This window comes from Catharus ustulatus, chromosome 3 (assembly GCF_009819885.2).
Source record: "Catharus ustulatus isolate bCatUst1 chromosome 3, bCatUst1.pri.v2, whole genome shotgun sequence".
In the NCBI taxonomy this organism is placed as follows: Eukaryota; Metazoa; Chordata; class Aves; order Passeriformes; family Turdidae; genus Catharus; species Catharus ustulatus.
In genome coordinates this window covers 86884772-87014942 of record NC_046223.1, presented here as the reverse complement: position 1 = coordinate 87014942, position 130171 = coordinate 86884772, and the positions used below count along the sequence as shown (strand labels likewise).

Below are 130171 nucleotides of genomic sequence, written 5' to 3'. Positions count from 1 at the left end.
TTTTAAAATAATTCTTAATCACTCTGTCTATAGAAGCCATTTTAGCTACTACAGACTGGTTCTGTAAGGGGCAATTTGTGTAATAGGAGGTTGACTTTTATGTAATGTGACTGTCAAATAGACGTCATCTAAAATAGAATGGAGTTTCCAAGAGATTTTACTTGAATAATTAGGGTCTACATACCTCTAACTATTTTTTTTTCATACCACAGTGGGGTGGGTTGGAAAGGGAAAGATTCCTTGTTTTTCTTTTCTTTTTTTTTTTGATTTTTAGATTAAAAAAGACAAACTAAACTTAAATGTCACAGTTTTAGCTTTTGACCAATTTCCAAACAGAAAGTTTGGGTTTTATTTTTAGAATTAAGAAAAAGTTGTCCTGCAAGAGATCACATCCTACAACTTTTGATTTTAACAGCTGCTTCTAATCCTGTCTTTTCTTTTTTTTTCATTGTTGACCTTTTCTGGATGTGACAAGATGGAGGAAACCAGAACTGAAATAGTATAGTCTACACCACTGAGAAGTGCTTTTCTTTCCCTCTTGACAATTCTATTTAATTTCTTTGGGAGCAGATCCCTGCTCTGTCTTTTCTAGGGCACATTCATTTCTAAATGATTTTGGTCCCTTGACTCAAGAGCAACCTCACAGATTTTTGCCAAGCTGCCTGAAGATCATGTAGCCTGATCTCTATGTTATGGAATACAGAATTTCAGCAACCTGACCCTCTATTTAGCCTCATTACTTGGTTTAGACGTTTGAAAAGGCATTCAGGCTTAATGGGAAGACAAAAAGAAGCAGAAAACACAGCTTTTCCTTAGTAGTGTGTTCAGGAAAATAACCTGTGTTGACAGTATGTGCCTCATTTCTAATTTGCATGTGACTGATTTTAATTGCCTGATCATTAGTTCTTGTTACACTTTCTACCATAGATCAGTACCTGGTATTTTCTTTTTATGAAAGAAGCAAGTGTTAAGAAGGCTCCTCTCAGTCTTCTCTGACTGATGAATTAAAATAGGCATCTCTTTAGTCTGTTGTTTTGGGGTATTGTCTCTACCCCTTGATTTGCTTTTGTGTAAAATGTGGGAAATTAGTTTTGTCTACACTATGAATTGCTCTCAGGTGAGTCTGCTTTTGCAAGGAAGTTGCCTCTGCCTACAGGGATACGCTGGTCTATAAAACAGACTGCTGTACTAACATTCCCCCTTTTATGGGTACATGAATGAAATAAAAGCTGTTACAGAAACACACATTCATTAAAAAATCTGCCAGTTTTTATGTCCTTAATTTAAAGTGAAGTTACAGTGCATGAACACACGTACTCCAGAGTGCTGTGATATACTAGTCTATGACATTATGGAAACACTGGGTTTAGAAGTTCCATTTTAAAAACCTGTAATTGAAATTTAGAGTTTAATTATAGGCTATAGTTTAAGATAATTAAATCTTCAGGGAATTCTCACATTCTTTAAAATCAAATAGTGTTAATTCATACTAAATTACTTAATAAAAATAAGGTTTTTCTTGGCTGTTTCAGGTGTGTTTGCAACCAAGAGGGATTTCACTGACCTTTTAAAAACCCTCAGAGCAAAGGGAATAAGGACACTAAGGTAAAATGATTATTGAAGCTTGGTAAATGGAATATGATTATAAAAAATACTGCCCTAGGAAAACAGATTTTTGAGGACAGCCTGTCATCATTTATGTATGTTTTTAACTTCTCTCACAGAAAGAATGTGTTTGCACGTGTTTTAACATGCCCCTATTGTATGGTTGAACATTTTACAGTCAGAGAATAATACTAAAAATAATGGCATTACATGAGATTGCTTCCTAAATGTTCTGCATGTATGTATCAGATAAGATACAGTATATCACTGAAAGTTAAGGGGCTCAATACAGCAAATAATGAAAAAAACCCCTCAGTTCTTTATCAAAGGTACAGAGATTTCAGTGAGGTAGAGGATACAGTTTTGAGTCCTGACCTCTCTAAAGGCAGTGATTTCAGTGACACTGATGGCCGAGAATCTACTTTGAGGCTGCCTACAGAGAAATTTGAAGCTACACATAAAATCCTATTAAAACTACCCCTTTCACTCACACTTTGGAGGACCTTCTGCACATCAGCAACAAGAACATAGGGAAATTTTGTGGTAATTTCTTACAGTTCTGTGAGATTCATCAACTGCTGAGATCAACTGTCCTGGGAAAAACAGGGGACAAGGTCCTTATTTTCATTCCATGATGCTCCTTCTGCACTGCTTAGTTAGTTCAAAAGGGCCAGGGAACATGGTAACTGAGGATTACCTTTGCTGATGAGGAATTCCTATGTGTACCATTTGTAGATTTGTTTCTCAGACTTTCACATTTCCCATAGTATAATTTTGTCATTCCTTCTTTAATTCCCCTTTTCTTCAGAATCTCATTTTTAAGAGTGAATCTCTCAAAATTTCATGAAGTCTTAACCATGAGGTCCTTTACAAGGATTTTTCCTAAAAGACAGTGCTTCATTTTGTTGGGGTTTTTCAAAGCCCGTATATTACACTACATATAAGGCAATAATATAGTACGTAATATTTGATCACATATGTTTTTATGGGTATGTTTAAAAAGTGTACAGATAGTTTAAAATTAAAATATTATGAAAATGTAAATATATAATTCCAAAATCTTAAGATTTTTCTATGCTTTGTTAATGAAGAAGAAACTTTTCTCCTTTTTGGACATAGCTTGCTTGTTCTTATGCCAGTCTTTGAACAAAATCTGATACCTTCAAAGAGTGCCTGATCCAAAGCTTGTAAAAATTAATGTCTGTCTTTAGGTTTGGTTCACTGAATACCCAGTGAGGACTTAAGATATAGTCATCTTACATGCTCTGGAGATAACAAGATATTTCAACCACTCAACTTGATTTCCTGTTTAGAAATGTCATAGAAATTGATGCTTTAAGAATGAAGATTACAGTAATTTCACGAATACAAGCCGCACCAATTTGACCAAAATTTTGGTGGAAACCCGGAAGTGCGGCCAATATTCCGGGGCGGCTAATACATTAACAAAATTCTAAAAGCTGCCAACACGGAAGTGAGAGCCCGCGGCAGCCCCAAGCCAAGCTGGAGCCCGGCCGGCCCCGGCAGAGGTGGGAAAGCCTGGCAGAGGCGGGGCCAGCAGTGTGGGGGCGGGCGGCAGAGCCTGAGCCAGCAGGGCAGGGCAGGGGGGGCGGCAGAGCCCGGGCCAGCAGGGTGGGGGAGCCCGGGAGAACTGGGGCTAGCAGTGCAGGGGAGCATGGCAGAAGCAGGAAGGCCGGCGGGTGGGGCTGCCTGGCAGCAGGGGAAGCCCAGCAGAATCAGGGCCAGCAGCGTGGGGGAGCCCGGTGGTGCGGGGGCCTGCAGTGCCGGCCAGGGTGAGGAAACGCGGCGGCAGTGCAGATGGGAGGGGGCGGCCGGCGAGCCTGGCAGCGGCGGCAGCGGCTGGCCCGCCGGCAGGGCGAGTATGTGAACGCAGCGGCGACGCGGCCGGCATGCCTGCCAGCGGCGGCAGTGGCTGGCCCGCCGGCAGGGCGAGTACATGAACGCAGCGGCGGGGCGGTGCTGACGGGAGAGGGGGGCCAGTGAGCCCGGCGGCAGCTGCAGCACCACCCGGCCGGCCCCGTCAGCAACCATGAGCGGGCCGAGCCTGCCTGGCCCCGCCCTGAGCCAGTAAACCCCGCTATGCCGCGATCCTGTTACTAATTGGCCAATTTGTGAAAGCTGCGCACGGATTCTCGTGACGAACGAAAGTGCGGCTAATATTCGGGGTGCGGCTTATCTATTGACAATGACAGCAACATTGTCGAGGCACCGGGGGTGCGGCTTATAATCCGTGCGGCTTGTATTCGTGAAACTACTGTAACCTGTTTCTTTTAGAAGACCACTCTTGAAAGTCTGTTCATTCAAATGTTGGTATTTCAATGAGTCATACAAATCTGTTCTGAAAGGTGCCTACTTCACTCCACTGTCTATCCAGTGAATGCAAATAACCAGTTATAGGCAATTGCATAGTCCATGTTTGATCAGGTGAGTTGTACCTACTCTGGGTGCAGTAACTGTTCAAGTTGGAAGAGAATTTATAAATAACATTTTTCACCAAAGGAAATGTCTTCAGCTAATAGGAAAAAAGTCTTAATTGTAGTGCAGACCAGATTTTCATAAAGCTCCACCCTGGCAGCTCAGGGCAAGACTCAGTGCATGGCACACCCATTGACAGTGTAGTGTAAAATGCTATGACACATTCCATCATCAGAGACAGCATCAGAGGTGTTCTGGGAGAGCTTTATAGCCTCTGCTCCTGTCAGTACTTTCCAGCAAACACAAATTCTTCAGGCTGACATCCAAGCAAGGAATGTGCCCTCCTACTACCACCAATGATCTTCCACGCACTTACTTTTAATATTCACTTTAATTCTTGTCCACTCACTATGAGTGATAAAACAGAGTATTGCTTCCTTCCTGGTTCCATGAATTGCTGAATCACAGTTTCTGCTAGGACCTCATCCAAGGCCTATTGAGATTGATTAAAAGATTTATCCATCCCCTAAATGAGCTCTGCTGCAGGCCTTGAGTTCAGTGATGCATAAGGCAACTGGCTAAGCTTTTGAAGAGAGAATATTATGCTGGAAGAGGCTGTAGTGGTCTTCTGATTCAAATTTCCAGAAGACATTCCACATAATCTCAAATTCTTCAGATTTCCCCGAATTTGCCTCATTTCATGGAAACATTGTTTGTACCACAATCTGGAATGCCTGCTGAATCCAGCTGAATATCAGACCATCCAAGTTCACTGTCTAATGCTAAAAGCAGACACACTGACCATTCTAGTATTCACTGCTCTAATTTTTGTGGAGATTTCCCCCAATATTTTAAGTATTGTAGTGCTTAGGTTTTTACATTTACCACAACAGTAATTTTTTACATGTGATATTAGAGAAAATCAGGCTTGCTGTGCATGTGTTTCCAGCCAATCTTCATACAATTATTAGAGCTTGGTAGGTGCTGAGGTTCTTCTAATTGACTAAGGCAGAAGTTCCTTGCTGGACTCATTAAGAAACCATTCTGGGGTTTTTTTGTATTTACTTAAATATATTTTTATTTAGAATATACTTAGGCTGCAACTCAGAGGTGTGATTTCTGCTGGTACTAATAGATACATTCAGACTAGACTTAGACTAAGTTGTATAGAAACAGGTAACCGTATAGTTGTTAGCACAGCCGGTGCTGTAGATAGCTTTTGCAGCCTTTACTGGCTCTGTCTGACAGACACCATGAAGGATTAGCAAAATAAGGTTCCTGGGTAGCAGCGAAGGTGGTAAAAGTGGAATTTTCATAATGATGCTATTTCACAAGTGGGTGTACAACTTGGGTCTGGTAATGCTTGTGTAACTCCAAAATGTGAACATTGAGCAGAGAGGGAACTAGCTTCTCTGGCTGACATGCTGAACACAAGAGCAACCTGTTTTGCCTCCCAAATTGTATCTCCACTGTATCCACTTGACCAGCTTGGAGTAGTTGAAGATTATTAAATCCTTTCATGCTAGGTTATGCTCCTTCAGATTAATTCCTAATATGCAGAAGTGAGGTCCAAAACCAAATTTCCCTTGCATGGTGATCTTTGTGCACAAATTAGTCTTTCAGGTGTTTGTCAGCAACAGGCATTTCAAACATACTTAAGCCTGAAATGCTGACGAATGGTTGTTTCTATAGCATTGTTTGTGTAAACCAACTAAGGTCTTTTGTTTAGTTAAAACACAGATGTCTTAGCAGTTAATTAGTACTAATGTGATCTGTTCCTTCTGCTTGTTCTGGATGGATGTTAGCTGAGAATGTTGTGTACTCTGTAACAGAAGCCAGTGGGTATGCAAAAGCTTTTTATGACTTAGTGCCCCTAAGTTTAAATTTGACCCATTTAGCACAAACTGAAGCACTGCTTGTTTTTGAGTTGCCAGTCTGACGTAAATCAAACAGTGACACGTAACTGCATAACAAAACCCTAGTGTAGACAACAGTGGAAATGAGCAGATCAACAGAGTGCCAGGGAATGTGACAGTCCTACAGCCGGTAGGGTTGTGTGGTCATTTATGCTTACTTGAAACTCAAGTCAACTCCAACAGAACAAATGGCTTAGCACTTAGTGAGCATGAATGGGATGCAAGTTTAGCTCAATTCTCTCTAACTGTGCTAATTTTCCAATTACTCATGACCCATTTTTATTCTTTGTGTGCAGAGAAATGTGCAGAGTAGGCTTGAGATACATGCTATAGTTACAGGCAGTCACTGGCTATAGGGCTGAAAGTTTCCTCTGTTTCTTATCTGCCCATGCTCTATAGTTTCTTATCTACATACTTTACTGATACCACTTCTGGGGCTGAGGGGCTGTGCTGCAAACAGGGCCACTGAAATGAGCTGCAGTAGTTGTAAACCTCTCTCCAGAAAGCACTATATAGCACAGGCTGCAGAACAGGCTTTGAGGGCTATGGATTGCCGAGCTGGGAGGTGCTGAATGGAGAATGGGAGAGGGAGCCATCACACAGCAAAACTGCTCCTTGTTCAGGTACAGTAGTTAGTGTTTGGGCACCAAAGAAGGACCACATTTGATAAAAGAATGTAGGATTTGAAGCGGTGTTTTGGGAAAACCAGAATATATTACAATGGAAACTAGCAGCCGCAGAGCTCTTTTGAAGGTCAAGACCTTGTTTAGATGCTGGTAAGACATGACTCTTGAAATTAGCCCTGAAAGGGCTAATATGTGTTTTTCTGCTAACTGGGAACTTACAGAATCCTTACATACCACACTTGATTTTTAAATGTTTAACCATGAAAATTTTCTACATGTACCTACAGTGTAGTATATACTGTTTAGAAATTGAAACAATGAAAACATCTCTGAGTGCATGGATACATGTGTAAGAAATGGAGCTTGTATGTTGTTATAGAATGGAATGTAACCATTTCTGGTCCTCCATTTCTTATCTGTTCTAAATCTATTCAGGACAGAAGGAGCCTTAGTATGACAATCCATTTATTCTCTTACTTTTTGCTGTAGAATTCCTTTATTGGCATTTTTGTTGAAGAAGAGATCAAATACCTATACCAAAGTATCTTAAACTAGCAAGCCCCTAAGAGAAAAAAAGGGCAGATGAGAGTTTTTACAATGCTGTTGCCTAACTGGGCAAAATCTGTGACGTTTGCAAGCATTTTCACTAATGAACTTTTGGGTTACATTCACGCTAATGAATTAAACAGTGCCAGCAAATGTTCTTGGGACTGGAAATGGATTGTCTCTACCCTCAAGTTGACCTTGGCATGGTTTTGCCCTGGCTATGGTGTTCTCTTGAATAATTTGTTGTGCAGTTTGGGGATTAACTTGGACCATACCTGATAGGAAGTTGGGATGTAACCACCTTGTTTTGAAGACTGAGAGATCTGAATTAGTATTGATAGTGGAGTGCCAGTTTGGCTCAGTGCCCGGGAATGGAGACATGCATACTGTGTGTAGCTTTGCCATCTGAGGCTGGGGTTCTTGGGATGCAGTGCTACTTGTAAGCTCTTCTTCCCAGTCTCCAAGGAAAGGAGTGGCAGTGACTGTTCATCTTCCTTGACTGTTTCTCACATGTAACAAGGAGTTACTCCCAAACTTTGCCTTATCATGCACCTTTTGCAGGTGAGGAGCTGCCAAGACTGACTTTGCAAGCATCAGTTGGTTGCTGCACTATTACCCCTTCCCTAGTCAACAGAGGTGGCACCCTCTGTTCTGTCACCAAAAGACTAGCACTCCAAAAAGAATCAGCAGAGGCATGAAAAATTTGCTAAAAAAGCAAATGTAAAAGATGTGAAAAGACTGTATGACTGCCTAGCATACAATTGGAGGACAATGTTTATGCACATTACTGCTCATATCTGATTTTCATAAGAACAGAGCGTGATGCTTCTGTTTATAACTGGCTGCGTTTGGCTGTGTACCACAATGCAGAGGATGCCACTCCAGCACTTCTGAAGAGGCACACATCAAGAATTGGGCATAATTTCTAAATTTATTAGACTTGTCCTGCAATGAAAGAATTTGGACAAATCAAACATTAGGTGTGTCTAGTCTACACAGTTAAAATGAACATGCTAAAGGAACCGAATCTTGCCCAAGCTGCTTCAGTGCACTTTTTGAACTCTGAAAGTAAGTTAAGATTTATAAGTAGGTATGACCTTATTTTGCAAATATTGGGCACAGAGGACAGTCCAGACAGAGCTGCATCAACAATCCGTCCACATTTAAGTAGCTACGAGATTCCTTGAATTTCTGCCAGCATCCTTCTTCCTGTTCAGACCCAGAACCGTTCCCGACTCGCCCCCGAGCCCGAGTCCCGGGCCAGCGCGCCTCTGCGGGCTCTTCGGATCTCTCCGAGTAGATAACCGGGCAGCTCTCCACAGCAGGCACAAAACATTGCTCTCGATGCTGCGGTGTTGGGTTCTGAGAATCCCACCCGCTTCCCAGTTGCATCGTGCCCAGGATGTGGGAGCGATGGCTGAGGGGAGGTGAGGCACACCCGTGGGTATCTCAGTGCAGACAGATGTGTTCCACCCCGTGTCCGGCCCCGGGAACGCCCCGCGGGCGCTCATTCGGCTGCCGCCGGCCGAGCGTGCCTGGCGCTGGGGCAGCGGCCGCCTCTCCCTTCCCTCCCCCGCTCGCCAAGGCGCCTCCTGCCCGGCCACAGCCCCGGCCCGGCCCTGCGCACAGCGGCGGAATCACCGGGCAGCGCGCACGGAGAGCCATGGCGCGGTCCCGCGGCGATGTCCGCTTCTTCCTCCTCCTCCTCCTCCTCTGCAGCTCCGCGGCAGCCGGGTACGTGGGGCTGGGGCGGGCGGGGGCACCTCACCTTCCTTCCCTCCCGCCGGCACGGGGGCTGCCGGGGCAGCGCTGCCCGGGGCTCCGCCTGGCAGCCGGTCCCGGAGCGGGCAGAGCAGAGCAGCGCTGCCCGGGGCTCCGCTTGGCAGCCGGTCCCGGAGCGGGCAGAGCAGCGCTGCTCGGGGCTCCGCTTGGCAGCCGGTCCCGGAGCGGGCAGAGCAGAGCAGTGCTGCCCGGGGCTCCGCCTGGCAGCCGGTCCCGGAGCGGGCAGAGCAGAGCAGTGCTGCCCGGGGCTCCGCCTGGCAGCCGGTCCCGGAGCGGGCAGAGCAGCGCTGCCCGCGCACCGCCCTGCGCACCCGCAGCAGCCGCAGGGTGAGCATCACCTCCAGCCTCCGCAGCGGAGAGCAACGGAAGAGCTTGGCAACATGGGTCCTATGTCTATGTGGTCGCGGTTACTGTTTTTTTCGAGAGTGTTTCACTCTCTGTCCTTTCTCCCTCCGCCCGTTTGGACTTTCCAGACCTACGTTCCTTGTGGCAGCTCCCTGGAACATCAGGCCTGGAGCAAACTTGACGATTGGGGTAGCTCTGATGCCGGACAGCCCAGCACAAGTCACCGTAAAGGGAGAAGTGATCAGAGATAACGAGACCGTCTTGAGCAGGGAAGTGGTTTTTGAGAAAGGTAAGAAAAAGAATGGACTTGGTTTGGAAGTATTTCAGTTTGCCTTCTCACAGAAACATTTTGCTCCTCCCAAAATAACACAGCTTCTATGTGGTACTAAAATAGGAAATTTAGGAGTTGCTATGGGAAAATAGTCTTGTACACTGCTGGCTCTGTTTGGAGTTGGGCAACTGAGCTGGATATGAATGATTGCATGGGTGTGCAAACTGTCTGTAAACTCTGAAAATAATCAAATAGTAGCAAAGCGTGATGGATGTGGGATTTCTGAGGAAGCAGAAGTACTCTGGTCCATGTAGTGGGGCCACTGTAGGAGTGGAGGAAGAGTTACTTACTGGTAGCTTGTTAAGGTGCAAGTGGAAGCATGTGGAAGAACGGATGGGGTGGGACAAACAAGGTAATTCAGCAACAGGAGCTGCTTCTTCATGCCCTAAGAAAGTAAAGACCTCAGGACCATAGGAAAGTGAAGGTGACTGTCAGACACTTGGAAGTTCTGTGCGTTTGAAGAAACAAGAATTTTTAAGGATCAGGAACTGAATTGTGGAGAGGTTGGGGATTGAAGATGAGTAACTATGAGAAGAGACTGATTTAATCTATGCCACCAGGCAGGTGTGGTGGGTGTGGTGGGAGTTCTGAAGAGCTGAGATACCCTGGCCAATGTTCCTTTTCGGAAAGGTCACCTGGCAACAGAAGCATGGAGATGTCCTACTTGAGATTTGTTCTCATGAGAAAGAAAAAATTTTATATGGATTGTCCAGCTTTCACACTGCTCTTACTATGAGGCAATATAAATGACATCTAAACTCTAGCTTTTTATTTGTTGAAAGTAAAAAGTCTGAGGGCAGCGTGAGATACTGAAATATCTACCCTGCTATAATACTCTTTCTCTACTGCTTGTGTAATTTTTCTGTTAGTGTTTTACAGTAAATTATGACTGAATTGGAAGCATCACACCTTCATTTCAAAGCCTTCACAGCCTGTAGTGAAGATTGAGGCTTTGAGTGTGATGGAGTGCATTTGAGCAGATAAAAAAATTTTGATATAGAACCGAAACAAACCTAAACCAACCAGCTTTTGTTGTTTTCTTCTGAAAGCCAAAGTTAAAGAAAAAAAAAATCTTCTCCTTTTCTTCCTCTAACTCTATACTGGCTTTTATTTCCTGCTTCTCTTCTGCTTTAACATAGAGTTCAGTGAGCCTTGCATGAGTTTCAACCTGTTTTTGTCCTTCTCAATATTAAAAGCCAGACAAGCAACTGGTAATTCCAAGCTTGTGAAAACATGTGGCTGTCCCTTATCTTCTGAGCACACAGAATAGTGCTTGACTGGGAGATGCTGAAGTCAGAGTGAAGGATGGATTATCAGGAACAGGTATGGCACTATATCAAACTGGATACAGTCAGGAAAAAGGAAAAGTGCTGTAGTGAGTTACTAACTGCTAATATTTTCCTGTCTTTTAAATATTTCTTTAAATTTTCTATGCTTTTTAATGTGATAAGTGAAACAAAGAAGCAAAAAAAAAAAAGGTGCTGAGCATGCTGTGTATTTCCTCCTGCAAAATTCTTAACAATCAATTTTTTTATAGTGAGGTTATATAATGTGTTAGTAATTTGTTTTCTGTGAACAAATATGTAAGCAAAACTGTTAAGGGCCAGGAGTAAGGAACTGCCCTGTAAAAGAGGATGTAGTCTTGACATGTATCCAAAGGTGTTACAAGTGTGGATCAGCTCCAACTCAAAGAGAAGGCAAGTTGTCAGAGAGAAACAAATGCAGCTTGTCAGAATAAGAACACAAATCTTTAAAATTTTCATTGAATAACACAACAATCTGAAGATAAAATATGAATGGTATTGTTATTGCTGAGCTTGGTCTGTGACTAAAGGAGGACCGGAGGTTTTACCGAACCAGCTGTTGCAGTTGAAGGAAAAAACCCAAGCAGATCTCCAGGCATGCAAAATCTTCTTTACATTACATAATTTCTGCATATATTAGTGCCCAGAAAATGTTGATTTATCTGTCACTGAATACCTGCCTTGGTTAGACTGCACATTCAGTGGCACTGTTGCCTAAGCTGGCTCAATTAGGCTCTGTACTTTTCCTTGCATGGTGACAGCAAAAGCAGGAGATTAACTGCTCTGAGAAACTGATCTGACTGAAAAATAGTTTTTATTTTGTTTGAATGTTTTTTTGGTTCAATGTGCAAACGCTTATACTGATGGAGCTGAGTTGGAAATTGAATGCTGGAGACACAGGACAGGCTGAGGAACCAGTTTTTATTAGGAATGTTTATCTGACAGGCCAAGTTCATTCAAGTACCTCAGTGTAAAAGGTATTAAATACCTGTCTGTTAAATGCTTCTGCAATTGTCTCAAATTAATGATTCAGCAGCAAATTCTCTAGCAGCAGCTCAATATGATACATAGAGTGATCTAAATTTCTGAGTTAGCTCCTTGAGATGACTGTATTGTATTAGAGGCATGGGTTCTTTTCGTTTCTATAATATAATTCTTGCTTTATATAAGAAATAGCGTGTTTACCCTCTGATGGTTGATAAAGCATTTACTATTCTAATGTTACTGGAAGTGGAATTTTGATGTCTGGGTGATTCTTGGGCAATTGTCTGTTAGAGAAACACTTGAGCAGTGGAGGTTGGTTCCCATCATTATTGTGCTTTTTATATAACTAAGGGAAAATAAATATTAATAAGTGGCTAGTGGGTATTTGGAGTGAAAGAGAAAGTGTGCATGCACATGAATTTAAAGATATTTTGAGCTTGGCACAATATTCTAGAATCTAAATGTACTATATAGGAGGGGAGATTGTTTAGGACCAGTATTTTGGTGCAGAAAATTAGTTAATTACATTTAATAGAGTGAAAAAAACCCTAAATGTTTGCAAGGGGGAGGTTGCTGCTACAGGTAAACTTTGTGTGAGCAAGCACAACCCAAAAAAATAGAATGCATCACCAGGAGAGAATAGGTTTCCATTGCCTAGAGCAGATGCCAGGAAAGCACAAAGCACTAACTAAAGGTGTTTTTGTGCACTGTACCAAGCCTTGACACATTTCTGTGGAGATGCAGTATCAGAAAAATCCTCACCCTGATTGAAAATGGCTGCAGAAGGTAACAATGGCTTGTGTGCAATTGGAGCTGTTGGGTTTTCTGCATCAACAATAGCAAAAAAGAAATTAGGGGAATAACAGATGGACAAGTTAAATTCCCTGCATGAATAACTTGATTTTCAGTGATTGCAGTGAAGGGTGACTCTTGCCATGCATATTTATCCAGTCATTGGTAACAAAGATGTTTTCTTACCAGGTTTGCTACCCAGATGTTGCTGTGTGTGTTAGTGTATGAGAAACCTTATACCTTAATTGTGAGAGGTTCTGAAAAGCATTTTCTCTGTTGGTGCTAGATTGATTTTGAAAGAATAAGTACCATAAAAATTGGGAAAAAAAAGTGGTTTTCAGAAAAGCTTCAATGTGCAATGAGGTGTCATCATTTGCCCAACAGCATGAATGTTTTGATTCTAAAGAATAAGATTCATTAGTTAAAGCTTTTGCTATATAAGTTACAATGTAATGTATTTAAGGCATGGTGAGTGAGAATTATGTGAACTTACTGACGAATTTAGTTTACAGTAACATGCATAGTTTATAAATTGTATGTGTTAATTAATTTATACTGCTTTTCTGTATTTCCAGAGAGGAGTACACTTGCTTGCTAACAGAGGTTACTGAGCTAGAGCGTGGTAAATACTCAGCTAGGATTTATGAAGCATGATGGTTTGTGAGAATGTTTGTCAAGCTCAGACATGTAGTGATCCTCCATCGAGACAATGGAAAATCTCCCTTTACCAGAAGGCATGTTTTACATACTTAATAATATGATTCTCACCATGTCAGTGTGAGAAACAGTGAGAAACACTAGGAATAGTAAACTGTAAAGTAACATCTAAATGGGAATGAACGACCTAAAATCTTCAGTCCCTGTTATTAACCTTGAGCTGTCTCGGTACCTTATGACAGGATAAAATGACTGAGTTATTGGTGACTATGCTGTCTGTGCTGAAAATCTGTGGGGTGAAAGGTTTCACTGGTAGTTTAGTGGAACATCTCCTTTTACCTAATTTTTTGTCAATGCCCAAAAAGCCAAACAGTGAGAAAGCAGGAGTTGCAGAAGTGATTTTGCATCCATAACCTCTGCATCCAAAAAATATTAAATAGTCAGCGCATGCACATAACCTGTGCAAAATCAGAATGAAGGAAATATTTTTGGGAAGGAGGTGTTGGGGCTGGACCCAGAGACAACTGAGCTGGTAGAGAAGAAGGCATTCACTTATGGGCTTTCATATTGCTGGAGTATACATCGAAGAAAAAAAGCCCCAAACCTAAGAACCTAAAAGAAAAGAGTAAAACCCAATGGTTTTGTTGAATCCATCCTGCTAACAGACCCATTAAGTTGTTTGCAGAAAAATGCAACTAGCAATCCCATCTAGTACTTGAGCTTTATTTTATTGTTTGGATGCTGTTTGAGATTTGAGGGAAAGAGTAATTCTGTGACTCAGGGCTTATGTGTTTGTACATGAGGTTTTTCTGGTCACCATGTTCTTGGTTGATATCCAGCCAAGAAGGGTGTGGCAGATTGAGCACTACAGGCTGTTTCACACTACCTTCAGAAGGTGGGATAAAACAGAAATGCGGACAGTGGGGCAACTCATACAGAAAAGGGAATATTACATGTCCCAGTGTGCAGTTCCACTGTGAACTGGAGGGCCTTTGCAGCTTTTAGGAAAGGGCTGAGAGAGAAGAACAAACTATAGCTGTGAATTAGAGAAAAAAGTGATGACAAAACAGGAATTGGTAGGTAACATGCTGTCAGAAATAAAAAGGGAAGAAAAGGGTGAAAATTCCTGAGGGATTCATACTAAAAGTATAAGTACGCATTAACAGAGCAGAGAGGTAAGAAATGAAGTAACTAAATACTGGCCAAAAAACAACAGAAAGAAGGAAAACTGCATGTAGAAACTGTAAATGAGATCATGTTACAAAAGAACTTAGAGAGGTAGCATGGGTAATGAAGGACAAAACTGGTAAAGCCAAACCATCAGTAGGAAAGAATGTGAAGGATAGTAAGGCAGGGGTTTTAAATGCCATATTGGTAGCAAGAAAGCTAGCAAAGGATGTGGCTTGCTACTCTGATGATTAATAATGCTGAAAGGCAGTAAGTGTTCAGTCTTCACTGAGAAGATCAACTAACTGTCATGGAACTGCCTTAATTCTTAAGGTTACAGAAGGGGTGGAACAGTTTAAAGAGTACTTTGGTCAAGGAGGTGTTTAGGCTTGATAAAATTGTCTGTGGAATATTTAGGGAATTGACTGAAATAATTTAAAATCTGCTAGTGAAGTTTTGACAGTGTGAGTGAACAGAGTGGTTCTGGAAGATTGAAAACCTGCAAAGAAAATGTGTTGCACTATGGGTTGGCAAGGGTTATAGGTGGACAAGAAACAGGGTTTTGTTTTTACTTGTTTTACTTTATTTTGATTTTACTGAGGCCTTTCATAGTCTGGCATGGCACTCTGACAAGCCAGCTGGGGAAGCAGGGACATGAAATTCTTATTTAATGTGTTTGTGGCTGGATGAAAAATAGTGTTCATCAAGTAAGTCTAAGTGGTTCACTCTCAAACTGGGAATGGGTTGCCCTGAAAATGTATTGTTCAGTATGATTGACATGGATGAAAAAGGAAGAATGTTTATTAGATTAGTGAAGGGATGGTAAGGACACTGGGAAAAAGGATTAGATTTTGAACACATTTTGGCAATACTAGAAATGATTAGGGGAAAAACTGGAATGTGACTCACTAGAATGCTGGAACTAATGCACAGTTCTGCTTTAGTTGATGAATAAAAGAACGTGTGCTTATTGGGTGGGGATCAAGGTGATGCAGTCCTGCAGAAAAAGAGGTGTGTGTTTGGGGGGCGGGTAATGGTTTAAAGGTAACAGAAGGTGAAGGTTTGTAAGTAATACTGTGGTGCTCCCAAAAGCAGGTAAACATTGTACCCAGAGGTATACACAGAAGTGTTTTTGTAAGCTATGAGAAAGTATTCTAGTAATCTTCACGACCTAATTAGGCATCCTGGGGAATGCTGTGCTTGATTTTTGGCACTCATCATGGAGCCTGTGAACCAACTGGAGAAATGCCAGGGAGAGCAGAGAGAAGGATCTGAGATCTCTCAGGAGACAAGTTCAAACCTGACAGAAGAAGATGGGCCTTCACATAAGATGAAAATAAATTGTGGAACTCCATGTCCCAGTTGTGGTGGATGGAAAACATGGTTGCACAAATTTACACGACAAAAGTCCATGAAGGGTTGGCCCAGTATAAAGACACACAGATTGCATAGGCTGGGAAGAGTACCTGAGGAGGGCTCGCTGTGTACCTGTTCGCTTTTACGCTTTTCAGATGTCTGCCCTTGACCATTGCTGCAGATGGGGTCTTAGGCAAAACAGACTTTGGCTTGACCCTGGGAGTCTCTTCTACATTCTGGAAAGCATCTGAGGAGAGAGAGGAGGAACTGGTGTGAAGTATCAGAAGTGCTATACACCTGCTGTGTACTATTAAGTATATGAGAAGTAGCTTTAAAGAGAAAAGGGTGGGAGCTAACAGTAGGTGGGTCTAAGGTGAAATCCTTAGGGGTGTCTAGTTAGGAGATCCAAGCTGAAGCATTGAGTTATAGAAATGCCTATGGATGCAGGAAGCAGTTGGGAAATAAATGAATTTCCATTCATAGAGGGGTGACTTCTCTTTTCATGAGATCCAGCTGCTTATTTTGTATGGTTAGGGATTTATATTGCCTTTATTTACTGATGAAGGAAGTCTCTGGTACTATTTTTATATATTCAAATAATTTTATTGCCTCAGAAAAGTTATGTGGCTTTATCATCACAAACTTTGAATGTGTTCCAGAAAATGGAAGAAAACCAACATGAGAATAAACCTCCTTTCATTCCATCTAAGCAGAAATTTCAGTAGATTCTGAATGCGTTATTTGCAGTGAATGAGTTTGAGAGGTGACTTGACTTTGAAATCTTGCTCTAGTTACAGGAATTGATGTGATGAGAGTGATGTTAATGCTGCCAAATGTCTGGCATGTACAGACTTAGCTGTATTTTGTCCTAGTGTGATTTTCCTGTGTTTTAAGTTGTACTAAAAACTGCAGCTGCTTTAAATTACCTTGGTAGTGGCTTTGTCTGTGTTTATTTAATGGACATCAGAACGAATAGCTATGGTGGCCAAGAGTGCCTTGAAAGCAGAATGTGGAGAGTGTGTGAGTTTGTGTGTTTGTACATAGTCACTGAGGGGATGAAGGGCATTTCACATTTAGTTGTGTAAAAGGCTTCAGTCTGAGATTATTCTGAATTGTCTGTATAGTTTCAGGCTGTATCTGACATGAAGAAAATTTCCTGTATAGTATTAAAAAATTGCTTTCCTAAAGCTGTAAATTTGTAATTCGTGGCAGTATTGTTGTTATGGTATGTAGGCAATGGCAATGTCGTGCACATGACAAGTACTCCATGGATGGCTCTAAGGTTTGTCTTGGGAAAAAGTTGAAAAGAGGCTGTACTTGAGTTTAAGCAAGATAGTGCCCTTTAATCCTTTAATCAGACCTTCTGGATAGCTCTCAGAAGGTCTCTGATTAAAAAGATTATTTAGTTTTGGAAATATGAAACTGTTCTGTTTTCCTACCCAGTGTGCAGTGTCTTAGATAAACCAGAGAGTGTTTTCTAAGTATGGTGCTCTTGCAACTGGCTGGTCTCTGACTACTCAGCTGAAAGTGGTAATAATAGTATAATTCATGGAGTTGGTTGGTTGCCTTTAGAAGGTTGAGTGAAGAATTAAATGTCTGACTTAGCCTTTAAGACTAAAAAGGGCCAGTCAGCAGGAAGCATTCTACTTGCTTGGGGGAGGGATCATGGGTATGGCAGGGATAGGAAGAGGTGCCCAGCCATCAGCAGTACCTGTTGGTCTGAGAGGGTGGGAGGTGGTGGTTTTCCTCAAGGATAGACCTGACAATGCTGGTGAGGGAAGAATGGCTGAATCAGTAGAAGGGACAAGCAGGGGGGGACCATGAGTCCTTTGCCATGTAAGGTAGAAAGACACAGTGAATGCTGTGGTCAGGGGACAGAGAGGAGGAAGGACAGTGCCTCTTCTGTTCATGCCTTCTGGTAAACCTGTGTCTGTTCAGTCCTGGCCAAGAGTGTTTCTGGATGTGTTATGTTTGGGTTTCTCCTACTCTTCTGATCATGGAGATTAGGGAAAAACTTTCGTATTTAGGTGGAGAAGAGTTTTTTTCCTGGTTGTCAGAAAAATATCCCTACACTTCCCATTGCAGACTGAAGCTAGAACTTGCAACTGCAGAGTTTGGTAAAACATAGCTTTAATCACAAAAACACCTGTACATTCTGCCCTTTCTTCTGTCCTCCAGGGCTGTGGTGCCCCTGTCTCTTGACCAGACCCTTAGATGATAAACTTTGGTCCTGTTTAGATTATTATTCCTCCTGTCCCCTTACATCTTTCTCCATAGGCAGCACTGCTACCTTGCTTTTCTCTCCCCCTTTATAATTTCTGAGTGCTTTTAGCCTCCAGGTTTTCAAAAACAACTGAAAAGCGTAAGGGATGGAGGAAATAGGGAGGAGGGTAGGAAGTGGCTGTGGAGGGAAATGTATGTATTGCTGGCAGACAGGGTTTAGGAGGCTTTTTGCAGCAAGTTATACCCCTTTGCTGCAGTCCTGTTGGCCTCATTTGGCTTTGGATGTCAGCCCGTCCCCTGGCAATCCCTGTTGTGTGTTTGAGTGCTGCATTGTCCCTCCTTCTGTCGTCTGGGCCAAACTGAGCCATAACTTAATGGCAGTGGCTTAAGCTCTGTATTTTGGGCTATTTGTGTAAATAATCAGTGCTAATTTGGGTGATAGCTTTAGCATGACAGATAAGGAGTATAAAATATTTAAAGCTAACTGTGAACTCAACAGATATGCAGGTCTTCTTTGAGGATAAGTTATTTTTGTGTTTTTCACATCCTGGACAGCTTAGATCTTGGTATTACTGCTTTTTTTTTTTTTTTAAATAACAAAAATAGTATATATTTTGGACGGGAATAAAAATCTGGAAGGATCTTGAAGAACACTAGTTTTTATTTATATGATGTGAATTTTTGAAATTAATTCAGCAGTAAAAAATAACTCCGTTTTCCTCTGCAAAGGATATGTTTTTCTGTAAACGTTTCCTAAACATGGATATATGAACACAGCTGCCAGAGCAAAGATGTGGCATAGTTTCAGTAAATCAATCTGAAGTGATTCCAGTTATATTTTTCCTGTTCTCACACATTACTAAGAAGGTTTGAGGACATAGGTAGAAAAGTTTAAGTAGAAAATCTGTTTGTGGCAATACCTACCACATGAGCTAGAACATGTAGTCAGTGCTGACTTTATGTGAATGAGAGACTGAAGTGCCACTTTACTGATATATATTGGCATAAACTCTAGTTCACTGTGCCAAGCCACAGAGTCATTTTTCTAGAACCTCTGTCCTTTTTTAGGGGTGGAAGCTGAAACATTTATGACTAGTCTTAGTGGTGTCCTCTCAAGAAGGGGTAGCAGAAGTTTCTGGGTTTGGGTCAGGCCCATGCAGTGGGAAGAATTTAAGATGCCATTTTTTGTGTGGTTGTCCATAAGTCTAAGAAAACCATGCATGTGTTTACATAGAATTTTTTAATATTTGCTTTATTGATAATAATACTACTTGACTGACAAAAAATGGCAGGGTAGAAAAATAATTTAATATACTGCTGGCATATCATTCCCATGCTGTCTTTTATTCTTCTACTGGACAATCCTAGATGTCAAGGATTCTGAGGAATAGGGGACAGGACAGTGTGACATTTGTTTCCACTGTATTTTCATGTATTTTCTCAGTACAGTAGTTGTTGAATGAATACAGTACAAGCCTCAGCAATTCTGTGAAAGAAATGGTTTTGCAAATGACGAGGAGAGAGATTTTTTTCTTGCAGATTCATGTGACTTCTGTTGGGATTTTTGGTAGTTTGTTTTTTAACTTTCTTCGAGATTAGTCTGGAGCAGTCCACTGAATTTTTCATGTCTCCCCTTAAAACAAAGTCATGATTCCCAGCTGGAAGTATTCCCTAACTAATCTCTTGTGGTAACAGGGACCCGTGCTCTAGCCTGGTTGTTCCCTGCTATGTCCCACTCCAGCTGTGCTGGTGACTGCTGCTGCAGAGAGCAGATGGAGTGAGTCAGGAGGAAGCATTTTGTGGTTTGCAGTGCTTGGTGTAGGTGGCTTAGCTGTTCTGGGCTCCTTTCTAAACCTTCTTCTTCTCCAGGAGTTAGTTACCTGGACTTCATAACTGAAGGGATTCTTTGCAGGGATGTGTTGAAGAAAACAGAAGACTGTTGCCGTTTCTGGGGACAGTAGATTGATCAGGCAGACTTGACTGGAAATGTTAGATGCTACATATGGGTAAAAGTCAGCTGCACGATAGGAGGGCTTGCAGCAGAGCAGTGATATGTGTTAGCTGTTAATTCCTTATAAACCTGAAGTTGCTGTATGATTAAATATAACTTTAATTCATCAAGGGAACAGAAAAATTGGTGAATTTCCGCTATTCAGCATTGGCATAAAGGAAGCATTTTGCCTATAGCTCTTGCTTGAGCATGTCCAAAGTCATCCCTAGGCAGAGTTGAGCAGAGCTCCAGGGAATTGACTGCAGCTTCATAGTCTCTGAGAACATGGGAAAATCTTGCTTGACAGGGGAATCCACTGCAATGCTCGGGCTGCTCAGTTCCTAGCAGAATAATTACATAGTGACATAAATTGGAAGATTACCTCATGCCCTGAAGCCTCTTTTATGATCCTCACTGGCTGGGAATTACACAGTGCTCTGGGCTTTATCACAGCAGCCAGGGAGGCTGTGGCTCCCTAGCACTGCCTCAGAAGTCAAATCCTTTCTGAGTTGCACAAATGCAACTGTGATACCAATCTCCCTTCTCCCCAAGTCTTTCCCCATCTACATTACATTTTTACCTAGCTCAGACCTGATGTTAGATCTCCCAGGCTTGGGAACAGAAAAGAAACCCTGCCAGAAGATTTCTGGTCTTTTGCATGCCACTTGTTCTCAAAACAGGTGGAGGCAAGCAGGCACTGCCCTGGTGAAAAAGCTTTGAAGTGCCTGCCCTGTTAAGGTTGCTTTGCAATCTGGTAGATGCCGCACAGGACTTTGTGCAGTGGTTCCCTTCGTCACTCTGCCCTTGTGGTGTGTGGGTACCTGTGTGCACTGGTGGGGTAAAGATGGAGAGGGGAGCCCCGTGGGGTGGCTATGGTACAAATACCAGATTTGTGCTTGGTGTTTCCCTGTGTACTGAAGTCACTCCTGTAGCTATTGCTTTAATTAGCTGTGTGGATTAGATTAAAACTAGCATAGGAGAATTTAACCATGTGCATATCTGTTCAGACACGTGGTAAATGGTTTATATTCCTTGTCAATAACCAATTATCAGTGACAAAGGTTATTTTTTTCTGTGTCTGGTATTATTCGTTGTGGTTGTACAGACCCCAGCTTTAGCACAACCTTATTTCACAGAGGGGAAGAAACAAGAGAAGAGTTAGGGTTTTGGTGTATAACAGAGAAATTTCAGGAGGTAATTTTGTACCATCTCTGTTACTAGTTACCATGCGTCTTGCTCCCTTTACAGTGAAATATAATCCCCTAAGAAAAATTCCTCCTACTTAACAGTAACTCTCTCTGTCCTTGGTTAGGAAGACATAAGTTTCCTTTAGCTAAAATTATGTCTCTTAGTGCAATTGTTTGAGCATGGGGTTGTTTGGGTAGATGTTGGGAATAAATAGATCAGTGCATCCAGAGGTGTTTACATCGCCTGTGGATCAGGTGCTCTGCAGGACTTGTAATGCCTCTCCTGTGTGCCAAGCAGTCTTGGCCAAGGGTGGGGGGTTCCCTGCTACGGTGAATTGGGAAAGTTTGTCCTCTCCACTGGCTACTGAGAAAAGTATTTTGCCAGGCACTCCTGTCTGGAAAACCTCAAAGGCCAGTGGAGTTACTCAGAGTTAATGACTGCATGAGATGCTCCTCAAGTGGAGAGAGGGATGATACGAAAAAAAAAAGTAGGTTTAACAGTAATGTAGGTTTAACAGCAAGATAAACACATTGTGGAAAAGAACTGTAGGCCCGGTACTGCCCGTGCCTGTTAAGGTTTTGAGTACCAGAATGAAGTACTGGAGTGTGCTGCCCACAGACTTCATTTCTGGGATGTGAGTCATTTGGTTTAACTCGGTTTTTAATTTGAATAGATGGTACATACTGGATAGCATTTTTCCTTTAGTGCTCTGGCAGCAGTTAGTACAACCTGTATTCAGCTCATTGAGATTCCTGCTGTTTGCCATTGTCAAAGGAAAGCATTCATTGACTCCTAAAACTAACATTTATTGAAGTTCAGAGGTTGAGTGATTGGTTTATCTTGGAATGCCTTTAGGTCCAGGATCAAGAAGGACATAAATAAATAGACTTTTTTTTCTTAATCTGTGAAACAGTTCCGTAAAAGATAGGTATCAACCCACAGGTTGACAGGACACAAAAAGATCTAACTGAATTGAATCAGCAAAGCAAACAGGAGTCAGCAGTGTGCCTTAGCAGCCAAAAGGGGGAACCACACACTTGAGGGGTGCATCAAGCACAGCATCACCAGCAGATCATGAGAGGTGATTTTCCCACTGCATTCAGCTTCGGTGCTGCCCCACCTTGAATACTCTGTGCACTTCTGGGTCCTTCTAGAGGAGGGCAACAAAACTGGTGACAGGGCTCAAAGGCATGTCCTGTGAGGAGCAGCTAAAGGCTTTTGGTTTCTGTAGTTCGGCTGAGGGGCACTCCCATTGCTATCTGCAGCTTTCTGAGGAGGGGAGGTGGATACAAAGGTGTGATCTCTTCTGCCTGGTATCCAGTGGTAGGAGGTGTGGGAATGCTTTTGAGTTGCAGCAGGGGAGCTTGAGACTGGGCATTGGGAAGCATTTCTTTACTGAGAGATTGGTTCATCCCTGGAACAGGTTTCCTAGAGATGTGATTGATGTCTGAAACCTGTCAGTGTTTAAGAGGATTTTGGAAAATGCTCTTAATAACATGCTTTAACTTTTGGTGAGCCCTGATGTGATCAGGTCCCTTCCAACTGGAATGTTCTATTCTATTCTGTTCTGTTCTATTCTATAATTCATGATGTAATTAAGATAAGAGCTGTGACACTAATGGCTTCATGATGTAATGATATCCAGGAGTTTAACAGAACATTTATTTGGATTCTAAAAATATTTGAGGCCACGTTATCTAAAATAGTTAAAACTGTAGGTTATATTAACCCAAATGTATTGATATGGTAGCTATTTTTTCCCATGGTGACATAATTCTGTGTGGTTAATTCTGGGTCCTCCTATGCTTAAGAGTGATAAATCCTGTGCATGGTTTAAAAAATTTTAGTTCTTACATGGGCTGCAGAATCAATGGAAAATAATGATGTGAGTGGCATAGAGAGTTGAATGGATCATAAAAGCATTTCAGTCTCTGTGAATGTAAAGAAAAATGTTCACACAGAGAACATGGACAACAGCCTCCACCAAACAGAAGTAAAGTTGCTGTAGGCTGGTGTTCATAGTTTTGCGGCACTGCAAAAGGTGTCTCACATCTTCTATCAACTGTGTAAGGGGAGGAGCACTGCTCTTTTAAAATGTTGATGCTTTGATAAGTTTATAGTAGTTAATCTCACAGATTTCTGACAGTGTGATATTTCTTCTTTTTTTCAGATACCTTTGGGACTCTTGTTCTTCCAGCAGTAAGTATGTTTTTCCTTCCCTCCTTCCTCAGAAAATGTTGACTCCCTGTAACTTACCACTCATTGGTGTTGATGATATCTTTTGCATGTGATCCCAGTTGTTATCACAGTCTCAGATGAGTGTATTTACTGACCAGTAAATCAAGGGGTTTTCAGATCAATGCTCTGCAGCTTGTTAGAAGTAATTACAAGACTTGGGAGCTGATTTTCAGCATCAACAAAATTATCATAAAACTTGAGCACAGAAATTTGATTTTTACAGGCTGATACCTACATCTGTATTTTAGACACACCATGAAAGCTAATAACAGCTGAAAAAATTGTGCAAAGCAACAATTGAGAAATACTAAAATAAAAATATATTTACATACAATCTTTATAAGAGTTTGGAAATGCATATTCAGTGAAAGTACATTAAAAAACTGCAAAAGTGTATCTTGAATTGTGTGTTGTGTATAAATCCTGAATTTATGATCCTGAATATTCTTCTTGAAAACCCAGTCTAAAGAATTATGTATTTATATAAGGAAAAAAGTTTTACCAAAGTAATTATAAGTCTGGGTATCCCTGAATCCAGTGGTTTTATTTTCTGATCTCAAATAAGCTGTCTCTGATTAAATAATCTAGAAATGTTTGATAGATGGATAATCAAAGACAATGAGCAGCTCAACATTATGAAGATTGCTAGGTTGAAATGCATCTATATGAAGTATACATTAGTAAACATAGAAAATTCTGTTAGTTAAAAAAAATTAACAAGTTTCTTAATATAATCTGGGTAGGTTTTAAAATGTTCAAGCACCTAAAACTAGGCAGGGTATTTTCCTCCCTCTCTCGCTGTTATCTGAAGTGAGGCAAACTGAATCATTTTTTAACTGCAAGATTTTCTGTTCGTTTGTGTAGCTGCAGTAGACTTAGGTTTTGTCAAGAGTGTAATTTGCTGGTAGCAGAAGGTGGGTAATGAGTTTCTGGATTCAGCCTCATCTTTTCCAGAGGAAACAGTAGCTGCTTTGTTCGAGGTGCTCGTGATGGTGGTTGGTGTAGTCAGAAGTACGTGAGATGGCCTTTTTCTCTTGTGTTAGCACTGCCAAAATGGGGATAGTAATCCCATTCATTTGGGATGTTTTGACTAAGATAAAATATTTTCACGACAAGTTCCTACTACTTAATGTTAAAAGCCGCCTTGCTCATATTTGGATTGAGAAGCAACCCTTTAGAGGAGGAGTTGGTGGGGCTGAGGCAGTCACTGTAGCAATTGTGGAAATGTTGTATTAGTGCAGTTTCTGATTGCACAGATGTGTGAAACAGAAGGTGGGTTACGTTGCACCTCAGCTGTCCTAATACACTGCCACGGCAATGCAAACCTCATTGTCTCTGACCTTTATTTACACCAAGAAAGGCAGTTTTGTCACCATGTTTTGGGAAGGAAAGAGTTTTGAAATATAACAAGCATAAAAATCTAGGGAGGAATCCATGCTATCCATCATTATTTGTGGTAGGAAAGGGATACAGGAAAATAGATAGTCTCTAAATGGCATTTATAGAAGATTTACATTTTTAAAGAAGAAATCGAGGACAATACTTGCCAGTCTGTCAAAATAATGCTGTAAGAGTACAATTCACTGTAATGATGAAACAAAACAAAGTTATTTTCCCCCATTTTGATTTTGAATGATTATAATGTGTCCTGGATTTTTTTGTAGCAAATCCTATCTGCTTTTTAGGGATTACAGCTTCTTTAAGAAATAATAATATTTGTAAGTTAAAATTTAAGGTAATAATAAGGTAGTATTTGACAGATGCAGTAGCTGAGGCAGTTCCTCTTATTTAAGATATTGCAGAATACTTGGCGTGGAATTTGGATGGTGTTGAAATATGTGAATCATATGTTCTTGGCAATGTGTCTACAAAAACCAGCTGAAGAAAATGCAAAATCCGTTTCAGTGTGGAATTTTTGCATCTAAAATTTAATTCTATAAATCCAGATTTTGAAGGGGGGATGTCTTCTTCCCATGTCATCATAGGCCTGCTTATGGGTGAAAAAGAGCCTTTTTATTTTTCCCCCTTGAATTTTTTTCATGGCTTGTTTTTAAAAGCAAAGTCAGCAGAGGGGGATGGAATTGTAGTTGATTTCTCTTTTTAGGTAAACAGAGAAGGAAATGTTTTCTCTACAGACATTTGCATCTACCTCATTTGTCACACAGTGACATTTCCCCATGTTTGTGAATCCCTGTTGCCTCACTGTGCACTGTTAAAATGAGCTTTGACAGCAGTACAACCTTTCTTTATAGCACTTGGTAGGATGCTTTTGAAGTGCCATGCCTGGTGAGTTAACAGCTGTAATTTTCATTACAGTGCAAGAGGAGTGCTTCAGTTCCATATGCTATGCTGAAAAATGCAAGCCTGTCTGCTTTAGTTGTATTAACTTCAGAGGTTTTACTCCAGATTTACAGTTTCAACTCCAAACAGAAGCATGTGACTTTTAAGCTTTTCAGCAGGGCTGCCTGTTGGAGCGAGCTATGTGCTGTGTTAAAACCCTTCCCCTTCTTCAAAGAGACATTCTGGCGGTACAGAAGCCAGCATCTGGGCTGGGGTGTCCCTGGGGTCCATGGTTGTCTGTGAAAGCTCTGCTGAAGTAAAATTCTGGTGTGCTGCAGCATCTCTGCTTTAAGTCTTTCAACCCCTGTGACTGGGATTCCTCCCAGCTAACTTTAGGAAATGAAGTGATGCATCTGAATTATGAGCTCTAGATTTCCTCTGTGCACTGGAAAGGCGCAGAGAGAGAGAGAAGAAACTGCTTCATGATTGCTCTGATCTTATGTGGTCTAAATTTCCTTGCCAGTGGTATCTGTCTCTTCTGCCAACACTGAAGGAGCCTTCAATGTTTATCCAAAATAAGTTAACCATATAAAATTTCTGTTCCTTTATTTCTTAATATTTTTGGAAGAATAATTATTTTACTTTTTAAATGAGTCACAGTATATGCTGTAATTATGACTTATGAAAGTGAAATGAGACAAAATCAGTGAGGTTGCTATTGAAAAGCAGTAGCTCACCTCATGAGAAATAAATTCTGTATTTGATATTTTTTCTACCACCTAGGACATAAAGCTAAAGACTGTAAAAAAACAAGTGCAAAGTTCTCTCACTCTCCTGCTCATCTCACTTACACGTACCTTCTTCAGATATTTTATTTTTGGAAAATTTATTAGCAAAAAGTGATGAAGAAAAATATTAGCCCATTATATGAAACCAAAGAAATTTCTAAATAACTGAAAAGAGAGAGCATAGTCTATGTATGTGTAAGACTTTGAAATGCATATGAATGCATAGATAGTTATACTATTGAAAACCTGATTACTACTTAAAATTAGATGGAAATGGTTGAAAAGGTGCTTCTGATAAGACATTTTCTGGTAACTGTTGAAATAGTACATTAAAGTAATGAATAAAATCCCCTTTCTCTTTTTGAGAATTTACAAAAGGCGACAAGTTCAGGTATATATTAGTTCTTTATGTCAAATGCTTTTTAAGTAATAGTGTCTTCAAGAATACTTTTGATACCTAACAGTCACTATTTCTTTTTAAGCTACCTCTGAACAGTGCTTCTGGGAATTATGAATTACTGGTGGAGGGCCATGCTGATGGCCGGCGCATCTTCTCTAACCGCACCAGCCTGATGTACACGTCAAAAAGCACCTCTGTGTTCATCCAGACTGATAAATCTATGTATAAACCAGGACAAGATGTGCTCTTCAGGATTGTCACTGTCTATCCTGATCTTAAACCTTACAAGGTGTCTCTGAATATATATATCCGAGTAAGTATCCACAGACATATAATTATATGTTAGAATGTGTCGTATGTCCCAAATTGGTGACAAATACACAGAATGTATTGCTACCTAAATCTTGCTAGCAAGGCCACTCATGTTTAACATGCAACTTGACTTTTCTCCTAGGATCCTCGGAAGAAATTGATTCAGCAGTGGTTGATGGAGGAGGGTGATTTGGGTGTAGTTTCAAAAAAATTCCAGTTATCAATGAACCCTCCACTAGGAGACTGGTCCATAGAGGTGGAAGTGAACGTGAGTATTAACATTGCCTAATCACAGAGAGATTTATTTCTTCTGCTAGACACATATAAAATTGTGTTTACATTTGCTGAAACCAGTTCTAAACATGGATCATGAAATGAGCAAATCCTTCTCTCATGTCAAATATTGTGCAAGATACTATGCAAAGATGATACACCTCACGAGATTTTCCATGGTATATGGCTTTGTAGGGAAGGATACAAAAAACCATGTACATACTTTATCCTAAGGTCTGTGTTTTGATTCCAGATTAAAAATTCTATTTAAAAAATGAGGAGTTGGAATATTAATATAAAAGAAAGCTCTCACAGAGTAGAGATTTTTTTTCTTTTTAAGTGAGATACCCTTATGTTTATTTTGCAAGCAAATACGCAGAAATTTGTTGTACCGCGCTGTGCAGCCAGTCAGTGTTTCAAGGATTGAGGAACCAAGACTATTTACAGATCTTTGCCTAGTTTTAGGTGTTTTTCGGCAACTCATGGTGACTGATGAATTACTGAGGAAAAAATAAATTTGTAAAATAGAAAAGATGACTGGTAATACAGAACTATTGCAAAACAGAACTGGAAGAGTCTGTGTTGCATGTTGCTATTGGTAGTAGTTGTCTCAGGCCAATCCTTCAAGCTGTTACACTCCTCATGCACCATGGAACATGTTTCAAAAATAGCTGGAGGTTTAGCTGTTCAAAACTCTGTGTGTCAGGGTTATTGAGCCTTTTAAACACCTATAATTTGGGAACTGCATTTCCTATTTGGCTTGCAGTGGCTGTTCAGAGACATTTAGCAAGTATAAACAGGACAGCTTAATGTTACATAATGAGGGGGATGATGGGCAGAAAGGAGAAAAACTAATGTGATCGTGTATTACTTGGGAGCAACATTTACCAGTACCAGTTATATGTCTGATAGATTTCTATAGGCTTAGGTGTGTGAGGGTGGTGCCTCAATGAGTGTCAGGACTGGATTTTTCAAACATTTTGTCATGTGGGTGTGGAGTTGTTGCTGTTGTCTGTGATGGGAAAAATGTATTAAGTTGTTCCTGTGCTCCTCCCTGGGCTCTGCCACTCCTTCCCATCCCCTGACTGCTGTTCAGCAGCCTCTCAGTCATGCTGAAGCAGCTGCAGTCAAGCACAGATCTAAAGTGCAGTGGGGAAGTGACCCAAACTGAAAGCATCTGTGTGTTTTTCCTTGCCTAGACCAGACCAGTTCACTGATCCAGCTGCCAAGCCACCCTCACTCACAGCTATTGTAGGTGCTTTTCAGCAGCTGGGGAAGTGTGTCTCAGACATGGAAACAAAAGCTGGTGGCAGTGGTGGGCTCCTTCGACAGCTCACATGCCAAGCAAAAAAGCATTTGTGAAAAGTTGCTTGGGCTTTCTGCAAAGGCTTGAGTAATGCTGAAATTAGGAGATAATTGATGAAGGAATTGTGGCAGCTGTTTTCAGGATGTAAGTGAGTGCCACTCCCTCCTGGAGCTAAACCAAAAGAAAAAAAATAAGTAAAGTTGAAAGAAAAATGCCTTGTAAATTCATCTGGGCTAATGAAGCAGCTGTGAGACAAGTGAAGTGAAACCTTAATAGTAGTTGATGGTATTCTAAATTTTAGCCATGCTGCTGAAGGTTAGTGATCTTGGAAAATGTATGTCAGAGTGAGAATGTCTCTCAAGTCATTAGTAACAAGGAGAAAGTAAATAGAGAATGTTTTGTTTCTCTCTATTTCAACATATAGCTGAAGGGCATCAGGTACAGGAGGTAAAGAGTGATTTCAAAATGACTGAAACATCATAACTGAACTGTAGAGCACAGCATTTGTTGTTATTGTGAATATTGAAAATCTAGATGGGATCATAGTTTCTGGACAAATTCTCAGTATGCTCCATGGAGAACTGATAGTTAAAAATGCCTTCATGTGTCAGCTCAAGACCCAGTGTCACTCCTGGTTGATGCAGTTCCCTAGGTATTGTCTATTACTTCATGGTTGCCTTTTTGGAAGATGCATTCTAACAACACAAATTGCTGGAGTAGCTGAATACGAAGGTACCAAACTTGTGTTAATAGGAGATCAGCTAAATGACTTTTTTGGCATTGAAACTCTGAATTGAAAATTAAAATAGAGGAGGAAAAGAAGTATATTAAACTTAAAAAAAAAAAAAGGAGAACAAAAAAAAGAAAAAAAAAAAGAGTTTTAGAACTTGGTGTCCAGAAAAAACTGGGTATTCCTACAGTTCTTATCCTTTGGGAATAGAACAGCAACCCCAAGTCCCACACAGAAATACTTATGTATACTTTCAGGCCCTTTTTTGTTTACACCTGGTCCACTTTAATTTTCAAGTTCTGTGTTGAATATAATGACAAAGTGATATGTGTTATTTCTACAGCTTGTGCCTGCACAGCATCTTCGTTGGATAAGGGTGTCATATGCAAGATACATTAAATGGTATTGCAATATTCACACTATTAGATTAGGTCTGCCTAGTGTGTTGTCTCAGGGACTTATTTTTCTGATAGTGATAATGAAACCTGCAATACACCTTGCAAAATAAAGGAAAAGAACTTTTCTAGTGGCAAACTGTACTTTATTCTCTTAGTTGCAAGGGAATATATGCTGTGAAATACAAGATTATATGGGATGGCATTCAGTTTGAACATTAAGATGTGTGAGGGTCTCTGTGTTGGTGATATAGTGAAGATTTATTTGGTGTTCAGTGAACACTAGTGAGTGACTAGATCACTCCTAGCAGATATTCCTAGCTATTAGCTGGATATTCCTCTCTTCTGCAGCAGTTCTGCTGTTGAAGGTAGGTATAGATTTTATTGTGTCATATATAAAGTTGCATAGATTCACCACCCTTCCTGATAGCAGAGGTCAGCGAGAACTTAGATTTACTGCTAAGGGCAATTTAGTATATGACTGGGAATTTTTATAGCTATGTCTACCTCTACTTAGCTAGTACTGCCAGCTCTGGCTCTGCATGGCATCCAGTGCAGCTTATGGATCTGCTCAGGCTTTAGGAACATCTTCATACGGCAAACACAAACTGCATGACTTACCTATCCTAATGCCATGACCTGAACTTTCTAGTTAAATATCCAGCCTATCTTTCTCAGATTTCCCTTTTATCTTTAAAGAATGATTAAGTGATTAAATAACATTTCCCTTCTTGTGATTAAAGATCATTTTCCAAGTGTACTGAGTCTTGATTTTTGGAAGTGCTGCCTCTAAATCCTGTTTTAAATCAGGTTTTGGCTGCTTGCTGCTGTTAAACATCCTGTAGTATTTTTAATAAAAGTTCAGGTGTTAGTACAGCTGTTCCAGGAAAACTCAAGACAGAGTAATTGCAGTCTGGTTTCCAAGTCTCTACCTTGTATTTTAGTTGGATATCTTATATTTCCTGTTGCTGAAAGACTTCTAGTTGCTGAGATTTAGTAGCATGCACGTCCAACCAGAAGTTGCTTCTAGTTTAAACAGCATTTTGTAGTCTAATTTATGGAAGTTGTTATGTATAAATTTATGATAAAATATTGAAGAGTAGTAATGTTTCAGGTGCAACAAGGGTTTCCAAAATATTTTTAAGAGTGTTACGTTTTTTTAAAAGCTTCAGCTATAAAGCAAACTTTCAGAATCAACTGGGAATGATTATATACTTTATATGTTGAATTTTTTAGCTTTTGAGGTTTAATATATGTTGCAGTGTACCCACAGCGAATTTTGCCATATTTTACTGCTAGGTCAGTTATGGATTTCACATTTGATGTGTTAAATTTAATGTTGTATATATAATTGCTTAAAAATATGTCACACTTTTTCAGAATCTGACCGTACATAAAGCCTTTGGCATTGCCTGAGTATTCAGTAGTTTGCAAATTACACAGATAATCGATCAGGATCTGCTAGTGTAAATAGTGGTAACACTGGTGGGACTCTGACTAGTTTCTGGAGACTGCACTATTGAATTTGAACAGAATTTCGTTTTGGAATTTGTTTCTTGTGTGTGAAAACAAAGCATGGAAGTGATCATGAGGTGCTTCTGTTAGCTCTGTCTAGACAAAAATGTGTTTTATTTAGCTGCAAAACGAAGTTGGAAGGGTGCTCCTGACAGGGCCTGTGAGGCAATGAGGTAGCCCCAGGAATGCAACTGGTGCCAGCACTGTGCTTTTCCAGAGCAAAGCCCTGGACCACACCCAGAACCTTTCCTGATGCTCTAACATGATGCATGTCAATGTCAGAAACAAGTAAGGAAATGGACCCAGACCAGACTCATTTCAGGGGCTTTCAGTTGCCAAGGAAGAAAAAACAAATCTGGGGAGCAACTCCTGTGAGCTCACTTTTGTTGGATCAGGCCCAGTGAATTAAAACAGGATGGTTCATCAGAGCAGAGCAGAATCTAGGCTGTTGTTGTTAGGGGTTCTTGGATGTCAGGATACACAGCATCTAAGGCTTCCCTGCAGAAGGGCTCATCCTCATTGTACCAGGACACTTACATGGATCTCTTTTAGGCATGTTTTCTTACTCTGGGTGATCAGCACAGAATGCAATAGGTGTTCTGCAGTTTAAGAAATGCTGATTTAGAGCAAAAAGTTGTTAGTTTGGAAGGGTGAGTGTACTTAAGAAGCAGGAGAAGACATGCAAGACAAAACCTGTGCTAGAATAAAGCAGCTCTGGAAAAAAAGGAATAGGCATGGTGTTGTTTTCCTGTCCTAAAGAAAACCCCTAAAAATCTCTCTTGGGTTGTCTATATATAAATAACTGACTATCTCAAAAGCCACTATTCCTGGAAAAACTGTTTTAACAACTTCCACTTCAGTATATTTGAACAGTATTTACCAGAGAGAACTAAAATGATAGAGTGGTTGTAGTGCTGTTACTTGTCCTACTTCAGACCAGCTTGGCTAAAAAATGTGTTAGTGGAAAACCTGGCTTGGTATTCACATCGTCAAGATGACCAAGTAGGGCTTGATTTCTGTCATAAAGTTTATCATTTTAGAGAAGATGCAGCCAGAACTACTAGTCTCACTGTAATCTCTGTTTTCTACTACTCACAGTTATCGTAGTTTTTAATTGTACTTTTAAAAATTTTTATTTCTAAGACAATGGGAAACAATGTTTTATTTTCAAGGGAGATGCTTTTTAACCATGCTATCTGGGGTAATATTTTGTTCAGGGTTTGCTTTATGGCAAGGGTCACGTATATACTTAGTATTGGAAATAAAAGCTGTACAGAGAACAAGATGTGAGATGAATTCACTACAGGTAATTTCCCTAAGATACATGTTCCTAAGACTGCCTGATAGTAATCTGATTGTGGACTGCTTTATGCATGTCAATGCTGTAGCATTTTGTGTTGCAAATATTATGATTTGCACAAATGTTGTGAAAATAGCTGATTCTGCATGTGTATTTTCAAACCCAGGAATATAAATATGGCAGTTGTTTTGCTGATCAATGACTTAATAATGAAATTGGCAGCAATTGGTACCTGACAATTGGTTATCCATATTCATTCTTCTTTTCCCTCTTGAAGGAAATCAGGAAATAAGTGAAAAATTTAGAAAAATAGGAAAATAGAAGAGAACACAAGTAACAGCACACGATGTAGTTATTTTAATTAATTTTCTTGATTTTGAGTAACAAGTAGCTGAGACAAGAAGATATAACACAAGGGTATCTCTGCTGAAGTGAGTATGGCTGTAGACTGTAACAAAACCGCAGCCACATTTTGAGTAAATGTAGAATCATAAGATTGTGCAAGGTTTTTGAAATAGTCTTATCCACTAGATAGACACTGTAGGAGCTTCTTGTTTGTAGAAGTTAATTTAAGATGTGCTAGCAAGGGTGGTGCTGGTATGTCATGGTTTATCATGATGACTGTGACTACAGTAATTTCACGACTATAAGGCGCACCCTTTTGACTAAAATTTTCCCTAGAACCCAGAAGCGCACCTTATAGTCTGGTGCATCTTATCTGATGGACAAAGTTCAAAAAATTTGCCTACCCGGAAGCGAGAGCTGCGAGCCACAGGGGGAGCCGGCAGGGCCATGGCTGCCAGGTGGAGGCGGGGCGGAGCAGTGGCAGGCACACCCCAGCCCCGTGAGGCGGGACAGCCCCTCCAGAGGCACCCCCTGGCTCTGTGGAGGCGGAGTCGCCCCTCCAGAGGCACGCCCTGGCCCCGTGGAGGCAGAGCTGCCCCTCCAGAGGCACGCCCTGGCCCCGTGCAGGCGGAGCCGCCCCTACACTGGCCCCCCCCGGCCCCGTGCAGGCAGCACGGAGGGGTGTCGGCCATGTCCCGGCCCCGCCGGGTACAGGTGGGCCTGGGGGCCCGCGGCACTGCCCCTGCTGGGTACAGGCGGGCCCCGGGGCCAATGGCTGCTGGCTTGAGGCGGGGCTTTGGCCAGCAACCGTGCAGAGGGAGCTGGGGGCAGAGCCTCGCTGCAAAAAAAAAGTGCGCCTTATAGTCCGGTGCGCCTTATGGTCGTGAAATTACTGTACTTATGCTAGCTAGTTTCATGCTAGCTAGCTCAGGTATTCCATTTTTTCAGTGCAGAAACCAGGCATGTGTAGATATCTGCAGACTGGAAGCTGCACGAGCTGTTCATGGTAAATACTCAGTCTGCTTCATGTGAACTTGTGTGTCCTTCTGTTTTGCAAATATATACTGATAGTGATTGAGCCTTGATTTAAAATCACATCATGTCAGAAATTGTAGTTTAACTTGAATATGGGTGGGATTTGGCCAAGAAGGTATATTAAACTTACTAATCTAATCACAATTGTATGTATTTTCTCATATGATTTTTTTTCAATAGGGTCAAGTTCATTATCAAAGATTTAAAGTGATGGAATATGGTAAGTGTTATTTAGTAGTGAACAAAATCATTGGTGATTCTCCATTAATTTATGCTAACTTCCCTTGTCCGGCACGAACATTTTAAATACTCACAGAAAGTTTAGTTTCCAAATCTTTGGATTCTCTGAGACTGACCAAAAATACCATCTTATCAGCTTCCCTGTTTATCTTTGGTAGTTTTAATGAACCCAAAATATCTTTATAGCATCTGGTTGTGAAGCTTGCTGATGATTCTGTAAAGGCTAAATAGGCTAAATGTTTTATATTTCAGACTTACAGGCTTATATGCAGACTGTTTTTATGCTGCTTTTCTCTCCTTTCAACAAAAAGTTGTATTCTGGGGATTGGGTTAAAAATGCATCTTACCTTATATTAGGAAACTTGGGAAAATAGAGGTCTTTATCGAATTACATGTTCTACACTTGTTAATTAAAAAAAGAAATATTCCTTCTGTGAATTTAATACTTTTTGTGGGTTTTTATTTATAGTTTTACCAAAATTTGATGTCATGATAACAACTCCCTTATACTACTCTTTGAGAGATGAAGATGTAACTGGTGTTGTCTCTGCAAAGTGAGTAAATCACTGATACTGTTGTCACCCTTACTCTTGAAAAACTTACTGTAGGTCTGTAAGTGTCAAAGTAAAAACTTACATTTAGAATGCTAATAAACCCCTGTCTGTTAAAAATTAGTTGGCTAGTATCTGTTTCTAGCTACTAGATTTTGTTGTAACAAGATTCAGTAGATTTTCAGACTTCTAGTAAGTTGTTTTGGTCTGGTAAAGAGACTTCTAGACTATAGCTATAAAATTTCAGCTACCTTATTTGAAAATTTCTTAAGTTTCTTGCTTGTAAGGTGTATTTTGATGCTTTTTTTTGTTCTTATAGTTCTTTTATGGTACTCTCCAATTTACCATTTTAAGGTCTGTGGGTAGAGTAACTATATTTTATTAGGCAACTTGGAAAATTAGGCAAACTTTTATGAACATCCACCTTGTTCCAATAAAACAGCATTGCAGATTTCAAGTATAGGTTTCTCGTATGAAAATACCTAGAGCTGTAAATAGGTAAAGAATTAAAAGCTCTTGAAAAAATTCAGACGAGGCTTCAGTGTAGACTCTTGTGCAAATAATACTTACTTTTCAGCTGAGCAAATATCTAGACAAAAAATTACTATGCTTTAATCTCAGTTATAAATTAATTTTATTTTTGAAGATGAGAGCCAGATAGAGCTACCTGATAGATCCATCCAAGAAGACCAAAATAAAGGGTCTTTTGTGGGTTATCTAATGCCTTAAAAACATTCCGTCTGAAGAAGCACTCTGTTTACAAGTGAAATGCAGAAATCACTGTTCAGCAAACTATTTAAGTTAAATGTTGGGGCTTTGAGAACACACTTCATTCTGTAGAGTCCATGCAACCTGGTATTAGAAACTGTCAACCCAAGGTTGGATGGGGCCCTGAACAACCTGATCTAGTGGGTGGCATCCCTGTAATGGCAAGGAGATTAGAACTATATGACCCTTAAAATCTCTTCCATCTCAAACCATTCAGTGATTCTGTGAATCTTCTAAGGGGCAATTTAAAAAAAGTTTTCCTTGCCTTTTTTTCCCCATTCTACTTTGCTTTTGGAATCTATTACATGCCAGCTAATATTTGGTTTCTTAAGCTGTTTTGGCCTTCCCCAGGATCTGGTGTACTCATAGGGTGTTTGAAAGTGTACCTGTTTGCTGCAATAAATTCATACTTAGACCCCAGTGAACCAGCTGAGGTTGAATCCCAAAAGTGACAAAGTTTTACTGATACATTGCAATTATTTATAGAGAATGACTTCATTCCTGGTGACTGTTTTTATAGACATAATTCCTCTTTATACAGCTTGTAGATGTCATAAGCCCTGTTTTCTTCTCTAGAGTATTATTAGATCAAGTTAAGTACAGGGATGCTGCTCGATGGCAGTATAATTTCAAGGTTAGTGGCAATTTATTACTGTAATTAGGTCTGCTTAGAATGAGTTCAAATGCAAGTCAGTTTTATCAGAGTTATTGCTGTAACTATGCTGTTTGATTTTTCTTTCTGTCTGCTTTTCGACTTTGATATTACTTAAGTGGCTGCAGTAATTTCACGATTATAAGCCGCACCATTTTGACTAAAATTTTGGTCCGAACCCAAAGTGCGGCTTATAATCAGGTGTCGCTTATATACGGACAAAGAACAAAAAGTTGCTGTTTTAGTTTGGAGGACAGGTGTCTGCTGAGAAAGGCAGGAACTTCTCTTTGAAATGGAAAATATAAACTCCCTCCCTCCAAATTATTATAATTTTGAAATCAAGGGACTTTCAGGCAAAATTATGGGAATTAGGAATAACAGTTCTTTTCTAGGGAAATTAAAATAGAAATACAGTACTACAAAGAAACAAACTCCAAACCCTGACAAAGTCAGAGTACAACCTGACACCCTGTCAGGCAGGGTGTTGGTAGCAGTCCCATTAAATGGTGGCTGCATCCTCCTGCAGTGACAGATGTGATTCAGTTGAAGCAGTGCTCCTGCAGAAGGTGCAGTTTCCCTCTGGAGGTCCAGTGGTGATGTGGAGAAATCCGGTTTCCCTCTGGAGTCCAGTGGAGAAAGGGGCTCCCTTAGTGTCCCAAAACCTCTGTTTTTATCTTGGTAAGAAATGTTGGGCTCTTCCCCCTGGCTGGAGCAACTTCCAATGGGATGCAGTAATTTTATCAGTCCCACAGTGGGACTCAATGGGCCATTAGCAGAAAATGCCTCGCTGGAGGAAGGATGGGTTGTGAAAAGATAAAGAACAATGCCCTGCCTGGTTTCAATGGATGGCCCATTAGCAGAATATCTGCCGTTGAGATAAGGATCACTGCCCCCACCCCCAACAGATGGTGATAGAATAGATACCTTTTATCACACTCTGTATTGTAACGTGCAGCTTATAATCAGGTGCGGCTTATGTATGGACGAAGAACGAAAAGTTGCTGGCACCTGGAAGTGCGGCTTATACTCAGGGCGGCTTATAATCGTGAAATTAGTACTTTAAAGTTATCATACCTACATGTATTACTGATGAGGACTAGAATGATTTTAAGTTTTCTGTCTGTCCCCATGTTGTTCCTCCCCACCTTCACTTCTCTGTCTCAATCTGATAATGTCATGGTTTCTCTTAAGTATGACTTGGAAACATTTATACAAAATTTTATTTTATTGCTGCTTATAGTGACTGCAGTTGCTACTGTCATCCTAAGGAGGGAGTATGTTACGGTTTTCAGATTTGCCACAGCTGGACATTGTTTGCAATGATTTCTCGAGACTGTGATTACTAAATAAGTAGTAATAATTATTACTAAATATCTGGAGATCTCATTTTGTTAGCAATATTTGGTAAGAAAAATACTTATACTTTTCACATCCCATTGTAACTCTACTGCATATTAGTTATGGTGCTACATCAGTGTTCTGTTCAATAACTTACTTTCGGCTTAGTGTAGTTAACTTTTGTACATCATACAGCCCATAATAATTTTAATGGGTTTTTAGAGCTTGTGTAGTGGAAAGAGCAGCACTGTGTATCTTCTACAGGTTTTGGGCTTCCAGCTTTAGTGTTGATGAACTGGTCTCAGTATGGCAACCCCCATGTTTCAAAGCAGAAGTGTGTTCTATGCATGTTTGAGGCCAGAGAATAATATTTTAGCAGGTTCTTTTGCCTTGAGAGCTCTTCAGGAGCCCAAGTTCTAAAGGGTGGTGTGTTTTGTTTGACTTTGCCTGATGTGTTTCAGGTACACCTATGGAAAGCCAGTAAAGGGAACTGTAACAGTCACTTGCCTTTCTGTTTCTTACTGGACAAACAAGAGAAATATAACAACAACAATGGAGGTGAGTCCTCTCTTAGCAGTTTCATTGAGTCTGTGTTCTGTTGTGGGTCAAATGATGCTTGGAATCATTCCTGAGTGCGAAGTTCAGCTGGAGAGTGTTAAACTCTCTTTAATTTCCATCCTGAAGCATCTATATTCAGACTGCTTGTTAAGAATGATATTTGGCACCTGTGTTCCCTTTACTTGTGCCTGGAAGTTATTTTGGAGAGTACCAACTGACCCAGGTAGAACATTTATCCAGGAGCTGCAGTAGGTGCTGGAGGACTCAGGAATGCTCCCGGGCCCTATGTCTGCCCCTGCACACTGAGCTCTGTGTCACAAGGCTAGAGGAGAACACTCCAGTTGTCTGGGTGGAGCTCTAGCATGGTAGAAACCAAAGCATTTTGCCTACTAATTGCCAGCAATTACATTTGAGCTACTGCACTAACTGTAACCTGAAGCATGAAATTTAAAAAGACACGCAGCTTCAATCTGAAGGCTTAAAAGAGGTGATAGATTCATTGCATTCTCTTTGCAAAATCAGACATTTTACTTTTGAGATGTGGACTGTTTAAAAAGGGCTAAATTTTTGCTACATGAAGTGACTGTAATTTTCTGTTTGCTGACTTCAGCCACTGTCTGACTTCAGTGGCTTCAGCAGCACTTAGTCTGCAGAAATTCTGAGCTCAGATGCTAAATAGGATATACAGTAATTTCACGACTATAAGGCGCACCCTTTTGACTAAAATTTTCTCCTGAACCCGGAAGTGCGCCTTATAGTCCGGTGCGCCTTATCTGATGTGCAAAGTTCGGAAATTTGCAAACCCGGAAGTGAGAGCTGCGAGCCGCGGGGTGAGCCGGCAGGGCCGCGGCTGCTGGGTGGAGGCGGGGCCACGGGGCTGCAGCTGCCAGGTGGAGGCGGGGCCGAAGGGCCGGGACTGCCGGGTGCCTGCGGGGCTAGGGCTGTTGACTGGAGGCGGGGCCGCGGGACCGGGGCCGCTGGGTGGAGGCGAGGCGGGGCTGCTGGGTGCCTTCGGGACCGGGGCTTCCGGGTGCCTGCGGGGCCGCGGGACTGGGGCTGCTGGGTGTCCGTGGGAGCGGGGCTTCCGGGTGCCTGCAGGACTGAGGCTACTGGGTGCCTGCCTGACCGGGGCTGCTGGGTGCCCGCGGGGCCATGGGACCGGGGCTGCTGGGCGCCCGCGGGGCCGCACACCGGGGCTGCTGGGTGCCCGCGGGGCTGTGGGACCGGGGCTGCTGGGTGCCCGTGGGGCCATGGGACCGGGGCTGCTGGGTGCCTGCCCGACTGGGGTTGCTGGGAGCCTGCGGGACCGGGGCTACTGGGTGCCCACGGGGCCCCGGCTTCCAGGTGCCTGGAGGACCGGGGCTGCTGGGTGCCCGCGGGGCCATGGGACCGGGGCTGCTGGCTGCCCGCGGGGCCGCACACCGGGGCTTCCAGGTGCCTGCGGGACCGGGGCTGCTGGGTGCCCGCGGGGCTGTGGGACAGGGGCTTCCAGGTGCCTGCGGGGCCATGGGACCGGGGCTGCTGGGTGCCCGCGGGGCTGCGAGGCCGGGGCTCCTGGCTGGAGGCGGGGTCGGGGCTGCTGGGTGCCCGCGGGGCCATGGGACCGGGGCTGCTGGGTGCCCGTGGGAGCGGGGCTTCCAGGTGCCTGCGGGGCCGTGGGAAGGGAGCTGCTGGGTGCCCATGGGAGCGGGGCTTCCAGGTGCCTGCGGGGCCGCGGGACCGGGGCTGCTGGGTGCCTGCCCGACTGGGGCTGCTGGGTGCCCGCGGGGCCGGGGCTTCCAGGTTCCAGCAGCACTGGGGCTGCTGGGTGCCCGCGGGGCCGCGGCTTCCAGGTTCCGGCAGCACCGGGGCTGCTGGGTGCCTGCGGGGCTGCGAGGCCGGGGCTCCTGGCTGGAGGCGGGGTCGGGGCTGCTGGGTACCCGCGGGGCTGCGAGGCCGGGGCTCCTGGCTGGAGGCGGGGTCGGGGCTGCTGGGTGCCCGCGGGGCCATGGGACCGGGGCTGCTGGGTGCCCGTGGGAGCGGGGCTTCCAGGTGCCTGCGGGGCCGCGGGAACGGAGCTGCTGGGTGCCCGCGGGGCCGCGGCTTCCAGGTTCCGGCAGCACCGAGGCTGCTGGGTGCCTGCGGGGCCGCGGGAACGGAGCTGCTGGGTGCCCGTGGGAGCGGGGCTTCCAGGTGCCTGCGGGGCCGCGGGAACGGAGCTGCTGGGTGCCCGTGGGAGCGGGGCTTCCAGGTGCCTGCGGGGCCGCGGGAACGGAGCTGCTGGGTGCCCGTGGGAGCGGGGCTTCCAGGTGCCTGCGGGGCCGCGGGAACGGAGCTGCTGGGTGCCCGCGGGGCCGCGGCTTCCAGGTTCCGGCAGCACCGAGGCTGCTGGGTGCCTGCGGGGCTGCGGCCGCTGGTTGCCTGCAGGACCCGGGCTGCTGGGTGCCCGCGGGGCTGCGAGGCCGGGGCTCCTGGCTGGAGGCGGGGTCGGGGCTGCTGGGTGCCCGTGGGGCCATGGGACCGGGGCTGCTGGGTGCCTGCCCGACAGGGGCTGCTGGGTGCCCGCGGGGCCGCACACCAGGGCTGCTGGGTGCCCGCGGGGCTGCGGGACCGGGGCTTCCAGGTGCCTGCGGGGCTGTGGGACCGCGGCTTCCGGGTGCCTGCGGGACCGGGACTGCTGGGTGCCCGCGGGGCCACGGGATCGGGGCTGCTGGGTGCCTGCGGGGCCGCGGGACAAGGGCTGCTGGGTGCCTGCAGAACCGGGGCTTCCAGATGCCTGCAGGGCCACGGGGCCGAGGCTGCTGGGTGCCGGCAGCACCAGGGCTTCCAGGTGCCCGCGGGGCCACGGGACAGGGGCTGCTGGGTGGAGGCAAGGCCGGGGCTTCCTGGTGCCCGCGCGACTGGGGCTGCTGGGGGCCTGCAGGGCTGCGAGGCCGGGGCTCCTGGCTGGAGGCGGGGTCGGGCTTGCCGGGTGGAGGCGGGGCCACGGTGCCGTGGGAGCCGGATGGAGGCGGGGCCTCGTCCAGCAAACACGCGGGGGGAGCTGGGGGCGGAGCCTCGCTGCAAAAAAAAAAAAGTGCGCCCTATAGTCCGGTGCGCCTTATCTGATCTACAAAGTTGCGAATTTTGCCGACTCCTGGGGGTGCGCCTTATAGTCCGGTGCGCCTTATGGTCGTGAAATTACTGTACTCCTCTCCTCAGGCAGGAACTTGCTCATTGTATTTTCCTGTAAAGCTTAGGCACCACTGCACTAGCCATGTAGAACTGGATAATTCTAGAAATTAGGGAAAAAAAAGTAACTTTTTCCATAAAGTGTTATTGCCTCTAAAAAGTAGTGAACTACTGGATTTAATAAAAATGGTTGCTGATTGCAAAAAAATAAAGGGTCAGCATTCATAATATTCTGGTGTTCATAGTCCAAAACTTGTATGTGGAGAGAGCTTAACTTGTATGTGGAGAGAGGACTTAAACAGAAATAAGCTACTGTAGACTGAAAGGTGTCCTTGGCTTTTGTGGCTCAGAAGTTATTTTTTCCTACATTGCAGATAAATGGATCTGTGAATGTAACCTGCAACAAGCTTATGTTGCAAAACTTGAATGCTGAGCAGTCATGGCACCAAGGTGACAGCGAGTACACGGAGCCCATCGAAATGATCGCGGTGGTGACTGAGTCACTCACAGGTGCGTGGCGGGGTGAGGTCTTCTGACAGAAATCCAGAGGCCCTTACGCTGTGTGGAACAGGTTGGAGCTCTAGAGAAGTATCATGCACTGATGTCAGCACAAACCATCCACATTCAAATACGTTATCTGAATGTTGCTTGCCTAGAAATTTAATACTTTAACCAGCTGTTAACTTGGTTGAATAGAGTTCTATGCTACATGATTTATTAAATAACCGAGAAACACATTATGATAGGAGCTTGAAGTCAGTGACTGATCATTGTTGATGAGAAGAGCAGGCATAAAGAATTGCTAGCATTATTCTGAATTTTACAAGCTTAACTTTAATCATAAACTTACCTGTCATTGCGTATTTGTAAGCCACATTAGTAGAAAGAGTTCCCTGGTCCTAGATTGTCCACAGTGTAGCCTTTTCTAGATAGACTGATTTGCAAACTGAGGGCTTTCTGTGAGTTCATGTTCCATTTACCTTGCACATCTGAAAAAAATCGCGTTTACAAAATTTCTGCCTGTCCTAGAAACTAGACTTTGTGTAGAAACCTCAGCAAGGTGAAGCTGGCTGATTTGGGATTTAATAAGTTCCTTCCTTGTGTCATTTTGTCATAGTCTGTGTGAGTGGAGCCCTCTGTGGTATATCTTATATTGCATTGTGGCAGGCAGTACCAGTACATATACCACATTTGTACTGGTGCTCAGCTAGAAGGATGAAGAATAATAGGAGTGGGAATGGTGAAAAATACGACAGAATTATTTCAAAGTCATGGCAATAAATTGTATTGCTGCTGAAGTAATATATGTGTTAAGTACATGTTGCCTAAACACATACAATTATTCAACAGGAATCTCCCAAAATTCAAGTACCATCATATTTCCGAAGCAAAGTGACTATTTTATTGAATTTCTGGACTACACTAGAGTCATAAAACCTTCCCTGAACTTCATAGCTACTGTAAGTTCTTCTGTTTGATTATCATCTGTGGATAAACAAATGTGACTTCTCCTCTATGCTTAGATAGCAAAGTTTGCCTCGGATTTTTAAGTGTAATTTACAGATTTGTTTTCACATTCCCTTTATTTCACAGTACATATCAGCAACTAGTAAACTTGGAGGCATTTGCTCTAGAAAAGGATGAGAATGAAGAGGCAGAGAATGCTGTAGTCTTGGCAGGATATATTTGTATATAGTTTGTGAGCACTTATGGCAGAGAAATCTTCCTTAGTTGTTTTTTTTTTACTGTGCTTTGAAATAACAGATTAGTTATTAAGTTTCAAACCTCTTTATAGTATTTATATATACAAATACAAATATACAAATATATACTTTATACAGTGAATTTGTATATTTAAGCAGCTTTCACGTAATTCAGTTAAAACTCATCAAATCACATTGCTTTCAAGTGAAAGTGTTGTTTCTGATTTCTGTACGTTTTCATGCCAGCTGTAGTCCACTCATAGAAATATTTCATGTTCTTCATTCTGTCCCTCGTCTGCATTCAGTATTTCTACATTTTTCAGAGGTTACATATTGTGTCACTGCATTTTAGTTGAAAAGGGGAGTTAATTTTGCAATTCTTACTGTACAGAAATGAGACCTAAATAGCAGTGATTTAGGCTGAATATGCTCTTCCAGCGTAGATTGGTTCAAGACATAGCTTTATGCTAGCCTGATCATTTGGGCTTTTGGTTTTTGTGCTTTTCATTTTCTTTGCCAGCATCCCAGTCTGAATCAGCCTGTTTTTTTCTCCTCTTCCAAAGATGAACTGAATGAGAGATAGCTGAGGCATCTGGCAATTCTTGCAGCTGGCAGACAGGAAGGTATAAGTTATGCTCCCAGAGAAGTGTGAATGAACAGCTGCTGCTGTTACTAAAAAGTGGAGATCTTACATGAAGAGCATATGCTCTTCAGAGAAAGAACAGGAAAGTAGTGGCTGAGGAGGAGAGGTAATGCAGTGACATCTATGGACTGAAAAAGAAAAGGGAAACATCAGTTCAGTGCTTTTAAATGTAAAAGTTGGTGGTTTTTTTGGTAGTGTGTTATACAGAATAAGAATGATTTTACTGGATGAAAATCTGCTTGAATGTGGGCATAAAGATGTAAGATATAGTGCTGATTGATGCAAGTTACACACTGTCAATTTTGGGCCTGGTATCTGTCTTCAACTCATTTCATGAATTCATAAATACATCCAACTCAGCGCCATCTCTGCTCATCTGACTCATTTTTGCACATGATGTAAATGTTTCTTGTGGTGGTGAAATGCAAGTGATAAAATTAAGTATTCAGACTGTAGGTAGGATTACCTGAGACACAAACACTTTCAACTAGAAGAGTAATTTTCAACTAGAAGAGCTGAAATGCAACATCTCCTTTCAGTTCCATCTCCTTTGCTTTTACTCTTTTTTTATTCCCTGGAGTTATGAATAATTTTGTTCTTGCCTGACTTGCCTACTTGCAGTGCTTACTAGGGAAGAGAAATAAAACTATTGATATATGAGAAATCTGAGGATGCATTCTTTTTTTTAATATTTTTTTGAGTGCAAATATACTATTACATGCTATGTGTTGTGCATTTTAGCTTTACTCTATTTGATGGGTTTGATAAGTGTTTTCTTTCTTTTTGTTCAGCTGAAGGTGTCACGTTCTGATAGCAGCCAGCTGACAGCTGAAGAGAGGCATAATCTTGTAACAATCACTGCACAACAGTCAGACCTGCTTTTCCATCACTCTTCACTTTCTCATCTGGAAAATGAGGCAACAGAGGAGAGAAATCTGACAGTCCATGTCCTGAACTACACAGTTCCAGAAAATGGAGTAATTGATGTGGAGTTTCCAATCCTGTCTGATACAAAAACTCTGAGAGTTCAGGTACTGCTTTGTAACATGTTGCTTGGGAGTGTTGACACACTAAATTGTGTGGGCTGGGATCAGTGATGAGCTGTCCTGCTATCTGCCACAGCTGCCATGTCATCCATTGTTATTTTTGTTACTTCATGTTACAGCTGGAAAGAAAGTGAGAGATCCTGTCAAATGGGATTTAATAATTGCACCATGATATCAAAGGAAAAAAAACCAGATACCCGAAGCACAAAGTGGACTTTTGCTAAGGCTACCATGCTCTTGTAAGCTGTACTACATATATGAACATCACAGATTTTGCTGTTAAGAGGTTTTTTTTTTTTGCACTGTCTCACAGGCAGAGTTCCTCAGCAGTAAGACTGACATAGGTGTTTATGATGTGTTCAGCTCCCCCAGTCAGACTTATCTCCAGCTTAAAACAAAGAGCCAGGATATAAAGGTACAGTCTGATACAAAACTTGCCACGATAAAAACCAAGTTATTCATGGTTTTTCCCTACTCATCCATATGAATCATGTATTTTTACTAGGCTGGGAATCCTTTTGAGCTGAGCATTGCAAGCAACAAGCCAGTGAGAGAGTATCACTATCTGGTAAGTTACAGGCTTTACATATGGGGACAATCCAAGATGACATTTGAGATGACCAACTTGAGAAATACTCCAGTGAGTGGAATGTGATTAAACATTTGAGAGAGTCAGCATTTTTAAATTGTGCTTTATGGAAGAGGAGCCTCAAAAACCTGTTTTCGACTAGGATGGTCCTTTTGAAAGAGAACTCTATTATTCTGCCTAGGAGGAATGCCCCTGGCACTGTAAGGAAGTGCTTCTGGAAAAAGTGCTTCTCTGATGTGGGTATTGGCTTATCCCTGCTTGCAGATGTGAGACAAGGCGCAGCTATGAGAGCAGTACTGCTTCTGACTGTGCAGAGCATCTGCAATGGGAGAAGGGACAAGGATGTCCCAGGAGCAGCCCAAACTGTGGCTTTGTCAGCAGTCCTGAAGATGGAAGCAGGGATCTGGTGGAGCCTGTGCAGATTCAGGACTGTCAGGCTGAGCCTGTGGGTACAGGGTGAGAAGAGCTGCCTGCTGAGGAAACAGATGGTTGAGTGGACAGAGGAGTGTTGTTAACAAGGGAGATTCATAGGAAGCATTTTAAAATAAATGTCTTGGGTAGTGGCTTAATTGCTCTGCTGCTCTACTGTATCTTGAAGGATCTGAAAGATTTATTAGATATACTATCATAAGTTTCCCATCCTGTCTGTCTTGTTCACAGTCTGCATCTTAGGGACCATGGTAGCTAGGATTTTTCTTGTTTCACACACCTTAACAGTAAACTGAATTAGGAAAACCATGTAACATTTGGGCATTCTTATGTATTTTCTAAAATAAAAACACTCCCTAGAAGGTCTAGAATGAATCAGGTCCATACAACCAAAGGCAGAGAACTGCCCTTCATCTCTCTGTTTTCATTTGTTCCATTAGGAACAAATTTAGAGTGAAAAAATTGATGATGTGGACCTGAAATCCGGGTATTTGGGGTAGCTTCAGACTAGCTCTAGTCTGATCTGTTGAAATGAATGCCTACTTTTAACTGGAGCTCATTACTAGACCCCAGTTCACACTCTGCATGAAGCAAACCAAAGTGTTCCAAGTTTTGGAGGTTTGCTTTTAAAGCTATGTGCCTGATCCAAACTTAAGTGCTGGTGCAGATAACCCATATAAGCCAACCCTACTACTGTTTATTTTTAATACCACATGTGTGCCCTTGTAGTTCTTTACTTTTCCATAGTGATGCAGGAATTAAAACACAGAAAAAATCCATTATTTATATATTAAATAAATTATTTAAATATTACCTCATTGCATGCCCATTTTCACAGAACTTTTGTACCAGTTAGTAAAAAAATAAGTCAATCACAGCTATGTCTTTCTTCTTTAGCAGTTACTTGTAGAACAAATTGCTGAGCTTATGACCTGTTGAAGAAACCAACAGTTTGAGTGTTTGGTTTTTTTCTCTTTCAGGTATTGTCTAAGGAACAAATTGTGGCTTTTGGCACAAAGTCTACGAAAGCATTCACTTTAACAGCAGATAATTCCTGGGCTCCTTTGGTATCTATACTAGTATTCTATGTAGATGAGCTTGGAGTGGTTGTAAATGATGCTCTCACTGTCCCCATCCAGCCTGCTTTGGATGACAAGGTAATTGTATTGAACTTGTCTGAGACCATGTTCTTGTTCTTTGTAAACAGTATTTAAGATCATAGGATTGTAAATGTAAAAACTTTTTCATTGAGGATCTAATCTGAGATTTGTGCAAGTCGTTGGAAAGACTTTTGATAATACCAGTGCAATTAGGGTCCAGTTTTTGCATATTTGAAAGACCTTTCCACTGGTGCTGTGTTTTCCACATAATCAGATGCACAGCATCTCCTTGTGTTTTTAGTGGTTTTGTCAATTACTGAGCCAAAGGCTACACTGGCCAATATAGTGACAAGGTATCCTAAGTGCTCTAAGGGTAGAGTTGTTTAAGTTTAAAAAGACTTTGTTCTAGCCAGGCAGTGGTCACATTGTGACCAGTGTTTGTGTTTATGTGACTATCCATACTTAAACTCAAAAAAGTTTGAAGAAGAGTTGGAAAATGCCTGTTGCATCAATGAATTGATTTTTCTAGCTTACTTACCAGGATGAGATTTTGTTGTTTGTGCAAATAAAAGCCTCGCTATAACTTTCCATAGGTGAGACCATCCAACGGCTGGATGGGTTCAAATTCTTTCTCTACTCTGGAGACTTTAACACTTATAACCAGACATCAGTAGGGAGCCTGTTTGTCCTGCTGCATGAGAAATGTCTCCTTTTGCCTCAGGATTTATCCCAGTTACCAAAAGTCCTAGGAAAAAGGCTCTTGGAGGTCCTCAGCATCCCAAAGGTTCTAGGAAAAGCAAATCCAGGGTCTTAATTATAGCCAAATCTAAAAAACCTACTTCCTGGGAGTTGTTAACAGCTATAAATATCACTGTAGAATTTAAATTGGTGCTGTATTTCCCTTTTTTTTTTTTTTTAGATTAAAATCTCTTGGAACAAAGAGAAGGCCAAGCCATCTGAGAAAGTCTCCCTTAAAATCAGTACAACAGAGCCAGGATCCGTAATTGGACTTTCAGTTGTTGATAAAAGTGCAAAGCTTCTGGGAGAAAGTAGTGACATAACAGAAGAATCTGTAAGTATATGGGAACAGAAGGTTGTTGTGTATGAAAGATGTATGTGTGTGGAAATGTGACAGATTATATGCTGAACAAGTAATGTTCTTTGAGCATGATTTTTAGCCTGTAATTACGCAACTTTTTTTCCTTTTGCAAGTCTCATGAGTGGCAGAGGCTGTAAGGCTTAAAAGTTAATAGGGATAGCATTTACAATTCTAATCAATACTTCATTGTTCTTCATTTGATAAATTGTTAAGACTTGGCAGTTTCTTCTCTCAGAAAAGACAAAAGTCAGAAAATAACTCCAATGATTTGTGCTTTCTGCTATTTAAAATTAATAATATAAAATAAAAAAAAAATTTAAGGAGGGCAGAATAAATTGTTCATATGTTTAAATTACCTTTACTTGCAGAAACTCTTCTGCATCTATAGTTTGAAAGAGCTTACAGTATATATATCTTTCCTAAGGTGCTCAAAGGACATAGCCTAAGTGCCAAAAAATATCAATGGGCTGTAGGCTCTTTTCCAGGCTTGTATACCGTCTTGGTCACTCTTCCATTAATCATAAAACCCACTACAACCTAACCCCCTGCATTCTGTCATAGATTATTTTCCCTTTGCCATGAGAGCTAAGCAACCTACAGCTTGTGGTACAGCTGTATGAATTAGCAACAGTGAAAGTTCTCAAAACTGTGAGTTGGCATTCAGTATTTGGATGATTTTGGTTTTTTTTCCTTAGGTCCTCCATGAGCTCAATTTATACAGCACAGTGCAGTATTTCCCCCTGGTCAGAGGTTCTTATGGTGTATTTCAGGTACTTTTTTTTTCTTCATTACTTCTAGGTTGTTGGTTTTTTTACTGCTTAGTGATTTCCACATCACCTGCTAGAAAAAAATTGAGCTTCAACTTTTACAACTATAGACAATGCAATGCTTTTATGGCTTATATGAGTTTTGAATTGTGAATTTTGTCGATATGTAATACTCTGAATGCCAAGGAATATATTTATGCTTCCATAAATACAGGTTGTTTTGTGCTTGATATAGTCTTCAATTTGAAACGTTTTCAAGCATTATGGCAATACTCAGATTCATATCCTCTCAGTTTTTTAGGTTCCTGTATATTATTTGCTTTAGTTTTATGCTTGCTTTGACTTTATTTACCTTAAAAGAAAGAGGAGAAAACAAAGATAGATAAGCACTGTTGATGTCCTGAATGTCCTGTATTGAGATATACTGTATAAATTTTATCCAGAAATGCAGCCTTTGGGTATCAACTGATGCAGTTCTTGAGGAGGATAAGGAACATTTTCTTTGTAAGTAATACAACAAATGTAACCACATCTAATTTACTGAGTGGGGAAGGAGGTCCATGGGATAGGGCCCCTATTATGTCTTCTTACTGTGCTGCATACAGGTTGCATCCAGCCATGCAAATTATTACCATTTCAAAGGTTCAAGACATACAAAATTAATAGGATCAGCATTTCCGAATTTTTCCTTTTTTTACTGCAGTGACATTACTCCTTAAAAGCCTGAGGATGAGTGGAGTTTTGGTTTGCAGCTCCAGTTGATATATATTGCAGTGGTTTGTCATGTGTAGCCAAATTACACCAGTTTCATCAGCACTCCACAGAGGCCATGTAGAAATTTGTGTGAAACTTTTTTTTTTCCTTAAAATAAAAAAGTTTCTAGTGTCCCAGAGTAGTCTTATCATATGTAACAAAGCTATGGCATAGGTTCCAAACAATATATTAATTTGGCTTTTCTTAATTGTACTTATTTGAGTTTTTCAAATACAGATATTTGGAGGTAGGACAGTATTTTTTATTTTGTAGATGGTGGAATGATACCTATAGAAGATGGTTTTGGTGAGGATATGCCAGTGTCTAAAAATGGACCTCCTGATTTCAGCAATCTCTATGTGAGGACACATTTTCCAGAGACTTGGCTTTGGGTCGACACTGAAACGAGGTATTATAAGCAAAAGGAAACCAATTGCACTTGCCAGTTTTGTTGGGTTTTTTATTTTTATTTTTATTTTGTAGGTTTCAGTGGCATTTTGTACCAGCGCTGAAAAACACTGCTTAAAAATGTAGATTTATGTTCTGCTACCACCTAGAGGCCGCAAGTGAGATTGGAGATCCAAAAAATGAGTTGTACAACTGTGCAAGAGAGGCTTATGCCTGACTGGAGGTCTAGGAGTTTCAATAGAAGCTAGATAGAAGTCCTGGAGACAAAAGAAATAAACTCTTATTTTTACAAATGGGGAGATAATGGACTTTTTCTCTACAGTACATAAGATGGTGATTAGCCCAGAAAGGCAAATCTATTGCTATCTGCACCTAATTTAGTGAATAGATCAAACTGTCAAACGATGGTGAAATCTGACTTGAGTAGTGAAGTACAAATCTTGTATTCTTTTACAGCTGAGAGTTTCAAGAAGCAACCATCATCTGGGATTGTTTTAAAGGACCTGTAAAAGTAATGACCTGTAATGTGATCCAGTGTAATTACCTTCAATTCATGTAATTTAAAATAATTTAAATTTTTAAAATAATTTTGATCCTATCACAGTATTCCTAAATGGTTAGAGAAAGAAAAATAGATAATGAGCAGCTTTTCTTTCCAGGAATTTGGACTTAATTTTTTGGGCATTTCAAACATATGTGTCCACTTACTGGCATCTGTAGATGGATGGTTTTGAAAGTCTGCTCTCCCCTTCTGCCATCAGATATGACACAGAGACCACACTGGATGCCATTGTACCTGACACCATCACATCCTGGGTAGCCAGTGCTTTCGTGATCTCTGAGAGCGGCGGGCTTGGAGTGACGACTGCTCCGGTGGAGGTACCATCTCTACAGAGTTCTCCTTTAGGGCTGGTGACTCTGCAGGCTGTTGCTGGACCCTGACTGAGTTCTAACAGCAGCATCTCCTTATACCATGAGATTGAGAAGCTGTGTGTGTTCAAACTGTAAAGAAACCACCATCCCTGAAGACATACATGTTACTGTACTGTCTTCCCTTCCTGCTCATATGAAAATCTGAGTCTCCACACAGATAATTGGATGCCTATTTCTGTTGGAGCAGTTTTTGTGTTAAAGTGCTTCCAGGATGTGCTCATTTCAGAATCTCCATGTGTAAGGGGGGTAAATGACTATTTGGGAATAGATTTTTTGGCTCTGCCCAGAGAGCAGTCCATGAGCTGGTAATGCAGGCAGTGAGGTTTGCGCAGACTGGCAGGGAAGAGGTGGCTGGGATGTGAGAGGAGTTTATCTGCTGCTCTGCTAACACTGATGGCTAATGCTTACCCCAGGAGGGAGAGCAGGAGAGTTGATTTAAGAATGAATTTATCTGTCAAAAGCAGTCCTGGAGTAAACACAGGTACAACTGCTCTAGGTAAACTTGGACTAGATGTCATCCAGAGGTCCCTCCCAGCACAACCACTCTGTGACCTGCACTAGGTGCTAAGTTTTGGATGACTTAGCCTGAGGAGCAGAGTGGACACTAAGAGCTAGCCATGGGGTGAGAGTCTTCTTGCTCCCAAATTCCTGTGTCCTAAGGCTCTTTTCTTGCTTCCAAGTGTTTGAGGAGTTTAGCAATTTAAGCTAAATTTAGCAGCCCTCAGATTATACCTCTAACCTGAGATTCCAAGTGCGGTTGTCCTAGGATCACTCTGTATTCAAGGAAACCACTGCTTAGAGAGTTGTTTAGCCTGTTTAAAATAGAAATTAATTCTTGAAGTCTCACTTTGCTAGTATTTTGCATATACAGAATATTCTGTCTGTACATTATGCAAAGATCCTAGAGAAACTATGCTTCTATCAGAGACAACTCCACTTCCATACCTAAGTTTAGAAAGATTGAGACCGCAGTAGTGGGCTGTAGATTTCCAGCTTGGTTCCTGGACTAGTGTAAGCATAACTTGAAGACAGCCAACTTACCCATTTAAGTTCTCATGCCCTTAAATTCTTGGGAAGGGACAACTTCTGAGATCCAAACTGAGATCTAGGTCCAGATTTCACAGTTGGCTGCTATGCCAGACACAGAGCATGTACTTTGAACATCCTGATTTGAACTCCCCTACAGAATTTGGAGCCCAATCTGGATTTTGTGGCTAAGGCTCCTTTGAGACTGGAATCTTGATTTTTGTTTCTTTCACTTGGCTTGGCAGAGATGGGACAGAAAGAAGAATAGTTTTCTGATTAAAACTGTATGGAAATACACACTTGGCCTCTCATCCTCAAATGTGAGAAGGCTCCAAGTAGAACAGATGTTGAGATAATAATTTAGCTATAATCACCCCCATGCACTGTTCAGTACATCACTATTGTTGGGACATTTAGGTTGTGCTTAGAGTTCCATATGGCTGAAACATGTTAATCAGTACCATACAGAGAGGGAAGCAAAAGAAAGACATGAAAAATGTAATGGGGGAAGTAAATGTCATCCGTGTGCTTTATGTCATGTACTGCTTTGCATCATGGTTTTATTTTGACTTCTCCTACACAGAGCGTCAGTAATTTTACTCAGTTGTATTTTATTGTAAGATACTGGCATATTCCTGAGTGTAAAACTTCAGTTTTAAAGAAAAGTAAAACAAAAAAGACAAAGAGAATAGATACACAGGGAAAACCTTTACTATTAACTAACCAAAACCATCTCCATCAGAACTTGTCTAATGATTAATACCTAAAGAAGTTTATGATACTGCGAGCTTTAGCAAACAACCTTTTGTTTTAAGAGAAAGCATTGGAATATTTGCTAGCTAGAGAAAAAAAGCTGAGGGATTTTTGTTTCTGAAACTCAAAACACTTGGAAGATGTTTTTAAATGCAAACTGAATTAAAGTAATTTTTAGTTGACATTTTGATAATAAGGGATATAATGGCTCAGCCATTCTTATTATATAGATGTTCATAAACAGTGAAATTTTGATCTCATTCAGCTTGATGAGACCTTACCACTGACTTCTTAGAGCTAAGATATTTTCCAAAACCCTCTGTTCACTGATAGAAGAAATTATTGCTATATTTCTGCAGTTTTTATTTTAGTTAATATGGTATGTATTTTTAGAAGTATAACTAAAGAACTTACGCTAAGATTAATCTTACTAAATTTAAAAAAAATCATTGCAAGTTGTTGTTGAGTTACAAAATTCCAGTGAGTCAGTTATTTAGTCACTAGTATGTTGACATGAAGATAAGTCAACTGTCATTAATCCATTACTTGTGTACTCAAAGCAATTCAGTTACCTTAATGAGAGCTCAGGACAGATCACAGCTTCCAAACTTGCCAGATGCCAGAGGTATTACAGGGGTCAAGAATCAAGGGACATACCATCTCAATACATCTTGGATAGTGGGTTACAACAATGGACTCGTAGTCCTAGTTCAGTTGCCATTGCTGGGACTGCCCTGTCTGAGCTCCCGTCTGAGCAGTGTCTCTAAAGGTGCCAATGACCAGAAGCATCTCTGCCTTCTGTTTCAGCCCTATAATAATACGTTTTGTCAGCTGTAGAGTACAGCTAAGCATTACTCTCTCATTGAATTTAAAAGTGATTGCAAGACACGTTGTATAGTAATTTTCTTTCTAGTCTCTGATTGTAAGGGTTCATGATTCATTATTTTGTTTTGCAGCTAGAAGTTTTTCAGCCTTTTTTCATTTTCCTGAACCTTCCATACTCTGTTGTCAGAGGAGAGCAGTTCATTTTGGAAGTGAACATCTTTAATTATTTGAAAGAAGAAGCTGAGGTAACACAACAGTCTCTATCTTTGAATGTTACTAGATATTGCAAGGTTTTCACAGCTGGTGGAGACCATGTCTTTCTTTGTGAGAACTTGCATATTTTCTTTAGTGGGCAGACCTATTTCTCTATACACAAAGCAGGTGGCAGCTTATGAAAACACCTTTTCAAATTAACACTTTTTATTGCAAATGTTACTGTATTTACAGGTTACTGTGATCCTGGATATGACTGATGCTTTTGAAATTATTCTAACGTCCAATGAAATAAATGCTACAGCAAATCAACAATCTATATCTGTACCAAGTGAAGATGGGAAAACTGTTCAATTCCCAATCAAACCAAAACAACTGGGAGAGATTCCCATCAAAGTGACAGCAATATCATCTGCTGCTTCTGATGCTGTTATCCAGAAAGTTTTGGTAAAGGTAAGCAGTCTGCAGCTTGGCCTGTTCCTGAAAACAGGCAACATAGTGCAGCAAAAAGGCAAACCAATGCACTTGTCTGCCCTTTCTTTTGTATGGCTGATTTGGGGTCAGGTGGCTTTAAGTAGAAAACACTTCTTATAAAATTATTTTTTAGAAGTCCTTTGAAATTCTTTAGATCCTCTTCCAGGAATGAACACATAGATCTGTTCTACTGCAGATGGTTTGTCCAATGTTTCTTGAAAGCAAGGTGAAAGCTGTTTGTGTATCACTGAACCCCTGGTGCTGCAGCTATTTTAACAGCCTGTGGAGAGTGGAATTGGTGACTGTTTTGGATAAGTGCAATTGGTTTTGCCGTACATCTGGCTTTCGTTCAAAGCCTGTTTGAGATTAACATTTCTGTATTTTGCTACAGGTGGAATTATAGCCTCCAGATTTTCTGGTAAACCAGACACTGATAAGGCTTGCCTAGCTTTGGATGTCTGATTCATGTTAGGCTCCATTTCAGGGGATGGTGGTAGACATTTGCATATCTCATCCTACCATAAAAGCTTAGGATCATAGAATCAAAGAATGGTTGAGGTTAGAAGGGAGTAGCATGACCTTCTTGCTCAGGGCAGGATGAACTACAGAAGGATACTCAGAATCTCTGTCTTTATCTTTATAGGCTGAAGGATTGGAACAGACATATTCTCAGACAGTCCTTTTGGATTTGACTGGGAATAAACGACAAGCAGTGTCTAAAACTTTGGAATTCACTTTTCCTTCTGATGTTGTAAGTGACAGTGAGAGAGTGCAGGTCACTGCTATTGGTAAGAATTAACTTACTCTGTTTCTGTCATTAGGGAATTAATTCTGGCATTAATTTTTATTAACTGCAATATGAGTAGGTTGAATCATTAAGTCACAGTAATTTACCATTATGCATTAGGCTAAACATAGGGAGACCTTATGGATGGAGTGTTTTATTCCTTTAATTTGTTTAATTTATGACAACGTGGTGTTTGTAAGGTATTTTTAGAGTTAGAGAGCTGGATTTTGGTCAGGAAGGTACTGCAAAGTTTGGCAGTATCCTGTTCTAGTTATGCTCTCTGCAGAATGATACCTATAACCTGACTAAGTGTTGTTTACTGTGGCACCTAGGCTTTGATAACTATAGGTGAGAAAACAAATAAATTAAGTTTCGAATGCATACTACTATTGAAAAATTTTCCTGGATTAAATAGATTTTGGTTAGGTGGGGTTGTGTTGGTGTGGGCTTTTTTTTGTTGTTGTTGTTTTCTTTTTGTTTTAATGGCAACTGTTTAAAATTACTCTGTAGTTGGAAAGATCTGTAGAGAGCTGCATCAGTGGGCATAAAGCTGATCAGCAGATAAAGTATCTTTTCTGCCTGCTTAATGATGTTTAGTAGAATCATTCCTAATATATCATATTTTCTCCCAATTTAGATTATACCACGTTTATGTGTGTGGTATGCGTTTATTTTGCAAGCTTTCATTTATTTTGGTTGAATTTTATCTTTCAGGTGATTTACTTGGACCTTCTATCAACGGTTTATCATCCTTGATTAAGATGCCTTATGGCTGTGGTGAACAGAATATGATCAATTTTGCTCCAAATGTTTATGTTTTGCAATACTTGATTAAAACCAGGCAGCTGAGAGAGGATATTAGATCAAAAGCAGTATCTTTTATGAGAAAAGGTCTGTATGCATAAAAGAAAGATATTAGATTTTTAAGAACTCTTCATAGTAAAAAGATTTCTGTGATTCTGCATATGCTGTTTGAAGTATTGCTCAGTTTGTGTCATGAGAACTGAAAGAGAAACCATTTTTTTTCTTATTTTTGTTTTTTATTCTATTAGACAGCAAATTATTTTGTTTACAAGGGCAAATTTTCTCAGAAAAAAATTGTTGGTTTTGTACAGTTGCATTTTTTTCAGATAAGAAATGCATTTTAGACAGTAATTTACATGGATTTCCTAGATGGCTATTACTTCTAGTTTGATAAAACCACATGTGAGCAAACATTTTTGATCTCTGCCTGAGGCACAGAGATTTAAAAAGAGTCAGTGAGCAGAGTGAACCATATTCATGTCTTCAGTGACACAATCCTGACCTGATGTGTCCTTGTAGAGCTCCAGGAGTGGCATTTGATCTCATGGCTGCATTTTTTGCCCACACAAATTTTAGACTTGGTCAGAAGTGAGCTCTGTGCTAGAAATCAAAAGCTGGAAAGTTTTAGCTGGAAATTGTTGTATATTTGAATTGGGAGATACTCCAGAACATCACAAACTTTGGAGACCACAGTTGCACGCTGGCTTTTGGATCAGACAGTGTCTGACTGTGGTGTCCCACACTGACCATGTGTCAGTCTCACACTGAGCCTGGTTCTCAGAGAGCACTGACACCAGCCCCATGTGAGCTACACCCCTACTAAGGCATTGTGATGACATTTTCAATTTTTGTTTACTCTCTCTAAGGCTTTTTTGTTTGATTTTTTTAAAGTTGTTGACAATTCCCTTGGAAAAGGCACAACTCAAAATAAATTTTCCTTTCATCAGGATTCCAATTTTCTGTCAAAGCAGTTAAATGATTTTTTTTTTAAACCCTTACACTAGATGGTTTAGTTGAAAAGTACTGAGGAGAGGAAGAGATGTGTTACATAAACAGCTACTCTGAAGTTTGTAAGCAATCTATCACTCTTTTAAGACTGAGCTTTGGTTCCATAGTTCTCTGAAGTTTTCCAATGGTGGATTTATTTAAACTGTTTCAAAGCAAATGAAAATTACAGGTTTAAACATCACTTGCATACAGATTGTATTGTGTTCTTAACTTCTTCCTGAGGCTTTGAATTGAGGTATGTGTTTTTAACATTGCAGGTGCCAAAACAGTAAGTATGCTGAAGTATTTGTGACCTTAACATAGAAGAGAACCACAATCTAAAAAAGATTCTATTTTTTTTGCTTTATTTTAATAATTGTTTTCCGTTGTTGCACTATTTTTTCAAGTGTAATCCTCAAGTTGAAATTTATCTTTAGCTTAAGATGTAATTTTTATAGGCTCAGTTTTTGAAAGGATTGTTATGAAGTTTAATTTAAATCAGACTATTTCACATTGCATAATTCACCAAGTATTTAAAAAAGTAACCTCAGAATCTGAAGTAAATATAATTAATTTATGGCTAAATGCTTTTGAGAAGAAGGGATCATATAGCTAACAGAAACTGCTCTATGGACTTCCTTTTAGCAGTTTTATTTACTTAGAGAAAAGGCAGAGCCAAAGAAAGGTTGCCTTTTAAGCAGATTTCTTGATTGTGGTAATGACAGTTTAAATCACTTTTTCTGAAAGGAAAAAAACCCTGATTGGTCTGAAAGCTCTGTTAAACCCAGAGGTAAAAATTTAGAGCAGAATTTCCAAGCTGTTTAAAAGGTGAGATCCTTTAGTCTTTCACATCTTTCTGAAGTCCTTTCCGTCCTGACACATTCCTCCTTCAGCCTTGCGAGCTCCTTTCAGCGAGCCTCCTCCATCTCTTGGCTTCTAGCCAACCCCCTGAGAATAGCAGCGGACATCTTCCTAATAGGATCCTTCTTTTCCTTGCCTTTGCAGTGCTGTGTGCTGACATTTGAAGTGTCATTTTCCACGTGTGGCTGGGTGTCCGCTGGAGTGAGCAGGGCGGTGCGCAGCGCCCAGCTCTGGGGTTCCAGCGTTCTCGCGGGTGTTCCCATGTTAGATCCGCTCGTGCTGGGAGCCTTTGCGTGACTGCAGCAGGGCTGGCACTGAAAGCAAACAGAATGTAGGAAATAGCTGAGTGATCTCTCTCCCTCTGGTTCTGCTCATCCCTCTGATCCCTCCCAGGCGTACATTCTGAGATGAATTTGTGCCTGTGTAGGGGCTGCTCGGCAGGCTGAAAGTTGTAGTCTAGTGCTTTTACACTACCAGCAGGATGATGACTATAATACTTATTGAGTATATTGCCAGTTCTGCAGAGAAGCAGAAGACCTTACTTTCAGTCTTTGCAATCTGATACTTTTGAAGAGGAAGCAGTTTATTTGTATATATATATGTATTTCTGCTCCTCGTAGAGCATTATTTGTCAGCTTTAACTTTGCCAATGACTTTTGCTTTTCTTGAGGAGAAATGTCACTCGTTCCTCCTTTTTTTTCCTTCCATCTGAGATTGCTTTACTTAGTATAATTAACTAAGATGACATGTATGTCTGTATCTGAAAGATTCACCAGTTTTGATGAAGTAATTACCCACTATCATGCTAAACACATAATAAAATCCCTATATTAAAGCAAAAATTTCGACTGCAAATTCATCTAAAGAAGACCCAAAAGCTAAATTTGTTGATACTGGGGTTACATGGGAAGTTACCCACATATAATGTAGTAGATTCACAGCTTTATTTCTCATTCTCTTCTATTACAGACAGACCTTGATTAGGAATTCTTCTTATACTAGCACCTAGATTGGGGGACCTAATTACTGTTCCTCAGTAATTAGGGGTATGGTTCACTCACTGCATCTACAGTCAGGGTGATATGGAAGTGGGTGATTAATCCTTTATCATTGAAAGCAAGGAACATTTTTCAGAGTTGTAGTTACAGTTATAGCTGAATGAACATCATGGAGCATATTTGTGTCAATTCATTCATTTATATAGGACTTACTGATGGTTGCCTGAGAGTTTTCTTTCTGCCTGTCTGTTTCTGTATTGTTTCTGTATCTATCATGTTTGATTAATGGGTATACTTTCTTTATTATATAATAGCTAAAATAGTCAAACAAAGGGAAAAGACAAAGTGGAGGGAAAGAAAAGATGTGTTATGAGATGCTATAAATAGATGCCATTACTATTCTGGATTCACAAATGGCAGGCAAAATGTAAGGGAAGAAAGGCTTTAGGAAACTACAGTGAGTAGCATATCATAGGAAGCTCTTAATTGCCAGCATGAATAAACACTGGTTCTGTACAGTCATCTGTGAGTAAGAATGCTCCTGGTGGTTGTGAGCAGTCAGTGAGCCTTTGAGGCCCTTTTGTTATGGATGTCCTGCAGTCAGGAGATACCTACACTTGTTCAGGATATTGATAAAAACTCAGGATAACATTTTAAATGGTTCTTCTCAGGATTTCAGGTCTTTTGAAAATTTTCATTAATTTTAGAACAACTTCTTCCAGCTTGCTTTTTCTGATAGCAAGCCTATACTGATTTGGCAAAAACCACCTGAAGAGAAGGCCTGGTTTCCCAGCACCATTTGTAGCCTTGCCCTTCCAGTTGGAAAGTTTTGCTTGTCATACTTCCTGCTGTAAGGATAGGTACACAAGATCCCCAAAATGACGGAGCAATGAACTGTAGGTGCATCTCTGCTCTGCTCCTGGAACCCCTGGTGTGTGGGAGCACATCTCTGCAGCTGCAGCAGTTTCTGGTTCTGCTTTTCAAGATGGATCCTTCGTGCTATTGCTGCCCACTTCCTCACCATTTTCTACATGGCTTTGTGTGTTCCTGCATGAGGAAGGTTTATTTGGGAGGTTTTTTAAGAAATTCAAGCTTAGTTGTGCCCTTCTCAGCCTTAGACAGTGCCTTGGTTGGTGTCAGCAGTTTCAGATCCTGTTTGTGCTGGAACTCACAAGAGAGGAAAGTGCTCAGTACCTGTCTCTACTTTTCCACTTCAGGCTACCAAAGAGAGCTGCTTTTCCAGAGGGATGATGGCTCTTTTAGTGCCTTTGGAAATGAGGATCCCTCTGGGAGCACATGGTGAGTAGTTCTGCCAGAATCATTGTGGAATTTTAGTATTTTAGATATTTTCCCTGCATCTGAAAAGTTTTTTGTGAAGCTGGTAAACGTTTCCAGCTGTATTAGCACTTCTGCCTGGTTTTCATTAGGTGTTTAGGCCAACTCTAAGGTCTTTCTTTCTGGATAACATATTGTCAAAGACATTATTAGGGCAATGCTTTTTAATTTTGGGGGGGGGGGGGGGCGGAAAAAGGAGTGATGAATTATTTTAACCAGGAAAATAGTTTAGTCTGAAAGTTTTTTTTCTTTTGCTTTCCTCAAAGGAATGAAGAATAACAATTAAATTGGTTATTCTTGCATTTGACTGAAACCATTTAGGGCTATGTCATTGTCAGCTATGTCATTGTCACTGCTTCAATCAGATTATCAGTTATCTTTGTACTTGAAGCTGAAGACTGACTGAGACATTTTGTAGGGGGTGAACAGAGTTCCTGGTCGTAGGAATTTGTTTTACTTGCATCTGTCACACTTCCTTTTAGTGAGACTGTAAACACAGCTGAAAGTCTTTTCAGTGCTGAGTTTCACTCCAGGAAGCCTATAGAGCATAGTTGTGGAAGCCAGATAGATAACAGAGAGAGGTTTCAGTGCTTTGTTCTGCTAAGCCTTGTTCTGTTTAGATGTACTTACATATCTCAGTGCATGCTTCTGTCCCTATTACTGTGCCACTGAATAAAACTTTCTTCTGGACTCAGTGGACAGCTTTCATTGACATCAGCAGGATTTGCCTTTGACTCAGTATTGATGGAGTGGAAGATCATTATTTACCTGTACTGGCAACTCTAGTACTTAAATAGTGCAGTGGCAAGTTACATGAATGTACATTTGGAAAGAAGAGAGTCGAGGGATAATGTGGAATTAATAATAAAACAACAAAGGTTGTTTTGAGGATATCATTGTAGGGCTAGTGGTGTTAATTAACATCACACTCATAACTGCATTACTTTGTAAACTATAACTTCTGCCTAGCAGCAGAAGGCAGAAGAGCAATATTTAAATAAAGATACACTTGTGCTGGCAGACTCTGAGTCTATACTCTATTTGTTTTTGAAGCATAGCTGTAGAAGGGATGATCTTCAGGACAAAGGACATACCTGCATTTTTTTTGTGGATTAAGTTGAGTCTGCTTATCTGAGTGAGGCATGATTTTGCTCTGGCAGGGGTGTATAGAACACCTTATGCTTTATCCTTACATCATCTGAAGCAGAGGAAGCTGTAGGACATGGCTAATTTTGACTTACTTCATGAACTTCTTCCCCAAGGTTATCAGCTTTTGTATTGAGATGTTTCCTTCAAGCTCGTCCATTCATAGATATTGATGAAGATGTACTCATGGATACAGCTAAATGGATTGTCCGTCACCAGAAATTAAATGGAGAGTTCCAGGAGCCTGGGAAAGTGTTAAATAGTGATCTGCAAGGAGGCATCAATAATCCAATTACTCTCACAGCTTACGTCATGTCATCCCTCCTAGGGTTCCCAGATAAACAGGTATTAGAATTCATAAATATGATTCATAGTTTTGAGAATGCTTCATAAATTTTCACAGCACCTGGTAAACACTTGGTAGTTAATAGAAATAGAGGGATATTTAAACACAGACAAAATTTAACTTCATTTTATTAAACATCCCTTACCTATACCAAGCAACACAAAGTTGTGTTAAGCCCTTCAATTTTATATTTGCGAAATCGAAAGTTTCTGTTCACAAGAATACTGTCATGACTTCAGTCCAAGAACTTGCAAAGAAATTTATTGGGGGGAATTAGTCTTAAAGATGTTAAGACATTCCAATTGATTTAATTGAAATGAGTCATTTTCATAAAGGGAGTGCCAGATCAAAAGGCATGTCTTTGAGATTCGTCTGTGACTCTGAAAGAGATTTTCATTATTTCTTGGCTGTAGTTTGGGGCTAGTAATTTTTCTGATTCAGGAGTTTTTTCTTTTACATGTTACTATTCCAAGATATATTTTATTCACTCTACATTCTTCAATATTATCTTCATTACCAGCATGCTTATGCCATCAAGACTGCTACAAACTTTCTAGAAGATAAATTAGGAGAAGGCATTTCAGATAACTACACATTGGCACTTGTGACATACGCATTGTCCTGGGCAAAAAGTACAAGAGCAAAGGAAGCACTGAATATGCTGAACGAGAGAGCAGAACGCCGAGGTACTGCACAAGTATCTTACACAGTTGTACAGCTAGATTTTTGTCAAATTTAAAAATGTCTATCATGTATCTACAGCTGTGTGTTCAGAATTCAAGTCTCTTCAGAGTATGATATAGAGAATTAGCCTAAGAAGTTCCAAGACAGCCTTAATGAGAAGTGTCCATAAATGAGTGACAATTCACAACAAGGCTTGGGCTTTCAGTCTCAGTTACTGAGATGCAGTACTGTGATGCTGTTGAAGGACATGTCAGTTTTCCTATTTGATTATGCACACTGGTATGACTGGTATGAGAGATGGATGAAGTTAATTGTTCCAGTTTGGAGAGATCAGGAGGGTATTGGGGAGCAATGAGTATTGGAAAGAAGAGGTAAAGTATTGGACTTTCTGTAAGTCAGTAACAGAGGTCTGTTGCACTTTCTCTGGGAACCTAGCATCTCAGTATGTTTAACCTCTTTCAAGTTCAGCACAGCTGAATTCTTTTGCCTAATTTGGGGGAAGAACAGACCATATGGAGTATAAGAAATGGAAGTTTTTGGCTTAAAATATTAACTGTCGTCCTGAAAAATTGAAAGGAATTTGTGTTGCAGCCTAGCAATGGAGCCTTTCTAGTGTCTATGTTTACTGAGTTAGGCATTTTGGGTAGTCACTTCTGGGAAGAAGTCATTTTTTTGGGAAGGCTTCACACAAGAATGGGTCTATTGAGCAGCTGTGCTGCCTGAGGTGCTTTCTCTGGTCCTGAGATGAAGGAGCATTGGAGCAACGAGGTGGCCTTTTTAGAAGGACTCCTTTATGTGAGTACTTCAGGCTGACAAGTAAAGGACCAATGTAAAGTTCACTGAAATCAGTTGAGTGACTATTTGGATTCCAGCTTTTTCTGTATCTAGATTCAAACTTGCTGAGGAAGCACTGAAGTCAGTCCTTTGTGGAACACCTTTAGGAGCACCCATTGTGTAAGCTTTAATGAAGAGGTTTCCCCTAAGACTTTCCCAGAAATCCAAAGATTGCAGTCTGTGGATCTGAGGTTATTATTGGTTCCTTTCACAGGAGAATTTCATTTTTGGGTAACACCTGCATCTGAAATTTCTGACTCATGGCAGCCACGATCCATTGATATTGAACTTGCAGCATACGCTCTGCTCTCTCACTTCCATCAAGACAGATTAGCTGAGGGGATCCCTATTATGAAATGGTTAAGTCATCAAAGAAATCACCTTGGAGGATTTTCATCTACTCAGGTAATATCTTGTCTTAAGGGGTTTTGCTATACTTTCTAAACAAGAGTGCATATTTAAAAATAAAAAAGGACCATTTTTACATAATAACTACTGAGTTTTGTTTTGCTGTAACAGCTTTGGTTATGTACAAGTTAGTATTATTGGCTTCATATTCCTGAACTGCTAGTTTTAGTATTTTTGGCAAGTCTAATAAAAAAGAGAATTAGAGGGAGACCTTCTTTATATAATGTACTAATAACAAATATTAAGAAGAAATAGTAGTGTCCATGGAAAAGTAATTAAACATATTTTCTAAATAAGTATGATGAATTTCTATGCTTGCTTTCTTTCCAAGGAGAGAAGCCTCTTTTAATTCTTACCATGTGCAAGTCCTCAAACTTCTCAAACGCTATTAACTTAGCCTTTAACTAAAGGGAGTAGCTTTTACAAAAACAGCCTAACCTAATTCCTCTGTTGGCAGTTGGTCTTAATAATATACTTTGTCCTTATTCTTGCATAGATTTTTGATGGGCCATGAAATTTGGAAAATCTTTACTATCTCCAGGAGGTTTCCATGTTATTGAAGCCACATCTTATAAGCTGTGCTGGCATCAAAAAAATTAGATAGTACTTTGGATTGCTTTGGTTTAAACTAGCTTTTAAATTAACTACAAATGCTGGTCACAGTAAAATGTCACATTTCATCATGCTGTTTGGTACCAAGGTGTATCGGCTATCCTTCATAATTTTCAGATGTTGGTTGGTATTAATCTGAGAGAAATCTCTTCTGAGTAAAATGCAATTTAAGAACCAGCCTGGTTCCCCTGAGATATTTAGTGCTTTCATAATGTGTTAATTCTTGCTTATTATTTGGAGAAGTTGATTGAAGCACTAAATTAGTTTAAAAAGCTTTTCTCTATTCTTCAGAAACATATTTTACTTGAAAGTTTGAAAATCTAGCAACATACCATTTACCCTTGAGGGTAAAATTAAGAAATTGATTTAATCCTTCTGTTCTTCCATAGTCTAAACTGTTTTGATTTCAAAATTACTCCAATGTCTTGCTAGATGCCTTTTTTAATTTGTAGGAATGACTCTATAGTTTTTTCCTTAACTTCTAAGATTGCTTTAAAAAATAATGTTTGGAGTGTTTCCTTCCATTAGTTTATTACATAAGAAACTTAACATATTGTTGACCAATTAGGAGGAAAGTATTAATTTGCATGTGTGATGCTTTATAAGTTAGGGTGCAGTAATTCACCATAATCTGTATACATGATATAGCTTACTGGGAATTTGCAGTTGATAATCAGCTGATCTTTCTGCATTTTAAGAAATAAGTGAAGCAGGTCCTCTCAGACAAGGATGTGGCATGGGAAGGAGAGTGTTTTTTTAATTAGACTGAATAGTCAGCACATGCTAGCACCTTAAGGTATGGCACAGTCACCATGTTGAAGTGAATGAATTCCTGTTATGCTAGAATTTTGTTACTAGAAGTGGCCTAATAATAAAGTATCTGTATGCCAAGACTGAAAATAGGTGCAAAATGAAATGCCTGAATAGTAAAAATCCCTGAGAAGATTAGAGAAATATATTTGATTACTGTATTTCTTCCCAGAAGATAGTGGACGTTAATATTCTCATTCCCTAAACTGTGCTGGACCAAACATTCAAACACTCTCTTGTGTTCGGGACCTGGAGAGCTAAACCTGCAATCACACACAAAGATGAAAAATATAATTTTAGATCCATATATGACAGTGTGTTTCTAAGTACACTCTGCAGTGGTTAAACAATTGCACAAAACCTTTAGGTCAAATACAGGGGGTAAACTGGGCTGAAACACTTTGAAATTGTTGCTGAGTGTCAGATGAAAATTAATTTCAGCCTTTTGTTTAAATTAGTGTTAATAATTTTTCAGGCTTGTAGCTTTTGTGTCAACGATCAAGGCACCCTGAAAAACTCCTGTGCAATACTGAGTGCTGAGTACTTAATGCATAGTCACTAAATAAATCTAGAAAGTAGCAGTGTTGTTACTTTCCTCTGTCTTTCTCCATGGTTGGTGTGGTGTGTAATTCTGGCTGTTGTGTCTTTCAGCTTGTCAGGTGTTAGATGTACCTTGCACAAGAGGAAATCTTCCTGGGCTGGCTCCCACCTCATTTTCCATTTCCACAATAGCTAACTTCTTGTCTTGTGTTGCTCTCTCTTCTGGGCTGGGACCTCCATGCCAGGGGAATCCAGAGATATGGAGGTGGCTGCAGGAAGATTCCAGCATAATCGACAAACGTGTCAATGCAGGGACTACCAGGGTTTGTTTCTCTCAACAGGACACAGTGGTGGCTCTGCAAGCCTTGAGTCTGTTTGCAGCTCTCACTGCATCAAGCAAAACAAAAATGGATATAACAGTGACAGCCCCTTCCTTGGAAATGCCAGAAACATTCTTAATTGATACTCGAAACCGTTTCCTGCTTCAGACTAAGGAGGTACTGTAGAAAGTGAGGAATATTTTTGTAAAGTGTGCTGACTGAAAGTACTTTGAAAACACTGGTTTACTCATCTTTTTCTTTCAGATACCCCCTGCACAACAAATGACAATTACAGTGTCAGCAGAGGGAATGGGATTTGCTGTCTTTCAGGTAGGCAATGCAGGAAATCAGGTAGGCATTCTTGCTAAAGATATGCTTTCTGTAAGGAAGGTGTATTTTGGAAGCTTTATAAAACATGTTGATAGGAACAGTCTTCCAAAATGTCTTAAATCAGTAGCAAAGCACTTCACTAATTGAGGAATGCTGTGAATAAAATATAGATATATTCCTGTTGTCATTTCTGACCAATGGCCTGGCCTTTTAAGTACTGCTGGGTGACTGACAGTTTTGGGGCATTTCCATGAGCCAGAGCTGTATCAAAGCAGCCCTGTCCTCCTGCAGAAATGCAACATCCATTTGCAAGACAAAGGACTGCAGTGGTACACTAGCAGGCACAGAGTTCAGAGTAAAAGAGGTATGTGGAGTAGGCAGAAAAGCCTCATTGAGAACCTGTGGTAACAATATTAAGGCACAGATGAGTACAGAATTAGATTGCATTGCCAGTTGTAAGGGTTATTTTCCTTTCATTGAAGTTGAAAGCAGCAAAAACTAAAAATAAGAGGTTATTATGGCTAGATTCTCTAGCAATTTTTACAGTGTTCTGAAATAGCACGAAAAACAGTCAAGGATCCTGCAAACTATGAACAGTAATAGATACAGCATCAACTGAAAGTGTGGGCATGGCAGAAAGGGGAAGGAGAAACACCATATCGGAAGAAAACGGTGTTGGATCTAACTTGATGTGGTCAGCAGTGGATCTCACTTCCCTGATGCCCTGTCCAGACAAGTGGTTCTGACCACACAGGTAAAAGAGCAGATCTTGGAAAAGCTACAAATAATGCATAAATGCTAGTCTCTGAGCATGAGAGATTAATTTTATTGAAAGTATAAACTTACACTTGCTGACTTTGTCACAAAACAAGAGTTCCTACTGGACTGCTAGTCATACTTGACAAAACTGATCCAAAGCCACCTTTAAGTGTCTCCAAGTTTTATGCCAGGTCAGATTCTATCTCAAGTTTCATCCAATCTGTCCTTCACTTTAGTGTTCTTATGCATCTGGGAACAAAAATGCCTGGTGATGGTTGGTAAATATGCTTTGGGATAAAACACCTTTTCAAAGAAGCCTTCACAGCAGTGAACAGCTGCTGGAGATACACCTCATTCATTCACCACCACTCCGCGAAACCCACAGTGCCATAGATCACAACCCATGTTTATTAATTCCCAGAAGTACAAATGAAGTTTCAAGCAAAGTTCAAAAGTCTCAGAGGCTAATTTAGATTCAGGCTTGCAGGCCGAGATAGGAATGAACATCTCAGCAGGACTGGGTTCACATCTGTGGTTTCAGTGTGCCTGTGTGTGTTTGTGTGGAATGTAACACAGTGATGTTCCAGAACAGTTAAGACTACTTAACCCTAATCATTGTTGAGAAATACTCCCTGATATTAAGTCAGCTAATTTGTCAGGCGAGCTGATCAAAAACTTTTCAGCAAATAGTTTCTTGCTGGAAGACACTAATTTGTTGAAATTAATACCTTTTGTGAAAATACATTGGTTCCAATTACTAGCAAGAAAATTTCCCATTCAAACCAGCATGTCTGGTGAAGACTGGTTAGAAGTCTTCCACCAAGAATAGCCAGTTGACTGTGGTGGGAGCACTCCCTGGGGATGTACCAGGGTTTTCAGTTCCTGGTTTGTTGCATGAACATGGAAATGTGCTTACAAAGAACTGCTGTTCAGGAACCAAGGCTAGATTACCTTGTTAATTTAGGTCACTGTGCTGTTGCCTCTTTTCCTGAAGCTTTGAGTCAGAGATGCTGTGACTTGATTCAGGATATTACTCTTAATACCCTGGAGCAGTTCCTCCAAAACCTTGTCTTTGCTGAGATCAGTTCTTTCCTTCTGCTTCCTTTGGCAGGTCTGGTATTCTAAAAGAAAGAGCACTGAGGACATTGAATGAGATTTCTCTTTTTCCCAGATACAGGCTAGGTCTGGATCAGATTTAATAAATCAGATAGCATATGACATTGCAATCACATTTCTGCAGCTGGGTTTCATTGTCTTGGGCCCGTCAGAATACAGTGGTAAGAATCACTGTTCTGGGATTTGACTTTCTTGCCAAATATAGCATGTCAAAACAGTAATTCATTTCAATATCACACAACACAAGATTAAATCCATTAATGGAAACATCATGCTTTCCCAACAGAATGGATTCTTAGGGAAAAAAAACCTTTTTTTTTTTTAATTTTTTTTTTTTTGTGAAATCTCACTATGTGCAAGTTGGCAGTGCATTCACTCCTGACCCTTCAGGATCTCATAAGATGTATTTATTTTGGTCCTGCTGTCAACAAAGTTTCCTAGCTCATCTCTCCATTGTGTGGGTATATCCCATGCATGACCTAAGACTCTGCAAGAGGGAAGAGAGGATGGTTTAGAGTATTGTGAAAGATGCTCTGGAGAAAGGAGTCAAAGAAGCACTCTTCCCTAGGAGGTCTGCTTAAAGTCTTGAAAGAAACACTTCTCTGCTCTACAGAACCACTGTGAACTGGTCTTGCCACATGACTAAAATAATTGGCATGGCTCATGCCTTTTTGGAAGGAAGGAGAATGCCACTAAAATCTAGAACTAGCCACAAGGGGAGGGTAGACTCTCCTGATCAGGTATAGAGAGGGAATAAGGAAAAACTTCAGAATTCCCTGTTACTCATTACTGGAAACACTGACTGTTTTTTCCACTCAATGTATTTTTGCTGGACTTAGGCAGAGGATTGAATGTTATTTATCATGGTGGTCCTGAAATAGGTACAGGATGAAATGCACACATATTTCTCCATTACTTTTTGAATGGATGTTGAGTACTCAGAAAGGGACAGAAAATATTGGAGACATTTTAATTGAATTCACATCCTCAGCCAAGCTCATTTATGCTGCTAGTTGAAGAAGAAAAAGGATAGGCATTGATTAGGGAATTATAAATGTGCCATATTTTTAGAAGTGTAGTGCAGTTGGTAGTGTCAGCTACTATTAGAAGTATCACTCTCATGCAGAACACTAGCTTTTAGTTTTCTCTCCTTGGGCCTCTCACCAGAACTGGTTGCACTATACACAACACTGGACCAGTTCTGCCTTTAGCTTTGGCAGTTGTTTTTAAAAGTTTAGAAATGCAATTGCTCATTTTGTTAATTTAATATGAGTTTCTGTATAATAGCTTTCTGTCCCCAAAGTGAGTGTGTATACAGAAGAAGACTTTAATTAAACTCTGTGTTCCTTCATTGTCATGAGAACTAGGAAAAAGCAAGTGAGACCATAACAGCAATAGCTTATTCCATGAAAATACTAGTTGATTGACCTGATCAGTATGTGGTTTCAGAACATCCTGCTTTGGCAGTAAATTCCCATTTATTAGCTTTTTCTGGCAAAAGTTAAAACAGTTTTATTTCTATGATGACAGATTGTTGAGGCACTGCTTTTTGTGTGCCTTCAACTGGCAGGCTTTCTAGATTGGTTTCATCCTTGGTACTGCCTTCTCCTGTGGAGCAGTTGCACATGATAAATCTTCACAGTTGCACCGTGGTTGTCCTGAGTGTCTCTACAGAATTGGCTCTGCACTCATACACCTTGCTCAATTCAGCAGTGTTGGGCAGGGCAGTGGGAATTATGTGTAGAGATTGAAAGAAGGAGCATAATTTTTGTATCAAAACGTGAGAGACATGGCGACAAAAATTAAAGATGATTCCCTCAGTCATCTAGATAGCATGGTGAGGGGGTTCTTCTTTGCTTTTAGTAGAAAAATAAGCAGAAAGTGGCTAAAATAACTCCTCTTTGCAAGACCACAATATGCATTTTGCTTGGCTAAAGAAAAGGGAATGACAAGTGCTTCTGGAAAAATCACAGTCCTTCTACAATGGTTTCAGGTAGCAAGTGGAAAACTGTCAGTCCAATTTTAAAGGTATTAAAATGCTTCCCCCTTGGACAGGGGCTTGTCCAAGTTATATGTTAGCAAGTCAATTACAGGCTGGCAAGTCTGTGCAAACGTGTGTTTTCTCATGTGCAAACGTGTGTTTTCTCATGTGAACGCTCCTCTGGTGTTGTGCTGTTAGCAGCTTAGCTAACCACACTGATTGGCTTTATATGTCACCTGATGTCTGTACTTGCAATCCACAGCTCAATGTTATGTACAACACAAAATACACCAATCAGAGGCTCAGATCTGTCCAAAATCAAGAAGCCTTTGACTTGAATGTTGATGTAAAAGATGATAAAGACGATAAAAACCACTTGACTTTGAATGTATGCACAAGGTAGGTAAATCAATTAGAGCATCTCATACACTTATTTGTATATACCAACTTTAGATTGCTTTAAATAAACTAAATAATCCATTTATTTGTGAATGAATTTACTAATGTATGGGATATGAATGTATACCTGAAGAAAATAAAAATTACTTTTCACAAATGATAGTAATTAAACTAAGAATCAATTCATAAGTTGATTTTCGCTGGCCTGGTCATATTTTTTCTTACTAGTATGCATAAAGATGGAGGTAGCCTAAATATTAGAGGTATGTGGAAGAGTTTGTGTGAAATACAAGAAAAACACTTAAAGGTTTCTTTGGTGCAAGTGCTTTTAAGTTGTAGGGGTGAGTGTGGACAGACTTGAAAATTGAATCAGTATCTTTGCATTCTAACTTGAATAGCAAACTGTGACAAGGGACTCTTACCTTTCATGAAAAGAATCTTTTGCTCTTGATACAGAAGCAGATACTTCTCTTTTGTAAAGAGAGAAGGAAGTTCTGAAGTGCTGAAAATACCATGAAGTAATTGTTCTTTGTCTCTATAATTAGCTTCACTCAGAACATTTTTGGCAGAAGTCAAAATCTATATTTACATAATGGTAAATTCACATTGCCTTATTGTCCAATTATCTTTGTAGTCTTTCATTCACCAGTAGTTAAGAACTTTGGTAATAGAATACAATACATTATTCTAGATTTGAAAGAGGTGGTAAGTTTTCTACACAGGCTAATTCTGTTCTTTTTGCTGAGGAGGATATGGGAGAATGTGTGCATCTGGGGTGATGTTTCTTGTTCAGTAATCACCTACTAAGAACTGAGCTGAGACTGCTCAAATATCATCTCAGGGACCACAGAACAGCCACCTGGTGTTACCTGGATAGGATTTGCATCATATGAGAATAGGTGACCATGAACTGCATATTCCTAGGTCAGCCAGTCAATCAGGTTATTTCTTTGTCTGCTTTTAGCCTCCACTTTGCTTGCTATTTAAAAGGTATATTTGAAAGTGTTTGTTTTCTGGCAGTATACATTTCCTATTGTAGTTAAAGACCACTGCATATTTCATATAAAACCCTATGGGATATTTTAATTCTCTCTATGTATTTGTTTTTTATCTTTTATCTTTTATTATCAACAAGGATGTTGTTGAGATGACTGTATTTGTTGTATTTAAGGATTTCATCTGTTTGTGAATACTTCCTCTAGAAACACTGTTTTCTTCTTGTGACCTTATACATATCGTATATATAACATCTTGTTACATTCCTTGTAAATGCAAGATTTGCAAAGTACCACCTGATCCACCTACACACCTTTCATCCACCCTCTCTTTTTGCTATTTATTTAAACTTTGTACCCGTATGCCTAGAACTGTTCTTAGCCTCTGCCTACCACAAGGGAGTTGTGACTGGAGATGGAGCCTCTAGGTGACACCATCATACAAATAATCAGCTGTAGAGAATATGATTTCAGTATAGAGGATTGATTTAATTTGGGAAATAGCCAGCAGGCATAGAGCCAGAGCTCTGTTTTTGTATGTTTCTAGTATGCAGTTTAGTGACACACGTGGTGGGCAGAGACAGTAGAGTACATGAGAGCTCTTGAAACAGAAGGGGCTTTTGTTCTCTTTTAAACTCTTCTATGAAGTATCAATAGCATTCTAAAATCTAGCACCAACTCCTGAGATGCAAAGGGTTTGCATGCCGGGCTTGGGGTAAGTGTTTTCTGGGCAATCTGATTCTCTAGCTAAGGCCTTTCACTTAAAATACAGAGAAGTAGTGCTCCATCTCTCTGGGAAGCTTGTAGGGTGGTGATGCTTTAATTGCAAAGTGTTCAGAGAATAGGGGGAAACCTAATGACATTGAAAAGCAGCTTCAGAAGACTACTTGGAACACTTAGTTCCAACATCAGTTCCATCAATTCAGTGTGGAAAGTAGACTGGTACTTTGAGTAAGTCTGTTTAAATTTCTTAGGCTACAGCTTCATCTCTGGTTGCTGAGCTTGGTCAACTAGTCATCTTCTTCTTCTTTCCCCTATAAATTTTATAGAACATATGCCTTATCTATATTACTAAATTAGTTTAAAGTTGGTCTACTTATGATCTTTATAACATGATGTGGCTTTCTAGTAGAGAAACCAATAGAGAATGACTGCTGAAATCTCAACAAGCAGGTATGTATAGTCTAGCTATGGGTATGCATCTAGCTATGGATATAAATAGTTAGGTACTGAAGGCTTCAACTTCACATTCTTTTTCTTTTCTTTAATCTGGAGAATATCTACCTTCTCTCAGCCAGCTTGATAGTGGTTGGCTATGGTCATCTTAACTGGGTATTATTTATGATAGTAGAGCAGATGATGTCTTATTCAAATTCAAGTGGTTCTTGGTTAGAGGAGCTCCTCTCTGGGAGGCAAATACCCAGGACTGTTAGCTTTTCTAAGTCTTATTGCTCACATACTTTTTGCAGACATTGGAAACAGATCACTGATGGTTCTATTTACTCTATCATTTCTGCTTTCTGCCTACACCAGCTTGGTTTTGTTTTCTCTTTGTATCATCTGTGAGAGGATCTCACCCTGATCTCATATTGCTGATGAGCTGAAACAAAAAGTTCAACTGAAAATATTTTCAGTTTTCTTCAGGTACAAGTTTCAAGTCTGTCTTTCTCTTACTGGTCATTCTTGCATGATGATTTTTTTTTCTTCTTTTTAAAAGACTATGGAGCTGAAGACATGGTACCACAACCCACCCAGATCCTCATAAATTCTAGGGCTATATCTAATTCACTCCTTGACCCTACCAAGATGTTTAGTTCCCTGTTGGTGTTTTAGTAGCACCCCAGGCTGGCTAGACAGCTTGGGTATTTTACTCTCCTCTTATTGGTAATTATGCAGAAATAATTACATCCAGTTCCAATTCAGTTATTTGTTTTCAATAGCAGCTACTTTGGCACAGCACATCATTGAACAGATGGTTTCATTTGTTTCTAATCTTGTAAGCCAGCTGAAGTCAGCGGTTGTGCTGTATTTCTTTCAAAGTTGTATCTGCCTTGAATCAGCCTGGCTTAACAGCATTGCTTTGAAAGCAACTCTTCCCTTTTATTTTTTTTTAACTACCCAGCTCTACAAAGAAATAGTTTAATTACTTTCAATTCTGCCAGGCTTTTGAAAGGAGAATTGGAGACACTTCTGTTCTAGTGGAACAATAATAATTTACCTTCCATGCTAAGGCCAGGGAAAGTCTTCTGCTACCTGCTTTATTTAAAGCAGTAGACTCTTTTGCAGGTGATTTAGGTGGCACTTGTAGCACAGAGCACCATCTGTTATGCACCATAGCGTACAAGGCTTACTCAATAGATCAAACTTTTACTCCAGCTTCTGGTTTTCACATTGGGAGAAGATACAATAATGAGCATTATTTAGGAAAAAAGAAGGGACTCAACTTATTGAATCTTTTTTTCCGAATGTGGAGTAATAACATGGCTATGCATTCTAAAACTGAAACTTTGAGAAACAATTTGGTGATGACTTTGTTAATGGAACCATCATTCTATGTGAAGGAAATATGAAAAGGTCTGGGAGATTTCTTTGGTGTGTACACCTGTATCTTGGCCTCCAAAATGAATAAAAGCAAAACAATGCATCCATAAGAGGAAATGCATATATTTCAGTACAAGAATTCCTACAGCAGTTTCTTAATTGCTTCTTTTAAAATGTGTTTAATTGCTATAGTTTCTGCATATTCGTAATGCAAACCTGTACTAATAGATGCTGATTGAAAGTTCCTCATGGTGTCAATAGAGTGTCTCACATGATTTATGTATTGCAGTTTTCTCAGTGCTAAACCATCATTTGCATATGTGGCTAAAGTTAGCAGGAAAAATAATTGAGAAATTAATTATTAGCTTTTTATCATTAGAAATTTTAGTGTCAGTATTTTGTTCCATTTGTTTCCTAAGTATTCTTAAGCATTATTACTTCATTAGCTTGGACTTAAGGATCAAATGTTTTCTTTGGAGAATGGGCTACTATATTTCTGCTAAAAGTTTTTGTCTTTGTGTTTTGAAAAGGTACTTTGGCTCTGGCACAGCTCCCAGTAGTGGTATGGTCCTCATGGAGGTTGGCTTACTCAGTGGTTTCTCTGTGTCACCAGATTTTGTTCCATTAGACAATACAGTTAAGAAAACAGAAAAGGACAATGGAAAAGTCAACCTATACTTAGACTCTGTAAGTTGGAAATAACAAAGAAATTTGTGGTGATGTTAATCTTGACTTTGACATTGTTAGGCTTAAATTTGGAAAGAAATTATGGTTATATTCTTTGGGGAAATCAACATCTGCTGTTTACATGGAATTAAGAGTTCTTCTGTTTTTTAGTGAGACTGGTTGGATAGGTGCAACTCAATTGTATTTGTAAGGGATTTCTAATTTAGGCCTCTTAAAAATCACACATAAGGCAGCTGTTTCAAGAAGTCTGTAATTTGACCAAAATGACTGCAAATGAGATAAGCATTGTTATATGCATCTGACTCTTATGCCTTTAGAAATGGTCTACCACTGAGCTAAAAGTCCTTACCTCTTCCATGAAGCCACCATTCCCTGGGTTCTCAGGATGTTTCTCTTCTGTTTTTGTAGCTAAATGAAACACAGGTTTGTGTGGATATTCCAGCTGTGAGAGACTTCAAGGTTTCAAATATCCAAGATGCTTCAGTGACTGTAGTGGATTACTATGAACCTAGTAAGTGTCAGTCATTTCAAATGGTACTTAATTATTCAGAAGTTTAAAATAATGTTTCTTCATGCAGGAATAGGAGAAATTTTAGTGAAGAAAAAGCTGCATTGAACTGTAATCTTTTTGGACATTTATGTGCCCAATTTGCTAACAAGTAGTAGTGTTTTCACATATCTATTGTCCTGAGGGGTTGGTTCAACTGTTGCAAATTGTCTGGCCCAATATGTTCCCAAAACTATCAAAATGAAGCAGAAGATTCGCTGTGATTCATGTACTAAGTTAATCATTACCTCTTGAGTAGTTTCGCAATCGGTTTCTTGCTTAAACTGAGTCCTTCATGAGAGAAAATGCCAATATTTTGACTTCTGTTGTTAGCTAAAACAGGTGTACACTGGAAAAGCTGTTTCAAAGGGGTTTTTTGGCAGGGAGGGGATTTGGGTTGGTTTGCTTGTTTGTGGGTTTTGGGAGCTTTTTGTTTTTTTGTTTGTTGTGTATGAATGTAGTATTATATGTATTATGTAGTATGTGTTATGTAGAGTGTGTTTTAGGGGTAGGCAACAATGTACAAAGCTCTTTGTCAAAATTAAAAGCAAGAAATAATTGCAGGCTGCTGAAGAAGGTACTAGGTTTTCCTTACATGAACCACCTGGTACATTATTAAGGATTTGGGCTTGATTTGAGATAAGACATAAAAAAGTTGTATAGGCAACTTTTTCATGCTTTTAAAACACAAGACAACCAAATATGATGTGTGCTACTTCAGCTAGATGAAGAGCGTATTTATTCTATACAAGCTTAAATTCTTGTTCATTCACAGAATTTTAAAGAAAAATAGAAAATTAATAGTTACGAATACAGTGTAAATTCATTAGAGCATGTTTTAAGGGTTAATTGCTTAAGAAGTTACAGCAAGTTTTTATTTGAGAGAAGCACATAAGACTTAGAATCTATGGCTGAAATGAATTTCCAGTTCCTGGGAGAAGAGCTCAGGACTTAATCTATAAGAATGCTTTTATATAGGCTAATAAATATGTTTGTTGATAAGTCACAGGTAAATGCACATGTGTAAATATTTTTGTTATATTGAAATAAATTTAGTTCATAAGTTCTCTGTTAGCAAACTAATATTAAGGACCAAAATTTATATGATTCCTGTATTTTTTGTAATTTCAAGAAGATGGTTTGTGCAAGTATTATTTCACAGGACACCATTCCTATTACTATATAGCATAGATATATTATTGGTCAACATATATATATATGCCATGATTGAGTTCTTCTGCGAGAACTCCTTCCTGTCTAATACAGGAATCTGATTTTAATTTATTATTTTCCATCACTATTGTAGTTGGCAACCCAAGCTGCAGGGATATATATTTTTATGATGACAGATTCATGTCATATTCAGAGCTAGGAAATTCCTAGAGGTCTCCTGCTCTGGCACGTATCTATAAATGTGATTTTATTGTGGCAGGTAGTACAACTGGCATAGGTATAAGAGCTGCCTTGGATGCCAGTATAGCTTTATTCTCTTACTTGACTTCTTAGAACTAGATGGTTGTCACTGTTTGGTAAGCATTTTGGCCCACAAAATTACATATATTTTTTAGTACTCTAAAAGGTACTAAATGCTTGTAATGACACTGAATATAGTATCAGTTTAAAAATACTACTACTAAAAACATTGCAAGGCCTCTAGTTGGAAGGAAAAAAGAAAAAAAAAGCCACTATGAGAAAGAAACTTTGCAAAAGCTTGTTGTGTCATCAGTTATCATGCATTGATGTTTCTTAAATACATATGAATTTTAAGACTTCTAGTCTGGCTCTGTGGCAACCCTTCAGGGAATGAGAGAGTAAAATACAGGAGCAGGACCTAGGTGAGGTAAGGAGTCCCAGATTCAGGAAGCTGAAGCTCCCATACATGGTAGAAAAACCATGAATTGTGAGAGAAAGCATCAGTTAGGAGAGACCTCACTCTTAAATGTTATAGCCAGAAACTTGACAGCTAAAGCATCTGAGTTCCTTTGTTGTGTATGTAGGGGCAAAATCCCTTTCAAAATGTTTGTCCAAGGTTTGTGAACAGATTGTGTCTATGAAAGTGTGCCTTTCAGGCATTGGCCTGAACAAATTGAGTTGTTCTGGGTGAAGAAAAATGAATAATGGTTGGGCTTAAATACCAACTCTGGGAAGTGTTTTGCAGTATATGATGAGGTCTGCATCAGAGTTTAGTGCATCCTTTAAAAACGATTTCTTTTTGAAGCTAGCTTCTTCATTAATTTTCAGAAGTTCACTAACTAATGTTACCTAACCTTTCTGAACAGGGAGAAGAGCAGTGAGAAGCTATAATTCAGAAGTAATGCAAAGTATAACCTCTTGTGACTTCTGTGAAAGTGATTGCAACCTTTGCCACCGAGATGGTTCTGCAGCCTTGCTTCAGCACTCTTCATTGGCCTCCTTGTTCTGTGTGCTCTTTGTCCTTCATGTAAACTTGCTGTGCAGTTGGGTGCTGTAAAAGGAAACAGATTGTTTCACATCTAAGGTTTCCATAAATTATCCAAAGAAAATTTTATGCTCAGATACCAGCCCGTCTTTAGTGATTACCATGACCAAACTCCTGCTGTGTTCAGGGAGAACTTGGGCTGGCCCATATGGCGAATTTCTGGCTGTGCCAGAAAACTTCTACAAGAGTCTGCTGGAAAAGCTTTCCAAGTGTTAGTTTCATACTGAATTTATTTTCTGAAGAAGCACAGAGTTACTGAGAAAGCAGTGTGATAAAAAGTAAACTTAGCTCTATATTCCCACTTTTTTTTTTTTTTACCCCAGCTTCCAACTGTGCTCATTTTTTAGGGATGAATGTTAGTTTACCATGCTTTTCCAAAACACTATCTGCTTTTCCATTAGGGTGTTGATAAGCAATGATAGCAGCTTGGTGTCAGAGCTCACTTTGTTCTGTTCTGAAGATGTGACACTCAACATTAATACTGAATTTCTCTTTGTGCTCTCATGGGGAATAATATGAAAAAAAAGGAGCTGGCTTCAGAGCAGATCCAAGAGCCAAAAAGTACTGCATTTACAAACTGCTGAATGCTCCAGAAAGTTGTCAGTCTTCTTTTTTTTTTTTTTTTTTTAAATCATTACAGAGAAGGTAGGCAGATTTTTTTGTCAATTCATAAGCTAATCATGCTTGAAAATAAGGCCTCAGGATGTTCTCATGCATTTTACTCTGAAAGGCTTTTTACTGTAAATGTGTCAAAGATAAAGTCTGTTTTTCAGACTTCATTTTTCCAGAGTTATTCAGAAACAAATGCAATTCTCTTTCCATGTGAGAATGTTGGTGTCAGCTGGCATATATTTATGGCCAGATGAAGGAAGTTTGCTTTGAACCTGTTCTGGTTTTTTGATGTCTCCTAGAAATGTCACTCTGGGGCATCATTTATGTGTTGTGGTTTCAGTGTCATCTTGTCAGCAGTTCAGGTGGGTTATGCCACCTGTTGTTTACTGCTCCCAGTGCCATGGAGTTGGTGGCCCTGGATGCCATCTGTACTCCCTGTTGCTGGTGGTGGGTGAGGCTTTTAGGAGGCACGGGCTGCATATGCATTCAGTCCAGCCAAACAATTCACATGCTTGCTTAACCTTAACCACGTCCCTGTATGCTCAAGTGCTCTGCTGAAGTGGAATGGAGGAGAGAGATGGTGAAAAGCAGCAAACCTGCTCCTTGCACATGGGGAGAATTGCAGATCTCTGTGAGTGTGGAAGTGTGTGAGCTTGGGAGCTCATTGCTCCTGAGTGAGTGTATGAATGCCTTCCTTGTCTGGCAGCCAATCTGTCCTTGTACACTACCTGTGATATCTAATGCTTACTCCATCTTGATAAGGCAGCCAAGCTGTTACACTCTTAGTTACTAAAATGAAGTTAATAGCTGTCATGCTAAGAGAGGTGGAAATTGTAATTTCTATTGATTCCCTTTCTTTAATACCTTTTTGAGACGGAGTGTGTTTTTGTGCACATGTAATAATACGGCAGTCACTTTCCTTGAGCAATTTCTAATTTTTATTCAATATTTTCCTACTGCTTGAAGTGTATATTTTTTTGTATTTATGCTCATTTGTAATGTTGTTCACAAAGAAAATTCTGCATATTGGCATGGGAAGAGGCCTGAACTTCCTGAGCTGGGGCTGCCTTTTAATACCAATGTATAGGTTTTAACTGCAGAACTAGTTTAGATGGGGTTATTTGTTTTAATTCATCCGTTTTTGTAATTTACAATGTTTTTCACAAATTTGGGGTTCTGTCCCATTTCTCAGGCAGAGTTTAAGCCTGGTTCTTCATGGTCATTCATGCTTTTAACTTGTCCTTGGTGTGTTTTGGATTTAGCCTTATGAGTAGTTAATTAGTGCCTGAGCAGAGTGTGTGTGCTGCTCTGACCCACATGAAGTAATGTATTTATTGAAGCCAAACTCACTGCTTAGTCAGTACAATGCAGGATCTCACCCTCTGTGCAAGTCATTCACTTGGTTACATAGATCCAAAGCTAAGAGAAATGAAGATACAGACTTAAACACATCTCTGCATCTCAAATCATTTATTCACTTATGGGAGCCTAAATCAAACTCTGCCAAGTATAAGATCTGGAGAAAATTCTCATCTAAATTGGGATGTTTTTGCTGTGGGTTTGATTTTCTTGTGACCTGTGAAAGTTGGTCTTGTCTTTGAGAACAGCAGACTTGACATGTCTTTTGCCTCCCTTTAATATAATTTCAGAAATCCAGTGCTCATATACTTCCAGGCTTTACTATATGCAGGGTTTTTAACAGGGACATTGGCACCTGATTAATGATAGGATAAAGGGGGTTATTTTTTAGAAAGATGTGCTGGAGATAAATTGGTCTTATGCAGTAGATAGTAGGAATAAATTAGTGCTGTTTCACATGCAGCCCAATCTTCCTGAAAATCCTCCAAGAAAAACGGATTTAAACTGCTTAGTTGAGTTTTGGACAGTGCAGCTTTTACTAGTATTCCCTTACATTTGTTTGTGAGACAAACAACACATGTTTTTAAATGACTTTTGGCTGCCTTACACACTATATTAAGAATAATCAGTCATAATGCACCATGTCAGGGAAATTGTTGGAGTCAGTCAATAAACATCCTCTTTTGTTTTACTTTATTCTATACAGCAGGCATGTTATTGCAGGCATCCAAATCTGCATCTGTATCAAGCAATTTTAAAGGAACAGTATGACTTTAAAAAAATGTTTATACCAGGTGGCTTTAAAATTCCTGCATCAGTGCCTTCACCCACTTTGCAGTAGTGCCTGGTGCTTTGAATGAATTTCAGAGGATAAAATTTGTACTGTGTTGGCAGTGGATAGAACAGCAGAAATGGAATATTGTTTGGCATAGTGACCTTTTTTGGATTTTCCTTGTTGTGTGGGAACCTTACACAAATGCTCAGCATATATGTTACCCTCATTGCTCTATAACATCAACTTTTGAAGTTAATAGGAAATCTTGTTGCAAAAAGTCTTTTGGAGCTCTTTAGCAATAAGGTCTACAAGAAGCTTTAAGGAGTGATGCTAAAAACAGTCATGAAAAGGTATTTTGTGATAGAGCCTTCATGTTGTATTGTCTGAGCATTTCTGCTGTCCATTGAAATCTGAATGTACGCTGGTACTTCCCATGCCCTTTTCAGCCACAGGTTGTCAATGGACATGGTCTGTCAAGGGTCCTTAATATGCTATTGAATCAGTAAGAGATATTTACTTAGGATGTATTTTAAAGGTATTCCCCCCAAATTCTGCCTCTGCTGTCATCCATGATCTTAGCTGAGGGTTTCTCTCCAGGTTTCAATGTGGGTGTCATTTAGAGATCTTCTATACCAAATGCTATTGTACAGAGCAGAGAATGAGTGCTGCTTAATGGGTTTAGAGCACCTCAGAATCTGCATGCTGGGCCAGCTCCATGGCTGGTTTGGTTCCCAGCATGGTACCATAATTGCTTATGTTGGAAAAAGACCTTAAAAATCCATGGGTCCAACCATTAAGTCAACTTTGCCAAGTCCGCCACTAGACCATGTCTCCAAGTGCCACATCTACACTCTTCCTAAATACCCCCAGGGATGGTGACACCACTGCTTCCATTGGCAGCCTGTTCTGATGTTTAACAGTGAAGAAATTTTTCCTAATTTCCAATCTAGACCTTTCCTGGCACAACTTGTATCAGACACAAACTGTGCAGGTATTCCCAGTTAGCTTCCTTACGATGTGCTCCTCATCACTTCACAAGCTGGAGCCTGTGGCTTGTGCACATCAATGGCACATGGTAAAAGGGGAAAGTGGACAGATGGGTGCAGGAGAAACATGAGAGCCAGATCCAGTGTTCATAGAATCGTGGAATGTGAAGAGGTTGAAATGGACCTCACAGATCATCTTGCCCAATTCCTCTGCTGTGGGCGGGGACATCTCCTGCTAGACCAGGTTTCTCAAGGTGTTACCAGCCTGGCTTTGAACACTGCCAGGGTTGGGGCATCCACACCCTCCCTGGGCAACCTGTTCCAGTGTCTCACTACCCTCGCAGTAAAAAACTCCCTAATATCTGACTTAATTTTCCCTTCTTTGTTGGAACTCATTACTCCTTGTCCTGTTACTACAGTTCCTGACAGTGTCCCTCTCTGGCTTCCCTGCAGACACTGGGAGGTTGCTGTGACATCTCCACACAGTTTTCTGTTCCCCAGGGGAACAGTCCCAACTTTCACAGCCTCTCTTCACAGGGGAAGTGCCCCAGTCCTCTTATCAGCTTCACGGCCTTCCTCTGAACTCGCTCCAACACTTCCATGTCCTTCTTGTATTGCAGGCCTCTCTTTTGCCTTGAAAGCCACTGTTGACAATCAAAACCTAAGATGCAAGAATCAGTTTTATTCAGTTTTCAAAATACTACCCTAGCAATATTTCTCTGAAAATGTTGTTCAAGTTGGTATGAATATTGACAGTATTTGATTTCAGCTGAGTCCTGCAGAAAGCATATGCACATACATAGCTGTTAAAGGCTGCAGTGTTCTGCAGTGTGCAGTGTATGTGCATAAACACAAGATCCTCACAAAGTGCCCGAATCAACAACGCTGTGTAATGTTCTATTTTTAGGAAAGAATATATTAGAAAGCAATTAGTGCCTAATGGCATATTTTTTCTGTCTGAAACACTAAGAAAGAGGATTAAATTTTAATTCTAATTACTAATATTTTGCTATAACATTTCTTCTTCTACCATAAGTCCTTATGCAGTGAACCATTCTCTGTGATCTGAAGATTTTGAAATTAGATGCTTAATTTATCTATAAAATATAATAACATTTGTTTCCTTTTCCCCATATCAAAATATTTCACTTCTGTATTGTTTCTTATTAATTTTAATGTGTTTCTGTGTGCCAAATGGAAATTCCATTGCTCTATTGCTATTCTAGGCAATAAAGGCTGATAGTGTGCTGTATTAGATTAATCTAATTATTATTTTTCCTATAGATAGCTTGTTTTCAGATAGGTATGAGCATTAATTCCTTATGTGCTGCATTTGAGTCACCAGTACTCCAGTTAAGGATTTATCTTCAAATTCAAATAATTAATTGTATTTCTTAGCAGCTACCCCAAAACTTCATCATCATTGCTTGGATCACATAGTTATATTATGAACTGGGGTTTTTTTTGTGTTTTTTAGTTTTGTTAGGTTGCACGGGATACTAAATACAAAGCAGAAAATAAAAATATGCTGGCTCAGTGGAAGTATATAAGTGCACATAATGTCCTACTGACTAGCACATCTCTTCTTTTTCCATATCAGGCCTTAAACAATTTGAACTAAAATTCTTGACTGCCTTGAGACATAGTCAGATACCCAATTTGATCTAAGTTAGTATCATCATTCACATTTCCACTTTTGATCAAATCAGAAATTGTAGAAAAAGAATGCTTTTAAGCTGTTTTGAGCAGAGGTGAACTAACATGCCAACTATGCAAATAGCCTTCTGTCTTTTCAAGTAATAAAGCAAATGTTGAGGAACTAGACTGTGTCAAAGGACTTTGGAAGATTGTAATTTGTTTATTTTTCTTGAAATAAAGTTTGCAATAGCTATTTTTAAATGCTATTAAAGATGACTTTTAATAATATATGTCTAATGTTTGCTTGTTTAACAGTACAGCTACTTGTAGTAGATCAAAGTTTCTGCATGCTGCTGACTACTACCCAGCTCAGAATTTAATAATATAAATAAAATTTTTAAAAAACATATTTCAATAGTGGCTTCCTGGTCAGGCTGTAAACAGTCACCTCAATTTAGAAATCTACTCTTTTGTTCAATGTGAAGTTATTACAAAGTTTGCTGGTACCTGTAACAGAGGTAGTCTGTTGTGATGAGCTCAGTTCAGGTAGGTCCCCTGTGGTCATGGACATCATCAGGAACTGAACTGTTGTGTGAAAAGGAGAAAATCATCCAGATACAGAGCTAATTGCTGAAGTGGAAGTAAAAGAGCATCAAGAAATTTTTATGCCAAAATATTTTATACAAACATAATTGAATTGATGTGCAGAATTTTTTTTTGGGGTGACCTGCCATTTTAACTGCCATTTTTTGTGGTTTAGAAGCTTGGTCTCCATAATACTGTCTTTTCCCAATTTTCCTCATAATTCTCTTGCTGTTCCTCCTGCCTGCCATTGAAAGAACTTCCTGGCCCATTTCAACTCTGAGGTCAGGGTCTGCTCAGCCTCACTTTTGCCCTAACCACTCACCATCTCACCTATAAGTTCAGTAGCTATTTCTCTGCTCATGTGTCACAGACTGACCCTTTCCTTCAGAGCCTTTATGGCCTGTCAAGAATAAAATGTTCTTTGGTCTTATGGAGAAATAGCTATCAACTCAAACCCAGGATGAATAAAAAACACTTGGGACTTGTCAGCACAGATTTATGAAGCTGAAATAATCTTTAACCAACCTAATAGCTTTCTGTGGTAAGAGGGATTGGCTGTGTACATGAGGAGGAACAGTAGATAGACTTTAGAAAGGCTTTCTCTCATGATTTTTTTCTGTTTCAATGTTGATATTAGTCCTAAGTAAAGAAAATTTGGAACATGAGATATAGATGATAGACCAGTCTCTAGAAAAGTGGTTTTGGAGCAAGCTACTAGGTAAAATGTAGAAGCAACCAGAGCTTAAGTGTAAATATTGTGCAGATACACCATCCCTTCCTACACAAGAAGTGTCTGGCAGGTGCATGTGTAAGTAATGGGTGATTCACCATTCTCCTGCCCCATGGACACGTTTAAAAGGGCCATGAAGCCATACTGAGGATGTGCTTGATGGTGGTGCTCATGCTCAGACCACAGTCCCCTGCTCCTTGTGCCTGTCCAGCCCTAGCTGGGTGTTCGTCTCTTGGACCAGTCACAATCTTAGGTACAGCTACTTAGATCAGTGAGGATTTTAACAGGTCTGAAGCAAAAATGAGAAATCATATCTCTAGTAAAGAAGAATAAAGTGACATAAAAAAGCGCCTCTTGAGCTGATTCTCATTAGCTGCCTACCAGGGAGACTGTATGGATTTTCCTGGGGATTCTTCTGGCTCACACTGATGGAAAGGGAGGACTAAGCTGATGGATACTTTAGGTAAGTGGATAGACATTTTGTTATATTTTTTTAGACAGGAATGCTCAGTTAAAATGCTGGATCAAGAGGCAAGGATAGCAATATAAACACATGTGGAAATAATATACTAAGAAAGCTCTGTGGTTTCATATGTAGAAAAAAAGATAGAAGCCAGCTCTAGCTCAGTGGGCAGCTAATTAAGCCAGAGGTCTCTCTGTACATTGTATTCTATGTTCAGTACAAAAGCATGGAGCAGCAAGGTGTCATGTAATTTTTCCCTTATAGTTCACACTTTGAGTTCAGGGAATGTACTCTGCATCATCCCCATAGTGATTATTTAAAGATGGGGTGGCTGGATGTTAGATCTGAATGTCAACATGATAGATGTGTCTTGTTTGTGTGGATGATCATTGTCCTTAATCAGTTGTTCACACAGAGTTTAGGTCTGTTGCTCTTGTTCCTGCTTTTAATTGAATCTTAGTAAGAAGAATAAAAACACAAATGCTTTTACTGTTGAACTGTTGCAGCAGACTTCTCATTAGGGGTAGAAATGAGCCAAGACACAGACTCTCATTCAGCAACGTGAAAAGGATCCCACTTTATTCTTCTTTACAGCTTTGCCATCCTGACTGACTACAGCAAAAGCTCTTACTGCAGGGTCCAACTGCAGACTGAGTGCTGGCTGTTTCCTGCTGGACTGTGACTGCAAGTGTTGATTTGCAGAATCTGAGCACAGCTTTCACCCAGCTCAACTGTAACTGCAGGGTCCAACAGCAGGCTCTGATTCCATTCAAACACAGACTGACCCCACAGCAAATCTTTTACTGCAGCAACTCTCTTCCTTCTTTCGTTCTTCTTTTTGTGTCTCTCTTGATCATTCCTTCTTCCTTGGGGCTCCTCTACCTCCTCCAGGTCCTCTTTCTCCAGGCCCCTCTGCCTCCAAGAGTCCCTAACCACCCAACCCACCCCTTTAATCACACTTACCTTTATTAGTCACAGCTGTGACCCATTAAGGACAAGGCTGTTCCTCTTCTTTGGTAATTAGTACAGCTGTGACTGATCAGGGGCAAGGTCACCTGTAAACTCTTCTTCAACACCTATATTCAACAACATGAATTTTGTTGAGACTGTTGTTAGGAGTGATTTTACCATTGCAACATATTCTGCTTGTTCCACCTAAGATTGAATGTTACAGCTTTCATGGGCCTTTCTCAACTCCATCTGCTGTTTTTCCAATACACAGAGACCAACCACAGTGTAAAAGACTTTTATTACAGGATACAGAAGAAGCAAAAAAAAGGTGTGAATTCTTTGTGAGGAAGCACAGCGTGTGGTCTCAAAGTGGTACCTCTCACCAAAGGAGTATGAGACTCCACATGATACAGAAAACAAAGCCTGGTGTGATCAACACAGCTCTGCCTCAGCTGCTTCTCTGGTTTCATTCTTTTTCCACTCATTTATAATGACTTTATTCTTCTGCTTTTGTAAGAAGTAGAACTGGGATAATGGTGCACAAGGTCATACGCAGGAGCGCTCTCTAACGCAATCCTAAGCCTCAAGTCCCTCTAGATTAGCACATTTCACCTGGCAGCCAGTGGGGCACATCTGGCTTGCAGGAGGTTTGAAAACAGCCATTTTCCTTGGCTGTGAGCTATGTGAACTGGGCAGGGGCAGACACAAGGTGACAAGGAGAGGGGCAGAACAAAGGCGGCTGCCTGGAGCAGGAACTGCCTGGCAGAGTGCATTTGTTTGCGCAGTCTCACCCCAATGTGCAGGCACGAGAGTTGCTGTCTCCCACCTGGGGAGGCAGCCAGCCTCTGTGCCTGGTCTCTGGCCAAAACATACCTTTGGCAATGGGATGTCTGAGAGACATGAGAAAGCTGGTTATGAGGAAGAAGGAAAGCAAGAGCAGGAGAAGGAGCAACACTTTATTGCAGTTGATGTTGGACTGTTGGCGCTAGATCAATGTATAGATCAGTGTTCTGTGCTAGGGGGCAACAAAACTGAGAGTAAGAATTTTCTAGGAAGCTGTGCTGCCATGGGAAGATTGAATGAATTAGGGTCCCTTGGAGTTCTGGGAGGTAGGGGTGGGGTTAAGATATTTCTCTTTTGCTATGTCTTGCTTTTACAAAACCCCTTGAACATTCAGGAGAGTACAGTAATTTCACAACTATAGGGCGCACCCTTTTGACTAAAATTTTCCCCTGAACCCGGAATTGCGCCTTATAGTCCGGTGTGCCTTATCTGATCTACAAAGTTCGGAAATTTGCCTACCCGGAAGTGCGAGTCGCAATGGGGGGGAGGTGCTGCGGGAGTGCCGAGTTGTGAGTGGGGGCGGGAGCGGGCGTCCGCAGCCAGCCAGGGAGGGAGGGAACTGCCGCCGGCCCCGGCCCCGGTGCAGGGGGAGTGAGAAGCCACCGGGTGGCACCGGCCCCGGCCTGGGGGGGACGAGGAGCCGCCAGCGGCTGTGGTGGCTGAGCCGCAAGCCGAGCTGTGCCAGCCGGCAGCTGGGTGGGAGTGCCTGGGCCCGCGGCAGCTGCGGCCGCTGGGCAGGGGAAGTCAGGACCCACGGCTGAGCAGTGGTAGCCGTGAGCCGCGCCAGCCAGTGCCGGGGCCCGCGGCACGGGGAGGGCACCTGGGGTTGTGTTTAAAAGCTACACCAATCTGTGAAAAATGTTTGCAAACGGAGCACTTGCACTTCGTTACTTTGTTGCACGTGGCACAGCTCCTCACTGCAAAAAAAAAGTGCGAACCGTGAGCCAAGCCGCGAGAGGGGGCAGGAGCAGCCAGCCTGGCAACGCGGGACAGAACGGGCTTTCAGAATCCCGGCGCAGCACAGGCGCTTGGCACCACGGCGTGCCACGGGTGCTCGGCACAGTGGCAGGGCACAGGCACCTGCGCTGCGGCACAGCACAGGCGCTCGGAACAGTGGCAGGGCACGGGCTCCCGGCACCACGGTGCGGCAGAGTTGCCCTGCAATGTGGGGCGGAACGGGCTTCCGGCATTCTGGCGCAGCACAGTGCCCGGTGCCGTGGCGTGGCATGGGTGCTCAGCACAGGGGCAGGGCACGGGCTCCTGGCACTGTGGCGCAGGCGCTCGGCACAGAGGCAGGGCATGGGTTCCCAGCGCCGCGGCGCAGCAGAGTTGCCCAGCAACGTGGGGCAGAACGGGCTTCCAGCAACATCAGCGGCAGCCCCAAGTGGCGCCGAGCCCGCCTGACCCCGAACCAAGCCAGTAAACCCTGTGATCGCATGATTCTGTTACTATTTAGTTACTTTGTTGTGTGCGGTGTGGATCCTCGCTGCAAAAAAAAAGTGTGCCTTATAGTCCGGTGCGCCTTATGGTTGTGAAATTACTGTAATTATTTCACTGTGACCATAGGAGGAGTGGCGTTTTGTGGTGATTACGAAAATCTAGGCCATAATTCCCTCCAAAAGTCACTGCTATTTCTTGAGAGCAAAGTAGGACTGCCTGGACATTTGATTTATAATAGGGTTCACAGTATGTGCAGAATGAAAGTCATTCTTGAAGAGGCTTCATTAGAAAGTAGAGGATCAGATGTTCTATAAGAAGGGTTATCAGACACAGTGATCTGAATTTTTGAGCCTTTCAAGGGTTGTCTAGAAACAAAGAACTCTGACCTGGCAACCCAACTACAGATTGGAGCCTGCAACAACAGGTGCTGTTGTCTCAGGCTGTTCCTAAGGTCAGGCCAAATCATATCTTAGGTTTTGTAGGTTTCAATGCCCAGCTCCTCATCATTGTAAAGAGATTTAAGTGTATTGTGTTTGTGACTGTGGTGGTTACAACTGTGATGTTAGATTACAACCTGCAGATTCAATGCACAGACTATGAGCAAGCTACCTGGGGAGTGTTTTCATTAGTGGCTAAGATTTTGTGTCAAGATTTGTCCTCTGTATCATATTTCTGCTGAAATTTCTTACTTCTTCATTATTTTCCTTCCCAAAGATAAAATCAAAAGGCTAGAGGTAACAAAACCAGAAAAATTCTACCAATTTAAGTGTATAAAACAAATAAGGAATTTCTTTCTTCCTAGTGAGAATTGTCATTACCTCCATAAGGGCAACTTGGGAAGGGAACAAGCAAAGAGAGAGAGATGTCCTGACATCATTAAACTTTTAAGCTCTTGAAAAAGTTCTTCAAAACTACTCTGTATCCTTTCAAATATGCCATTAACATTTACAGAAGGAAGTCTGCCCTGACTTTTCAACAACACGGCTTCTAGAGCTGCTACTGACCATTCAAGGGACTCAGAGAATTACAGTATAGCAAGAAGAACACATTTATCAAGGAGAAATCAACCAAACCCAACCTGTAGGATTATGTGGAAGCAGCCTATATGTTGCATATCCACATATTAATAGAAGCACGGAAGTTTGTTATTTTCTGTTCTACAGCTTGCAGCTGCATATATAAACACCCTACATTTAAAATCCTCCCAAAGGTGTGAAGTGCCCAATGGTGTAGGTCTGATATCCTGGCAGTTCAACTCAGCATCTCCAAATGAGTGTTCACAAGGTATGCACACTCATTTGATACTTTCTGTATTTCCATTCTGGGAAATTCCTATGAAAGATGCTGTGATGCTGGATCACAGCAAATACCAGAATTGCTGCCATTGAATAATTTTAATTTTACAGTCTGGGAAATTGCATCCATTTTAAAAGTAAACTGCTGTAATATTAGTTTTTAAAAAAATTACTAGTTCTTGGTGAAGGCAGTAATCATTAGCACAAATGGGTGCAAGCCCTGCAGCACGTAGAGCACAGACAGAGTCAGGCATGGAATTTTCTTTGGAGGCCACCAAGGAGTCTTAGCTGAGGCACCTTTTCAAAGTCCTGATGTAATGCTTGTCTGCCAGCTGTACATATTTTGATTTTTTAGGCTGCCTTCAAGTACTTATATTGAATATTTCAGAATCAGAAATACAGATGACTTTCAGTTTTTGGTTTCTGAAAATCCCTGAGTCCCAGGGAGCTGTAAGTGATCTGCTCCTTTGAAAATGAGCTCACTGCTCCTCAGTGACCTAAGTATGATTATAATAGCTTACTGGTAAGTTAAGATTGGAAAAAAAATTGCCAATAGGCAAAAAATGAAAAAAATCTGCACACACAGTATTTACATAACTCGTGTAATGCCTAGTGGTGAGCCTGGCAGGGTCTGAAAACCAGGTGACAAAAGATATTTCTAATCCTTTTTCTCCTGATGCCAACAAAGAGCTTGGTGTAATACTAGTTGTTCTCCTCAGCCCTCAGCATACTGTAATAGATTTTATCTGGTTTTATTAGAGTAGTCAGTTTTTGTGCAAGTCTTTCCATACATGAGTTAAGCAGAGAAAATAAAGGAGGTAGAAATATTAAATGACTACACTGTTAGATTCTTTTTTCTTTTATTTACAGAAGAGCAAAGCTTATGCACCATCATCTTTTATGAAGGAGGTTAATGCTCAGGCAGAAGAGGTTTACATCTAATTTGTGATTTAAAATCCCATTTTTTAAGCTTATTTGGAAAATCTAGCAGTTTGGAGAAAGTTCATGTTTAGCCACTGTCTGTTTCCACTGGATCCTATGCCTAACTCATCCTATTACAAGGTTCCAAAGCCACAGAAACTTACCAAGTTTCCTTTCAATCTTCCAGATGATCTGCAAGTATTTCAGTAAGTCTTGTATAGAGTCCTAATACAAAATTATATCCCTTAATTAAATAAAGAACACACAGTTCAGTACTCCAATATTTTTAAAGCAGATTTTTCTTTTAAATTTAATTATAGATAGAATTTATAGCTGGTTTTATGAAAGCATATCAAAGTATATCAGCTATATTAATTAAAAAATTTTGCAAACAAAGAGAGTATCTTCAAAGGTTTAGTCCCCAGATGCCATGAAGGACAAATTCCCCTTTTGAAAAATCTCCTGTATGTGATAGTAACTGATGTACTAATTTTCTAAACAGATCTTCTGTAAACAGATTCTACTTCAGACCAACCTTCTGGAAAGCCTTTCAGGGTCTAAACTAATGTGAAACTTCAGGCATGCACACACAAGATCCAATTTCAAACAGTGTGGTGGAGGAGCAATTGTCACTTCAGCATGCTCAGATAGGTCAGGACCTGGTCCATGTGCAGTTGCCACTGACTGCACTGGCAGCGTTAGCTGGGACACCTGACAAGTCCTGTCCAGTGGCCCTGACCCACCTGTGCCAGGTATCCTTTAACCATGGAGCAAACATATGGTCCCTACTCCAGACAACTCCCTGTCAACACATGGTACAGGGAGGGCACAGAAGGATGTGGACAGAAGAACGGACATGAGGAAATAGTGAGACACCTACAAAGCAGCAGGTAGATCAATCTTGATTCATAGCATGTGTCTGGTAGAGCCCTGGTGAAGACAAAATTCTGAACCAAATCCTTGTATCTTCTCTTTGAATCTCATTAAAGCTACAAAACATCCACAAGTATGAACTAACTTTTACTGTGTCATTAACTGGAGCTAATTCTCCTTTGCAGGATGGTTACTTTAAAGGTATGTAAAGACCATTAAGACTACTTTGATTGAGACCTGTAGTGGTGTCATGATTGATTTTAAGGGTCAGTGGAAGGATTGATGGGATATGAGTTCAGCTAAAAAATTTTGAAGTAAATGCAAATTTGGGGATGAGAGATTGCCTCTTTGTTTAAATGTTTTAAAAAGGCCTTTCTTTGTTTTTATTTCTCCCCTATGTAACTAAATAGTTATTCTGGAAATATCATTAAAATGGATTAAAAAGAAATATTATTCATAAGAGAAGTTTCATCATTACATTCTATTTTCTCCATGGAAAATAGTAGGGTTTTAATGTAGTTGAATGAGTCAAAGCCCTGCAGATGTAATTGTTGTGCTTTTGAAAGGAAAACATTAATTAAATGAATGTGCCTCTCCATGGATTAACTTTTCTCCCTTTTGGATAGTTGCTCTTTCATCTCTTTTGTGCAGAACCTGAGAGTAAGAAAGTCATACAAAAAAACTGAGAAACGAAAGAAATTAAAAGCACTCTAAAATCACTGGCTCTATCTCCTTTTTAACTAATACTGTCTTCATAAATAGAAAGGATGACCAGAGTATTCTGGAACTGCCTTGCCATGCAGAAGGTGATTCAGAAATGGAGGAGGTCCAAAGGAATAATGGGGGGTAGTAAAGAGAAAGGAACAATTCCAAATTTAATAACACTGGAAAATTTGAATCAAACCTGAACTTCATTAAAGTTACCGAGCTTCTTTTCTGAAATTTGGAAATGTCAGAACGTTGCAATTTCTCCAGTGGTTTAGTATTGGAGTTTTTGCAGCTTGAGGAGGGTTGATAAAACAAGTCAGTTTGGAGGTAGCTCTGGAGAGCTCCTGCACCTTAGGCATGTATGGTGTTGAACACTGGAATGAAGCCAACACTTTTATACCTCCAGGAGACTGATCTCCTTGCAAGGCTTTAGGAAGCAAAGTGTTGTAAGACTGGAAAGACTAACCAACTATACTGGGAAAGGTTTGGGTCTGGGTTAAGGGTTATATACAATGGTGTGTAGCAAAAAAAGATAGGTGCTTATCTGCTATAGGTATTTCAGAATGCTTTATGTTCCATTCTCTATGCAGTGTGTGGTATGTATGAACCTCTGGAATTAGCAGACAGTATTTTTGATAGTTCATGCTTTTAACATTTAGTACTTTGTCACATCTGGGAGGTCAAAATCTTGCAAAAGCTCATAATTTGTTTGGAAGGATTGAAGTTTAAACAACAGGAAAATAAGGAAGAAGTGAATGTAGATGAGAAGGGATGTTTTACCTGCCAAGCTAAGCCACAAACACAAGAGCCTCCTGAGCTTCCCGTTTTGAGAATTCAAGATGGCTCAGACAGCTGTTCGGGCCTGAGGTTTATTATTGCCAGTGCACTGGGATAAAAGAAGAAATATTGGTGATTTTGATATTCTAGGAGATAGCCCCAGATATTTCTCAGAATTTCTTTTTTTTTTTCTTTTACTTCCTGTCAGTTTTGATGCTAAATGTGAATCTTCAAAGTAAGTTATTCTTGAGATGTTTCTAATTTGTGAACGTTTTATGATGGGTGCACTACATATCTTTGCAATGTGATAATTCAGCACTTTATGGCAATGATTTCACTCTGTAAAAGCTGTAATTCAAAAAGCTAGGGAAAAGACCATAAAACTTTGCTGGAATTGTAGAAAAATTGCAAAGTCTAACTCACGTAGCAGAAGCTTGGAAATTTCAGTGAGCTGAGTTTCAGATTTGATTCAAATATTCCAGATTCACTGAATTGTGACCATTTTCCTTAAATGATCTTCCTGACCTCATTTAATAAAAATATTTTAAGAAAAATAAAACTCAAGAGTGATTTAGTCATTGATATTTCAGAACCTTGGTGGAGGGCAGAGGTATGGGAGTGGTATGTGTGTGTGTGGGGGTGTGGGTGTACTTGCACTTCCCTGAAGCTTTGTGATGATATTGGAAAAGATACTATTTTGCTCAAAGTATCACTTCAAACAGTCCAGTTATGACAGTGCATATTTCTCTCATTATGAATTAGACAATATCTGGTATGATGGAGACCTAAACACACCTGTTAGTTAAAAGACTGAGTTTTAAGATCCACATCACATGAAACACTAATTTCCTAATAAATACTTAAATATGCAGCTATTGTTATCTTCTTATGGACTGATCTTCTATGGAACAGAAATTTGAATTGAGGATTAAAGAAACTTTTTACCAAAAATGTTTTTTACACTTTTGAACCCTGGGTAAAGAAACTGTGTACTCAGAAGTCGTATCTTGTGGTAAACCAAAATTTTTGTTGTTGCTAAAAACCTAAATAGATCAAGATTTGCACCAAAGTCATAAAAGACTATTAGAAGTGGCATTCAAACAAAAACCAAGCTTTGGATTCTGGTGAGAGACAATATTGAGTTAGTTGCTTCAGAAGAAAGCGCTACTGAAAACCAAAACCTCCCAAGGAGAAACAGCTGGTTTTGGCTTAACATGTGTTTATCAGTCCTTTAAATTTCATGGCTCCAAATTTTTAAAACAATGAAGAACACCTTTAATATTAGCTGATTAACATGCTGCTATCAAAAGGGAGCTCCAGTCAAACTGTTGATGAACAGTATGTTAGAAACTGGTTTAAATTCTTTTTGTATCAACATCACGTAACACCATGATCTGACTTCTTGAGAGCGTGAATGAGGTAGTGTTAAATTAAGATTCCATTTAGTCCCTGCCCAACAAAATTTTTCCATCCGTGCTAGTAATCACATGGATCACATTTCAGGACTAATGTTATGGATTTGCTAAAGAAAAGGAACTCCAGACTGGATTTTCTTGCACAGATTTTCTCACTGATTCCCACAAGATGAATATACTTAAAGTGTGCTGAAAATGGGTTTGGCACTATGCACACTGTCTGGTAAAATAGTCCTTCAGCTGTCTATAGACTGAAAAACAGACTGACAAAAGTTTAACTATTGAGAAGGCAAATAGCAAAAGAAACTTGAACACGTTAGAAAAACTTAGCTGTAAGTGTTGTGATGAAAGACTACTAATTTGTTTCAGGAGTCTTTATGTCTGTTGATTACATGATAAACTGGATTTATAGACTATCGTTAGAGGATTTCTTTCTTTCTTCCTGAACTCATATGAAGTATCATCACTTACCTTGAAAAACAGCATTTTTGCCTCATAACATATTGAAGTACTGAGTCTATTAATTTTTTCCAATGTTAAAGAATGCCTAGCAATAAAAGTTGTTTAACACATTAAATGGTCCCAGTGAGCCAAATATCAGCCTTGGCCACTCAGTGGGAAGGGTGGTGTGTTCTCCAGATGACAGTGGATCAAATTGTCATGATACACAGAGATTCATCCAGGAGATTCTGGGCACCCTTAATTCCCAGGCATGCCAGAGAGGCTTAGGAGCTCTTGGAAATTTGTAACTTGCTTCTAGATGAGGTCCTGGCATAGTGGCTATTCAGACTGATGAACTCTGTTCACAGTCTTCCTTTTAGGGAGGTATGAGACCTGCCAACCAGCTGATGAACCATGCTTCCCTCCTGGGCAACATCCTGCCACTTAAAATTCCAATAAAAATGAAATGTATAGACTCTTATTAAACAAAAAAATTTTAAAAATATGTTTTTTTAACTTACAAAGTTTGTGATGTTTTTTTCATTGCACTGGCCAGGTCCCAGTGCGACTTGAGGTAACCTGTAGACACTGCTGGCTTGAGAGTTTGATGTAGAACCAGCAGGAGGGATTCTTTTCTTTATAATAGCCCTTAGTTCATTAAGTGTTGCTAGAGTCCCTGAAAATTTTTCAGAACTGAAAATTCACAAATTCTGTATTGTGGGCCACAGGGTAGGGGACAACATTTTCCATCTCCATGCAAATCTCACATAGTTCAGATTAATCAAACCTTAACTAGCCAAGTGTAAGTCAGCCTTCTCTAATGTCATCTATCCTAGAGGGGTGATCTCTAGTAAACATTTACCAGTTTTCTACTCCCTTTCATTGTTGTCATTTTTCCACCTAGACCTTTACCTACTCAACCGTTGCTCTCCGCCAGGCTTTTCCATATCTCTTCCCTTCCAGTAGCAGGTCACTCTTGGGGCTGCCCTGAGGACTCATGTGCAGATTTCCTCCTCCCTCTCCTTCTGCCTTGATTTTGTTGACTTCACTGTTGGGGTTTCTGCTTCTCTTGAGAGAGTTTATGACCATCCAGAAATTACCTCTGCTAGGAAATTATTCTTTTCCTTAAAGGAATGTGTTCTTAAAAACAACACTAACCTTTCAGGGTAGACTCAAGGGATGACTAATATTTTGGCATGCTCTCAGCAGTTCATACTCTCTTCTCTTTCTCTTTCCTTTCAGCTCCATTGTGTGGATTTTCAAACTCTCTTTACAGCGTAATTGGAAAGCATATCTTTGTTTATTTCTTTCACCACACTCTGTTTTTTTCTCTCTAGCTCATGTTCCTGCTCTGGGAATACAAAGTACTGTGAACAAATAATAGTGGATAATCAGTGCTTTAATGACCATCATCCTTAATTTCTCAAGGTTCTGTCAGATACAGTTTTTGTCTTCCTCATTTTTCATCATCTGTGGTGAAGACAAGGCAAGCCTTAGGATTTTTCAGTAGACATCTGTAATAATTCTCCACTTTCCTTCTTTCATCTGCAGAAATTGGGTTCAGTCTAGCCTCTTCAGAATTAAAGGGTTTGGAAAGTATTGACAGTTCATTTTCTCTTATCCAGCTGAAATGGTGTGGGCTTTGTTTCACCTCTTTTTTTTTTTTTCCTGAAGAGGGCCAGAAGATTACTGGGATGTCATAATTGCCAACTTGAAAAGGTTCCTGGATGCTTCTCTTTCCCAGCACATGCTGTTCTACTGTTCACACCATTTATTCTAATACTTGTCAGGCATGCAGTGCATTTTTTTAAACACTAATCAGCCTGAAGAACCCATTAGGATGTGTTCTTTTCAAGGAAGATATATTCAGAATGATTAATTTCTGAAGGCCATTTCACCTGCTGACTTCGAGAGCAGTTAGTCTCAGAGGTGAGTTCCAGGCCAGGTTTCCAGCAGTGTTGACCTCCTGTATCTTCTGCTGCCTTTGGCCGGGGTGCAAGGAGGTGGCCTGGTCCATGTCTGCTTGGGGACAGTCATATGGAGACTGGCGCCAGCATGAGGCACCCCTGTGACCACTCTGGAGCCAAGAGAATGCTGGGGACATAGCTCCTCAGGAGGCTATCCAGATCAGTAGCCCAAGGCCAGCTGTAGTAGATAATCCCTACTGGCAGCTGGCTGGATTCCTCCAAGGACAGACTGGGAGCCCACTTTGTTTGTCACCATCTCCTCCATTCAGTGTCCATGTTGGGAGTCTCATTTACATCCACACCGTTTTACTAATTAGAACCTTTCTTCTAACACCTAGCCTCTATAATCTATCCTTTCTGCATATGGGCTGAGCTGCAGAAAGAACAGAGGTGATCACCAACAGTGTGTTTTACTGGGTTCTTTTTTCTAATGGTTCTCCAATGCTTAGTTTTTTCCTAAATAACTAAACGATGTTGTTTGTTATGACCACTTTTATTCATTTCCATCCAGAGGTGAGTCTCCTTTTAGCATGTCACTTTATCCCATCTCATCAGCTCAGTGCTGTTGTGGGATAAATGAAGTACAACACACTTTCTGTGGGACAGCTGCTGTTGGGAGCTCAGAAGCAAAAGTGGCTCAGAGACAGAGACAGGCTTGTAACATGGAAACTCCACTGAACAGCACTTCAGAGATAACAGTGGGGGAACAAATGAGCTCCAGCTTGGAATCATTCAGTGATCCAACATGAAATACCACTGGCTCTTTCTTTTGCTCTGCTGCTGGGGATGTAAGCAGCACAGGCACATGGATGGGAGCCCCCGGAAAGTAAAAAGGAAAGACATTGTCCATCAGGACTCTGTGATATTCCCCTCTGTGGTCCAAGATCATCGAGGACAGACACTGCAGTGTGTCCCATAGCTGGCAGAGGGATCAGTAGTGTGCTGTCCAGTTTGCTCTGCACCTGTTGTGAATGCCTTTCTGCTTGGCTCGCTTTCTTTTTCCTTGATCTGATGTAATTTTTACAGACAAGGCATTCATGGAAAGATTCCAACAGACCTCTAGTAAGTTTTTCCATTGAATAATGCTTTATCCTTTTAAAATTGTTTCAAATAAATATGATAATTAATAGAGATAGGAAAGAAATAAGGAACATAAGGCATTTTTGGAGGATGAGCAAAGACCACCCGGTATATCACATATTTCCCTTACCCATGTATCTTCCCAGCCTGGCTCTAGCCAATTGTTGCACAAACAGTTCTAATATTACAATCCTAACAGTTTTATTGGTTGTGTCTAGATTTGCCACAGTCATAATTAAAAATATTCCTGTACTTGTGACCAAAGAATCACAGAACATCCCAGAAATGATAGAAATCAAGGCTGCTAGGAACTTGAGCTGATCATTATTTCCATTGTTTCATGACCACTTGACATGCCTGACAGATACTTGTCCAACTTGTTCATAAAAGTTTTGTGTCTGCCATTGTGCTGCTTTGGTCTCCCAGCTAAACCACTGTTGCACTTCAATAATTACCCTTCAACTTGTGCTGTTGCCTAACAGCAGGAATTCTTGCTCCCAGAAGTTTCCATTCTGTGCCTCTAATGAAATTGGTGTTGGGATGATATTTGGAACTGGGGATATGTTTTACTCTTCCTGGGTAAAAGTCACCTCAGAGTTTCACTGCGTAAAGCCCACTGACACAAATGAGAGGCACCATTTCTCACCTATGCATTCAGAGCAGATTGGCTTTGCCAATCACAGTAGCAGCAAGGATAGTCTTGAGAACCTGCTTCACCTTTCTTTCCATATAAGGCTTTTTATTTATGTAGGTGCTCAGAAAGTGCTCACAGTGCTCTGGCACCTGTGCCAGACTCTGTATGTTAAATGCTCACTTTCCATTTCCTTGAGTGTAGCCCCAAAACAGCAAGATCAGAAAGAAGGAAATTAGTTCACCCCTCTTCCATCTGCAGTTTTATGTCCCTCTATCTCTCACCCACCTCCGTGCAGGCAAAGAATACAATTCCCACTCAGAGACTAATAATTGCATATGAATTTGGTAGGGGAGGGGGATACTTGCCAAGATACTGAGCTCTAACAAAGAATTTCCTGCTACGCTTCTGCTCCTGCAGCAGTGGTCTCAGCAACAGCATGTTGCTGAGGCAGGTGTGACCAGCTGCTGTGGGGAAAAGAGGCTATCTCTTGGGAAGTACCAGACTTACCAAGACTGGTTTTATAAACCAGGTCTGGAAGACAGCCCATTGCAAGTGCAAGTCTGTGGAGAGCCCACATTTGGTATCTCCATGAAAGGAAATGCCTCATCAGAAGTGAGACTGAGCTGATTTACTGCAGCCTCTGAGCAGAACCAAACCACTGCCCTGTGCAGAGCACAGCACCATCATCTCATCTCCAGAGGACACAGGCTGTTCCTGTGTTCCAAAGTTCACATCCAAACAAAAAAATAAATACAAGAGCACAATCCTTTAGCCATCTGGTAAATGGAAAATTCAAACTTTGCCACAGAGGTTGCTAATCTCCTTCTGGCAGCTGGGATGCTGACCAGACACCCTGATGCAAATCCAAGCAGCAGAAGGCAGGCACACACCTGTCAGGAAACGAGAAGAAAGCATGGCTCTTCCATCTGCTTGGCACAAGCAGCCAGTATCACCTCCCCAGAGCCAAACCCCTCATGCCTCAAAATGCTACATAATGCAGCTGGCAGCCCCAGTCAGTGGAGCCAGTGCTTTTAAATCAGACTGTCACTGGTGTAAGGTCCTCACCATGTCCCATCCAACACGTGGATTCTACACAAATCTGAGAATGATGCTGGCAAGGCAACTTTTCATCCCCTCTTTTATGAGCATCCTAGCTTCAGCAAGAGGACAGTGAGGTGGGAAAGGGGTAGAGGAGACAACTGGGTTTTATTTTGCCATGTCTACAGAGGGGCAGAGATGAGAAGCAGAAAGAAAGGCAGCAAGCAGGTGAATCATTGTTCCTGTTTTAAAAATAAATACTTAGGCTCCTGTTTCAGGGGGTCTAGGTTATGAGTTCTTAAGGAATGGGGGGAAATCCTATATTCTCAAGGTGGAGTACCAGAACCACTATGGGAAGAAACAGAATGCCCTGACGACATTTGCTGGTTTCCCATTCTGGTTTTTTTTTTTTTTTAAGCTCCTGCCAGCTTATCTCATGCACTGCATGGTGAACTGAAGTTAGACTCTTAAAACGTTTATCTTGTGAGGCTCAAAGCGCTCTAGACCCTCTCTGGACTTGATCTAGTACTTGAGGATCTGATGAGGAGTGGATAGACTGGAGTGCCTGACAGCCACAATCCATGCTAGCAATGCTAGGCAAATTTCAGTCCATGGCAACAGCAAACCCACCCTGCTTCAAAGGGCTCTGTGGGACATGCCTGCCTTTGGCTCATGGCTGGCAGGTGGGAGCTCTGGGCTCTCCTTGTCTTCCTTTGCTACATGGGGTGCAGCTCAGGGTGACAGAGAGCTCTGACAAGCCCTGAGGCTGGGTCTTAGGGGACCCTCTGGCTGCTGCTGCTGGCACGGCAGGCAGGGCTGGAGCTGGCTGTCCCTGCTTTTGGCCAGGGCTCTGCCCTCTAGAACTGCAGCCTGTGGGAAGCTTGGCCCAGGCAAGAGCTATGCAGCAGAAAGACTCACCTGCTTGGCCTGGCTCTTTAATCAAGAAGGAATCATTTTCAGCGAAGAGCTGCGTCCACAGGTAAAAGGAAATGCCAGAATGGATTGCCAGAAATAGGTGCCTGATTTAAGCCCAGCTCAGGTGGGGATGTTTTTATTATCAGTAGTTAAATGCACTGGAGGCAAAAAATAGTGAGGCATATCCTGTTTATAGGCTTTCACTTTAACAAAGTAAATTTGCTCTTCCTCCTTTTTGCTTCTTTCATCTCTCTCTAAATGGGCTTCTATCTGTAGCATTTTACAGTTATGAAGGATGGAGAAACAGCTCAGAAACTGGCATTATGTTCCCTTGTTTTCCCATCCTATTCCCATGGAGATTTAGAGAGGAACTGCTCCAGACACAGCATTTGGCAGGGCTTGGTCTTTATGTTTTTCTGAGCCCAGAAAGCTCTGTTTCTGTTTGATCCTGATGAGACTGGTGTTGAGGAATTTGCCACCAGTAAAAAGGCCACTGAGCTTTCGGGGAGGATGAGACCACAAACATTTGCTGCTGCTCCTGGATGAGAAAGGCTAAGAGCATGCACAGTAGCCTCATTTAACCTGAGTGCTACCCCTCAGACATCCTGACATCAGAACCTGCCGCGATGGCAAAACAGCGCGGCTCTGAGTCTGCAAAAGTCATCAGGAGATTCTGCTGCTGCAGGGACTGGGGCCAAGCAGCAGACAATCTGCCTTTGAATGCAATCAAACATGAGTTTCTGGAGGAGAATGAGGCTGGAGGAGAATGCCAGGAGGACAATTTGAGTGCTGGCAGGACGTCTGGCCCTAGGGCTAGGCAGCATGCCAGCCTGCACTGACCCGCTCGGCCACCACCCCCTGCCTCTGACCAAGAAAATGCTGGGTCATTTTAAGAAGATTTGAAACCAAGACCTTTGGTCTCCCAATATTTAAAAGATATCCAAACTGTTACTGTGGCTACTATGGCTAAGGGCAAAAATCACATCAAATTTTAACGAATATAATGGTTTACCTTGAATTATCAGTATCAATGTCTAAGTGAAAAATGGCAGTGTTCCAGTATTGTAACTTTTTTTTTTTTTTTTATGGTTTGAAATGCATTCAGCATAGATTCAGGGTATTTTCAGGCTGAAGAAAAGAAGGTTTACAAATACCGACAGGCTGGTCACCTGTTGGATCTCTTGCTGGTTTCTATCCAAGCTTGGATCCAACCTCCTTTCACGATCAAGGTGAAATTCCAAGCTGCAGCAGTGCTGGAAATTTGCTCCTCATCCATTTTTCCTCTAGTTCCAGGAATGAAATAACACCATAAAAAATGCATCAAAACAAGCCTGGAAAAATATTTGCTGTAGTGCAGAAACCAGGAGATAAGAAGATTCATGGATCACAGTAGTTTCTGTGCATATGTACCCAAACTGAATAAAATTTAATTGGCAGTTATTATTTTTTGCAGACTAATTCTTCTGCAACAGTTGAACTACTACATGGTTTGCTGCTGTATTAGTTATTCAGGCGTGAACATTTTTTGTGATTTAGGAATGGTACTCCCACTGAGACTCTCCAAACAGTATGCCTCTCTTGCTCTCCTGCTTTTCCCTCCCCACTGCAGCAGGATGGGAATAGGAATTGGAGGCACAAAAGGCAAAGATCGCAAGTTTAGATAAGAACAGCTTACTGGAAACAGCAATGAGACAAGAAAAATGAACAGTAACAGCAACAATATTAATAATAAAAGTGTACAAAGAAGACAGTGATTCACATGCCCAAACGTTCACTGCTCACAACCTGACTGCAGGAGAGCCTTTCCTCCTGGAAGCAAGCTCCCTTCTCTCTGCCCCCAGAGGTGTTGGAGGTGGTATAGAATAACCCTTGGGTCCTGGCCGTGCCCTTCCTGGATACTGCAAAAAGGTAATCCTGTCCTGGCCAGACCCAGGACACTATGGCTAGTCTGTCCTTCTGCCAGGCACAAAGATATCTCACCAGCCTAGCAGATCAAGGCAATAGATAAATGGCAGCCAGTCATAGCCCCTGTTTAGGAGATGGGAGTGAGGAGGATTTTCCTGCTGTCCTACACCAAATACACTCCCATGGCCAATCACAGACCTCCCAGCCCCTTATCTTGTAACTCTGCTGACTCCTTTCCCTTGCTTAGTTTCTCTCCTGGTTTGACACAGTAAAATGCTCACTGGGAAAGAAGAGCCCCAAGCCATTCCTGTTTGCAGATGTCAGGGAAGCTGAGCTTTGCCCCTACAGCATGTGTTGGTCTCCTGCCTAGTGGTGGCTGTGGGGGAGGTCCAGCATTGCCACAGAAGGGCTGAAGGGGGGTGCAGCCAAGCCCCCCTTGCCTTGAAATAGGGCTTTGAGAGGGAAAACCCTTTGGTAAGCAACGGGATTAATCACACCTGGGGTGGGAATGGCAGATTGGAAGTGCAGAACAAAGTGAAAAGGTGGCTTTCATTACAAGGATTCATAAAATCATCAGTCAGAGAAACCCAGCACATGTTTCTTGGGGAGGGAGAGCAGTAGAGGCTTTAATTTTCATGTGTTTTTCTTGGTCCACAAAGCAGAGATCATTCAGGGAATGCCACACACCATCTACTGAGATGTGAGCCTTGCAGTCCTGCTCTGCCTGTGAACATCCCCCTGGGGGATAAATCCTCACCCTCTTCACAGGCATTTCAGCCCAAGTGAAAGACTATTAACCAAGATGATTTTGTGTGTGAGAAAAGACAAACAATCAGTTGTACCACTGTGACTGTCTGTGTGCAGAGACCTTCATTGTTTTTCCCTGACTGTAAGAGAAAGGAGGAGGATTTACGTGGTAGAGCAGCAATGGATGTCTCATAGGGACAGACTGGAGAGGTAGCTGCTTGGAAAAATTCTGTGTGAAACTGAAAACATTACATTTTAATTAAAAAAAATAAAAAATGAGAAAACTTCAGTTTAACTTTCAGTCAAAAATGGCAAATGATGGAAGAATTGTGGCTTCCTATGAAAAAGTAAGAGAAAAATTTCCAGGAAAGTTTATGTCTAGTCAAAAATATTCTGTTCCATTATAAAATAAATTTTAAAAAAGATTAGATCAGACAATTTTTTCCCAGTCCTGGTTAGGCCCAGCATTCCTAAGAGGACAATACCCACTAGATGTCAGTGTATTGCCATGCAATAAAAACAAATGAGCCAGAAATGTCATCAGGAGTTTTTTGGGATGAGGATATTTCCACTGAGCTGTCTTCTGTCAAAAATGTTGCCAATAACTCCTTAATTTCTATAAAATTCCTCAGCTTTGTATTTCCAGAGTTTTTCAAGGCCGTTGCAACACATTCCATGGACTATGCCAGCCAGATATTTTTCCACTACCACATCTAACCCCCAACTGACCTTTGAGTCCCCAGATCTTAAAAAACCTTTAAGCAACATTTGAACAGGATATAAAAGGAGTGTAATCCCCCTGACTTCTCTACCAAACCTGCCTGCTCCTTCAGTTCATGGTATTGCAGATTTTCTAGAGATAGAGAAACAAGCACTTTATTTAGCTGAGGTGTGGGTACACAGAAAAAAAAATCCATTCTGCAAATACCTCTCACCTGGATACATGAAACATGGATGTTAAAACATTCTATGGTTTTCCTGCTCTCAGCAATCGTTCATTTTGTGATTCAGGTATTCCAAGCAAAGGCCAAAAAGCCTTTTTGAGATAATGACTACAGAAAAGTTTAATCTTCCCACCACTTCTACCAAATGCTAAGCTGCTGCAATTGCCCTCCTTCACTTTTGTCCCTGAATTGACTTCAGTGGAATTTGTGACATCTGTATCACAAGAAAATGTGGCCAACATTTTCTAAAAGTTTGGGTGGTGGGCTCTTTCAGTATATTCTGCTGCTTGTGTCATCAGTACTGTTTGCACCTTCTTCAATATTTATTCTGTTTCAAGAAAAATGTACAGCATTTACCTCTGGCATGGAATGCAATAGGAGAAATTGCTTAGGCCTTAGATCAGAATTGCACTTTATTTCCTAATTGCACTTCCATTTTAGGAGCTTTGCTCACATATTTCTGCTGCTGAATTAGAATTTGAATGTTCAGAAGATCAAAACTCCTTTTCACATACACATACAAATATAAAAACAAGGGCAATTCAGATTTGGAGTGTTTTGTATATGACAAGCCAGATTTTCTGAATAGCACATAGAGACACCTGAGCAAAATTTTAAGTACAGAATCTGTTAGGACTTCTAGGTTGAAGCCTTTTCTTGGTGATCAGTTGTGATTCCTCAATTCCATGGTTTTACATAGCTCTTATCCTTTTTAACACCAGATTATTGGGAGACAGTCAATTACGAAAAGAAATAAATGTGTGTATCAAATCTGTGTTTGCAAGACCAGACAAAATTGGAAAGAAAGGAAGAGCCCTCTTAGTCATAAAACTTCAAAGCCTCACTTTTCCTTACAGAATAGAGAATGCAGGAGTGAAAATTGAGAAACATGCCTCCTCCTGTTAAATACCCTCCTGCTCCTGCTTGGAGGAGCCAAGCCATGCTGCTCAGTAATGCTTGTGGGAGAGACCAAAGGACAATTTTGGCTGGCCACCAGTCCTATGATGGTAATGAGAGGAACACATTTAATTAGAAATACTGAAAACTCATCTTCTGCCCAAGAAACTGCTGTGACTGAGCTGTACATAAGAAACTTGTGGCTGGCATAAGAAAAGTGTAAAAAGGTAGTTAATAAGTTGCTTGGTGTTTATTGGACCTTAGTGCCAAAAGAATTGTCAGTCACAAGACCCATGCACATACCACTCTCTCAAAAGGAGCCTGAAGAGATCAGCAGCAAGAGTTTTGGGGAAAGCACCAGCTCTAGACATGTTCTGACTGGCAAGCACTATTTCCAGCCACATTTGGCTTTCATTTACAAGCCATGCTTTGCACATGGGGTTTGTCTCACAGGTGTAGCATGTTCCAGACAGCAGAGATCAAACGAAATTGGATAAATCTGCCTATTGAGACTCAACACATGATGTATACTGGAAGATATGATACAACACCTTTGGTCCTCTGTAGTTATTCATGAGTTGGAACATGCTCCTATTTCAAGAGGTTCACTGTAAAATTGTTGTTTAATTTGTTCTAGCCTAACACCTTCAAATCATCATTTGGGATTTTCCTTGTAAATGGAACATTTTATGGGAGCTGTGACATCTCAAGTGGGTCTTTGATTTTTGTCAGGTCCAGGTTGATTACACTGTCTGACAATTTCTTCCAGGTCTTTGGGAACACAGTAATCAAGAAGTTGAAACAACAAGGGAGACAATTTGCTCTATTCCTTTGCAATTTCGCTGCTGTACAAGCCCTAGCTTAGAGGGTAACCAGAAAGATTTAATTCCTCTAATGATAGTCCAGATCTCTCTAACAGATGGGAAATAATAATGCTTTTGGCATCAAAGTTTCCTCAGCAAACTGTAACAACAAGAGAAAAAGAAGTCCAAGACTGTTGTTTTTCAATTTTGTTTTTGTTTGATCACTCATGTGGAAAGAATCTTCTAGGAAATGTATTGCTAGTAATCCTTCTATATGATAAATCCTATCTTTAAGGTTTATTCTAATAACCCTTACCCTGAAAAGAGTAATTGAAATAGTGTGAAGGCTTATATGTTCCCACAGTCTTAGAAACTATGTGGTGTGGGTTTTTGCTCATGCCAAGGCTTAGCTGAAAGAATGAGATAAAGATCCTTCTTTGGAGGACCCAGTGAACCTTCAAATTGTGAATAAAGATGAACCATCCTCATGTTCTTGTACAGAAACCTAAGAAGTGTTTCATCCTGGGGATGTATGTTCTCCACAGATAGCAATTCATTTAGAAAATATTCTGTTGTGTAAGAATTCTGACACTAGGAAGCAGAAGGAAGACACAGGAGCCTAAGAAAAAGCAAACTGCTGCAAATGACTAGGAATGGATCTCCAAAGTGTTAGCGCAATGAAAATCGAGGTACAGTACTGCTCTTGCACTGAAGAAAGTTGGCCGGTTGGAAGGTGATAATAAGTTTTGGTCAATCTAGGAAGGCATCCAAAAAGAAGAATATAAACTGTTTTCTGAAAGAGAAATGCATTTCTACAGTAGAAGCCATTTAGCAGCAGGTTGATTTGCTTAATTCTTAAAATCATTCTTGAAAATGACATTTAGGACATGCTACATACTGGCAAGCAATGTGAATGAAGAGACTAGGTCAGCAGCTAAAATGCTGTTTTACAAAGCCCTAAGAATGATACTGCTCCACAGGAGGAGTTAACAAGCAACTCCAATGCCCTGAAATGCTGCATCTTGACTTGGTGTGATAACCTGGGTGATCAACAGGAGTCAAGAGGGCTCCCAAGTGAAAAGCTGCTCACCACTGGACCCACTTTTTGAGGCCAGGAAATTCTGATTCAGAGTCCTCCTTAAATCACACAGAGGTGACTGAGTCCCATACTGAAAGGAGACACGTAATCTTCACTTTTCTGCAATAGATATTCCTGGGGAACTGTTTGTTTGGGCACTCTAGAGGAACCTGCAAGGGTGCGCTGAAATGCTCTGAAATGTCACTATGGATCACCTGGGGACAGTAAATAAAATAGCCAGACCTTTAAGCTTTTTATGTTCCTGCAGCAAATGCTGCAAATCCCCAGCTGGTCAAATCTAGAATCTGGATAAGCAAAGTAATGCATAAGTGTGGGAGAGAAGAAAGCAGCCATGGGGAGCAGCAGTTCCTCAGATTCACTCCAGAAAGAAAGTCACGAAGAAGATTGCTTAAAACACAAGGCACAGCAGAAAGATGAGAGATGGACAGAAACACAGGGATGATATTGCTGGAGAGCTGGAGCAGCTGCCAAAAGGGACGTAGTAAAAGACTTGATCTCAAGGAGATCCTAAGTGCCAGGCTTGCACTGCTGGGCTCTTTCATGGGGACAGAGTGAGAGTGCAGAACACAGAGATGAAGGTCGGGAGATTATGATGGCAGAGCACTCTCCAGAGCTGCAGGACAGACTAATACAACAAAGTGGTGCTGCCTGAGGCTGGGGAAATGCCAGGTACCTGCAGCAGACACTGTGATACCGCAGGCTGTGGAAACAGAAATGAGAGGTGGGAGAGCACAGTGGAACATTTTATGCAAAAGCAGTAATATGCTGCTAAGATACCAACTACAAAAAAACTCTGAATCAATTTACTGAGAAAAGGATGTAGAAATATCTGGATAGATGTTTAAGAGTAAAACAAGTTGCTCTGCCAGGACAATCTGCCTTTAGACAGCTGGAAAGGAACATGAAAGGGGCTGACTGGCAGCAACCTTCAGCTGAAGTCAGGCTGAGAGGGAAAACTTTCATGTCTGAACATCAAAGATGCCTAAAATGCATCAGACAAACTCGAGAGATTTTTTTTCAAGCATTGTTCTTGCCCTAAGCAATGCTTGGCAGACAAAATATGATACTTCTTCAAGGTGTGAAATTAAGTTAGTATTAGGTCTGAGACACAGCCTGAAATGAGATGCTTACTGCATATATTAGTGATTATCCATATTAATTATATCTAATAAGGATATATTATAAATTGATAACAGTGGTCTGGGGCAAAAAAATAGTCTAGGGATGAGTTTTTTGCTGGTGGGACAATGTTAAGCAAGGTTATTCTTTACAAACTATACTGCAGGAATCAACAGCTCCTTCTGAGATTTTTCAGAATGGGAGATTGTGACACAAGCTCTAAGAAGGTCACAAAAAGAAATGAATGGAATTGTTTTGCCCATATAAAAATAACAGGGGAATGCCAAAATCCACCATTATTGGCAGCATCAGGGCACATTGCAGCATGTCAATGTTGCTGGGACAGTGCAGAGAGGTTTGGAGCAGGTCTGCTTGCACTTTGCCGAGTTCACATCATTGCTTATTCATTTCTCACTTTCCAAAATATGAAAGCCAACATTTTTCATATTTGGATGGCAGAGTCCAGCTGAGTTAATTAAATCAGAAGTGAGAAGGATACCAAGTGATTTCATAGACCATGTCAGTTGTGTTTTTTATGCAGGGGATTTTCTCAGTATGCTGTTTGGAATATGGAAGAAAAATCATAATATTGTTGTATTTTCCCCTGATTTTAATGTGCATGGTAAGTAATGCCCTTCTGACTGTGCCATCTCTGTCAGGAGAGGTGTGGGAGCTCTTCACAAGCTCTGTGCCTGACAGGATAAGCAAGAGCAGAGCAGCCTTAGGATTCAAACAGCCATCCAAACTGGTGGAGTTTGACAAGTTACTACATGTTCACTGAGTAATTCTGTGGATATGATTTAAGCATAGGGCAAATTTAAGATGCTGTTGTATAGCTTCACCCTCTTTCGTTGCAGGCTGAGAGGTCTGCAGCATCTAAAATTGAGAGCTATCTTCTGTGCTTACTTTGCTGGTAGAGTTATGATTGCAGACAATAGCTATTTTATATCACTTCTGATGGCTGAGCAATGGTAAGGAAATATGGGTTCTACTGTTCAAGACTAAATATTGGGTCAAGTTTCACCATCAGCATGCTTTGACCTTTATTTGCCCAGAGAGCTGAATAGCTGAATTTTTGTGCTCAGCAGTCCTCCCTTCCACTTCCATTTGCTGTGGCTGCTTTCCTCTCACACCTGTGTTTAACCTTGCTTATTCAGGCTTCAGATATGATTATATGAGAATTGATAGCAGCTGGTAAATAACTGTGATAAAGGGTTTTGCAGTACGGACATAACCTCTCCAGAAATTGGAGGATGGATGCAAGGATGATGTGCTCACAAAGACTATTTGCAGAACCAAGAAAAATAAGGCTATGGACTTAGTACAAGGACAGTAGGAGCTGAACCCTAAAAAATTAAATTTGATCTATCTTATATTGAGATGCACACTTTGGCAAAACTAAAATATGTTTTTCTGACCATTGGAGATATATGAAGTTATTTTATAACTCTGTATTCTCATTAATTTTTGCATGTAGCTATTCATCAGCAAACATATTACATACATAAGTAATTTCCATTAAGAATAGCAATATTAAAGTTTTAGTTTCTCACAGCACAACTGCAGGAGATTCCAATGTGGTCATAACATAGTAAGCTGCTAACTGATTCCCTCAGGTGGCATTAACAGAGCGGAAACTACTGCCCACATGCCTAAGACAGCTTTCCACTGATTTTCCATTAAATGTTCTCTCAGTTTGCTGAAGTTTTCTTTGCTTGTTGAAAGAAGCCAAAATGATATACAGAAAACAAGAGAAAAAGAAAAGAAATATACAGAAAAGAAAAGAATTATTTAGAAAAGAGAAAACAACACTCTGGGAGTTTCTTTCAGATTTGGGAAATTGCTCTATAATTTTTTCCCATTTTCCCAAGACAAACTTACACCAGCCCCAGTGCTATGTGTAGTGTTACAATGTCTTGTAGGATCAGGAAAAAGGTTTTTGTGACATGCTGAGAAACTCTTCAGGTATTCTATTTTTTTGGTCTCTAATCTATAAATTGCAAATATTACTAGAGAAATGAAGTCAGTGTGGGATCAGGTTGCTACTGGTGTAAATATCAACCATTAAAAAGAGTGTGAGAATGGGTGGGGATGTCTAAAAATACCCAAAGGGAAATATCTGAATATACACTGGAGTTATGTTTAAAATACACTTTTAATCTGTAGTCACTTGGTGATGCTCTTGAGTTGTATTTCAGCTTTAGGACTGATAATTTGCAGAAGGGAATGTAGTACTTAAATGTCCTTCCATTTTCACTCCTATCTCTAAGCTGAATCCTGAATTTAGTAGGGTCCCATTGTATACACTTAAGCCCTCTCGTAGAGAGCTCCTGTCTCCTGCACAGTCTCAATAAGCAAAGCTGAAGTCATTGCGAGTTCTGTGCCAGAAATGATCAGCCCAGGTGGTGGGATGCATCTCATTATTTCCAATAATCTAAAAGTATCCACAGAAAATTAGTTGTTCAGACTCTCTTCATTGTGGCTAGAGACTCCAGAGAGTACTCAATCTCAACTCACCATAAGCCAGTTCTCTTTTGACCACACAAGAGGCCTAAGTGAGTGTTATGTAGTAGATTCCCTTTTTTTATGAATCCTTCCTAAGTTTCTTTTCTGGTTGTTTTTTGCCTTGTGAGCCAACCCAGCCCAGTGAAGCACAGCTGGGTTGTACCTGAAATACAGCAGAGAGCATCTCATGCTATAGAAACCATCCTGAGGCACATGACCAAACCTTCAGAGATTTCTGAACTGCAGTACCTCAGCTGTAACAGGAGCTGAGGACCCAACCCATATCTTGAAACAATGATAAAAATCAGCTCTACCCTGGTGTTTCCAAGACTTCTTTTCATGCTGGCTTCCCATGGCTGCACTAGGGAGCTGAGCCCTCTGAAACTGCAGCTGATGGAGCCCAGGAGGTGGTGGAGTCACCATCCCTGGAGAGGTTTAAGAGGTGTCTGGATTTGGCACTGGATGATGTGGTCTAGTGGTTCAGGGGTTACAGTGGCAGTGAAGAGTGGATGATCCAACTGGATGATCTTAAATATCTCTTCCAACCTTAATGTTCTATGATCCCATGATTCTCTGATCCTGGGGCTGTTCTGACAAATTGCTCTTCATCAAAAAAAGATAAATGGGTAAAATGATCTAGGAAGTTCTGACTTGTGTACAAGGCTAGAGAACCTAGTCACATTTTATTTTTCATTGTTTGTGTCTTTCTGTAGCATCTTTTTGATTTTATATTTAAGGGAACTCAGTGGGAAGTGGGGGACTTTAAAACCAGACTCAAATATGAATGTCTTTTCATTGGTAATGTCCTGTCTTTCCAAAGTGTATGCTTGAAAGCTGTGAGTTAGGTGTTTGTTCTTTGGCCTCGTGATCTGCCTAATCACAAGCTTAGAATTTGTAGATGTTGTATCAGTACCATTTTTCCTTAAATTCTGGGTATGTTGATGTGCCATTTGTTTAGACACCTTTTTTTCAAATTGTTTTCTTGGTTGGCAGCAATTTAAACAAGGTGCAGCAGACTCCATCTAGACAGAACATTGCATTTATGCGGCTGTGGCATCTCCAGAAAATACTATTTCAAAGTTTTATTATTGGATGTGAGCAGTGAAAACACCAACAAGCAAAATCAATTAAAGCCAAACATCATTTTAACGCTGTGACATCCTGATGATCATTTGAACCTGGACAGCCCTATGGGGTGGTAGTGGAAGTAGAGTGCAATAAACAAGCTGAGAAAGCTGCTGAACTACTGAAGTACTGACTCTCCATTGCCTGAACCAGAGGAGTTTTGTTCTTACAGACAGCAAAGATGCTCTCAAGGCAGCCTGTAAGCCAAACACAGCCTACAGTTGCTGGCTGAGCCATCACCTACCATGAAGATGTCAGTGAGATTCACATGAACTTGGAAATGTATATTTTTATTTCCCCTAGTCTGCAGTTATTGATTGACGTTGCCGGCAGATTTGGCAGCATTTTCTGATCCCAGTGCTCATAGAATCCCCTCTGCTCATGCAGAACAGAAGGTTTTATTGCAGCAAGTAAAGGGCAGTGGCAATTTTAACCCTCACTCTAGGACCAAGAAGCAAAAGCAGAAATCCAACTATAAATGTTCCTAAGCTTTCAAAAACAAATTACAGTTTTGCTTTTGGGTCAGAGTCCTTGTCCTGTGTGCTCTATCAATGGAAAGAAATAATTATCTGTTGAGTCAGTGAATTTCTCTCCAGCAGATTTCTCAAGCGCTCTAAAGGAGACTAATACATTGAACAAGACATCTGTGTTGAAAATTTGAAGGAATGCTTATTACTATTTTGTCTCAATCAGTACTTTTCTCTCTCTCTCTAGTTTTCAAGAAAAGAAAACATTCCCTTTATTCATCAGTCTGATATGTGTAAAATATTGTTTATTTCTGAATGACCACAGGAAAAATTCTAAAGTTGTATGTTTACTGGAAATTGTATGAATTATATGAATTGTTAGTCATACAAACCCCTTATTTTTATAAACAAGGAAGAGCATATGTTTCCAATTTGATGTAAAATAAGGTCATCTTACAGAGAGGCAGAAACCCCTGAATTTCACATATCAGAAGAAATAGTAATTTAGAATAGCTTTAAAGTATATTGCCACAGCCTATGGCAGACACTGAGGATATTTTTTATTCCTTCCTCCACCTGTTTTTGTTTTTTGTTTTTTTTTTCTCATACAAAACAGCTATTTGCAAGAAGAGTGATTTATATTAGGATTTGATTTTTCACTGAATGTAAGTGATGTTTTTCAACTGACATGTTTGAATATTGAGTATTAGCCATTTCTGGTAGAGTGGGTGCCCTTAAAATATAAATGGTTGCTCTTGCAATAGTTACTAATATTATTTGCATATTTCTCCATTTCAAATATAGCTGCAAATGGTATAGTGAAACCAACAACTCTAGTAACCTCAGAGTATAAGGTTATTTGTAGATCTTACATTGTTTCTACGCCAAGGGCTATAAACAGACATCTTTTCACTGCATTCTAAACTATGTCTATGTGATGTGTCAATATAATTTAAACAATGCATCCAGGTAGGGTAGAGCTGGAAAGATATTTGAGTGGTACTTCTTAGGTTGGGCTTTCCAAAACTTGAGTGGTTAAGAGTGAATACTATTAAGAATATGACAGGTTCTGCAAATTTCTACTGCAGAAAAGCTTTAAACTGTTTATGTCAAGTTTGGGATGGGTAAAATAGGAACAAATTTGTAAAATAATATTTTATAGCAACTTGTCGCTTATCATTGTCTTCCTCGAGATTTCCAGGTTGGCAATTAATCTCTCCTAAGTAGTCTCTAGGCACAGTTATATGTGACAATTAAATATATGTGAACATAGGTGGGGTTGATATGGACCAGAGACTGCACAGGCTGAATAAAAGGCACCTCAAAAGTGGTTGCCAAATTAGGGAGGGGAAGGAAGTTCAGCAATGTGGGTATAGGATATTCTGTGCTAGAAAATGGGTCTAAGCATAATTTAGTTCACTTGTAGTTTTGTATTGTCTGGACCTCCATTTTTCATAGTAGTTACATTTTGTGTATTATTTATTTATTTCCAAGTAATTTGTGAAAATGTACATGCACACATGGCAAAGCACAGAGAAAGTAATTCTATCATTTATCAGAACCTGTGCTGAACTGTTTGTTTGAGACAGTGTTACGCAGACTGTCTTTTTTAGGGAGTGATATGGGTGACTAACTTGGTAATGGAGTTGGCAGAGACAGTGTTGGCTAAGTGCTTGGACCAAGAGCTTTGATGGAATAAAGCTGTGCTTTCAAGGCCTTTTCTGCAGTGTTTTGGCCAGTCTGGAGATCCAGCGATTACTGCTCCATTATATCAGTCCCCGTGGGTATTGCCTGCTGATCCCCACCAAGCTGCTTAAGTGCACTGACTTCTGAGAACTTAGAATTTAAGTAATGCAATTTTTTTAAAATTCTGGATTAGATTTATTAATTAGTCTTGCATGGATTTAGAAATTCCATGTATTTCATGTTTATTTCTGGTAGGAATGTAAGTGTTCTTTTGAGTTTTAATGGAACTGGAAAACCACTTTAATATCTTTTGTATCAATTTCATCTCAATTGGAACCTTTTGCTTTCACATGGCTTGTAGTTAGGAGCATTCTGAATAGCATAATTACTGGTAATATCCTTAAAGAATTATATCTGTGTCACAGGTCCACTCTGCCCACTGAGGCATGATGTATTCATCATCTGTTCTTGTGTGTAGAACATATTTAATAATAGTCTGGCATTTCTTAAATTTTCTGACCTGATATTTTTAAATAACATATTTTGCATATAATTAGAACCAATACTGTTATTACAAAATAACTATCCCATTTTCTGGCAATATCCAGCAATTTCTACTAGACATTTAGTCCCTAAACATTGTGGTAATACTGGTCTTTCCATTCTATCAGTAAAGTGTTTAGCAATTTACCAACCTCTGTTATTAAAGTATAAAAGGTAAATATTTTGCCAGAAGGTAGCTCAAAGATATTCAAGAGGCCTGGCAGTACCTTAGCAAGTTATTAACAGCTGAAGGGAAAATTTGATCTGCACTAGAGTTTATAAACTCTAAATGAAGGTGAGTGTTAAAGAATATTCAATGCTGACCTGATCATTCCACCCCTGTGAAGAATGTCAAGACTGTCAAGACTCCTACTAGGAGGGAGGGAATATGGCTTTGTTTGTGAAGCATAAAGTAATTTTTGTATTTATTAGCCTTTCCCTTCTTTAATTTCTTTGATAAATTGGTAGATATATGGCAAAATATAATATAAGAATGAATGCAAATCCTTTCATTATCACAAGCTAGAAAATATTTGCTCCTAGGTGGCATTTATGGGGGAATCAGCAGTTGATAATTACCAGACAGAATGAATCAGAACAAAGCTGGTGTCCTACCACTGGGGAACACTAAAACCAAATTTAAAGTCATGTTTCATTCCCACAAAACTTTGTAAGGTTTCTGGTATAAAACTATTTAAAATTGTTTTATACAATCATTATTATATAAGCCTTAAGGAGTTGTTAAAGTTGTGTTTGAAAAATAGAGGGATTTAGAGAGTTCTCTGTGGATTTAATGGTAATTTTGGTACCATTAAAGTGCACTAAGCTTCATTATTGTACTTTGAAACCTGTTTGCATCAGGCTGCTGTGTGTACGTGTGTGAGTTCAGAATGTGTGCACATGACAGCCAGGGTACAATAAAGCATGTGTGGGTTAGCTTGGACACAGTTTCCATTCCACAGCTATAATCTAATGAGAGTACATAGGAGTTTAATTTAAAAAGCAGCACTGAACTCTAAAGCACTGTACTGCTAGGACACAAGCTGTGTAGAAAACCACATGGGAAAGTGATGATTACAATATTGCATTTTTCCTTGTGGGCTCTGTTGGGTTCACATAACGTGCTCTATCAAAGTACGTTTGTTTTCCTTTCCTCAGCAGAACAAAAGTTCTATTGCTGCTTCCTCTGCATTAGCCATGGTGTTTTATTTTGCTCTGTGGATATGCCATCAGTCCTGCCATTTAGTTGTGTTCCAGCACAACATTTAGGTTCATGAGTGCCTCCATCAAGACAGGCAGCACTTCCCTCCCTCCATCCCCTGCTGTGTAGCACGCTGGCTGGGAAAGGTGACACAGCAGATCTCAATGGGTTCATTGTGTGTGATAGCTAAAAACACTTCCCTACACGAGTTATTAATAGATGATAGCTGGTAGAGGCTGGACCATGTAATGGCTTAGATTACTTGGTCTTGTGTAAACAATATCCTATTTCTAAAGGGAAGGCATTGAAGAATTACTGGTTGTAACCATGCAAATTGGAGCCATTTCAGCAGTTTTGGTCAACTCATAAAGTTAACAGCTTCCAGGGGCAGTGCAAGCAGCACCTTCTATTTTTCAGCCTTTACCTCAGCCTGCTACAACTATAAAGAAAGGCTATGAACGATTTTATTATGAATCACTGTGCTGATGCCAAGCAAAGTTAAACCAGCTCTCCCCTCCACCAAAGATCCTAAAGGTTTGCCTGTAATTCTGGCCTCTTGCAGACTCAGCAATGGCCAAACCGATCTGTCTCTCCAGGAAAGGGCAGGAAAGTGGAGGGTCAAATAAAACAAGGTGCTTCACCATCCAGCTTGCTCATTTGAAAAACTGAATTAAGCTCTTCTGGGGGTTACCAGCAGTACTTATTGGAGAAGCTCACAGCAGTGAGCTCCAGGGTGAGTTGAGGTCAAAACCATAAACGGCAGAGAAGGGAGCTGAAGACAGGGAAGCCTTGTCAGTGCTGCTGAGGTTCCAGCATGAGGAGCTCTCCTCCTGTGAGGCTCTGTTGACAGGGTCACTGATGACTGCACTGGAAACGAGAGGCCACACTGGATGGCAAAAGAGGGCTCTAACAGCTTGTTTAAAGGGTACTGGGACACATGAACTGCTGCCTCTGCGGGGGAAAGTCTGCCTGTGCTTCTCTGGTTATCAAAAAAGTCATCCTACCTCTTTTAGGATATAGCTGGCAATGCCCAGTTCTCCCCTACATGTGGGGATTGGAGGCAGCTCACTTGCCTGGCCCATGAATTGCTTTTTGTGGGGCATATAGACCCATGGTACATCAAAAGTTTTTTTAAGGCCAGTCCTGTCTCTATTGCTAAAGAATTTGTTACTCATGGGGAAAAAAACAAAACAGTGTAGGCTGACATAAACCCATGCACTGCAATTCAGAACCCTAAGTTGTGTGATGTAACCATCACATAGATTCTGCTGTAGTTACCCTCTGTAGCTATTAGTTCTTTCTCACTATGATATATTTTGGTATGATAAAGTGTACACAAAGAAACAGACCTGCCTTTTCTAATTTTCAAGATTTCTAGTCCATTTCATCTAAACATCTAAGCTATAACATATGCAACTTTCCTGTAGATTTTTTATTTTACAAAATTATCAGAAAGTAATTAGAGCAACAAAATTAGAGTTTAAAATTTGCCTGTAATTGAAGGACTTAATTTCATCCTGTTGTATACATGTAAATTCAGAGTAGGTTCAGATCCAGGAACTTCATTTTCAGCACATATAAATGTGGAGACTAGCGATACTGTCCTTTTCTTGTGAATGAAAATATTATTGTATTAATTAAAAAAAAATCAGATTTTTTCATAAGTAAGATTTCTAACCACAGGAAAAGATAATAATTAGAACAAGACTCATGATTTTTCATTCATGGTTATAAAAAAGCAAGAAGGGAAAATCACGTGTGCGTATGTACCAACAAGAAAACAAACCTACAGCTTTTAGGCAGAGTTCTAGGTTCTCTTTTTTTGTAGCTGTGCACATAAACATCCTACTTGTGGTTAACTGGTGATACGAAAATGGATTAATTCTCACATCCTATCAAAATTTAAAAAAAAACCCAACTCAAATCAACAACCTTCTACTCTGCTCTATTTAAGTACCACAAATGCCAGATATAGTGAGTTACAAAATTACTGAAATAGTGTTCCCAAGTCTTAAGGAAAGAGGTATTTTACTTTATGACAAGCAAAAGGTCAAACCTTGGAGAAATCTTTATTGAAAAAAGGTGATTATATCTATTGCTGAACAACCAGAAAATAAGTCTCTCTAATATTTTGACTGTAGAGAAGTCACCTGAGCTGCACTCTGCTTGTGCCATGTCTCCTAGACTTGCTCTGTGTAGAACAGGTGGTTTCCACTCAAAACTAAATATTCCCAAGTTCTTAAGCTATGTTTTCTTAATTTTTTTTTTTTTGTTTTCATTTTGTTTTGGTAGACTTTTGCACATTTTCTCAGGATTCTTTCCACTTGCTTAAATGAAATGCCCTAAGATGCACTTCAGTGTTCCTTGAAGAAAATGTATTTAGGTATAGTTATTTTTAGCTAGCAACAAAAAAGGGAAAAAAACCCACTTTTTGGTGTGTTTTTTTAGCAAGGGTTTCCCTGAAATAAGGTTTAAAAAGATTCTCTTTGTCACTGTTTCATATTACATTCACTCTTCCAGACAATAAAAATAAGTTTACATCTTGGAGACTATAGTTGAGTAATCATAAAATGAAATGTATGATGTCAAGATTAAAATAAACAAGCTGAAAGCAATCTGGCAATATGATAAAGGATTTGTTTAATTGTGAGAAATGGCCAAACAGATAAAAGAGGAAACCCAAATACAGACGAAAGTCCTAGGAATGGAGTTTTCAACTTTTTTATTAGACTAAGCCTTAGCTATGGCATAAATATTTTTAAATTATGTTTTCCAGAAAACATAATAGGAAAGTATTTCTAAGTTATTGGCTGATCAAATGACCCTGTAGAATTACTATTTCCTAGTTACTCCATATAAATTATAACTGAGAATCCAGTTTAAGTGGTGTAATTAACTTTTTATTGATACTTGTTCCTTCAGAAATTGCTAAACTTCACAGAATCCAGAGAAAATAAAAATAATAAGATTTTTATGTCCTACCCACTCTTTTGAGGAGTACTTACCCATTTCTAGATAGTTCTTGGGCAGATAGGACTCCCCTGAAATGCTGTGAATGATTGAGCTTTTGCTGAATTCCAGGTGAGTGAGGGTTCTCCGTAGTCTGGAGGAGCAGTTTGATACCATCCCAGCCTTCTTCTTCTCCCCGGTCTTGTATCTGCTGTTGAGTATTTTCTGGCTGGAGACCACTTCTGCTGGAGCAGAGAGCCCTGTTGTCAGCAATTCCATGTGTCCCTCTACCTTCCCTTCTGTCAGGGTGGACACTCCACTGCTAAGCACTGACTTGCTGAACTTTTCTGACAGAGGATATTTTTGCAGTCAGATGGAAACCTGAGAATCAGGAGAGATTCTCTGACACTTGAGCACCTGCTGCTGCAGGTAGCAGGTTAGAGATGGACAGTCCTGCTGGGGCTCACAGAATATCTAACCTCCACACTACAAACCACAAAACAGCTCCACAGTATCTTCCAGCATTGTCAGCCTTGGATAGCTCAAACCAAAGGTGAGACGTGAAACTGCTCTGCCTATGAGTTCCTGGTATAGCTACAGGCACACCCAAGCTCACATCAGTGAGCCACAAGCTCTTGTTTTCCACACAAAGGGATTTTGGCTCTGTGGACTGAAAAGGTGCTGTGACTGCTTGCCTTGCCTGAAGGCTTGGCATATCTGGAACCTAGAGCATGATCATGCTTATAAATGTAGCTTATATATGCTACAGGCTTATACTGAATGTCTGGATTTATTTTGTGAACCCTTCAGTCAGCATGTTCACTGTAATTCTTAAAGGCATCATCAGCCCAAAATCATGAGAATAATTACTTCATTAGGGCTTCTGCTGACATCAAGGATTATGGTAATAACAAATCTGTAATCTATTTTGATTTTTGCTCTTACATTAGATAAATGACTGCTATTACTGCTCTGGTGGTTGTTTACTCAGCAAATGAACTTCATGCCAATTCACTTTATTATGCTTCATAATTTAGTTTTAGTATTGTTTATAGTGTGACTAAGCTGATGAAGGCTTTATCATGTTTGCACTGAGAATGCTGTGAAGAAAGCCAGACTGATTGGTGTGTGTCCAGTGTATAGGGAATGTTCCACTGTGGAAAGCCACTAAAAACTTGATACATATACATAAGAAACAGCACTACTCGAAACTGATGACCTTGGAAACTCACAATTTCTTTCCTACACTTTTTATTTTCTTAAAATAACCCTTTCGATCTCAACTTCTGTCACTTATTTAGGTATTTTTTCTGTCACTGTCAGATGAGATAATGCCCGGTTCCAGGATGACTCCACCCTTTTCTAATACAAGCCTCTACCTCTCTGTGCCATTATCTTGCCATTCTCTATATGCACAGATCTGGATGATACCAACCTTCTAGTAAATTCTATGCAGCAAGGGATGCAGGGCTGAATTCTCCAGGCTCTGCTCTTTTGCAAGTCCCCATCCACACACAGTGACTTTCCCAGTCTGCAATCACCTGGGAGAAGAGCTGGTCTGTACAAGTCTGGAAGGGAGGTTTGCACTCTTAAATCCAGTTATAGCAATGAGTAGCACCAAGTTTTTTCTCCATCCATCTGGAAAAAGCTGATGCCTTCCTCCCACCAATGAGTTATCATTGTCTGGAATGGCCAGGCATTCCAGAATAAATGCTTAGAGTTGGCATTTTCAAGGTTCAAACAGAATTTCATACTGCTGTTAATATAGCTGGTTCTTGGATTAATTAAGGCCATAGATGCCTCTGTTAGGCTGGAGAATATTTGTCAAATAACGTAGTTTGAGTCTGGGAGTGTCAGTGCTATTTGACTTTTCACTCATTGAACTCTTATTCTGCTGTAATGATAAACACAGAGAAAATTGGAGCTGACCAGAGAACATGACCTGCAAGAGAAAAACATACTATAAAATACAGCAATTACTGGAAAATGTCAAAGAATTTTATGTTGAACCTTTTGGATAAATTTGGTGGCCATTGGAAGAGCTGCATTGGAGCCAGGGGATGGGGGCATGTGCCCACCATCAAGGATTAATCCTGAATCACAGCACATGAAAAAAAAGGGATGAGATTTACTTAGTGTGGAGCTGTATTGTTATGGGTCTCATTAGCATGGGCAACCTGGTTAGCTGAATACCATTCCATGCCTCCTCTGTGACTCCTGTTGACTTTTTTCACAAGAACCTTGTTTTTAATATTGCCTATCTTTTATTGTTACTTACTATTATGTTTGTCTGGTATTACTTGTTTGGAGAAAAATGTATGTGGATTTAATATATTTATTTAATATATTTATTTATTTAATTTAAAGAATGGCTGATGTAAGAGCCCATGACAGGCCAATTTGGCTTTTTTAAAACAGAACTTTAATGTTAGAATCACCGTGCATTCACACTATTGATTCAATTTATTTTGCATGCGTATCAGATGACAGAAATTGCATTTTACCTAAATACAAGACACTTGCCTCTGTCTCATGGCACTATTTGGGGTTGAGATAAACATTTTTACATAAACATTTTTAGTCTAAAAAGGGTGCTATGAGGAATAAGCATCTTTGTCTTCACAGTACAGGTTATGCATTGGGTTTGTCTTACTTATGGGCTAAATTAGAAAATCATTTAGGCCGAAAAATTCCTTTAAGATCACGAAGTCCAGCTGTAAGCCTAACACTACCAGGGCCACCACTGAACTATGTCCCAAAGCATCACACCTACATGTCTTTTAAATATCTCTGGGACTGGTGGCTCAGCAGATCAACCACTGCCCAAAGCTTGTTCTACTGATGAAATGAAGATTTTCCTACTATCCAGTCTAAACCTCCCCTGGCACAGCATGAGGCCATTTCCTCCAGTCCTGTCATTTGTTACCTGGAAGAAGAGACCAACCCTGTCCTGCATGCAGCCTCCCTTCAGGGAGTTGCAGAGTGTGATAAGGTTTCCCCTGAGCCTCCTTTTCTCCAGCATAAACACCCCAGCTCCCTCGGCTGTTCCTCACAGGACTTGTGCTCCAGACTTTTCACCAGCCTTGCTGTCTTCCTCGGACTCACTCCAGCACCTCAGCATCCTTCCTGCAGTGATGGGCCCAGAACAAGACACAGGAGAGAGCTGTGGCCTCACCAGTGGTAAGCACAGAGGGACAATCACTGCCCTGCTCCTGCTGGCCACACTGTTGCTGATACAGGCCAGGATGCCATTGGCCTTCTTGGCCATCTGGGCTCAAGGTGGGTTCACTACAGTATAACATTATAATCTTTCAAAAAGATTACATTTTAGATTATAGTTCATAAATCACCTTTCAATTTTTACACAAACATTCCCTTGTAAGTATATGTAATTCTTGAATTAACATCTGTCCAATAAATTTTTAGTTTGTATCAGCAATAAAAAACAGTTACAGCAAAAATAAAATTTTAATTATTATTTGTAGGAAAAAAATGTGATTTTGGTACACACATGAAAGATCTTCAGCTAACACAATCTGTATACTGAACTATAAACTCTATTGCTCAGTCCTATGGCTTTGTTTCTTCAAGAGGTCCCCATTTTTCTGCTAATGTGTGCTGTTTTCCACAGCCCAGACAGCTGATAAAGATAGTGGATGTCTGCAAGAAGCAGCACCAAGGGCCAGCGAAGACTCAGGTGTTACTGATTTGCATGGACAGTCAGCACATCCTTGAAAAAAATACCTGACAGCAAAGAAATGCTTGGTGTCTGACACCTCAGTGGGGATGGAACAGCCGTGGCGTTGTTGGCTCTGCTGGTGTTTGTGATGGCAGAGTGTCTTTCTGTGCCAGCAGCAACCCTCTCTGCCTGCTGCTCAGTCTCCCCTGTGAGCTCTTGTGTCTGGTCATCTCAGAGCACAGGCAGCTCCAGCCCACAGGGGCTCACAAGAGGTGGTGTCAATAAACCATGTATTTCACCTATCCTTAAGAATTACACATACATCATTATGCTAGAGAGAAAGTAAGCCTTGAGGCAGAATGAACTTAAAGCCAACTCTTTGCCCCCAGAGTGGGATCAATATATGACAAAAGACTGAACCACTGAGTGCTCACAAGACCATGTTTTACAATTTGTCATTCCTAGGGTAAATATTTTGACAGAGTGAGAAACACACAGAAGCAGCCTAGCTCAAGCACTTGACACCTCAAGGAGAATTCAGGCATGCATGATCATGTATTGCCAGCCCAAGGTCCCACTCAGGATGCAGCAGGTGGAAGGCAGGAGTGCTGCAGCCCAGTTTATCAGACGGAATTAATGACTCTTCCTATGCACTTGATAAACGTTTCTGATTCTGGAGGCAGGATACAGCTGGGCTTGAAACATCATGATGTTCAGCAGGTATAAACCTAGTTTCACATGACAGACTGACCTAAGGATGCTTGACTATCAGGATTCTAAAATATTCAGTGAAACATTGAGAGAAAAGAAATACAGAACAAATCCAAGCAACCTCTGAGAAGCTCCTAGAAATTTTAAATCTGTTTCTTTTGTCTTCTTCCTATTTGATGTCAGTAAATTTGTATTTTGGACATGAAAGATAAATAGAAAACTATTGAACTTTCCAAAATGCCTCAGGGTCTGTGTGAAGTCAGGACACAAATTAGTCACTTTGGCAATTTGTATTACAAATTATATGTATTCTGTGTTACAACTATGTTCCCTTTGGTGCTGTACCTAGCCTTTGCCTGTGGTACACAAGGTGCTTACGAGGTGAATAAAAATATCAAGCAGATGGTAACATTCCCTGCAATTATCTTCTCTCCAGAAGTCTGTGACTACTTTGCTTGAGGTAGGCTCATAGTCCCTGACTAAAAGTTCTTGCATGAACTTTTACTACTTTTAGACTCCTGACATTGTGCTGAAATTAATTTATGAGGTTAAGTGAAGGTTTGTGTGAATACCTCCTCCTGTTCAATCACTACTTGTGCTGACTTCTTCTGATAGTGCTCTATCCCCTGTTCAGAGAGGCCAAGTACTGGAACAGAAAAATAACCAAAAAAAGAATTTTATATTGATATATATCTCAATAGCCCTGATGGAGCCTAAATAAATGGCTAGTACATCTTTTGGCCAAATGTCAGAACACTCAGACTTGAAAGTGTTTGAATCCAGGGCTCAGCTTTCGTGTTTTGTACCCATTTCTAAGAAAAACAGTCTCCAGGGCACATTTGTCATAGAAGAGCTGAAACCTCTCTCTGAGTGGTTCCTCTGAACTTCTCTGAGATGTGTTTCATGGTCATCCTCAATTAGCTGCATAGAAAGAATGAAGAACAGCCAGAGCAAACCTGTGCTATGTGTTGGAGATAGTTTCTCTCAAAGCATTTGAAACAGCTGGGGATCATTTCCTTTTCCAAACAAACATCACAACCTGATCTTGCTCTTCAGACACTTTAAAATTCCATTTTCTTCAAAAATTCATCCAAAGCAATATATTAGGTAAAAGATCTTAAAAGCACTATGACTAAAAGGGCTCTAGGGAAACAAGATGAACTGATTGGACATTTTTCTGTGATTTGATAATTCTGCAACACTTATTCTTATATTTTTGGTACATCCAAAAGTAAAGTATTCATTACTCTATAAATAACTTGTTAGCTAGAGAAGCAGAGTGACAGACCATGTATTATACAATTTTGGGTTGGTTTGGTTTAAAAGATTTGGTCTAACTCCTACAGGCTATTCCTCTGTATGTGTATATCTTTTGAGGAAAGGTCTAGTGACTGCCTATTAATCTCAATATTCTTCAATCAATCATATCCTTAATGATCCACTGTCTCTGAGGAATATATGAAATGAAGTTCAGATATATTACCTCTGAAATTGAGATTTTTGTAGCTGAGGTCTCAAATCTGTAAGTAGGGATGGTATGTAGTCCACACAGATCAGAGATCTTCCAATCTTATTCAATTTTAGACCACAGAAATGGATATACTTGTAAAAGTGTGCTGCTCTCATGATCTGCTAGGCAAACCCTGTGAGAAGAAATTGATTTTCAGTGGATTAAAACATTTCTGAAAACATTTCTCTTAGTTTTATTGTCCTCAATAAGACTAATCAGCAACTGGGAATATCTTGGAGCTACCATCAGCTGCTGCAGTTTTTGGAGTCCACCACAAAATATTTTTATTCTCAACTTGAGTAAGCCTATGGTATCCTTTTCTCCCAGCCTGTCTGCCTCCAGCCTTTCTGTATAATTTACTGTCTCTATAGAACAAACAGAGGTAGTCTTCAGTCTCCTCCAGATGCCTTAAAATTTACTACATAAATTCATATTTTGTACAGCTTTATTAATTGCAAGCAATAATAAGACTTCAGCTTAAAAGAAGCAAAAATTCTGCCATGGCACATTCCCCACGAAGAAAATCTCTTCTAGTGAATGGTATATACTGTTTCTACTACAAGGTTAAAAATGTGAAATATCACAATAAACTTCTATTTAAAGTGATAGCTTTGTCCAAGTATTGTCTTCTGGACAGAAAGTTTGTTCCAGTACAAGCATTGCTTTGAGCTCCAGTAACATATATCTATGTCATCTACTCTGGAAAAAAGCCTCTACATATTATACGCACAAATTTAAAACAAGAGCTTTTTATGAGCATGAGGACAGTGATAGTGAATGTGGTTTGTATTTGTGCTTTGATACCTCAGCACCTTTTGCAGAAATGATGTGTAGAATTGTCTGTGGCAGCCAAGGTGGGCCATTTCACTCTGTGTGGTCTCTGTGAACGGGAACTTTTAAATGGAGTAACCTCATTGATTTTTACTGGGAAGAGATAGATGCACATAAACTAAGAGAGAGCTCTTAGTTTAGCACATCAGGGAGATGATGAATCTGGTAGCCTGAGAGGTGATGCTGCTGCACCTCCAGACCTGGGTACAGCAGGTAGTGAGGCACAGCATGTATTCCCAGCAGGCACACAGACACAGGAGTCCATGTAAGCAGTACTTGTGTCCCACAGATAGACATTCAGCACCTGCACAAGCACAAAATCATCGATGTCACAGCCTCTTCCCTTCTCTGGCTGATCAGAAAGTGTCTGTTAGTGTGGGTACCCCACAGCTGGCCTGCCTGCTCTCCTGTGATGGGCCTGAGAGGAGCTGAGGCTGGGTGTTCTTGGAGTTCCCTCCTTTGCCAGTGCTCCTCTGTGCTGCTTCCCTCTGTGGGAGGCACCTTTTCACTGCATCAGCTGACACGTGGAGTACAGAGCTAAAAATCATCTGCTTTGTAATACTGGATAGAAGTGGAGTGAGCTGGTGTTTGAAGAGGTTAATAGAAATCCAGGGACAGCAGCTGCTGTAGAGTACTTACAGGTAATCTGCAGCAGTTGGTAAATGCTAACCGCTAGTACACAGGCTACAAGGCTCCTTCACATGATAAGTGCCAAACAAGTTGTATTTTATTTATCTTTGTCATCCTTATGTACATTGTATTTTTCAGCTGAGAAATGATGCAGGTTTTGAGTGTCCATTCGTTTGTTTAAATGGAGATTCAGAATTCAAAATACTGAGCAAAAATTATCATAAAATAGAATAAATTCAGAGCTTTTACTCATATGTTCTATAATTCTGGCAAATTACATCTGCAGATTTTATCTTTATGTCTTCCTGTTTTCTATTCTGAAATTCTATATAATAATTCTATATGATTATATATAATAGTGATAATACTAAGAACAGTAGTAATAACATAGAGTGTGGTCACTGATGAAATATCCGTGCTCATGCAGAATGGTGACTGACTGAATGCTTTTCCAGCAGCATGAACCGTGAAAAAACCTTGGTTGCAAGAGACTTTAAAGATCCCTGCAGTGCTTTTCCACTGGTTCCTCTCATAAGGCTTCATGTTTCTTATAGAGGCGATGGATCTTGTAATTGTTTGGAGACATGAAAACAAGATGAATTCCATCAGACTTCATAGATTTTTTTGCTTGCCTCCAATGGGTGGGTGAGACATGAAAGCTTAATGCATGCATCTGACGTCTGCTAAGACTGAAGAAGATGACTTTCCAAGACCTCTAAGCTTTTGGGCTCGAGAACATGCTCATGAGCAGTGGAAGGTCACAGTTGACACTGAGCAGCTGGGCCTGTTTTGAAAGTTTGTGGTCTGGGAGCAGTAAGATAAACAGCAGCTCCTCAGAGTCTACTAAAAAATAAATAGAGCATGTTATCCCCAACTTTTAAACAATTAGGAAAGAGTACCACCATCATGTTGAGGATGGACTTTAAAATAGTATTAAAAAAGTGTCCAGAAGGCCGTGATTTGTTGGAAATTAGTTTTGGTCTGGAGGAGGAGAACAATGCTGTGCATAGTTCATGCTCTTAGCAAAAATAGTGATTGGTTTTCACTTAAATCAGCTTTCCTTATGAACAACTGATATTCCAAGTTCAGTTCACGGACCTGACTGTGCACTCCAGCTAATTATTCCTAAAGATGTTTTATGATTAAGTTTAAACATTTATTCCGCAATTTTCCTCCTTCTGTTTATAGCTTCATACAGAAATGGCACCACAGAATGCTGGTCTCTGAGCTGCAGATGAAGTTAATGGCCCTGAACTGGGCTCACATAATTTGCCATGTATTTGGCCCCTCTTCTCTTTTTAAAGAACAAATGATGATAACATCTATTGGTTTTCATTTTAATGCACTAGAATTAGCTGTAATAGAAGTTTTCCAAAGCACTGTAAGCAGAAGTATATAAAGTTATGCCAAAAAGACCATGAATAATAGATCTGAAAAAAAATCCTGGAAGTGCATGGGTTCCACTATGAGATTGCATTAGACAGAACTCATTTGGCAAAATTACTATGTTTTAGAGAGTATTTTTTTTTTCTGTACAAGTTTTGCTCCAAGGAACCAGAAATCCACATGCTATATATCAGCTGTTGGGTGGGAAATTTGTAATGTTTAAGAAAGGAAATAGATAAAATATAGCAGATTTAAAAATATAATAATAATTTGTCTGTTGCTTTGTTGAATGTGAAAGAAATGCCTAGACAAACGTAGAACCTTGTTGGTTTCTTCTACACACACTCTATAAGTGTGGCTCTTCAGACTGCATTCACAAACAACTCCAAACCTTTAAAGAACTTCAGAACTGTGTTAGTGTCTTCAGGGGAGCTATCAGAATTTAACTTTTCCTATATTCCATACTTTAGATGTTTGGCAAAATTAGGATTAAGAGTTGAAAAAAAAAATTACATTCACTGCCCCTTCCTAAACTGTCATGTACTGAAACTGAATGGAACATAGATAAGAATAAACGGGCATATTTGAGAAATTTTTACAACATGCAGGACAAATCAGCAACATAATGTTATTTTTTAACATGATAATTATAACATACTAACATTTTCAGCTATACTTACTGTACCGCAAAATCAAAATGCAACTGATACTTTTAATTGAGATAGTGGATTTTACATACTTACGCATTCAAAGTTAACTGATGTTGTTTCTTGACTGAAGTGTTTTACAAATATGTTTTGCTATGTATGCATCATAGAAAAATGTATATTTTAAAAATCACAACGTATATCTAAAAGATGTCTGTAAACACTAAGGGACTTTCCCTTGTCTGAACTTTGATGACAGAGTAGCCTTTCCAGAATTCATCTTTGCAAGCTGCTTCGAGCAGAAGACTCAAGCAGAGAATATCTAGTGTAGTTATTCATGATTGGTCATGTTAACCTTCTAGCTGAGCAACAAGAAGTGCATGGGAAACTCAGATAAACACCAGGGCATCTCTCATACTCTTTGCAGTTTCTCTTTTCACATTGAGTCTGTGGTTTGGTGATTGAGCTGGAATGGCTGCCAAAAGGTGACATTCAGGAATGACATTCTGGGGTGGTGAAGGCAGAGGCACTGTGCCTTCCTTCCAGTGACAGCATGATTGTAGATGTTCTTGAACCAACTGTGAAACCATCCCCCAGGGTACCACAGTGAGTAGGAGAGGGTGTACAGGGGACTTTGGAATGAACAGGGAGTCCAACCCTAGAACCCCATCACAGAATTCATTGCTGGTTAAGCAGACACAACGTCATCTTCAGACCAGGAGTGTTTTGTATAAGTACTGTAATTTCCATCTCCCCTCTTGCATTTCAAAACTACAAGAGATTATTTTATTGAATCCAGATGATTGTGAGATAGAACTGATTTACAGCTCTGTTGCCCTGAATGGAAAAGAGTGACGTCAGTTTCAGTCAAAGTTGTGGTCATTTTTCAAATTCATCCTTGTAAGTGTCCTTTTGTTTTACTTTCAGTACATTGAGCAATATATTTGCCCAATATATTACAAATATGATTGACTAGATATTTCTGATGTGAAAGTGCTTCTGGAAAATGTACACTGGTTAGTTTCCATAATATATTTCATATTACTGTTCTCTTAGTAGTACTCAGAAGGGAAACCATCACTTAAGCCATTTGTCCAATCTGGCTGTAAATCAGTGGACACTACACTGCAGAAAATATTCCTTCATTGGCAGGGACTTCAATGAGATGACCTCATCATTTTTCCATCTCCAGTATAGAGGTGTCTAAGACTTATTACAATCTTAATATAAATTCAAGACTATGGATGTGTTTTTATGGCTTATTTTCACGACAATGACAAAAAAAGGCCAAAATAAGTACAAGATAGCTTTATAGTGTCAGGATATTAAAATATGTCTATCCAAGTTTATGGTGAAATTTAAGTAGGAAGCATCTGAAAATGACTATTTCCTCATCTCAGTTCTTTTCTAGTATATAAAACCAATTAATTCCGTTACAGAGAAGCAATGTTTTTCCTGTCAATTCAATGCATGATGTAAAAAGAAAATTTCAGTTTCAGGATTATTTTAGAACAGTCTAATTTGCTAATCTTTCATAATCAGATGGCTTGTAATTGCTTCCCATATTATGACAAAGTTTTAAAGTAGGAGCCAGATGTAACAGAGTCCAGGAGTGAATAAGAAGCAGTCTGCTTACCTCTCACCTAATAGTTGCCTTATCCTGAGATTTTAAATGTCAATAAGAATGACTTTTTCATCCAGAAAACTCCCAATATTTAGCCTAATGACTAGATACCAGCCCTCCAACTAACTACGTACTCTGGAAACCAGAAAAAAAAAAAAAAGAGAGACCAATTTAGTATCCTAAATGACTTTTTGATATTACTGGAGAAGGTAAACCCCAAAAGACTCTCAGAGATGCTGGTACAAAGCTAACAGTAGCTAATACTGAAAGATTACTGACATGCTTAAGAAAAGCTCAGGAGCAATTGAACAGCTAAAAGTGTGAGGAGAGTATCAGTTTGGGAAAGGAGGTCAAAAGGGCACTTCTTAGGAGTGAGAATGAAGGCTGGGCAGTACCACAAAACTAAGAATCATACCAGACGATGGACGCTGGAAACCAAATGGAAACATAAAATGGGATTAACAACACTGTCTATATTCTATAGATCCTGATAAAGATGAGATGGTGAGACTTAACATTGTTGTGCAAAGCCCAGTTGTGTTTCAGTGCAAATCTGTGGTAGAGGACATGAACTGTGGCAAACAAGGGACTGCTGTGTCCTTATCTCAACTTTGCTCCAACTGTACATACAAATCATGTGCAGAGTGGGAATCAGAACTAATATGGCCTTCCTGGAATCCAGACCTTTTCAGTGGGTGATAGGTCAGACCAGTGAAATTATCCAGGCTCCTGTCTAAAGGATGTTGGACCAGTTCCTGAGGTCACAACTGCTCCCCTTTCTGACTTAATCACATTTTCTCTTGGTTTTGCCATGCAGCAAGGAAATAGTTTTAACTGTTGTTTTGTCGTACCCTTTCTCAAGGCTGAGATCCTTGGCCCATTCCTGTTTACATCTGCCAGCAGATGCAACAATTACACAATGGCAGAGGTGGCCATGGTGCTTGTTCGTGCTTTTGCTTTGCAGCTGTGGTCAGCACTTCCTTTAACCAGGGCCACCAGACTTCCAAAACTGACAAATTGCATGAAGCATACCACACATCTAAAATTTTGTATAATGCATATTTCTTTGCCTCTTGCTGTGAGGATGTTATCCATGTAAAAGGCAGGAAATCTCAAGATGAATATGCAATGTGCCTTGCAGTCACAGTGTCTAGGGAAACACCAGTGCCTGTGGCTTCTGCCTTTACTTCCTGGGAGAGAATGTCTGATTACATCAAGATTGGTGGCGATTCCCAGGAGCTCTCCAGAG

The 130171-nt window shown here is 40.4% G+C and overlaps 1 protein-coding gene across 1 annotated transcript; it reads left to right on the top strand.

Annotated features, from left to right (window-relative positions):
• The first annotated feature begins 8748 nt into the window (after positions 1-8748).
• Positions 8749-83153, top strand: CD109 (CD109 molecule). Its single transcript, XM_033056422.1, has 33 exons — positions 8749-8863; positions 9385-9545; positions 23419-23447; positions 27037-27267; positions 27409-27534; positions 34346-34385; positions 34875-34959; positions 38176-38272; positions 41797-41932; positions 42773-42882; positions 44560-44799; positions 45128-45229; positions 45320-45382; positions 46813-46989; positions 47852-48004; positions 48727-48801; positions 49242-49302; positions 49825-49960; positions 50721-50838; positions 53628-53741; positions 53944-54162; positions 54827-54971; positions 55685-55861; positions 59838-59919; positions 61218-61446; positions 61968-62133; positions 63180-63370; positions 65677-65832; positions 65920-65985; positions 70104-70240; positions 74307-74463; positions 74872-74974; positions 77290-83153. The coding sequence occupies exons 1-33, from the start codon at positions 8793-8795 to the stop codon at positions 77478-77480; spliced, it is 4344 nt and encodes a 1447-aa protein (XP_032912313.1). The 5' UTR covers positions 8749-8792; the 3' UTR covers positions 77481-83153.
• Positions 83154-130171: the final 47018 nt, after the last annotated feature.

Coding starts and splice junctions, on each gene's coding strand:
- CD109 (XM_033056422.1), top strand. CDS start 8,793: ATGGCGCGGTCCCGCGGCGATGTCCGCTTCTTCCTCCTCCTCCTCCTC. Junction 34,386..34,874: donor ATTTAAAGTGATGGAATATG/GTAAGTGTTATT, acceptor TTTTATTTATAG/TTTTACCAAAATTTGATGTC. Junction 48,005..48,726: donor GTGACATAACAGAAGAATCT/GTAAGTATATGG, acceptor TTTTTTCCTTAG/GTCCTCCATGAGCTCAATTT.